This window comes from Amphibalanus amphitrite, unplaced genomic scaffold, assembly GCF_019059575.1.
Source record: "Amphibalanus amphitrite isolate SeventyFive unplaced genomic scaffold, NRLGWU_Aamphi_draft 000203F_arrow, whole genome shotgun sequence".
In the NCBI taxonomy this organism is placed as follows: Eukaryota; Metazoa; Arthropoda; class Thecostraca; order Balanomorpha; family Balanidae; genus Amphibalanus; species Amphibalanus amphitrite.
In genome coordinates, this window is record NW_024881698.1 from 287,731 (window position 1) to 422,869 (window position 135,139).

At 49.9% G+C, this 135,139-nt stretch overlaps 6 protein-coding genes across 10 annotated transcripts; 4 read left to right on the top strand and 2 right to left on the bottom strand.

The window, feature by feature from the left end:
* Positions 1-1,119: 1,119 nt before the first annotated feature.
* On the top strand, positions 1,120-9,618 carry LOC122384909 (ras-related protein Rab-38-like). Its single transcript, XM_043372720.1, has 5 exons — positions 1,120-1,521; positions 2,217-2,415; positions 3,217-3,398; positions 8,730-8,873; positions 9,018-9,618. Exons 1-5 carry the CDS (start codon positions 1,444-1,446, stop codon positions 9,126-9,128), a joined length of 714 nt encoding a protein of 237 aa, XP_043228655.1. The 5' UTR covers positions 1,120-1,443; the 3' UTR covers positions 9,129-9,618.
* Positions 9,619-12,459: 2,841 nt separating this feature from the next.
* Positions 12,460-39,299, bottom strand: LOC122384914 (tudor domain-containing protein 5-like). The gene is made up of 14 exons (XM_043372742.1): positions 39,169-39,299; positions 19,174-19,290; positions 18,302-18,635; positions 17,827-17,998; positions 17,314-17,388; positions 16,782-16,879; positions 16,282-16,498; positions 15,761-15,918; positions 15,218-15,424; positions 14,901-14,999; positions 14,181-14,300; positions 13,659-13,912; positions 13,341-13,412; positions 12,460-13,064 (listed from the first exon to the last, which is right to left on the bottom strand). The coding sequence occupies exons 2-14, from the start codon at positions 19,281-19,283 to the stop codon at positions 12,950-12,952; spliced, it is 2,031 nt and encodes a 676-aa protein (XP_043228677.1). The 5' UTR covers positions 19,284-19,290; positions 39,169-39,299; the 3' UTR covers positions 12,460-12,949.
* A 354-nt stretch (positions 39,300-39,653) lies between these two features.
* Positions 39,654-50,293, top strand: LOC122384915 (transmembrane protein 268-like). 4 transcript variants are annotated; one of them, XM_043372744.1, is made up of 8 exons: positions 39,654-39,874; positions 40,782-40,963; positions 41,225-41,375; positions 41,868-41,983; positions 42,500-42,733; positions 43,086-43,232; positions 44,003-44,164; positions 45,952-47,483. In XM_043372744.1, exons 2-8 carry the CDS (start codon positions 40,802-40,804, stop codon positions 46,207-46,209), a joined length of 1,230 nt encoding a protein of 409 aa, XP_043228679.1. In that variant the 5' UTR covers positions 39,654-39,874; positions 40,782-40,801; the 3' UTR covers positions 46,210-47,483. The 4 variants fall into 4 exon arrangements, with proteins under 4 accessions (XP_043228679.1, XP_043228681.1, XP_043228678.1 ...); XM_043372746.1 differs by lacking the exon at positions 45,952-47,483 and adding an exon at positions 49,046-50,293 and having other exon boundaries at positions 39,773-39,874; XM_043372743.1 differs by lacking the exon at positions 39,654-39,874 and adding an exon at positions 40,487-40,613.
* On the bottom strand, positions 50,265-57,568 carry LOC122384917. Its single transcript, XM_043372750.1, has 2 exons — positions 57,113-57,568; positions 50,265-50,632 (listed from the first exon to the last, which is right to left on the bottom strand). Exons 1-2 carry the CDS (start codon positions 57,222-57,224, stop codon positions 50,427-50,429), a joined length of 318 nt encoding a protein of 105 aa, XP_043228685.1. The 5' UTR covers positions 57,225-57,568; the 3' UTR covers positions 50,265-50,426.
* A 233-nt stretch (positions 57,569-57,801) lies between these two features.
* Positions 57,802-68,628, top strand: LOC122384916 (iron-sulfur cluster assembly scaffold protein IscU-like). 2 transcript variants are annotated; one of them, XM_043372748.1, is made up of 6 exons: positions 57,802-57,877; positions 60,287-60,391; positions 60,551-60,670; positions 60,869-60,973; positions 61,452-61,530; positions 67,976-68,628. In XM_043372748.1, exons 2-6 carry the CDS (start codon positions 60,302-60,304, stop codon positions 68,056-68,058), a joined length of 477 nt encoding a protein of 158 aa, XP_043228683.1. In that variant the 5' UTR covers positions 57,802-57,877; positions 60,287-60,301; the 3' UTR covers positions 68,059-68,628. The 2 variants fall into 2 exon arrangements, with proteins under 2 accessions (XP_043228683.1, XP_043228684.1); XM_043372749.1 differs by lacking the exon at positions 57,802-57,877 and adding an exon at positions 60,006-60,024.
* Positions 68,629-75,742: 7,114 nt separating this feature from the next.
* Positions 75,743-117,086, top strand: LOC122384919 (beta-hydroxyaspartate dehydratase-like). The gene is made up of 7 exons (XM_043372752.1): positions 75,743-75,922; positions 101,393-101,483; positions 112,589-112,706; positions 113,114-113,228; positions 113,416-113,512; positions 113,665-113,900; positions 116,483-117,086. Exons 1-7 carry the CDS (start codon positions 75,743-75,745, stop codon positions 116,702-116,704), a joined length of 1,059 nt encoding a protein of 352 aa, XP_043228687.1. The 3' UTR covers positions 116,705-117,086.
* The last annotated feature ends 18,053 nt before the right edge of the window (positions 117,087-135,139 follow it).

Sequence of the window (135,139 nt, forward strand, 5' to 3'; positions counted from 1 at the left end):
TGACAGCTTCGTAGCATGTTACGAAGGCACCAAAACTACTTCGTAAATGTTCAAATGGCTTCTAAAATCGAATTCAGCTCCAAAAACTAGCCAAGAAACATGTAAAACTCGAAAAAGTGAACCGAGGTCACCAAAGGTCAGTGACCTGACCTGACCTTAGGTGACCTTGACATCCAACCTAATACATAGAAGCAACATAAAATCACATGTTTGAAGGTTTGAAACGCGAAAAGCTTGCAAACGCGCGGCTAATGCGAGCCAACATACGCCGAATCGCGATTCCGGCCAAACATGGCCTCGAGAAATAGGTCACAGGTCAAAGGTCACTTGGGTCAGGGTCATGAAATTTTCAGAGTAGGTGTAAAATTGATCGACTCGAGGGTACTGAAAGTTTCATCGCAATCGGCCATTTTTTGCGCGAGTTAATCGCGAAAACCATGGGGGTCCATCCGACCCCCCCCCTACACATGCGAGGGTTAATTACACCGAACGGATATCCCTAGGTGTGCCCTAGGCAGGGCTGCGGAGTCGATGGATTTTCGGCGACTCCGACTCCGACTCCGACTCCGGCTTTCAAAAACCAGCTCCGACTCCGACTCCGACTCCGGGCAGAATTGTCGACTCCGACCGACTCCAACTCCCGACTCCGACTCCGCAGACCTAGCAGGGCTGCGGAGTCGACAGATTTTCGGTGACTCCGACTCCGACTCCCGCTCGGGTTTCTAAAATCGACTCCGACTCCGACTCCGACTCCGGTCACAACTGTCGACTCCGACCGACTCCGACTCCGACTCCGACTCCGACTCCGCAGCCCTGGCCCTAGGTGACGCCGACTGAACATTTCTGCGGTGGTATACCTGAGCATGTCATACAACTGGTGTCCGGCGATTGATAGCCCTGTCTTCATATGACACATGTAGTTCCTGTGCACGTGTGTAGTTCTGTGAAAGACATCTGAGCTGCTCACTTTCAGACCTGTATGAACTCAGAGTCGTCTGGGACGGATAACCACGGACGTCTCACTCTGTTTAAATACATACCAGCCCGGTCGGACCATCCCGTGGACGAAATTTATAAACAAGCGTGGTCGCTGTCCATCACGCAGTGATCCGGGCCGGGCCGGCTCACTCCGGCCAGTGACACGCGGCCGCTGGAAGAAGGCGCCGGCGCAGTGCGGGACGGCGTGCCGGTGTGGACAAACGTGGCCGACCGGGCAGCAGAGGACCCCCGGCGGGCAGACCCGGCCTCTCGCCGGCGGCTGTGCAGCTGGTGAGCCTGGCAGACACTGTGTGCCAGGCAGAGTGGACCGGCCGACCGCACCAGGAGCCTGCGGTGCCGCCGCTCCGAGCGCTGGTGGAGGGCCGGACGGTGCTGAGGTGGTCTTCCAGAGTCCGGCGGCGCTGAGTCCAACGCTGCCCCTCGAGGTGGACCCTGGCGTCAGACATGGCTGGCGCGAGGAGCAGCGACTTCAAAAACAGGGGGTCCGGCCGTGGCGCGGTCGTGGGCCGGGTCAAACGAATGGTGAGTCAGCGCACATGCCGAGTGCGTCTCAACAACACAGGGACTCGTCTAAAGAATTTTCTCTGCGGGGGTTGGCTAGCTTACGCTTAGGTACCTTTACTACATATCACATGCATTTTTGAAGCATATTGTTCTGGGTTATTTGTGCCGGCCCGTTCAGTGTAGGGACTATGTAATTTAGAATGCGCTGAAGCTTCTCCCACCAGCCATGTTCACCTTTTTAGTCTCTGAAAGCTTTAGGCTGGACTGTAAACATGTCAACTTTGACGGCTATGAGCTATCACTTGTTTTTTGTGGGCTGTTTTAGCTTCTCTCATCTCTGAACCATACAGCGCGAGCGTCTCTGTCGAACATTGGGCTCGGGAAAATCGGGTAAAATGATTTATCATTGATGACCTCTGGTGACCCGACCAATGACCTCATTTAAGAATATTTCAAATGCTTTGTCTATACTAGCAAAAACAACATCTGTATACCTAATGCTTAGTAGTGACAAGCTGAGGGGCTTCATTTACGACCGAATACAAGGCGCGTAGGTATATACTGCTTTTTCCATACAAATATAGCTAATGTCTTCTTTTTTTTTGGCGATGAACGAGCGATGGCAGCAATGAACCCTGAAAGTGGAGTGTAGTGTGGCTATTTGTCCTGGGAGACCTGGGAGTGTTTCACACATCAGCAACCCGGTTCGGCAGGTCAACAGCAGATGCGAGCACCTGTACAAAATCCTCATCATCGGCGAGCTCGGCACCGGCAAGACGTCCATCATACGGCGCTACGTGGGCCAGACTTTCTCCAAGCACTACCGGGCCACCATAGGCGTGGACTTTGCGCTCAAGGTGCTCCAGTGGGACGCCAACAACATCGTCCGACTCCAGCTGTGGGACATCGCAGGCAAGTGGGCGCACAACCGTCCTGCAAGCGTACTGCGTAGTTAGCGCATGCCGGAAATCCATTTTCCAATGACATTTTTATATACCTAAGCAGGAGCCAGGAATATAGTCATCTCACATGTAGACCTAGTTTTGACCTTACCAGACCTTGATGTGAACTTCACGTGAACTTCGCCAAACAGTCCCTGATGACCAAAAGAGCCCCGTCAAAGAAATGCATAGTTGGCCATGGCCATGAAGTTTAGTCATACGTCCCCAGCGTAGTTTCCTAGCAGTGCGACCTTTTGAGACCAGACCTGGAAGCAGTCACTTCACACAGGAATGTAAATTGCATAGGTACCTAACACCAAAGAATGGACGGAAAATTATAAATCCAGTTACTGGTAGTTAGATTGCCGTTCGTTTGAAGTTTATTGGCTCAGTAGTAATTCAGAGATAACAAGAGAGGAGAGGGGGAAAACCAAGGCGGGAAAACGACCTCCCACCACGGCGAACGGAGTCCGGCGAAGGCCCTACGGGACCCGGGTTACGTGGCCCGGGGTCAACATCTTCACATGGGATGCAGAATTCACGAGTTGGCAGGCTACATGGAGCAGATCTGATTCATTTAACAACTTTCGCAGCACGGTTTTCCTTAACTCCTCACTTTATGAAACCGAAGCGTGACCAAAAAGCCTCACCCATGCACCAGGGCAAAGTTTCGTAGCCCCTACTCCCTAGCGATTTTGTGACCAAACTTCTGGCTGATTGGCGTCATCTGAACGGCTGAACTGACGTTGTCTCGTGTTTCTGCGTCCGGTAGGCCAGGAGCGGTTCGGCTCCATGACGCGCATCTACTACACGGAGGCGGTGGCGGCGTTCATCGTGTTCGACGTGAACCGGGCGACCACGTTCGACGCCGTGCTCAAATGGAAGGCCGACCTGGACGACAAGGTGCAGCTGTCCAACGGCGACCCGGTGCCCTGCGTCCTGCTCGGAAACAAGGTGACACACGGCCCGAGCCGATCTCACTGGCGTTAGAAACGGGACGCAGATGAGTGGTCCACTGTGCATCGTCTCAGGCCATAACTTCTCTTAACCCGCGCCCCACTAGGGTCTGCGTATAACGGACCCTACTGGGGGGGGGGGGATTTATAGCCCTCCGCTCCTAACTCCGAAACTACTGGGCCGATTGTCAAATTTCAAACGGCGTCTGATAGCCCCGGAAAAAAAATGTCGAAGGAAATATAATTTCGTTGATCTCGAGGTCACTGATGACGTCAAAGGTCAGGTCAAAGTAAAAATTATCAATGTTTCCTTGTTCACAATTTGGGCTCTGGCCGCTGGCTTACAAGTCAGAACAGGCTCATTTTTGGTTTATACACTCGTGAATAGATGCTTTAGCCGAACTTGCTCTTTGATTTTCAGGTCGAGGCCAGGTCATCCCAGGTCTTATTATTATTATTATTATTTTTTTTGGTTAGGCCCTTTCGGTCCAATGAGACCATTTCAGAGCCGGGAGGTTGATAGGATATAGGGGAAGACATTGGTCTGGGCAGGCACCCTAGTGAGTTACCGGGGCTGAGCCCGTCCAGAGGACAGGCCACCCAGCCCCAAGGTACTCACTGCACCCGGCTACGGGGTGCGCTCCCTCGGGAGCAGCCCGCATGAGATAAAGTTGCCTGTCCAGCCCGGAGGCCCTCGGAAGCACGGAAGCACGGAACTGTGTCCCAGGTCTGAGGTCACGGATATATTATATCATGAATCGGTCACGTGACACATGTTTTATGGTTCATTTAGGCAATAAATTTCGAAATCAGTTTCGTCTGTGTCATCCGAGGTCATTTTTCAGCTGAATATAGCTGAGGTCAGAGATAATTTTTTTCAACAAAAAAGGTGTCTGTCGTATGCAGTTTAACCCGGCAGTTGCTGGGGTATTTCGCCACCCACCGTTTGCTGGGGGGGGGGGGGCGTTAAACGCCCCCAGCCGATAACTCGAGAACCAATAGGCGCAGCGAAACGCACGAGGCGGCAAACGAAAGAACGCGACGAGACGCTTCAGATGAGTACTTTAACCCGCGCGGGGCTGGGGGGGGGGTAAATTTTACCCCCCCCCTCGCGAATTTTTGCGATATCTCAAAAATGGCGGCGCGCAGCGCCGCCAAACTTTCAGTACCTTTTCTTACATCAATTTGACACGTTCCCTGAAAGTTTGAGCGAAATCCGTCGGAAAATTTTTGAGAAATTGACGTTTTAGTGACGTCATGTTCGCGATTTTCGCCTCAAAAACGGCAAAAGTTCAAACGCCGCTAACATCTTCATTTTTAAAGGAATCAATACGTAACAAAAAAGGTTATACGTAATTTTACTTTGTCTATCAAATGGCTATCTCGGTTTTTTGAAAATTTTGGATTTTGGCCTAAATTTTTTCAAAAAACTGACTTTTTTGGGAACATCATTATAAAATCCAAAATTTTGAGTCTATCGAAAAAACCGGAATATATGTCAGAGAAGTGGTCTATGTGCACCTACATACCAAATTTTAGAAGAATCGGTTCAAAAATGTGGGAGTTATTCAAAATTTTATGACGTCACGACTCACAAAATTTTTGAAAAATGACTTTTTTGGAAGTTCTAGACCTCGTACGGAAACAAAAATAGCACCATTCGATTCGCCGTGAAAAACTGCATCAGATAGACACCTTTTTAGGCCTTAACAACCAACTTCAAAATTTGACCTCACTTGACCTGACCTTGACCTGACCTCGACCTGAAATTCATCCAGAGGTGGTCCATATCACTTATTGAGTGTGCCTATTGAATTCTATGAGTAAAATGACCCATAAAACATGTGTCGCACATGCCCTTTTCTATATTTTGTTTTTTGGTGACCTGACCTGACCTGACCTTGACCTTGACCTCTGAATGATATTGTATGCAACGAATATTGTCTTGGTAGCCTAAGAACACGTTTTGGGCGATCAGTCTCAGTCCATGACTCCATTCTTCGGCAACTACGGTGCAAGGCCGATACTGTAGAAACTTGCAATTTGTACCCTTGACCTGACCTTGACCTTGACCTCAAACTTTAAATTAAGTACATGTTTTTAGTAGTTCGTGATGAGAGCTTTCGATTGGCGTTTGAATTTTCCAAATCGGACCATTAGTTCGGGAGATAACAGGGGGGGGGGGGTAAAATTTACCCCCCCCCCCCAGCCCCGCGCGTTCGGCTGGAGACCCCAGCCCCGCGCGGGTTAAAATTGAATTTTGAGGTCACAGGTCAGGTCAAGGTCAGGTCAAACACCTGAAATCGGGCTTTCAGTAGCATGGACTTCAGGACTTCGTAATGGGCGCCTCTCGTCATAAACTCTGTCAAAACGGTGCGCAATCCATCATATAAGGCCTACAAGAGTGTCAGCTCCATATAGGGGTCAGTCAAGCATAGGTCAGGGTCAAGGTCAGGTCAACCGGGCAGGCACATATCCCCGAAAATCAAAACTGATATTCGCAGCCTGTGACACATGTTTTATGGGTAATTTGGGGCGTAGAACACGATGGTGACATTCATTTTACCAGATGTGTACGTGTTTGGCTAAAAAAGTTCAATTTAAGAAATGCATGTATCATGGTCGTGAAGTAGTCACGAGAAATTGCCAAGATTCAGTTCAAGATTTTGGAAAATGCGGAACGATAATCAACAATCGAAGATAGCCATTTGATTGTGCATGGTATTGGCAGTCTAATGGCGTTTACGGCATGTCTGTATGTCTATTCTGTGATTTTATATGATTTTTTGAACATATGCCGTTTTTGGTCGAAAACTCAGAAATCATGACGTCACTAAAACCTCGATATCTCAAAAATTTTCCGACCGATTTTTTTGAAACTTTGTCACAATAAACTTCAATCAATTCCCTACAGGTACCCAAAATTTGGCGCGCCTGCGGCGCGCCGTTTTTATGCTATGGCCCGGCGAAAAAAGTGGGGGCGTTTAACGCCCCCCCAGCAACTCGCGGGTTAAGATCAGGAACACGATGGTGCAATTTATATTGAGGTATGTCGCCGTTTAACTAACGGCTCCGGCGTGAATGTCGCACGCGCTGATGTCAATTTTAGTGTCACAGAATGTCCGACGATAATTGTTCGATTCGGGACTTGGGATTCATTCGATTCGATCGTGGTCGTCTTTTTCTGGGGTTCATTGGGGATGTTTTTTTGTAATAATATAATACGTCAACGTGACTGGGGACTTTATTGCCTTTGAGGAGTAAACACAACTAGATTCGATGTCCTTGAAGCAGTGATTAATCGTGAAGTACCTATTCGTTCATTTTATCTCGCACTATATGTAGATAGAACACAATAACGTTGTCATATCCTCGATTTCGCTAACGTGGTTTCACTTCGTGTGTTATGCGTAAAACCATAACAAGGTATATGTCAAAAACGTACTAAAAAATTGATTTGAAAATTTATAATAGTGAAATTTTGACTATAATTGGTACCTATAACTTGGCTATTTTTGAAGATAGGTATCGGAATAAAAACTTCTTGAGTAGATCACCGGTAGGGTGTTCTATCACAAATGTTCCGTTTTTTTTTCTCAAAAAGTCAAAAACTTAGAAAAAGGACAAAAATATAAATTTTTAGATTTAATATATACAGGTATAATTTTCAAAAATTTCAAAATGTTGAAAATCCGATATAGCAGTTTGATAGCCCTATACCTATGCATTCTGAGTCCTCTCATGCAAAGAAATTGTAGGTATCTAGCTTAAAAACTGATCTCTTGAAAGTGATTGCCGTAGTTCAATATACATACCTATTGTATCGAAATTGGCCGAACATGACGTCACTTTGACGTCATTTCCGGTCGACCCATGATAGCTACGAAGTTCCGGTTTTGACACAAGGTGTCAAATTGATACAGCCGAACGTACTGAAAGTTTCGTGTCGATACGCCAAGCGGTTTAGAAGTTATTGCAGAAAAACGAGGGGGCGATGAATAGCCCCCCCATTGGGGCGCGGGTTAACCCGGCAGGCGGTGGGCCTCCCGGCCACCTTCCGCGCGGTGGGGGGGGGGGCATTTTTTGCCCCCCCCCGTATCTCCGAAACTACTGGACGGATCCGGAAAATTCAAACGGCGTTCGATAGCCCTGTCAAATTTGTCTACGAAAACCAAATTTCGTTGACCTCGGGGTCACCGATGACCTCACAGGTCAGGTCAAAGATAAAATGTTTCACCGTTCACGGGTCTTCTAGAGAAAGCGCTATAACACCGAGTAAAACGCATTTTGTCGAAAATTAGCGATAGGGCGTCAGTTGTCTAGTACATATGTTGCTATTAGAAGTCACTGGTCATACCAGGTCAGGTCACAGGTCAGGTCACCAAGGGTCACCACATGAACCCAGCTTTACTATGGCGATGCATGTCTTATGGCCAATTTTTTATTTCCAACACAATTGTGTTGGTAATAAGACCATCAGGCACGGTTTAGGTCACTTTCTGGTGGAGGTTAGGTCAAGGTCAGGTCAAAAAAGGTCAAATTTTAAAGTTGTTAGATTTGCATAAAATGGGTATTGATTCGATGCAGCTCGTCACGGAGAGTCTAATGGTGGTCTTTGTTTTGCGCTACGAGGTCTAGAATTGCAAAAAATTGAGTTTGAAAATTTGACGTCATCAATTTCCAACAGTTTTTTCGCTATAACTTGGCCAAAAAAAGAGGTATCGATCTCAAATGTGGTATGTAGATAGAAAGCGGTTGGGACTATCACATATATTCCGGTTTTTCGAAATTCAAAAAACTCTTTGGATTTTTCGGCTATTATATTCAAAAAAATTATTTTTTGATTTTTGGGGGTCAAAATCCAAAAATTTCAAAAATCCGAGATAGCAGTTTTGTAGCTCTTTTAATTCTACACCTTTTATGTCCTAAACCTTTTTCTGTATCTCTCAAGCTGTAGGCCTGACAGCTCTTCCCGCAAAACCTTTTTTGGGTCGAAAATGGCAGAAATGACGTCACTCTGACGTCATTAGCGGCGAACCTATCATAGCCCTTGGAAAAAATTTTGGTCACAATGTGCAATAGCTATTCACGGGAGGATGCTGAAAGTTTGGTGACGATCGGCGCAGCGGTTCTGGAGATATATCGAAAAAACTAAAGGGGAGGCAAAAAAAATGCCCCCCCCCCCCCACCGCCTGGAAGGTTAATAAATTGGAATGCAGCGACTTTTAAAATGAGACCCACTTTTCGGCGGGTGTCTGTTTAGTGTTTACCCTAATGAACAATCATCATTCTTCTCCCGGCGAGTATAAATTTGTGTTATGTCTGGCAGTGTGACCTGCCGAAGGAGGGTCTGGCGTCCAGCCCGGAAAAGGTCTCCGAGTGGGCGCGCCAGCGCGGCTTCGTCGGATCCTACGAGACGTCCGCCATGGAAAACAAGGGCATCGACGAGGCCATGAACTTCATCGTCAGAAAGGTGCGTCAAAACACTCCACTCGTAAACCTTCATTGATAAAGTCACTGAACTATCATACGCGGTTGTCACATTACCAACTACACGCATATTGATATGGGCAGTGCTGCTGAGCCCCACCCTGACCGCGCCGCGCTCTGTCGGCAGATTTTGACACACGAACAGTGCGGCCATCTGGTGGGCGGCGGCAGGGATCCCGACGTGGTGACGGTGAGCAGCGGCTCGTCGACAGTCAGCGGCGGCGACTGCGTCTGCTAGTAAGGAGGAAGGATGGCGACACTCAGCAGCGCCGACTGTGTCTGCTAGCGGGGAGGAGCGGCAATTGTGTCTGCTAGCGGGGAGGAGGGGCGATGGGCCACTGCGTCTGCTAGCGGGGAGGAGGGACCACTGTGTCTGCTAGCGGGGAGGAGCGGCGCCGACTGAGCGGCGTACCGCCTGAAACCGCCGAATACCTGTGCGAATCTGCGACCTGATGAAGTCCTACCTGTTCGACAACACTGTGGAGCTCCTGCTTTACCACGTGCGTGCGTGCGTGCGTGCGTGCGTGCGTGCGTGTGTGCGTGTGTGTGTGCAATATTTATGCCTGATAGGAAACCATCATAGACCATGTCATGAGACATCGTATGTTCACACAGATCAATGACGTTGGAAGTGCTCATGGTGCCGTGCCAGGATGGTCTGAACGTCTGTTGTCAGCGAAGCGAACCATTGGGCTTATCGAATAAAAGCAATTCAAAACGTTAAATAATGCGAATGAGCCCACTACTCAGTTGCAACAAGACAACCAGATGAGTACTGAATAGGATGACTGCGCTTTTTTCCTAAAACTAGCGTAGAAAATAGGCAGGAACCCATCCGTCAGTAGACACGACTCATCCCGTAAACATATACCGAATAGGATATTTGGCGTGGATAACCGGTCGTGCGCCCGGATGAATTATAACCCTGCTCCCGGCCGCGGCGCGTGACCGAAGGACCGAGCGATGACAGAGCGCAGTGGCGCAGCCAGGGGAGGGTCAGAGCGTCAGCTGACCCCCCCCCGAAATTTCTGCCAGGGGCCCGCTCGGAAGGGAGGGAGAGAGAGAGAGAGAGAGAGAGAGAGAGAGAGAGAGAGAGAGAGAGAGAGAGAGAGAGAGAGAGAGAGAGAGAGAGAGCGAGAGCGAGAGAGCGAGAGAGCGAGAGCGAGAGAGCGAGAGAGCGAGAGAGCGAGAGAGCGAGAGAGCGAGAGAGCGAGAGAGCGAGAGAGCGAGAGAGCGAGAGAGCGAGAGAGCGAGAGAGCGAGAGAGCGAGAGAGCGAGACAGCGAGAGAGCGAGAGAGCGAGAGAGCGAGAGAGCGAGAGAGCGAGAGAGCGAGAGAGCGAGAGAGCGAGAGAGCGAGAGAGCGAGAGAGAGAGAGAGAGAGAGAGAGAGAGAGAGAGAGAGAGAGAGAGAGAGAGAGAGAGAGAGAGAGAGAGAGAGAGAGAGAGAGAGAGAGAGAGAGAGAGAGAGAGAGAGAGAGAGAGAGAGAGAGAGAGAGAGAGAGAGAGAGAGAGAGAGAGAGAGAGAGAGAGAGAGAGAGAGAGAGAGAAGTCCTAATCTAATTGGACGATCCCGCTTCGAGAAATGCCTACTGGGACACCACGGGTGAGGGGTCGCGCTGGGGCCGCGGGTTAACCCGCGCCGGGCCGGGGAGGGGGTGTTCGAACACCCCCCCCCCTGCGGTTTTTCGCAGATATCTCAAAAACGGCGGCGCTCCGCGCCGCCGTTTTTGGCACACCTGTTTATGCATCTCTTCCACACATGTGAAAAATCCACACCCAGGACTCTCAAGGTCAGGTCACCAGGTCAGGTCAAGTGACCTCACCTCAGAAAAAGTTTCAATCCTCGCCATAGCAGTGTCCCAAAGTTGTATTTTAGCTTGGGTGTCAGAGGGGAAATTCCTCTCCAAAAATGGGGATACGAGTGGAAAATTGCTGGCCAAGATGAGGCCTAAAAGAGTGGGAAAAGATCAATAGCATAATTAATTTCTATACAAGCATGATATAATATGAGATGTACAACGACCATCCACGCTAATGTTTTATCTTCATAAATATTGGGAGTGGAAAATTACTCTTAAAAATTGGAGGTGAGAGTGGGAAATGATTTTCATTTGGATGTCGTTTCCTACCCAAATCAACAAATTTTGGGACACTGCGCCATAGCTACACCGACTGAGCCTTGAAACTCTCAGCGATTGATAAGGGTAACAGTATGTACAAAATGTATATCTCGGAATTTCGATATCGATGACCTAAGGTCATGTCAATTTTGCGACCTCTCCATTATAAGTCAAAATGGGAGAAAATTGAAATGCGCCTGTTTTGGACGAAAGACATTATGAACACTCCCAAGCACTGAATTACAAGTGGTTTAGACACATTGAACATGAAAATGGTGTCCGGGCCCCCTGTTTATGCCCCTGAGGTCATCTTAGGTCACGAATGGTATCTAACACTTTTTCGCAAATAACTTTTGATAGAGGCATGCTAGAGCGATGAAAACGCCTTAGATGTGTTCAGCTCGACGATACGGATCGACTGATATGCAACATGACCCTTTCCAGTCAGGTCATGACCTTGACCTGAGGTCAAATTTTCAAAGTGACCTTTCAACGTCAACAAATAGTTCATTCGACGCGTCTCGACGAGAGGAACACGATGCTGCCAAAAGTAAGGTCGTGGCTCTCTTGAGTCAAAAGTTATTGACGAAAAAACATTTTCGTGAAAACTGCTATTTTTAGTTTTTGCCCTCTGGAAGCTAAGCCGTTGACCTGAGGTCAAATCTGAGAACAATCTTCAGAAAGGTCTGTAAAAGGGCTATCGAATGCGCTTTTCCGCGGCGCTGCAACTCTATTGGTTCCCGAGTTAGTTTCCAAAACTGTTGAAATGGACTACATTTGACCTTTGATGACCTCTGTCAAATGACCGAAGTGTTTCCGTAATTATTTTTGACGCACTTTCGAACGCCGCCTTCCGCGTATCGCTACGTGGCCCAGGAGCCGCGTTAGATGGGGGGTGTTCCCCCCGGCCCGGCGCGAAAGTAACGGAGCACCGGCCCGGCGCGGGTTGTGACTATCCCACCTTAACATTAGTTTTGAGTTGAGAATAGATAGCCAAAATTGGGTCCCTGACTTGCACTTACCGGTTTGAGCAATCACAAGATCGAGAAATACCTCAAATCGAAAATATCTAATTTCAAAAATGCGGCACGTCTTGGATTCAGAGGGGCTAATGCATTAGAATGCCCCCGCTGAATGTGGGACGTCAGCGCAGATCTAACGATTTTAAATCTTTTACTAAAACGTTTGGTAGCACGCGGTGGTATATGCTGCTTTGCGCGCAACAAGTCCCGCACTTTCAAATAAAGTCGCTAGGAACAGTGGAGATCCCAAAAAGTAAACAAAAATAAAAGTCTAATATCTTGAAAACCGGTGAATATTTTTCGATGAGAATTGGTAGATATTCGTTTTCGCTCTTTCTGAACCGAGCGACATCACTTTCATACCAATTCATTAACTTTTTGAAGGTGGGAGGGTCCCTTTAATAGGTGAAATGACACAAAAGCAGGCAACTGTGAGAATTAATTTATTACATTTACCTAACACTCTGGAATAGCAGTCACAGCCGCTCCGAATAACGTACTCGGAGGAGTCATGCAAAGCAACACCTATCTGCGCGCGCTGCCGGGACCGGGACTGCGCCCCGCTCCCCGGCACCAGGTACAATGCGAGGTACAGGTACAATAAAGTGAGACCCGCGCCCGCCGTGGGTCTCACTGGGGTCTGCGGGACTTATCGCGGGTCTCACGGAGGTCCGTGGGACTTATCGCGAGTTGAGGTCTGCGGGACTTATCGCGAGCTGAGGTCTGCGGGACTTATCGCGGGTCTCACGGAGGTCTGCGGGACTTATCACGTGCCTCACTGAGGTCTGCGGGACTTATCGCGGGTCTCACGGAGGTCTGCGGGACTTATCACGTGCCTCATTGAGGTCTGCGGGACTTATCGCGGGTCTCACGGAGGTCTGCGGGACTTATCGCGCGCCTCGCTGAGGTCTGCGGACTTATCGCGATGCCTGCAGCCGCTGCAGCTCGGCCTCCAGGCGCAGGTGGCGCGCTCTGAGCGCCGCGCGCCGAGGGCCCGCCGGCGCACCCTCGAACTGCTTGTGGGCGTCGTAACTGTGGAGCACAGCGCAGGGCCGTCAAACGCTGCATAAACGGGCCATTCTTAGCAAAGGACATTCTTAGCCTCACGCCTACAGGCGTTCTGATGCACTTTAACGTGCTTGTGGGAAAAAAAAACGAAAAACGGGAAATAAACATACGAACTGACGATTCATGTCTGCTTATAAGACACGGCTAGGCGCGAACCCTGGCCGACGATCCATCGGTTCTCAGGAGCATTGATTCAGCACCCTCTATTCGTGTGCCATCGAAAAGGTAATGAGCACGTACCACTGGATTTTCAGCGCGTTGATCCGGTCGACCAGGCCGGTGTCGCGGTGATCAGCCTCCGGCAGCTGCCGGCTGCAACACACAGTTTATCCTTTCGTAATTTGACATCCATAATAAATACAAAACTCAGAATACAACAAACCGAAATTCGTGCCAAAAATGCACAGTGCTTAGGAGGGAAATGACTTGCAATTACAAGAACTGTGAACATATACCATACTAAATTTGCTCCGCAACTCTATAATACGGGCCGCCCGCTGGACGCACCGTGTAATGCCGGCCACGCGGACAGCCACAGACGGCGGCGGCGCCACTGACCTGGTCGGAGACAGGAGCTCGGCGCCCTCGGGCGGCGTCCGCACCTCCCCGTTGACGGCCGGCCGGCGGTGGTCGTCGGGCGCGCCCAGCGCCGCGTAGAGGTCGCTCAGCAGCCGCGAGTCGGGGGTGCGCAGCGTCGCCGGCGGCCAGTCGTGCTGCGGCTGAACCACCGCCGCGCCGGCCGACACCAGCTCGTCGCCGACGTGGACGTCCGTCTCACCGCGGGTGTCGCACAGCAGCAGCGCGCTGACGTACTGAGTACGGAGCGAACAGAACCGGTACAGCGACACTGTTATACCCAGTACACACCACACAGTACACAGCAGCAGCGCGCTGACGTACTGAGTACGGAGCGGACAGAGCCGGTACAGTGCCAGTATACACTACATAGTACACAGTACAAACGCAATACCCAATACACAGTACACAGTACACGGCAGCAGCGCGCTGACGTACGGACGGAGCGGACAGAACCGATAGGTATAGAGATAGTACTCTGTGGAGTGATCGGCGGCGCCTCACCTGGGACTGCTGCAGGACGGTGGCCATCAGAGGCACGCCGCCGCGCACCAGCTTATCGAAGACGGTCTGCGCCGGCCGCGACCAGATGCCGTGGGGCGGCGCCACCCGCGCCAGAGACCCCTGCCAACGGTGTACGTACATAGAGCAGATTATAACAGACCCAGCGGCGGCGCCACCCGCGCCAGAGACCCCTGCCAACGGTGTACGTACATAGAGCAGACTATAACACACCCAGGGGCGGCGCCACCCGCGCCAGAGACCCCTGCCAACGGCGCAGAGCAGATTATAACAGACCCAGCGGCGGCGCCACCCGCGCCAGAGACCCCTGCCAACGGCGCAGAGCAGATTATAACAGACCCAGCGGCGGCGCCACCCGCGCCAGAGACCCCTGCCAACGGCGCAGAGCAGATTATAACAGACCCAGGGGCGGCGCCACCCGCGCCAGAGACCCCTGCCAACGGTGTACATAGAGCAGATTATAACAGACCCAGGGGCGGCGCTACCCGCGCCAGAGACCCCTGCCAACGACGCAGAACAACTCATAACAGACCCCTGCCAACCGCGCAAAACAAATAACGGCAGACCCCTGCGAACGGCGCAGAGCAATAGCGTCGCGAGCAGCGACAGACGCAATAGTTTCGGACATTTTACACAGAAGTCCATTCCATTGCACAAACGCATGTTTGCAGTGCAGTTTTGTTTTTGCAGAGGTTCTCTCACCTCGTGCGCCAGCGCCGGCAGTTTCAGGAACTGGTCGTCCAGGGGTCGGACGGCTTCCAGCGACAGCAGCAGCCGCGCGCCCGTGTCCACTAGATACACCTGCCAGTGGGAGACGCACAGTGCACTCAGAACCACTGAGTGAACGAACAAAAACACCAACGAAATACGCAGTGCACTCCGTCACTGCAGCTGGATATTACATAGGACGTATGCCACCCATATTTTCTCAGTTCCCTACCCACCCCAATCCTTCCACTTCACCAAACAACCACCAGCCTAGAGCTACCGGCGTTACTGTCCACCGGTCCGCCGCTCACCTTCACTTGTTCGGCAGCGCGGCCGAGCAGGACGGCGCGCCTCCAGCCGGCGTGGGTGCGGGCGGCCAGCGGCCGGCCGGCCGTCCAGTGCCGCATGGCCGGCGCCCGGTGCTGTCCGCCGTACACAGCGGCCAGGGCGGCCTCCAGGCGCACCAGCTCTGCGCCGCTGCTGCCCAGACGGAAGAAAAACTCACCCGGAGAGCGGGCCTGCGCACAAAACGACACTCAAATCAACACCGATCCAAAACAATGATTGGGCAATGATTGCAATACGCACCGATATTCGGAAATACGTAGGTTGAAGATACGTCTCGGCGCACTAAGCGCACATCCAGAGACAGCTTCCAATGAAGCACCAGAATGAAGCAGCCTATATTTTCCATGTATAATGTCTTGCTCGTGTAAAAACACTAAGAAATATATAAACAACCCGAATCTTATAATGCGATGGGAGTACCGGAGATGTAACTCACGTGCGTGACGACCACCTCGAGCAGCGGGTAGCCGGTTTACTATGGTGGGAGTACCGGGCGTGTAACTCACGTGCGTGACGACCACCTCGAGCAGCGGGTAGCCGGTCTCGGTGGCCACCTGGCGGCCCTCCTCCAGCCAGACGAGCTGCTGAATGGCGAACCGCGCCGGCGGCACGGGCGAGCGCGCGGCGTCCCCGCCCGCCGCCGACGGGACGACCCCAGCCGCATCTGAGGCACCGACCAGACAATGGTGATTTGATGGAACCAAGTGCAGAATGACTGAAGTCAGCTTTCCTGAATAACATTTTAATGCCGTCAAAAAAAGTAAAAAAGTTCGTTCTCCAACAGAACATGAACAGCTAAGAAGCAACTAATCATCAAAATTCCCAACTTTACTAACTGGCTAAAAGTAAAAATTGAAATCAAATGAGACCATTGCGGGTTAGTGAACGTACGCGAGAAACAAACAGCTTAGTTAGAACTACGCGTTAAACAATGAGGACCACGAATAAAGAGGTCCTCTGAAGCGTCCGGCGACCCTCCAAAGTGTTTGGCCGGGGTGCCCTATCAGCCGCGCCTACACCGACTGACCTGATCTGGGCGAGTGCAGTCGGCCCGTGTCGCCGGCAGCTGCAGGCCCCTGGGCGCCGGTGGCCGCGCGGGCCCGCCGCCCGCCCGGCCTCCTCACACTGACGTGCCAGTCGTCGTCGCGCTTCTCCAGGTGGAAGGGCGCGCCGAGCGAGGCCAGTGCCTCCAGCAGGCTGGTGAAGCCCTGCTGCTGGTAGTCGAGGCCGCGGCCAAACTCGCGCTGCCGACACACGGGGCGCGTCCCTCCATTCACACCGCAGCCGCAGCTCGTGGAAACCCGAGCTCGCGTATACTACTCACAACAGCGACTGTGGTTCCCGAGTCCCAAGTCCCGAGTTCGACACCATGTCACGACGCGCCAGCGCACATACCTAGGTACACTCGGGGGCAGATTGATGTTCCACCACTCCCTACCCATCGGGCACCCATGACTCAGCACTGGCTGCTGCCAGTGGCAGCACTGACAGCACTAGCACTGGCAGGGCCACACGGCAGGTACTCACGTAGTACAAGTTGGGAACGTCGGACACCTTGACGCACTCGCTCTGTGCGGAAATCACCTTCACCAGCTCCTCCGAGAAGCCGCGAACAGAATCCTCGACTGAAAATTACGACATTCACGTGTCAAGGATCAGGTGGAGCGGGCGCCATGGATTCGTGCCACCGTCTCTGTGATATTATATATTCGCCAAATAAGAGCATATTTCAAAATACTAAATGGATGAAAATGGATACACATTTGTCGCCAAAACTCCATCATTAACGGACAGCTTTGCTCCTAGCCAATGATAAGTGTATGAATCGGACCGAACGCGGGTTGCGAGCATGCGTGCGTGGTACGCGCTGTGTACTGAGCGCATCACGTGAGCATGCGCTGTGTACTGAGTGGCTGAATTGGGCTGCGCCCGCCATTTAAAGTACTGACATGACAAATGTACAGACGGGAGAAAGCAGTAGTTTAAAGCGCAGTACTGCTTTTTTGCACCTGTCGAGTCGTCCAGATAGGTTTGGACGGGGGAACAGCACTGTACTCACAGGATAGGAAGGCAGTGGCTGGCGACGCGTCCTGGGCTTCAGCTGCACTGGAGGGGGTCGCTGAGGAGCCAGCGCCTGCGAACACAGCAGAGTAGTGGGTCACAGCCCGCCGAAACGGCGGCTCAAACAGCAGTGTTTGAGAAACAGCTGACGTCTCTAAAATAGTGCGACACAATACTAACAGATGCGGTATAAAAAAAACTTTTGCCACGAACCCGGAAGTTGGTGTAAGTTTGATAAATAACTATGCACAATCACAGCTACATCCAAACAATGAAGCACATTTACCCCGTGTTACGGTCCTCTTAAAGCGCCTCCATGCGTTCGGAGCAATATGGCCGCAGCAGACTGCGATCGGTCAGTGGCCTGGGTGCTGCGATCAGTCAGCGGACTGGGTGTCAGTCAGCGGGCGTGTGATCAGTCAGCGGACTGGGCGTGTGATCAGTCAGTGGACTGGGTGCTGCGATCAGTCAGCTGCTGTGTCAGTAGACTGGTCCCCTCACCCGGTCTCACCTGGCGCCGGGATCGGGAACACCTTGTCGCCGGTGGGAGTCTCCTTGAGTCGGACCAGCTCCGGTATCGACTCCATCAGGCCCTTCAGCGAGAAGAAGCCCAGGGTGATGTAGGCGATAGCGTGCCCGACCATTGCCAGGTGTTTCTGATTGAATTCGTCCAAGTATATTCCCTGTGCAAATTAACAATGTCATGTCACCGTCACCGCCGTGAACTAACATGCTAAAATCATACTTTCTTCTGAATGACTTTTTGAGAAAATCCATCAATGGTGTCCTGAAGCATAGCCAATTCAAATCAAAGAATCGCTACAATGAAACGAACGAAGACAAGTCATGTCTCGTGGACAACAGCTGCATATCGCCCATACGACAAAGTGCACCATTTGATGGACGTCCGCGCTCCACCGCCCGGCTGCACCTGCCAGCGGCGGCCGGGGGAGGCGGCCCGACCAGTCTCCAGCTGTCGAACTCGCCTGTGGGTGCTCGGCGACCAGCCGGAGGATGGACTCGCGCGCCTCGACGGGCACAGAGCCGCCGGCCGGCCGCCACGGCGACTCCGACTCGGGCGGCGGGCCGGCCGGCCGCGGGCCGGCCGCGCCGCGCCGCCGACCGCCGCTCGTCTTGGGCCGCCGGCTGCGCTCCACCATTTTGAGGACGTGTTGAGTGGACGAGTCGCAGACGGGCCGGAGGTGCAGCTGTCCGCCGGGCAGCCGCTCGCAGCGGCACACGTCGGTGGCGTCGAGCAGCAGCTCCTCCGGCGAGTAGAAGCCCAGTCGCCGGTACGGGATCGACGTGTTGGTCAGCTCCCTGCACACCGACGGCGCATACGGACGGTTAGCACACCGACGGCGCCCGGTCAGCACACAGCACGGACAGCCCGGGTCAGCACACAGCACGGACGGCCCGGGTCAGCACACAGCACGGACGGGCCGGTCAGCACACAGCACGGACAGCCCGGGTCAGCACACAGCACGGACGGGCCGGTCAGCACACAGCACGGACAGCCCGGGTCAGCTATTGACGAAAACCACAGACGGACAGGCCCGGTCAGTCCCAACAGGATCACAAAATGCACCAGTCAAAGTTCAAGCGGCAGCAAGTGGCGTGAATACGTTTTAGCACTCACTGTATGTTGTACCTACTTAATAGTGACCGGTAAATGCAAAATGACCTCGCTGCATTTACGTTCATCATGCTTGACGGGAATAGAACAAGTGTTAGGTACGATGAAGGGACACAGCATGAAGTTCTAGCTTAAGCGAGCCATTAAGGCTGGCAAGGTAGAAAAATGAATATCTCCAAAACACGACATATTTCCAAGAAGCTAACAAAACAAGTTCCTCACCTATACACCTTCAAAAATTTTTCGAGGGGCATGCCTCCTGATTCTGTGATAAGCACAGACCTCACATCCTTCTTAACCTTCTGGAGAAGTTCTCTTCCGTGGGAGTCCATTTGAGAGCTGCAGGAACGATGGAACGATGATCAGAAGAGAAATTATCAAGTCAGCAGCCGCCATGGCACAATTAACTTAGACTCACAGCATGTCTAACATAAAAATATTGTCTGAGGCAAAATGACGGTAATGGGAGATGAAGGTTATGCAATGCATGCGAGGCTGTGAGCACCATATTTTTAGGAGGAGCACCGAGCATGTGTTTTTTCGTGAACAGCTCACAAAAAAGCGATGGAACACGACAAAACGGTACCCTCGAAGTCGAGCTGATCAATGTTTAGATGCCCAAAACATTTCATGATGACTCAAACAACCGTCGACTTCTGAACTCTTTCTCGAGATCACGTCCGGCCATAAAGTACCTATAGCTTCCAAGTTCCAAAGTTACAGCAGGTTCCGATATTCCACACATTTGGGCAGTACACTTCGCCATGAAATACACACCTCGCCCAATGACAAAGAACTTTAACCCTCGCACGTGCCCATTTTGCCAGCCGCGAACGGAGGGGGAGGGGGGAGGGTGCGTTGGAACCTCTTTTTGCCGTTCGGCCCCTGATCAAGCTAGAGCTTCGCGGACTAACACGAGCGTGAAGCCGATGATATCCCATTGGCCTAGGTCATTGGCTGACCTTCCAGGTCAGGTCAAAAGTCAGGAAAAGCGGGACCTGTCAGAACTTCATATACCTGGTGAAGTTGATGTTTTTTTTTTGTATCAAGAATTTCATGTTAGTTTTGATCACAGCTCATGTTTTTATGCATTTAGGCCAGGTCGGGTCAGGTCAGGTCAAGTCAACCAGTAACTGTCCTGTCACTCGTCAGGTAGGTAATATACATACCTATAATAGAGTAGATGTCAACCACCACTGACATTATGAAGGCACCAAAATACTTCATCGTGAAGCCTGAAGATGCAGTCAGGTCATTGACCTTTGATGACCTTGTTTCACTTTTTTGAGTTATGCATGTTTTAACCCTCGCCCGTATAGGGGGGGGGGTCGAACGGACCCCCATGGTTTTTTCGCAAATAACTCGCGTAAAAATCGGCCGATCGCGACGAAACTTTCAGTACCCTCGCGTTCATCAATTTTACACCTACCCTGAAAATTTCATGACCCTGACCCAAATGACCTTTGACCTGTGACCTACTTTTCGAGACCATGTTTGGCCGGAATCGCGATTCGGCGTATGTCGGCTCGCATTAGCCGCGCGTTTGCAGTCTTTTCGTGGTTTCAAGCGTTCATAGGCGTAGGAACAGGGGGGGGCCGGGGGGGGGGGGGGCCATGGCCCCCCCACTTTCGGAGGTGGGGGGGCCAGCAATGTTAACTGGCCCCCCCACTTTTTGCTGACTTAAGTGTCTGTCTGTACCTAACCTACCACCCGGTAACTTGACAACTATTCAGCTTGCCCTTTAATGAGGATTCCTTTTTGTTTCTACAGCGTTATTGACCGCAATTTCCTTCACTCAATGAAGGAAACCATATCAGAGACAAGACTGTGAGTCCTGGTGACAGCATTTTGTTGAATACGAGGCGCGGGACAGCGAGCACTAAAAAGGTATAGGCAATACTAAGACAATACTAGCACGGTGCAGGAGAATGCGTATACAAACGACCAACGCTTGACCTTATCTGCTTGGGGTCGGCATAGTTCGTCAAAGGCGTTCTAGCTGGGGGCCAGGGTGACCGTGCCTCAGCCTCGGTTCAAACAGGCTGGGGGCCAGCAATGTCTGTTTCTGCCCCTCCCCCTTCCACTTTCAGTGCAGTGGCGGTCGCAGAGGGGATCAGGGCCATGCCCTTCCCCCCTCCAAAGGCTAATCAGGGGGCCATCATATCATTTGCCCCCCCCAAACAACCAATGGGCCCAGTGGCGGATCCAGGGGGGGGGGGCAAAATGGGCATTTGCCCCCCCCCCAAACGGCATGATTTTAACATTACGCCTATGGACGATGCATGGAAAGAATCGATAAATTTTTATGGTTTGCCCCCCCCCAAACCTCTGAGCTGGATCCGCCTCTGAATGGGCCCCCATGGGCGTATGGGGCTCTGGCCCTTATTGATTGTCACGAGACTCAAGAATCCCACGTTAGCTATTAACAGCTCCCAAACCAGTCTTTGAGGGTCCTACACTGATCTCGGAGGGCCCTTCAGTGGCGGTCAAGCGACCACATTGACCGCTGAGAGCCCACATTGACCTCATTTGAGGGCCCCTAAACCGGCCTCAAGGGCCCAGCCGGCGTCTGAGGGCCTCACACCGGCCTCTGGTGGCCTCATTTCTGTCTCTGGGGTCCCAAGACTAGCCCTTAGGTGCCTTTGAGGGCCCCGCACTGAATTCTGAAGACCCGATGCCGGCCTCTAAGGGTCCGCATCGGCCTCTGAGGGTCCACCTTGGCCTGAGGGGTCCAACGCCGGCCCATGCCGGTCTTTTAGGGCCCCACACTGACCTCTAAGGGCCCATGCTGACCTGTAAGGACCCACATTAGCCTATGAGGCCTTGTACGGGATTCTGAAGACCTGATGCCGGCCTCTGAGGCCCATCTTGGTTTTTGAGGGCCTTCTGCTGGTCTCTGGGTTCCAACACCGGCCCATGCCGGTATTTTAGGGTCCCACATTGACCTCTAAGGGCCCCGCACTGGATTCCGGAGTTCCGATGCCGGTCTCCAAGGGTCCGCATCGGCCTCTGAGGGCCCACCTTGGCCTATGAGGGCCCTCCGCTGGTCTCTAGGTTCCAAGTCCCGCCCATGCCGGTCTGTTACGGCCCCACACTGACCTCTAAGGGCCCATGCTGGCCTGTAAGGACACGCATTAGTCTCTGAGGGCCTTGCACTGGATTCTGAAGACCCGATGCTGGCCTCTGAGGCCCATCTTGGTTTTTGAGGGTCTTCTGCTGGCCTCTGGGGTCCAACACCGGCCCATGCCGGCATTTTAGGGTCCCACACTGACCTCTGAGGGCCCATACTGGCCTGTAAGGACCCACATTAGCCTCTGATGGCCCAAGTCGGCATCTTAAGGTCTCATCCTGCCCTTTGCAGGCCCTGTACTAGTCTCTGAGGGCCTTAACCCTCGCCGGCCGGGGGGGGGGCGGGTGCCGCCCCTCCGTAGTTTTTTTTTCGCGATAGCTCCGAACACGCCGGCGATAGAGAGCTGAAGCTTGGCATACCTGACCTTTGAATCAAACGGGATCTTTTGACACCAACCGCATTTTCGGGTCAGATCAGGTCACTGACCCATGTGGTCATAAGTGAACCTCTGCACGGTCTTCAGATGTCGCAACTTCGCAACGCCCTCACTGCCAGGGGAGATTTCACAGGGAAATGAACCTTGGAGGACCTAGTATCCAATAGGAGTCTCTCAACTTGTATAATGTATATCTCGGATTTTTCCTAAAGTTCATATGAGGTCAGGTCATTTTCGTGACCTCACCATTAGGTGATGTCAATGGGGATAAACTGGAAACTTTTTCTGGCGCCGGGAACGATTGATCTCCAACTATCTCAAGCACACCGAATCGTGATTTCATGCACTCCTTGCAAGGTTCGATGCGTCACTTTTGCAGTGTTGACCTTGCGCGACGTCATTTATGAAGTTATAAGGGTCTTATTAGTTTTTCGTCAATAACTAGGTACCGATCAAATTGAGCTAGCGAGTCGGGAAAGCCACCTATGGACTTAAGAAGACCTGCCGAATCGAATGATATGCGACATGACCTCCTTCGACCAATTTCGTGACCTGGGGACGCCGACCTGACCGTGACCCGAGGTCAACACCCTAAGTTTACCTCACCCAAACAAAAAGTATATCATTCGACGCGCCTGAGAGAGGCGAACACGATGCTAGCAAAATCGCGGCTTTGCGGCCATTTTTTGCGAAGTTATTCACCAAAAACGGAACCGTGCCTTGAGGCACTTGACCTGACCTCAGAGGTCACCGGTTTTTGTTTGTTTTGTTGGGTTAGGCCCTTTCGGTCCAATGAGACCATTTCAGAGCCGGAAGGATGATAGGATATAGGGGGAGACATTGGTCTGGGCAGGCACCCTAGTGAGTCGCCGGGGCTGAGCCCGTCCAGAGGACAGGCCACCCAGCCCCAAGGCACTCACTGCACCCGGCTACGGGGTGCGCTCCCTCGGGAGCAGCGGTGCCGCTCCAAGGGAGCAGCCCGCATGAGATAAAGTTGCCTGTCCAGCCCGGAGGGGGTTGCGGTGTGGAGGAGAAGGATTTCAGTATCCTGAGGATAGAAGCACGGAACGGTGTCAGAGGTCACCGGTTGACCCAGGACCATAAAATCGGGTATCGATCTCTGCGTCTCGTAACGGCGCACACGCTCGTTTTACCGCGACGCGCTAGCTCCACCTGGGGCGAAACGGCGAGGGGGGTCGTACCCGCCCCCCGCCCCCTCGGCCAGCGCGTATGTAGAAAACCTATAGGACCGGGCCGTGGAGGGTTAAACTGGCCTCTGAAGGCCCAGACCGTCTAAAAGTCCCACACCGGCCTCTGATAAGTGATAGTCAATCAGCCCAGTTGCAGTGGTCGCTGATATAAAACCTCTTAAAAACGTTATAGGCCTGGCTGAGCCTAGCTGGGCCGTTCATGCTGATTTTTATAGTTATATTGAAAAGACTCGCTTTGCACGTTTCACGCTTGCTCGTAATGAAAAAGTTGCTGGATGCCTCTGGAATTTGCATGGGTGCCAACGGCTGCGGAGGACAGGGGAACGCGTCCATCAGTTTGAGTTTATGGACGGGAGACTCCCTGAAATTTCAACCATTTTTTTCTTTTTTTTTTGTCTCGATTTTTTTTTACCTCTGAGCATGTTTGCGAAAACAAAGTGGCCGAAATCCGAGGAGAAATCGGATTTTGGGGGTAGGTTAGGTTTTGGACCTCTGGGACCCTGGCCCCCCCACTTTCAAAAACGTTCCTACGCCTATGCAAGCGTTCAAACATGTGATATGATGTTGCCCCCATGCATTAGGGTGGGTGTCAAGGTCACCTGAAGGTCAAGTCAGGTCATTGACCTTTGATGACCTCGGTTCACTTTTTCGAGTTTTTCATGTTTCTAGACCAGTTTTTGGAACTGAATTCGAATTTAGCAACCATATAAACATTTACGAAGTAGTTTTGGTGCCTTCGTAACATGTTACGAAGCTGTTAGAGGCGGTTGCCACCTACTACGAATACCCTTACTGGTTGACCTGACCTGACCTGACCCGACCTGGCCTAAATGCATGAAGACATCATCTGTGATCAAAACTAACATGATATTCGTGATCAGCACCCCGAAAAACCCCATAGCAGCCACACTTTACGACGTTCTAACAGGTCCCGATTTTCCCGACTTTTGGGTCATTGACCTGACCTGCAAGGTCAACCAATGACCTAGGACCTTAAAATTGGGTATCATCGGCTTTCTCTCGTCACGGGCAACACGCTCGTTTTTTCCGCGAAGCTCTAGCTCGATCAGGGGCGAAACGGCAAGGGGGGGTCCAACGGACCCCCCCCCCCCCCTTATACGTTCGCGGCTGGAAAAACACCAATACGGGCGAGGGTTAAAGGGACAGTATCATCGAAAAAAAAATCCATGTATGGAGCTGATTTTTTTTTACTAGCATTTCTGATTTTTCTGAATCAGAAAAACATAGTTTGAGGACCGAACTCGGTGAAAAATATTTTTTCATGAGCGAGTCATTTTCATGAGCGAACCACCACTACAAGCATGGCCGCCACTTTGGAAGCCTGCGAAATTACTACAGGACTGGCGCAGATAATACATTATTGACGCTACGCTTACGCGGCCGCTCTTCTGATTAAGTTGTCGTTAGGGAAAGGCAGCATCATACATATAAGTCATACATTGGAGGGAGATTGTGATTCAAGCTGGAGGAATTCCTTTGTTGAGCCGCTAGAATCCGAAGGAAACAGCGGAAATTGTCTACGACTATTTAATGAATTTAACGGTGATGAATAAGTGCGAAAAACGTTTTGGCTTTATAAAATTTGATGAAATGACCAGGGTAAAAGTTTTATTACTGGCGGTCAATTCAAAACGGCGCAAACATTTAAACAGTGAAGATAGTGAAGCACGATTCAAAGTGTAGTACACCTTTCGTACTTTGAGTGGCGATAGCGGGATAACGGTGTGGAGCTTCGAGGATCGGTCTTCAGTTCCCGGACCAGAAAGGTGGGGCCTATGCAATGTCAAATTTCATCAAAATGGTGATACTGTCCCTTTAGGCAAGTTTTTGGAGCTGATTTTGAATTTTAAATTGAGCAATCTTCAAATGGCTGCTCAATTTAAAATTCAAAATCAGCTCCAAAAACTAGCTTAAAACATGCATAACTCAAAAAAGTGCAGAAATAAGGTCATCAAAGGTCAATGACCTGACTGCATCTTCAGGCTTCACGTGACCTTGACACCCACCATAAAAGTAAAGCATGGAACCAACATCATTTTACATGTTTGAACATTTAAAACCACGAAAGACTGCAAACACGCTGATGTGAGCTGACTACGCCAAACTGGAATTCCGGCCAAACATGATCTCAAGAAAAAGGCCACATGTCATTTGGGGTCAGAGTCATGTCATAAGGTCATTTGGGTCAGAGTCATGAAATTATTATGGCTCCATTTAGTCACTATCACATACAGAACCATTAGACACGCTCCGCCTATAGCACGCAATGCTAAATGGCGCCTATGCCCTCGCCGTCGGGGGTGGTCGGAAAATCGGCAGTGCCCCGGCCCCTATCCAGGAATACCCAATCCATAATACTCTCTTAGCAGACGTCGCCCTTGCTGCCATATCTACGTCTCACGTGCGCCGCAATTGTCTTTTCACAGTTAAATTCTTTTTTTTAAATAAATTTGGTCCGAACCTTTTGAATGGAGGGATTCACAATCACAAGGACAGAGCCCCCGCTAACCGAAGCTTGTTGCGTTGGCCCTGCCCTCTACCTTCCGATCGCGCAATTCCTTGTCTATGGCAGAATTTTAGAGTCCGTAGTTTAGCGTACGCACAAAGCCGCGCACGGCCGGTCCCCTCACTGACTTCGACTGGCTACGGTCTGCCACCAACCGCAACCATACCCGCCAGGAGGCTCATAAACATCGAGCCCCGTCGCGCTTCGAACCCGGACTATTGTAACCAGGAACGTGTGCTCTCACCACGCGGAGTCCGACGCTCTACCGACTGAGCTACGGGACCGGCTGAATATATAACAAATATGCAACAAACATATATGAATTGATAAAACTAAACATAATCTAACCTGACCTAACCCTACCTAAAACCTACCAACCTACAAAGTACAACCCACAGCCTACAACCTACAACTTATAACCTACTGTGATAAACCGCCCCAATACTGTCGAATGTGGTGCTCTCACTAATATTCGTTGTTTCTGTTTCGTCCTCAGGTACACACTCATGTCAGTCGAATTTAGTTGAATAAAACCATTGTATTCATACTATACCTAACTTTTGGTACCACAATTTATTCAACTAAATTCATGACAAGACATGGAGAGGATTGCCAGACCAGACAAGTTCGACGTCCCTCCAAACGATCCTCAAGCTCACAAGAAATGGAAGCACTGGCTCCGAGGATTTAAGTACTTCTTGACGACTATCGAATGTCACAATCCGGACAAGCTCGAGCTACTCTTTCTCCATATCGGACCAGAAGCCGTGGACGTGATTCAAGACTGTCAGACGTACAATGCAGCCTTGAAGCAACTCGGCCCTGCATATTTAAAGACGCCAAACGAAATCTATGCGCGGCACCTGCTGTCAACGAGGCACCAAAAGCCAGAAGAAAACATCGACGAGTTCCCTCTAGCTTTGAACAGCCTGGAGGGTGACTGTAACTTCGCCGCCGTCACAGCCATAGAGCATCGCGCGGCATTCGTCCGCGATGCCTTTATCAGGAGCCTGAGAAACGCTAGTATGAGAACCAGACTACTGGAAAAACCAAGCTCTGACCCTAGACCAAGCGGTCCAACAAGCGCGGTCACTGAAGCAAGCCGCACGAAACGCGGAATCCTACGTGTCCCCAACGGTACGGGTCGATCCGGTCCAGCCTCCGCCGCATCTCCAACTGCACACGCTTCCGTAGCCGCAGCCTCGCAACCTCCGTGTTTCTTCTGCGGACTAAAACGCCACCCATGAGCAGCCTGTCCTGCAAGAAACTCAACCTGTGGGAAGTGCGGCAAATCCGGACATTGGCAGAAGGTGTGCCGCTCCAAGTCGGAAGTGGCTAACGCGTCGGCCGTACAGGAGAGTACGAGTTCTACCCCCGAAGAACCTCACCAGCCGGAGTCCTCGCCCACGCTCGCAGCCTCAAACTCTGCCGCCGCTACTCACGCGCCAGCAACAGTGAGCGCGAGAGTCAACGGGCGTCAGGTTACAGCTCTCATTGACACCTGGGGAGCTCAGACAACTTCATCAGCGCAAAGCTCGTCCCCGCACTCGGCATGAGAGTGCTGCCACGATCGTCTTAAGTCTCCGTGGCATCATCCAGTCTCTCAACACAGGTGCGAGGATACTGCGTGTCAACCGTGACCGTTGGCGATCGGGAGTACCAGGAGGTCGAACTGTCCATCCTCCCCGATCTCTGCACGGACGTCATCCTCGGCATGCCGTTCCTCCGAAGACACGAGGGTGTAACCCTGCCTGGAGCTCGATGGCGACGAACACGAGCACAATATCTCCAATCTCGCGCAGATGAAAGTCAGTCAGGCGGCATCCCCGAGGCTCTTCAGCAACCTCACTCCCGACTGCCATCACATCGCGAACACATCGCGACCAGAGCGCGACACTTCAGCCACGTGGACGAGAAGTTCATCGAGAACGAAGTTCAGCGTCTGCTAAACGAGGGCGTCATCGAGCCAAGTCGCTCACCCTGGCGTGCCCAAGTTGTCGTCACACACACGGAGAACAAGAAGAAAAGGATGGTCGTTGACTGCTCTAAAACTATCAACAGATTTACTGAACTGGACGCGTATCCTCTGCCGAACATCGGCGAACTCGTCAACAAGGTCGGGAAAACAGCTTCTTCAGCGTCCTCGACCTCTTCAGCGCCTACTACCAAATCGAGATCGACGCATCTGAGGGACCCTTCACAGCGTTCCAAGCGGCAAGAAAGCTGTACCAATTCAAGCGAATCCCCATGGAGGTGACAAACGGCACAGCCGCCTTCCAGCGCGTCATGAATGACATCATCGCGGCCAACAACCTAAAGGAGCTTATCTGGACGACCTGAACATCTGCGGCCAGACGAGGGAAGAGCACGATGAGAACCTCCGGCGCCTCTGAGAGGTTGCTGATGCGCTCCACCTCACGCTGAACAGAAGCAAGTGCAAGATCGGCCTGGAGACGGTGAATATCCTCGGGTATTCAATCCAGCGAGGCCAGCTGAGACCGAACCCCGAACGACTGCGTCCACTTCAAGAGCTGCCGGAACCCCGCGACAAAAAGTATCTGCAACGGTTCATTAGCCTGTTGTTCGTTATATGGCTTTTCGATTTCTGCCTACTCATGTCTTTCACACAGCGGGGGAAAATGTGATAAACCGCCCATTACTGTCGAATGTGGTGCTCGCACTAATATTTGTTGTTTCTGTTTCATCCTCAGGTACACACTCATCAGTCGAAGTTAGTTGAATAAAACCATTGTATTCATACTATAACTTTTGGTACCACACAGCTACATAACTAGATATGGCAGCAAGGGCGACGTCTGCTAAGAGGATACCGATTACGAATTGGGGTTTTTGGGCGCCCGGACTACAGTGGTCATTGGTGCCTACTGCCTACACCAGCTTCAAGAATGCAAAATAAGATTATAAAAAGTGCCAAAATTTGTGTTGCGATCTCCAAATAAGTGCCCTCGGTAGTCGGTAGTCGGGCGGCAGGTCCCCTCTTCCTAAAGCCCACACCCCACCCTGGGCCACCCAGTCTGCAAAGTATGGCTCGGAGGTCGACAAGGCGCACCGGCCCAAGTTGAAAATCCGCACCAATTCTTCAAACAGAGCCGGAAACTCCGCACCAAAGCCGGCTGAGAGTACGAAAAATCCGCACCGAACCCACGTAAGTGACCAGTTGAAAGCCGCACTGACCCCAATTATTAACATGACTTGTGAGCCACAAGCCTGCCGTTTGAGTAGTATGGAAACGAAACGAGAAATACGCACTACAAAACTAGTTCACAAAAAGAATGTCACGCAAATGCAAGACGCAGGGGCGTCGCCAACGGGGGGGGGGTCGGGTCGGGGGGGGGGGGGGGTCGCGACCCCCCCACTCGTGAGAACCGGGGGAGGGGTCGACCCCCCACTTTTGGCGATGCTGAGCATACTTTTTTTGAGCTATCATGCCTGTGAAGTTGGCGTCAGCAACATCAACAAATACAACGTCAGATTCAGAATCGCTTCAAGAGCTCCCTAGTCCCTATTGCTTATAGGTCAATAAGCTGTGGGCGTGGAACATCAGCATGACAATATTTTAAAGTAGCCACTATTCTAGTCCCTTTTATCCCTCAAAGGAGTGAGCGCGCCAAAACTGACCCAACCGTTCGTCTGATTTGTCAAAATAATGGCTGCAGTCGATTCCTCGGATGACCTATCAGTAACTACGAGGTACGGTTCTCGCGAGATTAAGCGGTAGGTTTTGTACTTTTACATTTCCGGTTATATCTCAGAAACTAATCGATCTACGATGGAGCCATTTTACACGAGCATAGCCGGCTTGTGAACCAACAAGTCGATCGCATCTTCAACACTTAAAAGCTTAAGACGACGAAGATATAGCCTGAAGTACACTAAATTTTATAAGTGCAAAACCTACCGCTAAAACCCGCGAGACCTGTACCTAACTAGCCTCAGCCCTGACTACCCTCGGACCTGCCTGCATAGGGGGAATGGGTTCAGATGATGGACCCCTCTCGGGCTTTCCCAATAAGACGCGCAAAAAGGACACTATTGCAACGAAACTTCCAGCGACCTCGAGTTAATCAATTTTACACCTACTCTGAAAATTTATTAGCCCTTATTCGAATATAGATGACCTTGGTTCACTTTTTGATTTATTTGCTTCCACTTACAAGTGTAGTTTTTGGAACTGATTTCGAGCTTAGCGCCGGTTTGAACATAAGAAGAAGCTTTGATAAATGGTGGTTATGTTACATATTACGAAGCTATCGTTGGTGGTTGTCACCCACTCTAGATGGCCGGCAGGAAGCCTGCTGGTCGATCTGACCTGACCCGACCCAATCTACCCCAAATGCATGGAGTCGTCAAAACTAACACCGAACTCGTACTGGGGAGTGGGACCCCGATAACAGTTACGGCTCACAAAGTTCTAGCGGGTCAGATTTTTCCTACTTCTGGGCGTTGACCTATGATGACCCGGCCAAGACCTTGAAATTGGGCTTTCTCTCATCACGGGCAGCATCCTCGCTTTTCCGCGAAGCTCTACCGCCGGCACCTCGATCAGGGGCCGTAAGCATACCTTAGCGTTACGTTGGTACCTAAACGTTTTACTTTAGCGACCCGTAAAAAAACGAATAAGAGCTACAGCGACACAGAAATCGTATTCGATAGCTTTTTTAAAGCTCTTTCGCCAACTTCGCCTCAGATATGACTTCGGGTCTATGGCTTGTGTACCACAGAGGGGGCATTCCACGATAGATCGTACCAGGCCCGTCACCCTCATCTCTCAGATTTGAATGAAAATTGGTACTAGGGGTAATCATAGGCTCCAAAAACACCTGTCAAATTTTCAGACTTCTCAGATGAAAACTTTTTGAGCTACATTGCATAATATTTTCTAAACTTCAGATTGTAAGGGTGAGTTTGATGAGCTATAACTCAAAAACGAGCTAAGCAAGCAACAAACAGTAAACAGCTTTGAACTAACGATGAATCAAAGATTAATACAGCTTTTTTAAAATTGGAAAGAAAAGCTTAACATATTGAAAAAAGTCGTAATATTATTTTAAATTGTCTATAACGGCTCTTGGGACCAAAATTTTTGCCATTTTTATTTCTTCAAAATAAAGTTCAGGTCATTTAAAATCGACATGCAAAAAATTAGAAAGGTGTTCTTTCTATAAGTTCCTCATTTTAATGCATACAAAATGGGTTTCCGGGGGTCGGTACGACCCCAGCTCGCCGTTTCGCCTCTAATGGGGCTAGAACCTTGCGGAAAAAACAAGCATGTGCGCCGTTACAAGATGCATCGAATGATACCACATTTTAAGGTCTCGGGTTCATTGGTGACCCCTGAGGTCATTTCAAGTGACCCAAATTACGGGTCCGGTTTTTGGTAGATAACTTCGCAACAAATAGTCGCAGAGCCCCGATATTAGCATATTTGTGTTTGCCTAGCTCTGGCACGTCGAATGGTAGGGTAAGGTGCCTAATTAGCGACCCACTTAATTTGAACCGTCATTGCTCACGCTCTGTAGGTGCCACTGTGTTACTGGCTTGATTTTCGGAGAGATCGTTCATTTTTCCATTAAAATATAGTCATTTTCTGCCCCAATATTCACTAACTTATTTGTAGTGAGCATTTTGGCAAACCATTGCAAAAAACGCTAATAGGGAACTCTTCCCGATTAGCGACCGGGGAGGGTCGCTAATAAGTCTATGGGTTTCCCCATATTGAAAATGGCAAAAAATGCGACGCCTGAAAAGATGAAATATGATCTCAAAAAAGGTAGCCTATACGCAAAGCACTCAATCACTCGAACAGGAACGTTTATCCAACACATTTACGTAAGTAAAAACTGATCACGTGATGCACCGAAGGCGAAAAGAAGGCGGAAACCCAAATTTTGCGGGCTATCTTGTATGATATTCGAGGTCCTCGCTGAATTCGGCACCCCTGCAGTCGGTGACGACATTTGGCATCCCCTGCCACACATTGCAAGCTTCACCAACACCTCATTTTCATTTCTCTCTTTTCCCCTTTCTTTCCCTTCTTGAGCTATTTGCGACCATGTCAGGCGCAAATAGGAAATATGAGTTGCGACACATTTTTAACCGCCATGCTGTGCACAGTTGAGCGATTCACTATGGGAAAACGGCTATCAATTAAAAAAGGAATGTCGATTAAGAATAAAGAAGGTGCATCATCCTAATGTGCATCGCTTTTCGTCAGAGAGGGCCCTAATACACACGTTTTGGATAAGAAACTCGTCATTTTTATTTAAACTCACCTGAAACGTCCCACCAGAAACATCGACGACCGGAAAATAATTTAATTTGATAACCAAAGTATGGCTGACCTTTTGACGATGTTTTTACCCCGTTTTCTCCTGCCAGTTTTTCTGTAGGGGGGGGGGGGGTAGGTCGCAAATCGGAAAGGGTCGCTAATTAGGCACCTTACCCTATACTGTTTGTTTTGGTGAGGTCAGCTTAAGTCGCTGACCTCGGGTCAGCACACTGCCGTGTATTTGGCTCCGCTCCCCGACCGGGCGGCCCAGCCGGCAGCCAGCCCCCGGGCATCACGTGACCGCCCCGAGTCCGCGGCAAAGCCAACCAGCGCGGCGCTGGACAAACAGCGCCGCCACAGAGATGATTAACAGTCGGGTCAGGCCACGAAGCTGGGTGTATGAGATCATATTGCACATCATTCGATTCGCAAGGTCTTCCCGAGTCCATTGGTAGCTTTCCCGTCTCTCTAGCTCAATTTGATCGAGAGTTATTGACGAAAAACTCTTATGACCCTAGTGACGTACGAATGACGTCACGCAAGGTCAACAATGCAAACGTGAGGCAAAAATGACTTCAATTGAACTTTCAGTAACCAGTGATGTCACTACTGTTAACGCCAGACCCCTTGAGACCCTAATTTTTCGCGATTACTTTTAAATGCGTGAAGGAATTTCAACCAAGCTCAGGACATGGCCGTTTCAAGACAGGCCGAAACTTTTACAATTTAGATATTTTATCGCCATTTCAATATTTCAGGCACTTGTCATTGACTCGTAATGTTAAATTTCGAGCAAGATTTTCATCCGGTGTGTAGAGGCTATCACCAGTCAGTCTGTGATACGTTATGACGTCACAGCTAAGCCCCGCCTCTGTGGTCTTGGCCTGCGGCGGTTTCGGGCCGGCGCGCGGTCACTCTCGCTGTGGCGGGGAGCGGGGACGGGCGACGGTCGAGCGGTGCCGAAAGCCGGCGGAGTTGTGCGTAGCGTCTTGGCTGACAGTGCCCAGAGAGCGACATGATGACTAAGGAGTCATAAATGCTCAATGCGCATTGCTTCTACAATGCTGATATGTTCGCTGATATTTTTTTTTTATATAAGCTGCATATGACGGGCAGATGGCATATAACTGACATAAGGTTAGGAAATATTCACCTGTATTTAAAGCCTATGGCGTTGCAGATAATGCGATAATGGGATGTCGGATGTAACCAAGTAGCTGCCGATTTGTACATCGCTATGCAACCATCGAACAACGCAATAATAAGTTATGTAATTGCCTGAGCTTCACATCATACGGCTCGCTCGTATTTCAAACAGATACCCTACATCGAAAATCGTATTTGTTAGGAATCGTTAACGTTTGTTCGAAGCACGACTGAGTAGTAGGTTGAGGAGTGATGGTCCTCTTGGTCCTATATACAAGAGTCAACAAGAGCCTAACATTTACTTGACCGTCTGCTGCAATTGACTCATAGCACGTGAAGCGTCAGCGAAATTCATAGTCCTTCACAGATGGCAGGGGTGTCGTTTGTACAGAGGTCGCTGATGGGCACGGGTCAATGCCGCAGTCGTGGGCGGAGCCTAATGTCATATGACGTAGAAAGCCTCTATCCAGGATGGAAAAACAGTTAACATTACGAGTCAATGACAAGTGCCTGAAATATTGAAATGGCGATAAAATATCTAAATTGTAAAAGTTTCGGCCTGTCTTGAAACGGCCATGTCCTGAGCTTGGTTGAAATTCCTTCACGCATTTAAAAGTAATCGCGAAAAATTAGGGTCTCAAGGGGTCTGGCGTTAACAGTAGGCAGCTTTACCACGCCATTTGTAGGCTCTCTCCCGAAATCACAATTCGAGACCATTACGGTGACGCAAAATAAGTACATTTATAGAAAGAACACCTTCCTAATTTTTTGCATACTACATAATAATGATCCAAAAATGTTTTTAAGTAAATAAAAATTCAAAAAAATTTGGTCCCAAAGACATAAAAGTGCAAATGAAAGGAAACTCGATGTGTTATATATCAAAAATAGTTTATATTTCAAAATTTTAAAAATGCATATTATTCTTTGTTTCAATGCAAGTTCAATGCCGTATAGCATTTGGCATTTGGATTATCCGTCTTAGAGTTACAGCCCGCCAAACTTGGCGCTGCAACGCAAGATCCAAAACATGTTATACATTATAACGCAAAAACTACTCATCGGATTAGCCTGAAGTTGTCACAGGAGGATTCAGAGCCCCTGATTACCCCTTAGACCAATTATCGTTAAAATTCGAGAGATGAGGGTGTCAAATTGGAAAAAAGTGGTACGATCTATCGTGGAATGCCCCAGAGGCCAAACAGCTAAACGGACGGATTTTGCCGCAATATTTGTTCTGTAACAACCTATGATTCAGTGAATGTGTATTGTATATGATATTCATGTTATCACCATCGTGTTGGTTTCGTCGAAACACGTCGCATGGCTTACAATTTGAAGTTTGAACTTAAAAACTCAACTAGAAAACTTGAAATCAGGTAAAGGTCATGTCCTGACCGGAAAAGAACCTGCTGCGTATGGGTCGATCTGTGGTGCTGAGCTGAACACAATCCCTGGTGCTGTCATCGCTCTACAGCGTCTCAATCAAAAGTTGTTGTCGAAAATGTGTTAGAGACCTTTGATGACCTAATGACTGACCATTCGAGTCACCACTGGTCATTAGCTGCACCTTGTCTTTAAAATGAGCAGAGGTGCCATGGCTACAACAGTATCTAGCGTTTTTAGCATATTCGTTCAAGGCAGAGGGCATTCGTGCTTTTTCCCCATATCTTATCATGATTGGTGAGGTCACATATTTGACCTGACTTCACTTCTCAGATGTAAAATCCCAGATTCAATGAACTGTTGGCACTTATAATTCCATTCATTACAACAAATTTCAGACTTATAGGAGATAATCTAGGTATAGCCAATGACAAGATTGCAGTTTTTAGAGGCATTAAAACTGAACTTGACATGACATTGTGACCTGACCTCAGGTGATCTGTGCTTGATTTCTGTGCACGATGCAACAGTGATGTACAATAAGATATACCGAAAACACCCCTACCCATCAAGACGAAGACTGGAAACCCGACCCCCCCCCCCCCCCCCACTCAAAAATCCGTGGCGACGCCCCTGATGCACCCTATCCGGTACCCGCCCCCGGCCACTGAATCGCGATTCCGGCCAAACATGGTCTCGAAAAGTAGGTCACAGGTCAAAGGTCATTAAGGTCAGGGTCATGAAAATTTCAGGGTAGGTGTAGAATTGATTAACGCGAGGGTACCTGCTGAAAGTTTCGTCGCGATCGGCCGCTTTTTACGCGAGTTATCCGCGAAAACCGAGGGGGGTCCGTTCGCCCCCCCCCTATACGGGCGAGGGTTAAAATGCCAAAATCAAAGGGGGCACGGTGCCCTCCCCGTTCCGCCGCCTATGCCCCTTGGCGATTCATCCAGGGTGATTATTGTGCGATGTACCATGGTTACCCTACTGCCGGTGTCGACTCTGGTGTCGACACTGCCATTTAGCTAAACGGCTTGACATATTGTGAAGGTCCCAGTTACAAAAATAGAAATATGAATGGCAAAAAGTGGGCCCATTGCATGCATGCAATTTCGGCATCTCTCGTTAGGTCATTAGCTGCATCGAACAAAAAATCTGACAGGCAAGTGATTCACAGCGGATTTGACAACTTAGCCGCGGCAAAGTGGTGGTCCTCAAGGCCTGCTATCAGCCATGCGCAGCTCGCAGTACCTACCACCGAACGACAACGCCAACACATGAGCCGAGCGCAACTCGTTCACGAATGCTGCAGGGTGCAGAATGCAACAAACTCAGCTTCTTTCAATGTAACCTATTGGCTGCGTCGCACGTAGGTATAGTCGACTACAGAATGACCAATGATGTTCCACTCCTCAGAAGCTAAGAAGGAGCGGTAAGTTGTGCCGTTTATCACGCAATTAAGCGTGTCGATTGTGAGCATCGGGACAAAGCTATAATTTGTGAACTCAGTCCGTGTGATGCGGCACAGCCTACCACTCCAGGCAAATAATTGCCTGTGAAAAGTGGAACATCATTCTGTAGTCGACTATACCCGATAAATAGTTCACATTTGACTACTTGAAGCGGCTAGGTGGTGATTTTCTGACACTCCCATCGGCCGTATTAACCCTCGCCCGCACATGGGGGGGGGTGGTTGCCACCCCCCCCCCCCAGGCAGTCTTTCTGCTCTGCACTCAACATTTTTAGAGCTAGAAGGCTGATTTTTCGTATAGCTGCTCGTCTATCCTTTCTTGATGTCCACTGAAAATTTCAAGTTTCTGTGATTTTTGGTTTCGGAGATATGACCTTGTTTTTCAGGTCATGTCATGACCCAAATGGCCAATTCTCAACATCTTGCGTTTGCCATGGGCCTTGTGAGCTTTTGACACCCTGATTTCGGCCTTTTTTGCCAGTCTTACCTCCCACCTATCATGGAACATGTTGTTCGACGATGTACAGGGGTCAAGGTCAGGGTCAAGGTCAACCTAGGTCATCTAAGATAATTGCGTTTTAGGCAAGCTGAATTTACTTTTCGTGAAGTTTTTTGACTGCATTTTTGGTAAAAGCTTCTCAGATCATGATTTCATGTGATATGGACCCAAAAACAATCGGTGCACACATCAGTATACACACAGACACACACAGACATACAAGCACATATAATTGACCTTAACCTAACTTGACCTGAAATGACCTCAGCAGCAAAATTCTGGTCGGATAGTGTGAAAAAGAGGTTCTAGCTGGCTTGGCACCAGAAAACAGCATCGTCATCGGTATTTGATAAGCAGCGCACTTGATATCCAACGGTGACCCAAAACAGCAACATTTTTTAGTTTGACCTGACCTGGAAGGTCAATGACTGACCTGAGAAGGTAAAACTGGGTATCATTGGATTCGTCTCTTCCCAAAGAATCTTTTTGGTCTTTACTGCTAAGCTCTATCTCCAACAGGAACGAAATGGCGCGGGGGGGGTGGCAACCCCCCCCCCCCATGTGCGTTCTAGGATGGGAAAATGGCATGTGCGGGCGAGGGTTAATCTTTAATCCCTCTCATCGGCCGTGCTCATCTCTCTCACTCTACCGCCTGCGCCTCACGGAGTTGAGCGGTGCGGCCGGTGCATTTCGTGTTACAACAGTGCAGAGTGCGAACTTGGGGGCGACCCACGTCCCACGTGATTGATGGCAGGCCGTTCTGACCACCTCACACTCATTTAGACCCTAGAGCACACTGAATTAAGTGATGTCGAAGCTTTAACAATGTTTTTTTACATGCCTCTGGCCTCATCTATCTCGTCTGGACTGTCATTTCTGTCACTAAGCCAAATCCGCACCACACTGCACCAAATCCACACCAGCCTAAATGCCTGGCTACACTATGCGTTTTCAGCGTGTGTTTTTTGCGAGTTTGCGTGTTTTGCGTAATATCGTTCTAGAAAGTTATTACTAATATAACTTCTTTAATATCTATTTATAAGTTATTAGAACTTTTAATTTTAAAAATAATTAAAAGTTTATACGGAAAAAAATATAACAAAACGTAATGTCATTTCTTTCTAGAACAATATTATGCAAATCATGCAAACTCGCAGAAAACACACGCAGAAAACACATAGTGTAGCCAGGCAGACCTTAACAAGCCCGCACCAACAAGATCTCGTCGAAATTGCCATACTTTGCAGACTGGCGCCCCACCCTCTGCAAGCGAGGGTTTAAAGGGACTATCCCACCTTCTAAAATGTTGTTAAAACCAGTTAAATTGTGCCCGACTTTATAGATTGGATGACCAGGAACACGGTTCTGGCATTTATTTTTCATTAAACGTCTTAGGCTTCCCATATTCCAAACACAAACTTTCAAATATGTGACGTCACAGCCCAAAATTACCTCCTTCCCCAGGCCACATTGCTGTCATAAAGCTGATTCTTTTTACTCTGTAGGCACCACAACAAAGTTCAGACCAAGTTTTAAGCGATTTTTCAACGAACAAACCCATTTAAATCAGAATGACTATACGAGGTGACGTCACACTAACGGTCGCTCCATGTTGAAGATAGGGCCTTGTACAAGGCCCATTTTCAAATGAAGGGAACGAATTTCTTCAACACCAAGAGGCCGCGGGGGTTGCAACCTAGATAGATAGTGGTTTCTGAACCTCGCCGCAAACTTGGCTATCTCAACTCAAACCCCATGGTAAAGGTGGGATAGTCCCTTTAACAATCCACTGGGAGGGTTTTCAGCATGAGAAGGGTGCAGCCCAAGCACTCGTTAGTAACCTGCCATTATTTGGCATATCCTGCATTCTTTAATGCTAGAAAGAAGTCAGCAGAGGGCTCATGACACACAGGCCGAGGCTGGTGGTTCGTAGACATTCTGGTTATCAATCAGGTGTCCTGGTCCCAGGCCACAGGAAAATGAAAAAAATAGTACAAACTATGCATATAATAAACATATTTTTGATACACACTGCTAGGATCATATTCAAACATAAAAAGGCTATAAAATGGGCTTGAAATACTAGCCATAACGCAGTTGTGACAATTGCAGCGCAGCTGCAGTAAGCATTTAGGATCAGTTTCTCTCAAGACGACACCCGGGTGACACAAAGAACACTTACTTTGAAAATCCAGTATGGATTATGCTTTTTTTACAAAAATTCAAATGCTGTTCTCTTCTCTCAATCTCCTCTTATAACTACACTTTCAAAAATCCGACCCAAACTTCAATTTTTTTGTACCATAAGCTTTTGTTTTGTTTGTCAGTGGTTATAATGCGATATCTTGGGAAAATATTCAATAAACTCTCGACAAGACGCTTGAAGTCTCAAGGCACTGAAATGCAACCAATGTTCCTCAGACTGGTGACCTTAGACTTTCACCTTAGGTCAAAGGACTATTACGTGTGCTTCAATCTCGTTGTACACAGCTGGGAACGACATCGATCTAACTCCCATAATTACACTGATCTATGCTAAATTTAGGGCACTTTATATTAACACTTGAACTCACCTGTTAAACACCATAAATCCATTTAACCATAGAAAAAAAGACGTAATTGATTTAAAAATTAAAATTTGTTCCAACGTGTCTAAAAAAGAAAAGCGAAATCAAAAGGCCCGGGCCGGCCCATAAATGTAGCAAAAAATATATGAGACTTTTCTGTTATTTTTAAAGACTTTTAGGGTAATTTCTTATCATGTCTCTAGCAATCTTGCCTGTCCGCGCACTTGACCGTTCTACAAAAAAGTTTTCGATTGTCTGCGCGTGTGGTAGATTTTTAAGCCACAAGTTGTTTTTATCAGATGCTGAGCGCAAAATTGTTGGGTAGGTACCGTGCCTTTTTGCAAATGGGAGCTCAGGGGAGGGGTTTCATCTCATCTCATGTCGACACCTTTTTTTAAACCCCACATCTCCTGCTCTCCCGTGAATTTCCGGGAGGCACGAAAGATCTCCTTTTAAAAGTGTCCAATCGTCCGATCCTGATCATATATGTGTGTTTGTAGGCCTGTACTGGTATTGCTTTATCTGCCAAGACAGACAAACTTGAGAAAAATCGAGTGATTGTACCTCTTTTGAAGGTCTCTGACTCTAACCAACTTGTCTGAAATTCACCGGAGAACAAATGTGGGGTTTAAAAAAAAGGTGTTGATGTGTACATTGAGCTTTGCATTGCACTACTGTAGTTTCGTGCAACTTTGACCACCAAGGGCAACTTTGGCCCACTCCAGGAAAACGAATTTATTTTTGCTGTAACGTTTTACACTCAAGGGAAAGTTAGACGGTCAGGGACCAGGGTAGGCTTCCCTTACCGTTTACTTTTGCCCCACTTTCCCTTAATTGCAATAAGTTACAGCAAAATAACTTTGTTTTCCAGAAGTGGGCCAAAGTTGCCCTTGGTGCTCAAAGTTGCACAAAACAATAACCTTGCACCACTGCCACAGGGGTCACAGGCTGATGCCACTTGGGTTCATGTTGAGGTGTGGCCATCTCTATGATTGTGGTGTGGCCCCCAGCGCCACTGGCCACATAGCAAATCCATACTGTGCAGTGCACAAACAGATAGGTAGGAATTGTAAAAAATGTGATAAGTTTGAAGTGTGGTGGCCTTGTAACTGAAAACTTTGGTTAACATGTATTTAGAGGCTGTGAGTGTTGTGCCATTGACCCAGTGTTCAACGTTAACACTTAACTATGATTTTGAAGGAGTCATTACCCCAGTTCTCCTTTCCAGATTAAATCAGAACCCTGATCATGTCAGAAGATAAGTTACCAGAATCTGAGCAGAAGAAGTGGGTTCAGTTTGATGAGGAGGCAGGTGGTACATCAGAAAGGCCAGAAAATGGAAATGCTCCAGCCACCATTGATGTCCAGAATGAAACATTAGAAGCAGCAGAAGATCCCAGCAACATAAGAGTGGGTTCCTCTTCTCTGGTTGTCTGCCTGTGCCCTGTTCAGCCTTGTGTAATGTCACTGTTTAGTTTACTGTCAATGCTTGAGGTTCTTGTGGCCTATAGGTAATCTGCGCCAGTTTGCAGTGTTCTGTGTGCCAGGTTGCACCATGCCACACTCCAAAGTACCATCAGCCATCCAGGTAGTACAGTACAGCCATACACAGCACTGGGTGGTGTGCCCACACACCACGTGTGACCGTGACGGCCGCCCCATTGTGGTCAGGTAAATGTGCCCAGTCCGGCGCCGGTGGACCGCAGTCCGGCCAGGAACGGCGTGCGCCCGGAGCCGGCGCTCACCACCTCTGCGGCGCTGCAGGACGTGTCGCTGGCCGACCAGCCGGCGCCCGCGGCCGGCGGGATGCGGCAGGGCTTCGGTGAGTGCCATTCTACCACCGCGGCGGGGTGCGGCGGGGCTTCGGTGAGTGCCACCCTACCACCGCGGCGGGGTGCGCCGGGGCTTCAGTGAGTGCCACCCTACCACCGCGGCGGGGTGCGGCGGGGCGGCGGTGAGTGCACTGCCACCCTACCACCGCGGCGGGGTGCGGCGGGGCTTCGGCGAGTGCCACTGACCGGGACCTGTGCCATCCTGCCATTAGTGGGGTAGGTATATCAGGGATTCAGTGAGCAGCTGCTGGCCAAGCATCATCTAGTCTCAACTCTCAACAGCGTGGTAATGTGGCGCCAGTGCATCAAGGAGGGATCCAGCTATCGCTTACTGCCGTGGGGACGAAAGTAGCACTACCAACGCGCATACACCGCCCACCGCTAGTTTGCGGGGGGGGGGGGGGTGTTCCTGTTCAGTGTTCACCCAGCGCTTGAGGCACTTAGGAAGAATGATGACTTCACGATTATGGTGTTTATTTCAGAGAATGGTGACGTCATAGTGACACTGCTGCCTCTGAACTCGACCCTGCCGTGGATCACACCGGCTCAGTTCCGACCAGAGCTGGTACCCGAGGAGCTCATGGCCCAGGGACTCACGGTAAGATGGACCCCAAAACTTACCCCCAGCCTTGATTTTGCTCGCTCATCTCTACAGCTGTCTCTGCGGTCTGTCCCTCTGTTTTACCTGTCCTTAACCGTACATCACCTCTGAATATCTCGGCCCGTTATCTGTCTGGTGTTGACGGTGGAGTACCCCGGCCGCGGTCCTCCCCTAGTCTGACCTCCTTCTGTTCTCCCTCTGACCTCCTCTCGCCCTCCATCTGACCTCCCGCCCTCCCGTCCTCCCTCCTCCCTCCCCCCGCCCTCCCGTCCTCCCTCCTCCCTCCCCCGCCTTCCCTCTGACCTCCTCCCGTCCTCCCTCTGACCCCCACCCTCCCTCTGACCTCCCGTCCTCCCTCTGACCTCCTCCCGTCCTCCCTCTGACCTCCCTTCCTCCTCTCGGCAGCTGACGGTGGAGTACCCCGGCCGCGGCCCTCCCCTCTGACCTCCTCCCGCCCTCCCTCTGACCTCCCCCCGCCCTCCCTCTGACCTCCTCCCGTCCTCCTCTCGACAGCTGACGGTGGAGGAGTACGTCCAGGGCATGGAGCTGCTGGTCAACGACGTCCGCTTCAACGCCTACAACATCTGCTACAAGCGCATCCTGGTGGGCTGGATCCTGATGGGGTTCGTGGTGCTGATCGCCATCCTGTTCGCCGTCAACCCGGGCATCGAGCTGTTCGGCTGCGGCGTCATCTGGCTCATCGTCAACGCCGTCGCCATCTTCGTCTGCATGTGGATCAAAATCAAGGTTGGTGGGCGCGCCCGCGGTCGCTGGCTGGTCGGGGTGGGAGGTGGGGACGGGGGGGGGGGGCGGTGCCGTAGCGGCGTGCGGTGGGCGCCGGGACCAGGGCTCGGTAGCCAGCTGTGTCCATTCCGTGGGAAGGAGCCGGGTGGCCGGCCGCCGCGTCTCGTGTGCCGAGCGAATTTGGCCCGAGTGGTTTCATGTTTATGTGGTTCATTTATTCCCAGAGGCGAGCAATCGGAGCAATCGTTACCTTAGGGACGGATAGGGTGGGTGTGTCGGTGTTAGTACGGGCGATGGTCCATTCGGACCCTTTTCCGTCACCCCCTGAGCCGGGACTGTTCCCGTCCGTGCGCAGCTGAACCGGGAGCTGGAGCGCTGCGTGGCGCTGGTGAACCGCGTCTTCAGCAAACACAACATCCTGGTGGGCGTGGACGACAGGGGTCGGCTCTCCTGCCACAAGGTCAACCTCTGCTTCATCTACTTCAAAACGCACGACTGCGTGGTGAGTGCCGGGCGGGCGGGCCGCCGGGGGTGGGCGTGGTCGGCCGAACTTGGTGTAGTGTTTGTGCAGGGTAAGCTTAAGGTGCAGGGTTGTTCTGTCGTGGCCGTTCATCCTCGGGTGTCACATTTGGATGGCTAAGCGCGCTGTTGTGTCCTTGACGTGCTGGTAGTAATTGAGTACCTCTGTCTGGATGGGTCGTTTTTGCCCTTGTCCTTCCGTTGCGTTGCCGTGTTCAGTCGTATCGATGCTATCATATCGCGTGCACTATTTGCCTGCTGTGTCATGGTTGGATTATGTTAAACAGCGTATGGGAATTGTGTTTACTTTGCTGGAGGATTCTGAATCACGGCGGCAAAAATCGCCGTGTCCGTGACTGACGGCACTCAGTCCGTGATTGACGCCGCTCTGTCCGCGACTAGCTCTGCTCTATCCGTGATTAACGCCGCTCTGTCCGTGAGTAGCTCTGCTCTATCCGTGATTGACGCCGCTCTGTGTTCTCCTTTGTCCATGACTGACACCGGCACCGCTGTATCCGTTATTGACACCGGCGTGTGACCGTGACTGACGCCGCTGTATCCGTGACTGACGCCGCTGTATCCGTGACTGACGCCGCTGTATCCGTGACTGACGCCGCTGTATCCGTGACTGACGCCGCTGTATCCGTGACTGACGCCGCTGTATCCGTGACTGACGCCGCTGTATCCGTGACTGACGCCGGCCGCGTGCCGCTTCGATTGACGCCGGCCATGTTGCGCTCTGTCCTTGAGCAGAAGACGCTCCAGGAGGTGGTGGACCGGGAGGACGCGGCTGGGTCGGCGGCCGACGACGCCGAGGCGCGCGCCCGCTCCCTGCGCGTCCAGCAGAGGATGGACATCGACGACTCGGATATTATCATCACGGGCAGCCAGACGACGCGTCTGTCTCGCAAACAGGTGGGTCTGCTGCACCGGCCACCCGCCGCTGTACGGGGGGCTGTGGGACCCTGCCCCCCCCCTGCGGCACGGATCCTGCCCCCCCCCCCACACACACACGCACACACACTGCGGCACGGAACTCGTCCGCCGCCCCCGACTCACTCCGGTCCGACACGAAGGGACGGGGACCCGGCTCTGTAAGATACGGACGCCACCTCCCTGCGGGCTGCACGGGACGGGGCCGTGAAACCGCTGTACTAACGGCCCCGCACTACCGCTCTGTAAACCCTACGGAACTTACCGAGTCTGCGACGGCCGGCCGCGCTGAGCCCTCAACGCCTGGTCGGCTCCACCGGCGTGTGGAATAGCACGTACTGCGCTCATTGTGTGGGAGTTAACGACAGCACGCTGCCAGCTGAATGAACTGTGCAGCCTAGACAATGGCCTCACTCGCCAGACCATAGAACCTTTGTGGCCCTCTTCCACCAATTGAATCACCACGGCACAGTTGATAGAACCCTAGTGTATGTAGATACTTCGTGGGCACCATTAATGCCCACCCATTAGCCCGCTTGTAAAGATTTGTTTTCTCGCCGCCACTCTCCAGTATTTATCATTTCATTTCATTTGTTCTCGTGTAACCGACTCGAGCCCCGATGCAGACGCTATTGCCCTAACTACATACAGCTGCAGCAGGGCAGGTGCAGGTGCGACCCGTGCTGGACATGCAATATGCACGCTGGGTGCACCGTCAGATAGCATGTGGCATTGTCCCGCGCCAGACCTTTCCTGGCCGGTTCCCGACACTTGAGTCATGCGTTCTAGGAAAACGCGGGCGTGTCATGTGCTCGACGCCCGACCGACAGGTGCCTCCGGTTCTGACTGCGGATTGAGTCTGTGCGGTCGGCTGATGCAGTCGGCCAGCCGTCAGCTGATAAACGTCAGCTGACCGTCCAATGTCCAGCTGGCCTCTGTCCGCAGTCGCAGGCCTCGTCCCGTCCGGTCAGCTAGAAGCTGTCTGGATTCTGTTGGCGTCGCAGGCTTCTGGTCCACTAATTCGTCATTTGACTGAGAGGAAATGCTCCCTGCCTATTGTAAATCGCGATAGCTCGAATATTACTAGTGCGGTCGACGTCAAACTCAACGTGCTTTCTTTTACGTCAATTTTACATCCCAATTATTTTACCTGATGTGTACTCATGCTCAATTTCGACATTTGACTCGATCTCAACCCTCCACGTTACCTAAAAATTCACATTTTAGAATGCCTTAGGCTAGTTTCGGTGAGCCACTGCCACCTCGTTACGATGCTGAGTTTCAGTGGCAGTACTGGGATCAGTCAGTTACGTTCAGCTGAAAAATCAATCAAACGCGAGTGAAGCCCCAAGCCACACAGGCCAGGCCGCGCTCTGCTGAACCAGTGGCGTCAGTCATAAATGGTTGACCACTGTGGCGTACTTTTCCCGTCGTGACACCGGCTTCTCTGCCGATGAACGGCTGTCACGTGTCTGACGTGGACGTTATGCCGTTTACTCCGTAGTGAGTTGTATGTAGCATGCAGTTGCAATGTTTAGCCCATGCTTCTTTACCGCATGCCAAGCAGTTGACACGCTTCTGTGTTGCGTCTGTGTCGGCTGGGGTGTGCGTTTTCCGTAGAGGCCGCACGCCGGTAGACTGCGGTGTCCGTCAGTGGCCGCGCCGGGGCCCGTGTGTCGTCCGTGAGTCTGTGCGTGTGCCGGCGGCGGCGGGCGGCGGCCGGTGGCGGCGGCGGCTGAGCGAGCGGCTCCGGCCGGCCTCTGTTGCAGGAGCGCGCCCGGCGGCTGCTGCTGCGCTACTCTCAGCGCTGGGCCAAGGACTACCTGCGCAAACGGCTCGACTGGACGGTGGACATGAACGAGCGTCTGGAGGCGGGCGCCGGCGCGTGCTCGCCGCGCCACCTGGCCACCGCCCGCTGCCCGTGCCAGTACATCGAGGACCACCTCAGCTGGAAGCCGCAGAAGCGGCCCAAGGACCGCTGCTGCGGCTTCCAGCTGCCCGAGAGCTGCGCGGCGCTGCTGTGCTGAGCTCGGACGGACAGACGGCGCGCGGGACGGCCGGTCGCGCAGACCGGCGGCGGCGGGCCGGACACTCACTGACGCAACGACGAATTATACGACTTTATTCCATCCTCGGTACATTCCATGAGGCGGCCTTTTGGCGCATCTTGCTTGTCTGCGGAGCAGACCATGAACGGTTTTGAATGCTTTGCTTGGATGTTTTATTTGTTGACCGTGTTGGCGTTTCGGTCACCGAGTGTTTTTATTCTTTCTTTCTTTTTTTTTTTTTGAGTGTTTTTATTCGGTTGACCTGAGCCCCTGCGTGTTAGCACCATTTGGTGTGTCCTGTGAGTATCAATGTGTGGGTCTGGCCGGGTAGGTTCCGCTCTACCAGCTATTTTTATTATAAATATTTAGCATGAGCAGTTATTGTGAATGATTGCTCACTTTATTTTAAGTGGCACTGCGAAGTTTATATAGCGTTTATTCCAAGGTGCCTTGGACGGTGTATAGGTGGGATGGGGTGGGGGCAGAGTAAGATAGATCTGTAAGCAGTCACCGGAGCGCCGCCGCCTAACGCGGCCGGTGATCGGCGGGGGGGGGGGGGTGTGTGCCCGACTTCGCCCTGTGTTCGCTGATCGGCAGCTTTCGGTACGATGCCGTCCATTCGCCGTTGTGTCACTGGCTTTATGTTCCGCATTCGCGTGTGTAATGTTTAAGTTTATTTAGAGCGGAAGTTTTTATCTGGCAATAATAGCTATGGCAAACATGGGGAACCGGCTCTGCCGCTCGGCGGCCGCTGGTTAACTGTACGATCTGGGTGCTCTGTGATCGGACTCTGTGTCGAGGCGTTGAGGCGTCGGGTTGTGTTTTGGAGCGGCGGACTGTCCGGGACCCAGGTAGTGGGCACTACGCAGTCTGAGGGTAGTTATCAGCTGCAGATGGTGGGGCCTGCGGTCGCTGTCGGGTCGGGTCCCAGCCGCCAGCCTTTCTGGTGTCCGCTCCCAGCTGCTGGCGTTTCGGCTCTGCGGCCCAACCTGCTGACCGCTGGGGTCCGCGGCCTCTCAGCCGCCCGGACAGGGTGTTTTTGTATGTTTCCGACAGTGCCGTGTCAACTGCCCCGGGCTGCCTGTCCGACCAGCGCCGCGCAGCCGGCCGCCGGTGACTGGGCCTCGCACGGGCCTGTGGGAGAGTGGCGTGGGTCTCCTCTCGCATAATATACCATTTGCATATCCTAACCCTGGTGGGGAGGGAGTATGTTTCTCGTTTGGGGCGGCTCCCTGAATACAGCTCTACTAACAGCTTCGCTGTCTCTCGTATCGTAGCAAAATCAATTGCAGCGTAATATAAAGACGTGCGTAGTACGCCGCTCCTTTGCAGGTTGGCCCTGCGTATTCACAAGCTGGCGCCTGTCTGACATTTCTAGCGGTAATGCGATGCGAGCTCGGCCGTCGCCAGGCGCGGCTTGGTTCCCCGTGTAACTGGGCGGCGTGCCCGGCGAGTGAGGTGCATTTGATGAGCCTCCGGGATATATCGCGGTAATCGGGCCCGGCACCGTCCCGTGACACCTGCCTGCGTCACAGGGGGCGGTGACGTCAGCGGTGACGACGGCGTGCGCCGGTCACGAGAGGCGGCACGGGCACCCCGGGCGGTGTTTCACTGGACGCTGCTACCTCGCTGCTATCGCATTTGCGATTTCGCGAGCTGACGTCACAGCTTGTGGTAATGTTGAAGATACGAGTTTGTTGATGTCTCCATGGAAACCCAATTTGACACAAGAGTGGTAGCAGCGCGCTGGTAGCGGCCGTGAAACAGGGCTCTGGTCGACACGGTGGCTGGTGACACCTTGTAGCCAAACCGCAACAGCCTATTGTGGCGGACTCGGTACCAGTCTGGGCACTTGCTCATTGTGTCACCATTTCAAGTCGGGGCATATCAGCAGCCTGATCTCACTCACTGGGGCAATAAGCAGGGGCAAAAGTGCAGCTGGTTATGCTCAACAACCCCAATGTCTCACACAGTTTACATGTAACTAATAGACATGCGCTCTAATGTGATTCTTAAAGATCATACTCGAGCCAAGGCCGTGTAATTGCTCAATGTTTGCTGGCGTGGTCAACGGGAAGCACGTCCACCGTCCCTTGCCGTTCCCCAGTGTGCCTGTTCAGTGTTCCGCTGAGAAATTGCCGCACTGTTGTCCCGTGTTCGTGCGATGTGTCCGTCCTATCGTTCGCCACTGGAGAACGGCGAGATTCTCCGAGTGTTCGTCCTATTTGTTCCCCAATTCTTGCCGCCAGCCCGAGCCTAAAGCGGACCGGGTATGTCCTGTTTGACGCCCCAGTGGCCGAGTCTGTGCTAATTGTCCCACCAGTGGGCGAGTCTGTCCTGTTTGTCCCCCCCCCCCCCCCCCAGTGACCGGATACGTCCTGTCTGTTCCACAGTGATTGAGTCTGTCTTGTTTGTCCCCACAGTGATCGAGTCTGTCCTGTTTGTTCCACAGTGACCGAGTCTGTCCTCTTTGTGTCCTCTCAGGCCGAGTATGTCCTGTTTGTTTCTGCAGTGACCAGGTCTGTCCCGTTTGTTTCCCCAGTGACCGGCTCTGTCCTGTTTCGTACTATGTGACCGAGTATCTACTGTTTGTCCCCTCAGTGACCCAAATCCGCTTTTTCCAGTGACCAAGTCTGTCCTGTTTGTTCCAGTGGCTGAGTCTTTACTGACCCCCCCCCCCCCCCCAGTGACCGGGTCAGTCCCGTTTGTCCCCCCCCCCCAGTGACCGGGTCTGTCCCCCAGTGACCGGGTCTGTCCCGTTGGTCCCCTCAGTGACCGCCGCTCCCCAGTGACGGAGCCCCTGGCTGTCCGACAGCACCGCGCCACGCTGCTGCTGCTGCGCTACTCGCAGCGCTGGGTCAAGTTCCACTCGCGCGGCCACCTCAGTCTGACCATCAACCCGCTGGAGGTGTCGCCGGGCGGGCCGGCGCTGCCGCCGCGCCACTGGAACGGCGGACGCTGCCCCTGCCAGTTCATAGAGGAGCATCTCGCCTACAAACTCAAAGGTACCTGCTGCGAGCGCATGGGACAGATCTGCGGACCCGACTTCGGCTTTGAGTAGGTGTCGGCGGCGGCGGCGGCTGCCCGGTGACTGTGGCGACACCTGTCCAGCCGGGGGCCGCGGGAGCCAGGCTGGGTGCGCCCGGCGCCTCGGCACCCCAGCGGGGACCGCGGGGCACCCGGCTGGGGTGCACCAGGCTCCCGGAAACCCCTCTCGCCGTGCGGTCAGCGCCCAGCAGTGCGCTCCGTCGGGAATTCAAATGCACAAGGGCACACTCGGCTAGCCTGCTAGCTACTTTTTGAATGTTTTCCAAAAAGAGGCGCTCGTAGAGGCCAAAGTAGTTTTATATGGGAGTGGGGTGATACTATTGTTACGAGTACTTTCTGATGCAACAAATAATCTGCTTATGGATCTGAAGGTCGAGGTGAACTCTACTAAAATTGTTAACACCCATTCTATGTAGGGCTGAGCTGCTTGTTTGCGTCGTTAGAATCCGATTTTCTCTCGGACAATCGTTACCCTTGTGCACTGACGCCCCCTTTTCGCCCCAGTTTTGGGACAGTGAAGACCAGGAGGTAATGGTTCATGGTATGTTACGGTTGCACCTGTCTTCTGTCTAGACACGCATGGGCTGGCCGTGCCGATAGCACTGGGATGCCTTTGGGCGACCTGCATGCACCCGGCGCCGGATATTGCCGCCGCTATTTTCTATGTAGTTTTATGATAAGCACTTGCACCAATTTTGCTGCAATCACGAGAATTTATTTTTAAATCACCCTTGTTAGTTTTATTTTGAGTTTTTATACGTAAGTGCCTGTTTTATCGTGTGTGTGACGTCATCACCGAATGACCGGTGTGAAGGTGTGAAGGTGAGGTGATGTTCAGGTCACGTGACTAGTTCATGTCGTGGGATCCATTCCGTGTAAATCGAGGCGGCGGCAGCTCTGTGGTTCCGTCAGGTGTCTCAAGTGATATTTCAGCCGTCCAAATGTGCCCAGAGTCCGTCCAACAAGAGGCTCTTGTAACACTGATGTAAAAAAATATACACGATATATTATGTTTGTAAGCGTTCTGTTGCTGTGAATTGCGGTTGATGGGCGAGGTGATGGGCCCCTGGCAGCCACTGCCTGGGGGCCCGTCTGGCGGGCTGGGGCGCCTACCCTTCTGTCGGCTGGCGGTGCGCGGCTGGTGACGTTCAGCGCTCGCCGGCCGCCGCGTGGCCGCGCGCGTCACTGACGAGCAGCGCCAGCCGCGCCCGCTCGCGCTGCAGCAGCTCCAGCTGCGCGGTCACGTGGCGCGCGCCGTGCCGCAGCTTGTCGCACGTGCTCAGCAGCCGGTGCGCCTGCAGGAAGACGGCCTCGGCGCCGGGCGCCTCGCCGCCGCGCGCCGACGCCAGCTTGTCTGTGGACATGGTGGAGTGCTGAGCTGTGGCGGCAGCGGCACTGACGACCAACACCAGAGCGCAGTGCTTATTAGAACAATAGAACATGCTATGCCATATATTGCTCAAGTGAGATGTCAAACAATGCTCTTAGTTTCTAAATCATGTGTACAAATTTGCAAATAGCCTGAAAGGAAACATGATTAACATTTGTGATTTGAGACAATTCATCGTAACATTGTGGATTGAAGGTTCAGCCAGTAGCGGCGGAACACCTTCAATTGAGGGGGGCACTGCCGACTTTTGGTCCCATTCTTTCCATGCAACGTCCATAGGGCTAATGTTAAAATGCCAAAATCAAGGGGGCACGGTGCCCTCCCCGTTCCACCGCCTCAGTAGGCGGAACTATGGTCATGAGTACCCAAATATAGGAACGTTCCCATTTGTGGGAACGGAGTTCCCAAATATGGGAACGGGCGTTCCCATTTATGAGAACGGAAGGCAATTTTTCGGCCGTTCTCCCACTAAAACTCAAAAGTGCATCACGTCTCAAAAAAGTGCACGCTGATTTAAGTATCTACTAAATCTCCATAAAGTTATCTTTAATCTGACCGTGGAACAAGGAAATTGACCGTGGAATGATATTTTTAATGATTTTTTGAAAATGACAGAATGGTGGAAATATGGGTTATACGACATTTAACATGCAATTTTAAGGAAAATGAAGCATTTTTTTTTAGTTTGAGGTAAAGTATAATAATTTTCGCCTGGTTATGAACTTTCATACTATCGACACCAGATGCTGACAAATGCAAGCGAAGACGCGGACGGTCCCGAGGTAATATTGTTGACTTTTGTGTCGGGGCGGACGACCGCGTGGAACGTGAGTGAATTTACCGAGCTACTGTTGTAAACTCAGTTTAAGCGGTTGAAAATTATCCAGCTGTATTTTATCATCCCGGAAAGACATATTTTATTTGGATGCTAGCTGTTTAGAGTTGTTTTATAAGGAGCGTCATGAGCGTGGTTTTTGTCTTCCGTGTTTCTAAGCGTGATCGTTTCAGTGTTGCCGCGGCCAGATTTTACAGCGTACCAGGATCGCATCCAAATCGTACCAGATTGGCTGTTTTTGGCTGCGTACCGTACCAGATCGTAGTAGGTCAAATTGTTATTAATTCAGTACTTAAAAATAGCCAAAATTTCGGTATGTTCATGCCAGTAAGTAATTTATGACTCATTTGACCCAGAAGTTCGACCCATTCGTCTCCCCGCGTCGCCCCTTGAACATACATAGGCGGCGGAACGGGGAGGGCACCGGGGCACCGTGCCCCCCTTTGATTTTGGCATTTTAACATTAGCCCTATGGGCGTTGCATGGAAAGAATGGGACCAAAAGTCGGCAGTGCCCGACTTTTGGGAGGGTGTTCCGCCGCTACTGCCCTTGAAAGGCAGAAAGGCGCTCTTCTGAAAGCTCCCGAGCTGTACCTATACCTACTTAAAATTGGCCTAAAAATAGATAAATCGAAATCCTGCCTTCGAGGGGGGGGGGCACTCCAGTTGAGACTGGCGATTGCACCCAGGATCCTAGCTTGCACCCAGGATCCTAGCTTGCACCCAGAATCCGAAAATTCCCACAGTAATATGCCAGTGAGAATGGAAAATTATTTGCTGGGTGTCATTTAGTTTTCCAACGAAATCGCACAATTTTGGGACAGTGATTTTCAAACTAGCCTCTTTCCTTAGCCCTTCGACCGTCGACAGAACTCACATTTCACTGTTCACAACAGTGGCGGCGGAAGCGGGGGGGCAGCGGGGGCACGGCGCCCCCCCATCTTCCAGGGTGGGGGGGCAAACATATCTTTTTGCCCCCCCCCAAAAAATTGTTATCGACGAAGTACCACAATACTTCCATACTACCTACGTCAGGAACATATGCCAGTTTGGCTGAGTACCTTTTTATTAACCCGCGCCGTGCTGGGGGGGGGCGTTTTTACGCCCCCCCCCCCCTCAGGTTTTTCGCGAATATCTCAAAAACGGCGGCGCGCAGCGCCGCCGTTTTTGGTACACGTGTTCCTACATCATTTCCGCACATGTTGTGAAAATTTCAGACCTAGGCCGTTCAAGGTCAGGTCACCAGGTCACGTCAAGTGACCTTACCTCAGAAAAAGTTCAAAGGCTCGCTATAGCTACACCGACTGAACGATCACTTTGAAACTTTCAGCGATTGATATGAGTAACAGTATGTATAAAATGTATATCTCGGATTTTTGATATCTGTGACCTAAGGTCAGGTCAATTTTGCGACCTCTCCATTATAAGTCAATGGGAGAAAATTGAAATGCGCCTCTTTTGGACGAATATCGTTCAAAACGCTCTCAAACATCGGTTCATAGGTAAACATGACACACTGAATAGGAAAAATGCACCTGTGACCCCTCTGTGTGCCCCTGAGGTCATCTCAGGTCATGAACGGTCGCCAGCAGTTTTTTGGCTATAACTTTTGATAGAGACGTGCTAGAGCGGTGAAAACACGTCAGATGTGTTCAGCTCGACGATACGGATCGACTGATATGCAACATGACTCTTTTCGGTCAGGTCATGACCTTGACCTGAGGTCAAATTTTCAAAATGACCTTTCAAGGTCAACAAATAGTTCATTCGACGCGTCTCGACGAGAGGAACACGATGCTGGCAAAAGTAATGTCATGGCGCTTATGAGTCAAAAGTTATTGACGAAAAAACGTTTTTCGTAAAAACGGCTATTTTTGGAGTTTTTGCCCTCTGGAGGCTAAACCGTTGACCTGAGGTCAAATCTGAGAACATTACTCAGAAAGGTCTGTAAAAGGGTTATCGAATGCGCTTTTCCGCGGCGCTGTAGCTCTATCGGTTCCCGAGATAGCCGTTGGCAGTTTCCAAAATGTTGAAATAGTCAACATTTTACCTTTGGTGACCTCTGGTGACCTGACCTTTGACCTGACCCAAAAAATGACCGAAGTGTTTTCGTCCTTATTTTTGACGCTCTTTCGATTGCCGCTTACCGCGTGTCGCTACGTGGCCCAGGAGCCGAGTTAGACGGGGGGCGTGAAAACGCCCCCCCCCCCCCCCAGCACTCGGCGGAAAGTTCAGGCCACCAGCACGGCGCGGGTTAAGTTGATATAGCGAGTAACTTGGATTGATAATAGCCGTTTTCACGACGGGCTATCCGGCGAGCTAGTCCGTGACGGACTATTTCCACCAAACGCCCTCCACACATAGGGGAGACCCGGGAGGTATGGGCCGGTTTTGTGAAAAGGCAATTTTCTTCCAGTGGGCAGTGGCTAGACCCGGTTTTTCACTTTGTGTACGTGAAATTGCCTTTCGCCTGCAACGTGTGCCTGATATTATGCATCTGGGATCAACTATTTTGTCTCAAGATAACTTTCAATAAATCATGTGCTTTTTCGATCCATCAAAATACACCGGGAGGTATGGGCCATGGCCCGGGAGGTATGGGCCGGTGCCATGTTTCATATTCTTTTCTCGACAATTAGAAGAATACTCGTGGCTGGTATCTACCTTGATCTCTCTAGAGCCCAGGAACCGCATAAGCGGCCAACAGCTTACTTTATGGAGTTCACTTGGGCCCATATGTATTTTGGTAAAATCAATCATACACCATCATATAAGATCAATAATATTTTTCTGTTCGAATGAAATTTGAAGTTAAATTTTCGACCCTGCGCGACAAAAATAAAACTTATTGACGGGCTCATTCCATGAAAGCATCTTTTCATTTATTTAGGATCAACGGGGGTCGGTGGCCCGAACCTCCCGGCTAGGACGCCAGCATGTGCGTACATCTCAGCTCATAATCTTGCAAGAAAGCTTCATATTGTCTATCCAGTCATAATTTCCATGCTCTAAACGTTATGTTAGCGATGGTCTGACATAAAAAACGAGCCTGGCTCAAATTTATTACGAATTTTCTGTATTTACCGTATTTTACTCGGAGAGGGGAAAAACGCTTTATCACCGCTCATTGCCAAAGAAGACTGAGGAAGATTTTGAAAATCGCGTGGGCTGTATAATGAAATGGCTGCTAACAGTTAACGCCGTCAAATGTGAAAAAATACGCAACACTTCTTCAAAACTGCGATGGCCCATACCTCCAGGGGGCCCATACCTCCCGGGTCTCCCCTAATGCTCAGAAATCAAGCAGAGCTATCTACGAGCTACCGGTAACCGAAGTCTGGAAGAGTAGGACGGAACGCGAGTGGCCCGGCAGGCGGCACGGACGTCACGAAAGTGCGTCTGAGCGTGCCACAGGCCTTTCCCCGCGACTCTGCCAGACGCCAGCCGGCATAGGCGCGTGAGCCGGGGGGCAGCATGGGGGCAGCCTGCCCCCACAACTCTGGGGCCGTGGGGGTCTCTGCCCCCGCAAAGTTTCAAAGGGCCAGGAACCGTCGGGGCAGCTTGTCCTCCCCATATTAGCGGCCGAGGGCCTCAAAGAAAAGCTGAATGGAAGACAATACCTATTTAAGTAAAAAAATCCCCCTCTGTACGGGGACCCGCAGTTGCTATTGTACACGAACCCCAACTCTAGCCGTCTGTCCTGTCCAGTAACAACCGATAACATTGATATCGACTGCCGGTCCCTGCACAAGAGCAGCTGAGGTTTTCTGTGCGTGCCCTCTGACAGCTTATCGTTGTTCCCTGTGAGGGTGCTGGGACAATTTACTCAGGGTCGCTGTACAGTAGCAACTGCGGGTCCCCGTACCTGACTTGACAGCTCATGTGTGGAAGCTTTAAACGTTTATTCCAGGTTACCAAAAAGGTAGTTTCTTGACTCAGATGAGACTAATTATCTCACTTATTTGCAAATGTTTTATTTTTTTATTTTTGTTGTAAAGGCCAAGAGGTGAAAAATAAGTGGCCTAAAACCGGTGAGAAAACTAGATTTGGGGGTACCCTAGGTTCCGGGAAGGATCAGGTGTGCCCCCCCATCCCAAAATACCTTCCGCCGCCACTGGTTCACAATACAACTACAATTCCCAACCATTGGTTATTGGTATCTCAGCTTACGAGCCGTACCACAAATCGCTGCATTTGGGCCCGGTCAATTCCCAGCTCACGACACAACCTCTTATAAGTTATATTGCCTTGGACGAACAACTGCCTCAGCCTGTAGCCAGCGGACCGTCCTTGGCAGCCGGTGTGGCGCGCGAATTTTCCACTTGTTTACTAGCACACAACAGGAATTTAGGTATCAATAATTCCGAATCCGATGCATGAGACATTATGATAAGAAAGTTAGAAACACCATCCCTCCTGACTAAAATAATTTTTTTAGATCGAAAGAAATATTAAAATACCAAAAAAAATGCATTTCGGCGAAAAAGTACCAGATTTCGTTTAGGCGTACCTCCGTACCAGAAAGGTCGAAAAAGTACCAGATCTGGTACTATAGTACCAGGACGGCAACACTGGATCGTTTTGGGGGAATTTCTCTTATATAGCTCGCTCTGTGTGGCTTATTTATAATTTTTATGCTGATTTCGATAATTCCTCGTGCCCATCCTACCAGGCCTTTTGCCACTTACACTCATCAAGAAAGGAAAAAACTAGATTTTCATTGGGACTAGGTGTTTTGAGGGTGTAACATATTCAGCGTTCCCATTTTTGGATACTTCCTTGTACTCGTCAACTATCGGTGATAAACAGACAGGTGCTTGACATGTCTCCACCCTCAGCGCGGACGGTGGATATAGGTATGGAAGACCTTGTTGAACATCGCTGAGCGTTGTGAATTACGTAATCCTGCAGAGGGGGGCGTGCCCGCTGCGAGATCGACGGGAATAAAAGCGCAGAAGACCGGGCGAAACATGCGACGGTCTTGCCGGAAAGGTCATCTGATGATTGTTGCGTTAACAATAATTTGCGGCGTTGGACGTGATGCGTGTTAATGAAAAGAGCCCCTGAAAGGCGTCGGTGAAATCGTTCCCAATTTTGGGTACGCCGTTCCCATAATAAGGAACGCTTGCAGCGCCAGTGTACGAGAGCGTTCCCAAATTTGGGCTCGCGGCCCGGATGATGGACTGCTTTAGAAATAGGGGAACGATTTGAAACTACGATGGGCCTTACAATATCAAACTCTTTCCCAACAATATTGAGACAAATATCAGGCGGTTCACGATCGTTTTATATTTTTTGGACGTCATTTAACGGTTCTTTTTCTTGTTTTAAATAATGCCTACATGGCATTCCCATATTTGGGTTTATCGTTCCCAAACATGGGAACGAAAATGCGTTCCCGAAAATGGGTACGCTTGACCATAGTTCCGCCTACTGGCCTATGGGTTCAGCCTGTCACCATGCACCCACATTGAGTGGTTTGGTGAGTTGTCACGTCCATCCCCCTAGCACGTCTGCAAAACGTATTCAGCTCTTGACAATCCATATCAGGGCTGGTTTCTTTTCAGTTTTCAACATTTCAAAATCTTTCAAGGAGCAATGATGACTCACCTGCCAGGTCTGTGAATACAATGTCATCTGTGGGAGCATTTTTGACATCATCATGTACTTCTTCATCAGTCGGTAATTCTGGTAAAGTAATATCAATATCCAGCTTCTTCATGTTGACTTAACCCACACCGCTGTGTGAAGAAAATTGCTGGAAAACAGTTATAGCTGATGAACGGAGGCCGAAAGCAAGGTATATGCACTATATATGGCATTGGTATATGCCCAGCCCAGCCGAATTATAACGCTAAGTTGGTAGACCACACCAAGGTATATAAAAATAAAAACACTTGATAGATACATCGATTATGACGTCATTATGCTTTAATCTTTGAAAATAGAAGATCAACACGGCATTGAATGACAAAAAAAAACATTAAGCAATGCATAAAATTGTGTGCATAAAAAGCAATTGTTCATAGCTCTGTTGTCGTTAGTGACGATGGTCTTTTGCGGGGCGGACGTCATCATAAAATTACGTAATGATTATGTATAGTAATACAAATGCAGCGCAGTAAAGTGCTGTTTAGTCGCTGAACTCTATAATGTGTTTACCCCGCGTTCGATGTCTCTCGGACGACGAAGATTCTACGCCGTCCGGCCAATCACGCTCCATAACCGCAGCCAAGCCCCCACTAACCTTGGACGGGATTGGCCAGACGACGTAGAATCTTCGTCGTCCGAGAGACATCGAACGCGGGGTTAGTGTTGAGCCGTATCATTCTCAGTTCAAGTCGTTGTTCAAGTTACGGAGCTAAGCCGTATCGAGTATGTTGGCTGTTGCCTGTTATATTGATATTTAGATTTATTTGAATTTTATTGCATAATTCATGTTTTATTGTACTATTTTGACAGCATTTCGTAATTGTCATTATTGCAAAGGAGGATGAAAGGGATCCAGGTCGTCTCCGTGCTTGAAATGTTAAATTGCGGTGATAGCGGTTTGCGTTATGTAATGCATGTATATGGTAGCCAGGTATTCATGGCTCTGCATTTTACCTGGGCCCTATTTCACCGGTGATAGCAGCACGGAACTATCAAATTGCGCGAGCTTACGTAATGTGATGAGGTCACACTAATGACGTTTCGTGTAATCCTTGAGCTGCGTTTGGAACAGAGTTGCTGTCTCGTTGAATGTGTTTGATACATTTGTTTGAGTTGTTTGAGTGCACGGCCGTGAAGACGTTAGCAGCAATATTTGGTGACATCACACAGATTGACGGCGTCATGGTTGATGTTTCCATGGAAACCCAATTTGACGCGTGTAATAGCAGCACGCTGCCATTTCATTTTGTGAGCTGACGTCACACATCTGGTAGTGTTGGAGGAGATGGAATACTGCACTTTTTTGCAAATGTTTCCTTTTTTGCTGAAAAAGTCAAGGGATGAAAAGTAAGTGGCCTAAACCCTGTGAGAAAACTAGATTTGGGTGTACCCTAGGTTGATCTCTATTATGGTGTGCCCCCTCCCCCCAGTTTGAAACTAGTTCCCACGCCCCTGATCCGTCCCCTAGTCAAAAATCAGTGGTGACGCCCCTGATTTTAATTAACTCGCCGCCACAGGCCATTGTGTGTCCTTCGACGGCACAAGGGGGTTGGTACGACCCCCCTCGCGTTTGGCCCCTGATCGAGCTAGAGCTTCGCGGAAAAACGAGCGTGCTGCCCGTCACGAGAGGAAGCCGATGATACCCAAATTTAAGGTCCAAGGTCATCGGGTGACATTCCAGGTCAGGTCAATGACCCAAAAATCGGGAAAATCGGGACCTGTCAGAATGTCGTAAAGTGTGGCTGCCATGGGGTTTTCCGGGGTGCTGATTACGAATATCGTGTTAGTTGTGGTCAGAGATGATGTCTTTAAGCATTTAGACCAGGTCGGGTCAGGTCAGGGCCCTGTTTCACCGGTGATAGCAGCACGCTGCTATTACACGTGTCAAATTGGTTTTCCATGGAAGCATCAACAAACCATGACGTCGTCAATCTGTGTGATGTCATCAAATATTGCCGCTGACATCTTCACGGCCGTGCAATCAAACAAATGTATCAAACACATTCGACGAGACAGCAACTCTGTTCCAAACGCAGCTATGAAAAAGCTCACGGATTACAAGAAATGTAATTAGTGTGACATCATCACATTATGCCAGCTCGCGCAATTTGATAGCAGCGTGCTGCTAGCACCGGTGAAACAGGGCCCTGATCAACCGGTAGGGGTCGTGACGGGTATTCGTAGTACGTGTCAACCGCCTCTGACAGCTTCGTAACATGTTACGAACTACGAAGGCACCAAAACTACTTCGTAAATGTTAATGGTTGCTAAATTCGAAATCAGCTCCAAAAACTAGCCTAGAAACATGTAAAACTCGAAAAGTGAACCGAGGTCACCAAAGGTCAATGACCTGACCTGACCTTCAGGTGACCTTGACATCCACCCTAATGCATGGGCGCAACATCAAATGACATGTTTGAACGTTTGAAGCCACGAAAAGCTTGCAAATGCGCGGCTAATGCGAGCCGACATACGCCGAATCGCGATTCCGGCCAAACATGGTCTCGGAAAGTAGGTCACAGGTCAAAGGTCATTTGGGTCAGGGTCATGAAATTTTCAGGGTTTGTGTAGAATTGATCAATGCGACGGTACTGAAAGTTTCGTCGCGATTGGCCGCTTTTTACGCGAGTTATTCGCGAAAAAACCTTAGGGGGGTTGCATCAACCCCCGTCCCTGTGCCAGCGAGTAGAAGCAATTTTGGGACTTGAAAAAGTTGAATTTGACCCCCTGATCATGTCGGGGAGAGGAAGACTCAGAAGTCAGAGGTGGTGGAGGTAGAACATGGCGAGATTCGAAAGCATAGGTCCGAAAACCCCGGAGAAGTTGACGCAGCGTGGATATGTGAGCCAGGGATGTCAGTTGGATGTAAGGTGAAATTTATAAAGGAAGACAGCAAGTCTGGTTTGTGATTACTGTGATCTCTATTTTGCACTGATTGTGTCAACCTGTCTGACAAGCAAATGCAATATGAGATTATCTCAGCTGTACCGGCTGTACCTGGAACATACTGAAGGCAATGATCCAATCCAGTAGTTTTCCACATGGGATGGAAATGAATTCACAGCATGTTGTTAACATTTTCTCGATTTTATTGCTTAGTGTTAAAGTTGTGCGCTGGTCTGCTACTTGCAGGTGTGAACTGTCATCATGGCCCTTACGAATCTGCGTTCCATATGCCGAAGCCTTCCATCACTGGCGCCACAGCTCTCAGTTCTCACCGCCCAGTATCATGCCAAGGTAGGTACAGCTAGCTGAACTCTGCCCCTTGGCCCCACAAACACCTAAGTTTGAAGGATTAAGTCATTCGTATCATGTAGATGACTCGACGTTATGTGATTCAGGGTTCCGAGTATCTAGTCCTGGGCCCATCGCTGACACGGTGACTATCACTGGCAGGTGATCGACCATTACGAGAACCCACGCAACGTCGGCTCCCTGGATAAGGGGGACAAGAGCGTCGGCACGGGCCTGGTGGGCGCGCCCGCCTGTGGCGACGTCATGAAGCTGCAGATCAAGGTAAGTAGCTATCCCATCGGGTTCTCTTCTCCCTCCCTCGCCCTCTCCCTACTTCCCTCCCTCACTCCCCTCTCTTCCTGCATTCCCTCCCCCCCCCATCCACCCCTTGAAATGATCAATAATTAATATCGTTCAGCACAGTTGTTGCTACTTATTTTGCTTTGCGCTAGTTAATTGGTCCCATTTACTTTCCGTCAGGTTGACGAGAACGGTAAAATCGTGGACGCCAAGTTCAAGACGTTCGGCTGCGGCTCTGCCATCGCTTCCAGCTCGCTCGCCACCGAATGGATCAAGGGCAAATCGGTACGCTGCGCGTCGTGTGCCCCCGGTCGCCCAAACTGTCAGTGTTTGATGAAATCCATTGGTGATAACTGATAACTGATATTTGATGAGATGGTTTTTCCAGTTTGCGATCGTTTTCGTTGGACTTGGACACACATGGTCGTGCTTTGTAGCGGTGTTTGGCGGTCGGCCGCTCCGCAGATTCTAAGTGTCCCTGGGGTTCCTTCTTAGTATGCCATTACATTGAGGCAATATGTCTCCATTCATGTGTCCAGTGTCACATGCAAGCTCTTGGTCAAGTCCTCACGTTTCCTCGGTGACAGACACGCTCGCGTGGTGTTTGGTCCGTCACTCACTTTCGTGTCCTGTGGGCGGCTGTCTCCTGGTGTTCGACGGTTGCTCGGCGGTTAGAGAGCCTTGGCCCGGCCCGGCTCCGAGCCGCCTCTGACCCCCGCCCCGGTCTTGGCTCCCCTCTCTGACCTTCACCTCTGTTTCGCAGCTCCAGGACGCCGGCAAACTGAAGAACACAGACATCGCTAAGGAGCTGTGCCTGCCGCCCGTCAAACTGCACTGCTCCAGTGAGTGTGGCGGAGTCACCGACTGCTGCATTGGCCATTGACTGTGTGTGGGGGAGTTCATGAACACTAAAGGGAATAGTTCACTTTCCCGAAATTAGTTTTTTTGCAATTGATTGATTATTTTTTGCCCAAAATGATCAGCGAAGAAAATCAAACATTTTTATAAATGATAATATTTTCTATATTTTAATATAGGAAGAACAGTATATTCCATATAAAATATTGTCTGACGCGGAAGCATTATTACGCGTTAACCAATCATATTGCGTGGCACAAACCAATTGGCTGTAAGCAGCATGCTAGTTGGCTGACGATGACGTGGCCGCATTCCTCAGCAAGGCACTCTTTTTCGGAACGAGAAATGGAATATCTTCGTCTAAGGTGATCGTTGGGCCGTAAAAGCTTCTGATTTGTGCTAGTCTCAGCTCAAGCTACAAAACTGCTATTCAAGTTCAAAACGTTTAAAGTGAACTATTTCCTTTAAACTTGGTGTAATTCAAATGTAGCCTTAGGCCTCCGCAAAAATCGTCTGTTTGACTGGTGCTCATGAATGAAGACTGACAGTCGATTCGCTGAAGGATTCTTGCAACGTAAAATTACCTATCCGGGCTGATTGATCAATATCGGGTTTGCTTTCGGGTTTGAGCATAATCGGAAATGATTTTTATGCATGAAAGTGAATAAAGGTTTATTATTCCGGGCCGTTTGCCGCCATAACTATTGCCGGGGTCTATTATTGTGGGCTGTCAGTCGAAGTCGTGATGACGTGATTTTGGGTCAAACCTAAAACAGACTTACAGGGTGTCCCATAAGTTCGTTCTCACATTATGTTTGCATGTGAAACAGAGTACATTGCGTTTTGGTATATTTATGACCCCTCAATGTGCTCCCCATTTAATAGGCAAACACATGAATACATGCTGCGGCATGCCAACCGGCATGTTTGGCTGCATAGCAGGCTTAAAGTTAACCCAGACTAACTTGACATGCGCCGTGAGCTCCTCGAGGCTGGAACAGCGCTACGCTTCGACGAGCCTCAACTTTAGTATAACCAACAAATTTTTATGAAATTTTGATCCGATGAGGTGCCTGGCATGTGATCTTGCCACAAACGCCTGTCACAGTCTCCTTGCACCGCTTTTAAGCTTTGCTTATGCACTGTCTTGCCTGAAGATTAGGGGTACCCATTTTTCCCGATTTTGGAAATTTGAGGGTGGGGGTGGTTTTTCCCATTATTTCGCGGCTCCTGATTTCAATGATGCCAAAAATATTGAAATCAAAGGTGGTTTAGGGGTCGCGAATTGATATTGAAATTTGCGTATTTACCTAGAAATATGCCTATTTTACGCTGATAGTAAATCGCACCAAAGGCAAACTTTTTGTTTCGAAAGTCGGGTAGAGGGGTCATTGAGCGCTCCTTTTTCATCCAGATCGATGTGCTCCATCACGTGGCTCCGGTTAAATGCCTTACTAGCGATCAATACAAGTCGATATTGCAACATTTGGTGAAAAGCGCCGTGATGTTTTGCTCCTGTTGTTGGTATCATTCTGGTCGGCGTGTAATCATTTTTGATATCTTCTGCCTTCATGTGACCTTTGGTGACCTTTGGTATTGGTGACCTTTGATGACCTGTGAGGTCAAACTTAAATATGACGTTTCAGTTGCCACATCTCAGTTCATGACAGGCTTTTTGTGACCATACAATTAAAGTTTCCGCAAATTAGCTCAGGATACATCTCACAGGTTATGGCTCCGAATGGACTTCAAACCATGTAATTCAAAAACGATCAAACCATTTTGACCGTATACTTCCACAAGACACGCCGTCCTGATCGCTGACCACAGGCGGCGGAACGGGGAGGGCACCGGGGCACCGTGCTCCCCTTTGATTTTGGTATTTTAACATTAGCCCTAGGGGCGTTGCATGGAAAGAATGGGACCAAAAGTCGGCAGTGCCCCCTTAATTGAAGGTGTTCCACCGCTACTGTCGCTGACGGCTACGATGTTATACACGTATGAGACAAGGTAGAATAAATCTGGGTGTTCTACCCAAAAATATCAACTTCTAATCCAAAAACATAAACTCCAAAGCGTCGATTCTTTCCATGCCTACCAACCATGTACCTACTATTCTATTTCTTCAGTGGGGACAGATACGAGTACCTACACGTCTTAAGTGTAAGAGTTTCCGATATAATGCACATTGCACATCATTTACGACTTTGCATTTTCGACCACGGGCGACTAGCCATTGCGCTGATACGTGCATAGCTGATAAGTGACGAAGACCTTTCACAGCTCCTTGCACAGATCACTTGTGATCTGAGGTAATTGGCGTCTGAATCTGAAGAACCTAATGAAGCAGAAGATTTTCATCCTGCATGGGCCGTATATGGTGGTAACCAGGACGCGGCGTCATATAAAAGAGTGTGCGTGCAGAGGCTGAAGACGAGGAGAACTAGGTCCGCCACCTAAGGTCCATGGCCCACCCAATGTGTCGGCCCCCAGGCAATGCCAGGAGTCAGTAAACGGATCTGCCTCGGAGTTGGCTGAGTCGTTTAGACTTGGCATCTTCCTAATTTCCAGCTTTAGGCAATGCCATTCGACTTCAGTTCAGCACCATCTGAGGGTTTGGACTGGGCCTGTAGAGTGCAGCGTAAGGTCCGTTATCTTGCAAGGGCGCCGCTGGCAGCGGCCATCACCAGGCACTAGTTCCATGACATGATATCTGCACCCGTCTCAAGTCAACAATATGTCAACAGTCTAAACAAAAGTCTGTATGTGGGTGTGGTTGTTTGTGGGAGAGGGACAAAGCTACACTCATACAGCAGTCACCCAGCGGCGCGGTGGTGTAAAGCTTGCGCCCCTCCCTCAGCCGTGTCTGCAACTCCGGGACTATAGGGGAGGTCGGCTAGCGAATTGGCAAAGGTCATGCATACCGGCATAGCTTCAGTGCTGTTTTCATCTCGTTAAAGATATAAATAGGCCATTAACAACTTATTTATCTACTTCATGCCATATTTCCGTTACAATACGACACACGAGTTATATCGTCACATCCGTAACGGCTTTTAATGCCCCTCCCACCCAGATTGTGTCAATATTCATTGTTTACGTCCTGGGGTTCAGTCATTTCTTTTGCTGAATAAGACGACTCATTGAAAACTAAATGGTCCTAATGAGAAAGCTTCGATCACTGATTTGAGCCCTCTGACTACATAGCCAGTCGTTCTATAAGAGTTACGGTCTTGTGTATATGTAGGTACTAATGACGGTCTAAGCCACAGTGATTGTAAATGAGCATATGCTGTTCAATGTTCATTGACCAAAATGATATTTTTGGTGCTCTCTTTTACCGCTGCACGTCGAATATACCTACAACTAAAGCAATGTTGTACGGTGTCCAACAGTCATTAATACCACTGCAACACATTCAGGCTTTGCGCATTTATATCCATTCATGTGAAGTCATTTTTCCAAGTAAAATTAAAACTTCCAATGCAAGCTCGCGATCCCTAAAAGTGGTCTGATATCGTTATTTCTGTCACTGCTAGATCCAGAACGAAGCAAATAATGATAAAATCGACCCCAAACCGTTGGCATGGTAACTTTGTCCCAACATAAAATAATGTTAATTTGGTCGATTTTCCGCTAAAATTGACCTTTTCATTTTGAATACGTGACCTCTAGAAATAGTTTGGTTTCGTTATTTTTGGCACAGATGGAATCAGAATGGACCAAATAATGGGAACATTGACTCCCACCTGTTAGCATGGTAACCTTGTTCCAAAATAAAATAGCATTAATTTGGTCGATTTTTCGCTAAAACTGGCATTTTCATTTTGAATTCGCGACCCCTAGAAATCGTTTGATTTCGCTATTTTTGGCACAGCTGGAATCAGAATAGACCAAATAATGGGAAAATCCACCCCCACCTAAAATTTGAAAAATTGACCCAAAAATGGGTACCCCTACTGAAGATGGGCCTACGACCTCCCGGATGCCATTTTCTCCTCTATAAATGTGTTCATACTCGCGGTTCGAGTTCAGCTTGAGGGCTGAAATTCCTCCTAGATGTTCTTGGAAAAGCATTCTGCTTCCCAAAACTGTTTCTGGGTTGCCACTTATAACTTGATCAACTCCAGAACGCCCATAACCCCACAACACAGTGACCCTGGCCTTTTGCATAGGAACATAACGGGACGAAATGAAGGCCTCCTCCTTCGCCCTTATGGGGTTGTTTTCGGGTTTGGACGGGTGTTTCATCTCGAACGTGGACTAGTTAGTCCAGATGACCTGGTTGGTCATCAGCCCTCTAGTTTTGTTTAGCCTCAGGCATAACGAAACTCATGTTTAGCCATTTTAAGACGTTTTTGACTGTTTTGTGCCCTCCGGTAAGCAAAGCTTAAGTCACCTTGAGTTATGTACCCCGAAAGAACACTCTTAGACGGCTGGTAATCCATCCTGAAAAGTCTGTTTATCAACTTTCTAACCCTTTGACCTTTTTGATGGCCACTTTGGCGCCACACAGTTTTGGCCACTTGGCTCATTCCTGAGGGCTGGCTAGAAAGAGGATAAACTTGCAGTGATTGACTCCCAACAAATCATCGGCGTCACTTGCTGACTGTGCGTCCAGTTAGCGATGGATATTGGCTACAGACTGGTAGGCCTTAAAGGAAGGGTGCCACCTTCCGAAATTTTTGTTCTATGAATCTATTTTACTTATTTGAATTTTTAGACGTGGTTAGCGCGTCCACAATATACAAAAAACCGAAACATTGCATTTAATACATTGGCCAAAAAAAAAAGATCGTTGTTTATATCACCACTACAACTCAAGGTCGTTTGATGTGGCAGCTAGGACGGCTGGCATATCCTGTTGTCATGGCAACATATCATTCTGCCATTTGCATTGATGGCGCAACTGAGACAAAAAGATGAACAAATGAAAAGGAAGAAGATAACATGATTTGAACTAAAGGTTTCATCAAAAGAACATCAGAAAGAACATCAGAAAAGAACATCAAATAAGTCGAGTAAAGGTTTTTCCTTTACAATGCTTAAGAGATCTATGGAACCCTTCACCCTTCATGCAACTTACTAGAAAAACTTCCCAATTAAAATTTTAAAACTTAAGTGTATACCATAAAGAAAAAAATATACCCTTTCAAAATGATAAAACATGCTTCAAAAGTATAACTTTTATACATACCTTTGCTGATTTCATGTTTTATAAAATACGACGAGGAAATAGTGCTGAAGATTTTTGCCTGCCCGAATGCTGGCAGCAAAACTGGCAAATGATAACTTCACGTGCGGATTCAATGCTGACCGTCTCGAGCATAGGTAAGTGAAGCCGGTTTTTAGGTTCATGTGAGGCTAATCTTGTAAAAACTGCGTTGTGTCCAAAAGGTGGCACCCTTCCTTTAATCACCCTCAATCGTCACGAATGGTCACGTGCTGACTAAATACTGAGACGTACCCGTATCGGAGACCTCTATGTTGCGGCGTTAGCCGTCTCTGTAGGAAGCGGGCTCTATAGCAAAAACTATTTTGTCTACAGAAATTAGCTACTGTGGAGCATATTTCTACCAGCCATGGCAACCATGTAAGCTCAGTTACGAACCAATTTCAGCGTGCCTTTAAGCAAGAAAGCCTAAAAACGTAAAATTTAGGTGAGAACGAACTTATGGGACACCCTGTATTTTAGTAATCGCAGCTGTGGGAAATCATCAAAAACATATGATGATGAATGATGATAGCAGGCCACACTCATAAAGTCATGAAGCTACGTTTTCGAACGATTTCAATTGCGCTCATTATTCGTGGTCTGTTATTAGCGAATACCGAGCGTCTGCATAGTGATTGGTTATAACATTTGCCGACCGCGGCTATCGCGGCGCTCTCCCGGTGGCGCGGCTGTGCTGCCGCCGACTGTGTGAGGAGCCTGTGATGGGTACCCCAGCCAGCCCGGCCTCGGTCTCTCCTCCCTTTCCCTCTGTTCCTCTGCCTCCCCTCTGTTTCCCCCTGTTTCCCACTGTTGTTCCCTCTACCGCCTCCTGTGCCTCTCTGTTCCCTCAGGTTTCCTTCTGTTCCCTCTGCCTCCCCACTGACCGTGCCGCCTCCCTGCGTGCCTCCCCTCTGCTCCCTCTGCCTCCCCACTGACCGTGCCGCCCCCCTCTGTTCCCTCTACCTCCCCACTGACCGTGCCGCCTCCCTGCGTGCCTCCCCTCTGCTCCCTCTGCCTCCCCACTGACCGTGCCGCCCCCCCCCCTCTGTTCCCTCTACCTCCCCACTGACCGTGCCGCCTCCCTGCGTGCCTCCCCTCTGTTCCCTCTACCTCCCCACTGACCGTGCCGCCTCCCCTCCTCTACCTCCCCACTGACCGTGCCGCCTCCCCTCTGTTCCCTCTACCTCCCCACTGACCGTACCCCCTCCCTGCAGTGCTGGCAGAGGACGCCATCAAGGCAGCGCTCAACGACTACCAGGTGAAGCAGTCGTCACTGAGCGGCAGTCAGGCCGACTAGGAGACGGCCGCCGGGTCCGCACCAAGCCAGTAGTCACAGCAGTGTGGGGCGGCGCCGACCGGTGGCAGGCGCACCCATCACCCACCCACCGACCCGCGCCGGGCGCCGGGCGGCGGGCGGTGGCAGGCGCACCCATCACCCACCCACTGACCGACCCGCGCCGGGCGGGCGGCGGGCGGTGTGGCCGGTGGCAGGCGCACCCATCACCCACCCACCCACCGACCCGCGCCGGGCGCCGGGCGGCGGGCGGTGTGGCCGGCAGCAGCGGGCCGGCCGCTCCCGCGGACTGTTGGCGCGCGCTACCGAGTGCCGATTGTGTCACAGCTGCTGTTATCTCGATGATCAGGTAGAACGATGATGCCCGCGGGTGCCGATGGCCTATCCGGCCCTGGCGCCCCAGAACCCAGGCTGCGTCACGGCAGGACGGCGCTCACTGCTGCGTACTGTTATTTTTAGCTGTGGTACCTGTGTGATAGAACACTATGCGCTTTGCGACGTTAAATAGTGTCTTTTTTGTGGCGATTGTGCTTCTAAGAGTCGAATCCAGAAAATATATATCTTACGAACGCGCTCCTGTTTGTCATAGCCATACTGGAGAGCCGTCGCTATCGGTAAACCTCATTGGTCGTTGTGAATAAGTTCAGGTTCCATATCGGGCTAACAGTATGTTAGTTCGTAGTGGGCTGATGGCCTCCACGTGACCGCTTGTGGTGGCCGTGATACCAACCTTGAATGAAAAAAGCACTGGAGGATTGCGGCCGTTTGTGGTTTTATCGCTGATAATCCCGCAGTAGTGGATTTTCTGGCGTCTCTCGGCCGTCTGCGCTGCGCAAACTACCGGGAACTGATGCGGTAGTACCCCGGAGTCGGCAGAAAGTGACGTCGGATATGCGCGCATTTGTTTGCCGATCATCTTTCGAAGAAAACGTCCTGGCGCAATGTTTCAATGGCTGCTAGACTGGCGGCGCCCGGTGGCGGCGCAATGGGGCCGGCTGGCCGCTGGTATGCGCACAGCGTACTGCTCCCGCTGGCGCCGTCTGAGCTGACATCGGTGTCACTGCACTGCGGGGATTCTGCCCACCCTAGCACGGATTTATCCCCGTCCCCTCCCTCCCTCCCTCCCATCCCTTCCCCATCGTTTCTCAAATGAGCTCCGTGCAGAGTCGCCTCCGTGGCACGTAGTGCATTACACGTGCGTGGACGCTTTATTTTATCATTAGAGTTCCTGCGTGTTTTGTCGAAAAAGATCAATTTAAGAAATACATCCGCCACACCCTCTTTTGCGGCCGCGGCCAAGTGGGCAGACTCTCCACATTTGTAAGCATTTCGGCTGGATGTCGAGAAGCCGCCACTCGTCGCCGTCATATCCATCCATTCTGAGTTACTTATCGAGCCAGCTCATGCCAAGGGGTTTTCATTCCGGGACTTACACGGGGAGTGGGGCTATGAATATAGCCCCCCCCCCCTCAGTGGGGCGCGGGTTAGCCCTCGCCGGCACAGGGGGGGGGGGGTTGATGCAACCCCCCCAAGGTTTTTCGCGAATAACTCGCGTAAAAAGCGGCCGATCGCGACGAAACTTTCAGTACCCTCGCATTGATCAATTTTACACGTTCCCTGAAAATTTCATGACCCTGACCCCAATGACCTTTGACCTGTGACCTCTTTTCCGTGACCATGTTTGGCCGAAATCGCGATTCGGCGTATGTCGGCTCGCATTAGCCGCGCGTTTGCAAGCTTTTCGTGGTTTCAAACGTTCAAACATGTGATTTGATGTTGCTCCCATACATTAGGGTGGGTGTTAAGGTCACCTGAAGGTCAGGTCAGATCATTGACCTTTGGTGACCTCGGGTGACCTCGGTTCACTTTTTCGAGTTTCACATGTTTCTAGGCTAGTTTTTGGAGCTGAATTCGAATTTAGCAGCCATTTGAACATTTACGAAGTAGTTTTGGTGCCTTCGTAACATGTTACGAAACTGCCAGAGGCGGTTGACACGTATTACGAATACCCGTCACAACCCCTACCGGTTGACCTGACCTGACCTGACCCGACCTGGTCTAAATGCTTAAAAACATCATCTGTGATCAAAACTAACACGATATTCGTGATCAGCACCCCGAGGGGTGTTCACGGGCACGGCACACTGCTGCGTGCGGTGTGTGCGGTGCGTCCAGCAGGCGTGGGGGTAGGGGATGGGTAGGCGGCTCTGACGTCACGGCTGCGTGCGGTGGACGGTCCGCTGTGGCCAGTCCCGACCGGCCACAGCGATCGCTGTGTGCGGTGACGGAAGGCTGACGTAGGGACGCAGTGGGCGGAGCTTGGAGGCTGTGTGCGGTCCGACCGCACACAGGGCCCGTGAACAGCCCTCCGGAAAACCACATAGCAGCCACACCTACGACTTTCTAACAGGTCCCGATTTTCCCGGTTTTCGGGTCATTGACCTGACCTGGAAGGTCACCCGATGACCTAGGACCTTAAAATTGGGTATCATCGGCTTCCTCTCGTGACGGGCAACACGCTCGTTTTTTCCGCGAAGCTCTAGCTCGATCAGGGGCCAAACGCGAGGGGGGGTCGTACCAACCAACCCCCTTGTGCCGTCGAAGGACGCAAAATGGCCTGTGCCGGCGAGGGTTAAGAAATAGTAGGAAATTGGCCATAAAACATGCATCGCACCGTGCATCGCACAACCTTAGTAAAGTTGGGTTCATGTGCTGACCCTCGGTGACCTGACCTGTGACCTGAACTTGTACTACCAGTGATCTCTAATAGCAACATATGTATGTACTAGGCAACTGACGTCCTATCGCTGATTTTCGACAAAATGCGTTAAGGAGGCCCGTGAATGGTGAAACATTTTATATTTGACCTGACCTGTGACGTCATCGATGACCTTCGTCCATAGGCGTAATGTTAAAATTATGCCGTTTGGGAGGGGGGGGGGGCAAATGCCCATTCCCCCCCCCCCCCTGGATCCGCCACTGGAGGTCAATGAAATTTGGTTTCTCTTCATAAATTTGACAGGGCTATCGAACGCCGTTTTAATTTTACGGATCCGTTCAGTATGCTTCGGAGATACGGGAGGTGGGGCAAAAAATCCCCCCCCCCCCCCACCGCCACTATTTCCGGCCTCTCCACGCAACTCGTTGTCCAGACGTAAATATGCCCACCGCGCGGAAGGTGGCCGGGAGGCCTACCGCCTGCCGGGTTAACCCTCGCCGGACGTATTGGTTTTCTGCATACGCGCTGGCCGAGGGGGGGGCGGGTACGACCCCCCCCCCTTCGCCGTTTCGCCCTTGGTGGAGCTAGCGCGTCGCGGAAAAAAACGAGCGTGTGCGCCGTTACGTGACGCAGAGATTGGTACCCGATTTTAAGGTCCTAGGTCAACCGGTGACCTCTGAGGTCAGGTCAAGTGCCCCCAACCTACGGTTCAGTTTTTGGTGAATAACTTCGCAAAAAACGGCCGCAGAGCGCCGATTTTGGCAGTATCGTGTTCGCTTTGCTCAGGCGCGTCGGATGTTATACTTTTTGCTTGGGTCAGGTCAACTTAGGTGTTGACCTCAGGTCAAGGTCAGGTCAGCGCCCCCAGGTCACGAAGCTGGTCGGAAGAGGTCATGTCGCATATCATTCGATTCGGCAGGTCTTCCTGAGTCCATTGGTGGCTTTCCCGACTCGCTAGCTCAATTTGATCGGGAGTTATTGACGAAAAACGAATATGACCTTGATGACGTCATAAATGACGTCACGCAAGGTAAACATTGCAAAAGTGACGCATCTAACCTTGCAAGGAGTGCATCAAATCACGATTCTGCTTGCTTAAGATAGTTGGAGATCGTTCCCAGCTCCAGAATAGCTATTTTCATTTTTCCCCATTGACTTGTAGGTAATAATGAGGTCACGAAAATGGCCTGACCTCATATGACCTTAAGAAAAAATCCGAGATATACAAGTTGTGAGACTCGTAATGGATAGTAGATCATGCAAGTTTTAAGTTTAATTTCCCTGTGATAGCTCCTCTGGCAGTGAGGGCGTTGCGAAGTTGCGACATCTGAAGACCGTGTAGAGGTTCACTTATGACGTCATAGGTCAGTGACCTGACCTGACCCGAAAATGCGGTTGATGTCAAAAGATCCGGCTGGAATCAAAGGTTAGGTATGCCAAGTTTCAGCTCTCTATCGCCAGCGTGTTCGGAGCTATCGCGAAAAAAAAAACTATGGGAGCGGCACCCGCCCCCCCCCCCCCACCCTTCAGCCGGCGAGGGTTAATAGATATTTTTATTATAAATTTAGTCCGAACTACTCCGAACCTTTTGAATGGAGGAAATCACAAGGACAAAGTCCCCACTAAGCACAGCTTGTTGCGTTGGCCCTGCCCTCCATCCTCGGATCTCGTAATTCCTGTCTATGACAGAATTTAGAGTCCCCTTTCTCGATGTTCACGTAGGTATGTTTTTACTGGTTTAACCTACTGCCATAGCTAATAAGGTATTGTTTGGCGGTGCGACATGGATCTTCCGCAGCGCATCACGTTTTCCGATACCTAAGGATAACTTGTGATTATACTGGCACGGACGGTATTTGCTGTGCGGTAGCCACGTCACCCGTGAATAGGATAGCCAGTAGCCACTGCGGGTTTTCTGCATTGCACACTTTTTGCAGTCCCTAATTCCGGTATAGGGGTTGCGGGTAACCCGAAACGTACTATTGTAGGTACTAGGTACATATACGTAAGCTGTGGAGCTTAGAACTATCGGCTGGTTCACGAGCGATTATGCGAGGGATTCCTGGTTTCGGAGATGCTCGTATGCGGTCTGCGGCTGTAGCGACCGGTTAGATTATAGGTGCTCGGGTAAATTCCGCCGTCTGTCCGCCGGCGGGCCGCACGGCTGAGTGTGGGAAAAATCGACCAGCGGCGCACAGCAGCTACGAGCTATAAGGGACATCCCTGGCGGTAATGACGTCACTTCTCGGCTTCATCCATAGATCTCGCTGAAAATATCCCAAGATCCTCACCTCAAAACCTGTTTCTCAATGCTCATTGCATCACAGGGAAATAACGAGACTAAGTAGGTATTTGTGATGGGAAGTGGAGCCATATTCACAAAAGCAATATTTAAAGTTCAATTTTTCAAAGCATGAATTTATTACGATTTACGACTTAGGTATCACTTAAATTTTGGTTTTTCAAAAAAAAATTAAAGCCGGAATATACATACATATGCTTATGACAGTCTGTGACAAATCTAACGCTGACAAAACTTCAGATAAATCCTAAATACCTATCTAAAAATTGAACTACAAACATAGTATCTTTGCGCCTGTCATCTCATGTCATGCGCCTCAAACCTGTCATCTTTGCGCCCAATGATGACGCAATTATTTGCAATGCCATTTTCGTACAAGTAATTTTAAGCCCTTCAGCAAAATAGTGGTTGGTTAGCCGATGTGTTTTTAGTAATTATTCGGCTAGCATTTTGAACACTTTGATTTTTCTTCCTTTGAACATAGCTAAAGATTATCTGCATTCAAACATGCATTTTCGAAGGTATCAAAAGATAAGATTCCGAAACTCTTTGCAATGCATTTCCCAGAACGACAAACTCAGTTTCCTCCGTCGCGTTGGTAAACCCGCGCCTAGGGGAGGTGTTCCCCTGCGGTTTTTCGCAAAGCCACCGTCTTTGCCACACATTGTCATACATCTTTTCGGCATATGTTGTGAAAATTTAAGACCAAGATCACTTGAGGTCAGGTTACCAGGTCACGTCAAGTGAACTCGCCTCAGACAACGTTCCAATGCTGGTGATAGCTATACCGAAGGGACGGATCACTTTGAAATTTTCAGCAATGCATAAGGACAATAGCATGTATAAAATGTAGGTCTAGGAATTTTGATATCGATGACTTAAGGTCAGGTCAAATTTGCGCCCACTCCATTACCTTCCTATAAGTCAATGTATGTGATAAAATTGACAGGCGCCTCTTTTGGACGAGTCATTTTAAACACTTAATGACACCGAGTTGAGTAAAGTGGACACACTGAAGGTGAAACTGGCACCTGTGACCCCTTCTTATGTCCCTGAGGTCACCTCAGGTCATGAAAGGTAAAGTATGTAACAGTTTTTCGCTACTAACTTTTGACATGCTAGAGCAATGAGAACACATCATGTGTTCAACTTGACGATACGGATCGACTGATTTGCAGCACGACCTTTCCGGTCGGGTCATGACCTTGACCAGAGGTCAAATTTCGAAGTTGATCTTTCAAAGTCAAATCATAAGTCATTCGACGCGTCTTGACGAGAAGAACACACCCGGTGCCGGTAATATAAGCTCATGCAAGATTTGATTCGAAAGTTATTTTTGAAAAAAACAGTTTCCGCAAAAATTGTCTAATTTGGCAGTGTTTTGTCCCCATGGAGGCTAAGCCGTTGACTTTAGGTCAAATTTGAGGACAGTTTACAGGAAGAACGTTAAGAGTGCTATTATCTGCGCTTTTCGGCGGCGCCGTAACCCGTAGCTCTACCCGTTTCCGAGTTATGTGCCGATTTGTTTAAAATTGTCAACTTTGGACCTAAGAATTGGCAAATTTCGAACTTTGATGACCTAGTGACCTGACCTTTGACCTGACCTAGAAAGTGACCGAAAAAGCCCCGTCATTATTTTGACTCTTTCGAACGCCGCCCATAGCGTGTCGCTACGTGGCCCAGGAGCATAGGCGGCGGAAGGGGGGGGGGCACCGGGGCATCGCGCCCCCCTTGATTTTGCCATTTTAACATTGGCCCTATGGGCGTTGCATGGAAAGAATGGGACAAAAAGTCGGCAGTGCTCCCCCCCTTAATTGAAGGTGTTCCACCGCTATACTGCCCAGGAGCCGAGTTAGAAGGGGGTTCAAACACCCAGCAGGGCATGCAAAATCCAGGATCCCCAGTGGGGCGTGGATTAAGAAAGGTTCGGTTGTTATGGTCAAAGTAAATGCTCTGAGCGTTACGCTATTTTTTTTTTTTGTCAGCCTCAGGGCTCGATTGTCTGGATGTTTCATCGACACTACCCACACGTTAGCCGCTGCGGGCGGGGTGAAGGAAGGGCCGTGCTCGAGCACCCTCAAAACCAGGACTGCCGTGTTGAAGCCAGTCGCAATCGACGATGCTATCAAAGTCGACATTGCTTGTAATGTCAAGTCGGCATTGCTTGTAGCTTGTTAGTCGAAAAACGATGCGGCTCTTCTACGGTGCAGGTCAAGTACCGTGCATGCAAGAACCCCATGATCATACCGTGCCCTCCGGCGCGGTGTGAGGTCCTCCCAGACGAGGAGGTCGATATGGGCCGTCTGGGACTGGCAGAAAGAGGGTCCTCTGAGATCGGCATGAGGACTTATTGGTGAATACGCTGATTAATGTTCAGATAAAATAAAAACGGCATATTCACGACCCATTTTAAAGTTTCTTGATCCCCACAGTCGAAGTTGATTTCAAAAAACCGAATACAGAGCTAGTTAACGAAAATCCCTCGAACCCGCAGCCCTGTAAAATTGCGATATGTAATTCCCCGCCGTTGGGTGCGGTGACGACCCTGCTGTGCCCGGTCGGCTGTAGTGTATAAAGTCACGGCGCGGTCACGGAGCCGCACCAGTCCGCCGCCGACGTCGGCCCGGTGTGCTCCATCGATCTCTGCTGCGGTCCGCGGCGCCGCCATGACCGAGCTGAGCGTGCACGAGGTGCGCGCCGCCCAGCTGAGGATCCAGCCGCACGTGCACCGCACGCCCGTCATCACGTGCAGACACCTGGACCGGCTCACCGGCCGCCAGCTCTTCTTCAAGGCGGAAAACCTCCAGAAGACAGGATCCTTCAAAGCTAGGGGTGCATGTAATGCCGTGAGTAGTTTGGCTAAGCCACGGCTGACTCGGGTTTTCCGAGATATACAAATTATAGCTACTAATGGGGCCATTCCACGTCAAATCGAACAAAAATCGGCTGATTTGCACCTTACCATCAGCGATTTCATTATAAATTTGTGAGCGAGTTCCTGTGTCGCCCCGGACATTACATTGATGTTTTTTGCACATTCTGACCACAGGTCTTCTAAATATAGGGCATCAAATTTTTACAAAATGTTGCATCTTTATATTTTTGAACGACCATAACTTTGGTTGTACTTGTTTGATTTGAATGAAATAAACCTTACTGTTTAGGTAATTTCTTAAGCATTTGTTTAGAATTGCATCGACTTAAATATATGACCTTGAAATTTGCTCAACTCTGTTCTTAAGCACATAAATTGAAATAGCAAAAAAACACGCCACCTTCGATTTGGCTCATTTTCATATATTTTATTGCCTACCATATTCTTAACAACCTGTGAAAAAATTAGAGTGGGCCATTCATAAGTTTTGAAGAAAATGGCACATATGCAAACGTATGTTAGCACGCGCAGTGGAGGGGGAAGAGTGAATTTCGCCCCACTCCTCCTGTTTTTCGCCAATATCTCATAATATTGATGCGAAATTACTTATGGCTACCTGTCCAGAATTGAATTGCACATCTCATCGTGCAAGCAATAAGAAAATCGGTTCACAACTGTTCTAGTAATAGCGGTGTAAAGTGAACATCCTGTCGCCGCGGCGACGCGGCGACTCGGCAGCCGGCGCCGACCGCTACGCGCCGCCTGAATTGTAGACTGTGCCGGGACGGAACGGAACGGTTCCGTCTTTACATCGCGCTCCTTACCGCTGATTACGTTCGATTCGCGTCAAATTTTGCGAGAAGACGAAGAAATGTACAGGCAATCTTATGGTGAAAGAATTCTGAAAATAGGTTGGTAAACAATTGAAATATGAACGTGTAAACACAAAATTGTGACTGCTGCGTTTCCCGCGTCGGCCGATCCCGCCTCAGCCGGCGACATGTTACTCTTAGCAGGACTCTAACTGCCATATTTATTATCGGATTAACTAGAAATTCCCCATACATACTCAAAAATGTATGTTCTATCGTATAGTGAAGATCAAAAGACGTGAAGATATCGTTGCGTGATAATGTTTTCGTTGAATTTATTTCATGATGCATTTCCACACGGCTCAAAATTCACCGCAAAATACCGTTTGCCTGAGACACTTTTACAATGGAACGTGAATGCTTGACTACGATGACTATGCATTTCCATTCTCGCAGAGTTTGGGATATCACTAATCAGCAATCATTCATTTCAGAAAGTGTACACAAGCAAGCATGTCTTGACTCTGTCTTTCAAGGTCACGCGCGGTTGCGTGATGTTGATGCATGAAAACGGCGTTTGCCGCGAAAGTTATGAATGGCCCACTCCAATTTTTTCACAGATGGTTAGGAACATTGTGACGGACATAATATGTAAAAATTACCCAAATCGAAGGTGGCGTGTTTTTTGCTATTTAAATTTTTCTGTTTTAATTCAAGGTCAAATGCATTTCAAGGTCACTTCAATTTAATTTTATAATTAAAAATCAAAGCCTTATCAATTGCCTACAAGACCCTGTTAATATCATTTTGATACCAGAAAAGGAACCAGAGTTATAAGCATTTAAAAAAATGATGTGTGGCATTTTTGGCTATATTCGATGACCTATATCTCGGCGATACGTTATCAAATTTCGAAAATATTACACGTAACTCAGTTTTGAACCATGCCCAGTCTGCCTACAAATTTTCAGAAAAATCGAAGGGGATGACGGATTTCGGTGTTTGATTTGACGTGGAATGCCCCTAATGACCTAATAAGATCCTATGACTTTCAAAGGTTTCCGTCATCTACTATTGCTCTGACACGGTGACAAAGTTGCAAAAAAGTGCTTGAGGTTGGGTCATTCGAAGTGACCTGGTGACCTGACTTTACAAGTTAGGATGTTCAAACTTGCACATTATGTGTAAAATTAATGAGAGAATAGTCATGCCAAATCTCTTTCCCGCTATTCACGAATAACCTCAGGGGGGAGGGGGGGGGGGGCGGATAACCGCCGTCCCCGTCGGTGCGTGGGTTAACTACGTGCCCCCCCCCAGTGACGCGATTTCAGCTCCACTGGGGGGGGGGGGGGCAGCGGCATCACTGGGGGGCCGCGGCCCACCAGTTAGCATGCTAGAGGAGGCACTGTTTTGGTTTCAACATTCATGAATGTACTTGCGCTGAAGATATCCTGTACGTACCGAGCCGGTACTTGACATGTTGTAGGTCAAAGGTAGGTCAGGATAGGCTACTAAAGGCCACAAACTTTTAAGGAATTTGTGTAGGGTAAGGAGAGGTAACTTCGTGAAAAAAAATCTTCCTACAGAGCCAACATTTTGCGTTGGTATGCAAAGGCCTGTCTACCACGACCACTTCATTGCAAACGCTATAATCCTTCTTAGTTCGTTTTGTCGTCCGTGGGTTTTTCGCAAATTGCATTTTGAAAAAGTCGTTTTTGTTCCTAACTTCGGACGTAGGGTCATAACTTCTTGAATTATCTTTCGATGATAATAAACAAGCATTTGTCTTGGGATGTCGTAAAAGCGAGAAGCTTTGCTAAGTTTTGCCAAGGCCCTATATACCGTTTTGCCTCTTTCAACAGCCGTCAATGCATCTCGCATGTTGTTTTCAGAGTTCAGTCCAGACCATACCTGATGCTTTCCCTCCTTGTGCGTGGCTAGGCATAAAATCGCAGCGGGCAGCGTAAAGGTAAATATCTGGCAATGGAAAGTATACATATTTTAGGAAAGAGTATTATAAGAACCTGGGTGGCTTTTCAGAAAATGTTTATCTTACTTTTTTCATCACGATTATAGGGTTCTCGAAGTTGAGACCCTGGACAATAATTCTTATTTGGCTGCATTACAAAGGTTCAGGGTCGCCCACTGACATACATGACAGAGACCTAGCAAACCAAACACCACTTGATAATCCTCAATTCGGTAAGTTGAGAAAGGCACACTGGTTTTAATAAACCCAAAAAAAGGAATTGACATCGAAAAATACATTTTAAAGTGTACCATATAAACCGCAAGATGGACAACTGCTTACCAAACAGTCACTCCGCCTACTGCCCGAGGCCCCGAGCCCCGAAGGATGAGATGGTTGACAGCGCTGTAAGTTTTCAGATTTCTGAGAAATTGGGAATCACGAAGTTGAAGATTTCATGAAGTTACCTCTCCTTGCCTAGGTATATTTCACTTGACACACGTTATATGGTTCAGGTAGTCTGAGTCATATGATATGAAAAAATGTCATCCAAAGCCATTTTTAGTTGGCTATAAGCATAAGGTCAGGACACAGTTTTTTTTCCTCGTCCTCCACACGGGATATGTTTTCCCATTTATGGGAGGGCTCCTGCTCCTCCTCAGGGCTACGGTGCAAGGCGGGAGCCCACCCCACCCCCCAGTGACACAGTTGGGGACGCCAGTCCGGAAGCCGGGCGGCACCGGGGATCGAACCCGGGTCCTCCCGACCACAGAACCGACGCCTTACCAACTGCGCCACTGGAGCCACTACTGCGCCACTGGAGCCGCCACAGTTCAAATAAAAAGATAATTTTGTGGTTGTAATTTCTAACCCGCGCAACGACGGGGGGGAGGGGGGGTAGACGCGTTTAACCTCCCCTCCCCCTGAGGTTTTTTCGTGGATAGCGGAAAAACCGCGGCGCGAAATTTGGCATAAGTTTTCCCTCATCAATTTTACACATGGTGTGCAAGGTTGGACCTCCTACCTTTCAATATCAGGTCACCAGGTAACTTGCAATGACCCAACCTCAAATCACTTGAATTTTGATATTGATGACCTAAGGTCAGGTCAATTTCTTGATCCCCCCATACTGGCCCAATATACCATGAATGACTTCTTATACGATCAACTTTGACTACCTTGAGGCTCTTTTTGCTCTTGGGCAGCTGTAAGGTCATGTGACGTCATCGAGGGTCACCCAAAGGTTTTGCTAATAACTCCTTACAGGAACAAGATACAGCTGCGCGGATGGTCTCATTGTGTTCAGCTCGTCAAGGCGCATCAAATGATATACATGATGACCTCTAGGTCAAGCTTTGACCTTGACCTTTCGAGCTCAACACATATATGATTCGACGCGGATTGACGAGAGGATCACGATGTTGCGATTAGTTTGTTCCTAGCCTGGCTACTTCGAAAGTTATTCGAGAAATACTCTCCTCATATCTAGCGCCGCCATTTAGACATTTTGACCCCTGTGACGTCATCTTTGACCTGACCTGGAAATGACCTCAGTAAAAATTGTAGACCTCGTCATCTTTGACCTGATTGTGCGTACTCAATATGCCGTTTACTGCTTGCTTCGTTTTTGATATCTTAAGGGGGGGCGGTCAATCACCCCCCGTCGGTTCTAAATTGGCGCAGACCCCCGTCGGTGAGCGGATTTACTCTCGCCCATATTGGTGTTTTGTCATCCGCGAACGTATAGGGAAGGGCAGGGGGAGGGTCCGTTGGACCCCCTTGCCGTTTGGCCCCTGATCGAACTAGAACTTCGCGGAAAAACGAGTGTGCTTTCCGTGACGAGAAGAAGCGGATGCTACTCAATTTTAATCTCCTAGGTCATTGGTTGACCTTCCAGTTCAGGTCAATGACTCAAAAATCGGGAAAATCGGGACCTGTTAGAACGTCGTAAAATGTAAATTGTGGCTGCTATTGAGTTTTTCGGGGTGCTGAATACGAATACTGTGTTAGTGTTGATCACAGATGATGTCTTCATGCGTTTTGCCTTTAGGCCAGGTCGGGTCAGGTCAGGCCAGGTCAACCAATAGGGGTCCTGCCGGCCGTATTCGTATTACGTGTCAACCGCCTCTGACAGCCTCGTTACAGGTGACGAAGACACCAAAACTACTTCGAAAATGTTCAAATAGTTGCTAAAAAAGGCATATTAAACGATTAGAATTCAGCTTAAAAAACTAGCCTAGAAACACGAAAAACTCGGAAAAGTGAACTGAGTTCATCAAAGGTCAATGACCTGACCTGATTTTCAGGTGACCTTGACACCCACCCTAATGCCTGGGACCAACACCATACCACATGTTTGAACGCTTGAAACCACGAAAAGACTGCAAACGCGCGGCTAATGCGAGCCGACATACACACGCTGAATCGCGATTCCGGCCAAACATGGTCTCGAAATATAAGTCACAGGTCAAAGGTCATTGAGGTCAGGTTCATGAAAGTTTTATGGTAGGTGTAAAATTGATTAACTCGAAGGTACTAAGATTTTCGTCGCGATCAAACGCTTTTTATCGCGTGCTATGTGTGAAACACTGAGGGGGCTCCGTTCGACCGCGTCACCGCCCTCCCCTAAACGGGCGAGGGTTAAAGTCATGCTGTCCATACTCGTATGAAAATAAGTTTACTTCGCCGTTTTCTTTGGCGTTAATCTCTAATTTACTGTGCACACACCATTCTAATAAGATGAGAATAATGTGGTCGCGACAAAGCGATGTTTTGCTGACCGGCCAGTCAGGCCATCAGCATCACAAGTGGTACATATACTGGTCGGCCACTGACGAGGCAATTAATTCGTCATCGGCTGAGCGACTGTCGGCATCGATTGCCATCGACGAGCACTGTGGCAATTCATGTCTGTCTACATACATGCCGGATGGCCAGTGCCTGCAAAACGTGGCGTTTGTAATTTGTTGTCTACCGGAACGGTGTGACATAACCCAGCGAGCGTTCTTGATGTGCACCGCATACCATGTCTCTCTTTCTCTCTTTCTCTTTCTCTTTCCTTCTCTCTCTCTCTCTCTCTCTCTCTCTCTCTCTCTCTCTCTCTCTCTCTCTCTCTCTCTCTCTCTCTCTCTCTCTCTCTCTCTCTCTCTCTCTCTCTCTCTCTCTCTCTCTCTCTCTCTCTCTCTCTCTCTCTCTCTCTCCGAACTGACAGACGACAGATTCAGTAGTAAAGGTTGACGTCACCAAGGAACTATTAAGCCTGGAACAGCCCATAAGACCGTGTCACATGCAGGGTTACATCACGAAGAGCTTCTAATACCGACCGAATGTCATTTGGGCTGGTCCTGGGCCCTGAGTTGGCTTTATTGGATGATGCGGTCCTATGGGCCTAAAACAGGCACGAACGTTTCGACTTACCCGAGCGAATAGCAGTGGCGTCCTCTGTATATATAAATACATAAAATATATGATTCTATGCGTATACAAATGCATGGTGATACAAGATAGAATTAGATACAAACTGACTACCTTTTGCCTTGCAATGGGTGATACCATTTGTCCGTGGGTTCGGCCAAGATTCCTTTACTACTCAGGTTGGTTCACTAGGGAAACAAAGGCGCCGTGGTGACGTCATCAGCAGTAGCGGCGGAACACCTTCAGTTAAGAGGGGGGTGGGGGGGGGGGGGGCACTGCCGACTTTTGGTCCCATTCTTCCATGCAACGCCCATAGGGCTAATGTTAAAATGCTAAAATCAAAGGGGGCACTGTGCCCCGGTGCCTTCCCCGTTCCGCCGCCTATGACCATCAGAGGAAATCCTTCACGTTCAAATGAAGGGGTCATTTGAATTGCTGATTTTGGCTCGATATAGTCCTATTTTTTAGTTTCAGCCCCATTTACTACTCGGTTCGGCCGCTGCGGGGACAAAGGACGTCGGAGCCCTTTAACCAAAATGTTATAGGGACATTCTATCCATTTTTCTTTCAATAACCCATGCATAATTTTTTGTTGAATAATTAATCAAAGAACTAAAAACAGTAACTTAAATAAAGTTTTTTTTGTTCTAGCGTGCTTCAATTTAAAAAAGCAGTTGAATAAAGAAAAGTAAAGGAGGTAAGACGTGAGAAAGATGACCAAACCGATATTTCAAATTTCAATATTATGGAGAAGAGGGCTTTCCGTGCGTAGTTCTGAGTTATAAGCATTTAATTGATCTCGGCTCCTTTAGCCCCGCTTCAATGAAGGTCACTGGTCAGTTCAGACTTCACTTCAGGTAGTGGGTCAGGATCAGGTCTGACGACTTACTACCGGAACGTCTTCGAGAAAGAGCTATCGACTCCTCCCAGGCCTTAATGATTGCAGCATCAGTAACTATTTCATGAGTTCATTTGTTGCAAAAAAATGTCAAAATCCGGAAAAGGTGATTTGGTGACCCTGACCCGTTGGTTGACCCTGACCCTGACCAGCGTGACATTTCATCGCATACCACTACGTGGACCAGGAGCGAGCCGAATTAGAGGGGCCGGGCTGGAAACTGAAGAAGTGTCCTGTCTGAAGACAGATCGTGTCCTGTCCTTGGGAGACTTCCCCGTGTAATCTAAAGCCCGCGTGACGGAGCCCTAATGGTTAATGGTTTCATGATGGCATTAGCTGCTGTTTGTCTGTCGTCTGCACTTGTCACTGGCCTTTTGATTGGCAGTGACGTTTACTGCTGTGTGACGGTGTCTCTGATAGACTGTGAGTGTCGTTGTGCCTTAACCCGCGACCTAGTGGGGGGCTATTTTTTGCCCCCTCCAGACTTTTCGATATATCTCCAGAACCGCTGCGCCGATCGTCACTACACTTTCAGTACCCTCCCGGACATCAATTTTACACATTGTGACCAAAAATTTTTCCAAAGGCTATGATAGGTTGGCCGGAAATGACGTCAGAGTGACGTCATGTTCTGCCGTTTTCGACCCAAAAAAGGGTTTCGCGGGCAGAGCTGTCAGTCCTATATCTTTGCAAATACCTACAGAAAAATAATAAAACATTAAAGTTGTAGAATCGACAGGGCTACAAAACTGCTATCTCGGATTTTTGATTTTTTTGGATTTTGACCCCCAAAATTCAAAAAATAATTTTTTTTTGATATAATAATCAAAAAATCCAAAAAGTTTTTTTTTAATTTCTCAAAAACCGGAATATATGTGATAGACCTTACCGCCTTCCATCCACATACCAAATTTGAGATTGATACCTCTTTTTTTTGGCGAAGTTATAGCGAAAAACTGTTCAAAATTGATGACGTCAAATTTTCAAACTCAATTTTTAGCAATTCTAGACCCCGTAGCGCAAAACAAAGACCACCATTAGACTCCCCGTGACGAGCTGCATCGAATCAATATCCATGTTATGCAAAACTATCAACTTTAAAATTTGAACTTTTTGGCCTGACCTTGACCTGACCTTGACCTGAACTTCACCAGAAAGTGACCTAAGCCGTACCTGATAGTCTTATAACCAACACCATTGAGTTGGAAATGAAAAATTGGCCATAAAGCATGCATCTGTCTGACAGACAGTCTGCCGTGCAAAGGCAAAACCTCCTATGTTCATTTTTGGCCGATTTGGCGTTTTTTATATCATTCGATTCGTGTTCCCATGTCGCGTATTTTGGTGCTGTCAGACCATTAATAAAATGTATATTTTAAGATTTATTTTGACTTAAGTTTTTTTGGAATTCCTATGTTCTGGGAATGCAACCGAAAAGCAAAGGCAAAACCACTGATGTTCTGATAAATGGCGAAATCTCCTTTGTTTAATCTCCTTTGTATACAAACCCATTTTTCAGAATAACATAGGAGAATTTGCCCATGTGGAATCGGTATCTTCCATTTGGAGGTACACTATTTCACAACGCAGGTGAGTTTTATTCGAGTTTTACCGCCTCAAACGGGCGGTTTATTTGATCTTGGCGTTGATTTAGGCTTTGATTCCTGCCGACGCGACCGGTCGAATAGTTACTGTGATTCAATTTTCTCACCGTGATTTCCTCACGAATTTAAAACATTAAAGGAAAAGGGCCACCTTCGTGAAATATGAAGATATCGTTGTTTTTCATTTTGACATTATTATTTTTCATTTTCTTTTTAAAACTGGTGCCAGAAGTGCACAATTCGCGAAAAAGTATTTAAAACTATTTAACATATTGGTACTATGTTGATACTCTCTACGGCACCTACTGTATGATGGCATAGCGATGACGTCACACTCAAGCCAATCAGCGTTCAGAAGACAGACTCGTCGGATTGTGTCAGATAAGCTGATTGGTTAAAGCTGAGCTGGTTGGAGCTGATTGGTAAAAAACCAAAGCCTCGCCGCGGGTGGCTGTATTGTCGGATAAGAACGCATTCCTGGGATAAGAACGCATTCCTGGCGTATTTTCTTTTAAAATTGCCGATAACTACGAATGGAGGCCGAAATCGGCCGTAAGGATGTAGACAGATAGGTTTTCGGACACGGGCTACAAGATGGCTATCTCAGTTTCAATCCCCATGTTAAAGGTGGCCCTTTTCCTTTAATCGATAATCATTGTCACTTATGTGTATTTAGGTAACCTATCGCCATGAAGCCTCGCAAAGGGGGCGTGCCCTATGCATATAACAGGAAAGTGGCCGGAAGACCTCATGTTCTTGTTCAGTGGGAAGACGTCAGCAAGGGCCAATCGCACTACGTGCCTCTCTCGTCTCTTAGAGGTTCACATTGTGGCGGTTCAGCGGTCACGATGCTTCATGGGAAGAAACTGTGGACCGGAGTCATAGTTTTCAAGCCACCGAAAAGCTTCGGCCTTGTGCAAGGTAAATACTTTTAAATGTGCAAGTACATACGTATTACATGAACCATGTTTGACTGTATTTGAAAACATTAAAAAGACAACAATCAGCGTTTCTTTTAGGATCAATTGTTTACATTGAATTCATTCAGTTCATTGAGTACCAGACATGTTCTTGGATCCCAACTGTGGATCTATGATCTCGGTGGATCCCGTGACAAAATGGAATCATGGATCCATGATCCCAATGGATCTCTGGACGAAAGCGAAGGTCGGATCTATGATCCCAGTGGATCTCTCGACAAAACCAAAGGTTGGATCCATGATCCGAGTGGATCTCTCGACAAAAACAGTTTTTGACACTTATAACTGTTAATAACGGTTAATTAACCAAGTTAAGCTTGAACTTGGGCATCATTAGTCACATATTGCACTGAATCACGGTCTTGAACCTGCTATCTTGTTCTTGGATGATAGCAGGTTGGGGAGCTTGGGATCTATGATCCAAGTGGATCTCTCGACAAAACCGAATGCCGGATCCATGATCCGAGTGGATCTCTCGACAAAATGGAGACTCGGATCTATGATCCCATATGATATCGGATCCAGATCCATGGGATCAGATCTCCAGATCCATTTCTAGGATCCACGAACATGTCTGTTGAGTACATTCATACATTGAGTACATTCAGTTCATTCAGCGGCCCTGAAAATAGTAATTACAGACTCAGGAATCCCATCAACCCGCTTTTCACAGAGGTCGAAGATGAGGCGGTGACACCGACACCAAGTGGACCAGGCGGAGACGGAGCACCGAGCGTACTGGATGGAGACGGAGCACCGACTGGACCGGACGGAGACAGCACACTGACTGGACCGGACGGAGGCAGCACATCGAGCGGACCAGGCGGAGACGGAGCACCGAGCGTACTGGATGGAGACGGAGCACCGACTGGACCGGACGGAGACAGCACACTGACTGGACCGGACAGAGACAGCACAACGAGCGTACCGGATGGAGACGGAGCACCGACTGGACCGGACGGAGAGAGCACACCGAGCGAACCAGGCGGAGACAGCACACCGAGTGGAATGGACGGAGGCAGCACATCGAGCGGACCAGGCGGAGACGGAGCACCGAGCGTACCGGATGGAGACGGAGCACCGACTGGACCGGACGGAGAGAGCACACCGAGCGAACCAGGCGGAGACAGCACACCGAGTGGAATGGACGGAGGCAGCACATCGAGCGGACCAGGCGGAGACGGAGCACCGAGCGTACCGGATGGAGACGGAGCACCGACTGGACCGGACGGAGACAGCACACTGACTGGACCGGACGGAGGCAGCACATCGAGCGGACCAGGCGGAGACGGAGCACCCAGCGTACCGGACGGAGACGGAGCGCCGACTGGACCGGACGGAGAGAGCACACCGAGCGAACCAGGCGGAGACAGCACACCGAGTGGAATGGACGGAGGCAGCACATCGAGCGGACCAGGCGGAGACGGAGCACCGAGCGTACCGGATGGAGACGGAGCACCGACTGGACCGGACGGAGACAGCACACTGACTGGACCGGACGGAGGCAGCACATCGAGCGGACCAGGCGGAGACGGAGCACCCAGCGTACCGGACGGAGACGGAGCGCCGACTGGACCGGACGGAGACAGCACACCGAGCGAACCAGGCGGAGACAGCACACCGAGTGGAATGGACGGAGGCAGCACATCGAGCGGACCAGGCGGAGACGGAACACCGACTGGAACGGACGGAGACAGGACACCGAGTGAACCAGGCGGAGACAGCACACCGAGTGGAATGGACGGAGGCATGACACCGAGTGGACCAGGCGGAGACGGAGCACCGGGCGGACCTGGTGACGAGCTGTTTTGTGACGAAGCCTTTGCATATCTGGAGCCAGAGAGGGAAGCAATGCCCGAGACATCGGAAATGCAAAGATATTTGAACCCACTGACTTCCATGAATGACGCGAACATGGAGTCGGTAGAACATCTGTTTCTGAGCGAAGACGAGCTGTTGCTTGAAGTGTCCCCGTTAGTAGGCATATTCACGCCAAGAGCCGCCACTAACACACACGGCGACATGCAAGGTACGACCGAGGAAACTGTTGACCCAGATGATCTTCCGGAAGCAGAAGGAGAAGTAGACTCGCCAGCGACCAGCTCACCCCCACCTAAGCGAAGAAAAACGGCAGTCAAGAAGAGAGCGAGAACCTCCGCACAGAAAGTCGCCAACTTCGCGCAGAAGCATCCGGTACTAAATGTTCCAAAACAGTGCAAGGATGGATGCCGCAATGAGTGTTTCAAGAAGGTTTTGGAATCCACTCGGATCGAGATTAACACTGAGGTCAACCAGCTCAGCCGTGAGGCACGCCAACAGTGGTATCGAACTTACGTCAAGTCAACAGACGTGCATGTTCGTCGTCCCGAACACCGGAGGGAATCTGATCCCAGGCGTACCAGGGCGTTCTCCTGGTCGTTGCCATCTGGAGACAAATCGGTCACTGTGTGCAGATCGTTCTATCTGACAACACTCGGGTTCGCGGCTGATAACGCTGAAGCTGTCCTATCAGCCGTCAAAGATGGTTCGATCCGGCCGGCAGGAGACGAGCGGGGGTGTCACTGCCCTTCGAACAAGACTGACCGCTATATGATCAAGGATCACGTCAACTTGTACCATCCAATCAAGCACCACTATCGCTATATGCATGCGCCTCAGAGGATGTACTTACCCTCAGATGTAACTGTGCGTGACATGTACACAGACTACACCCGCCGTGGTGGGCAGTGCTCTTACGAGACATACAGGAAGGTCGTGCGCGAGATGAACATCTCGTTCGCACAACTCGCGGGAGAAGAATGTGCGAAATGCTCCGTTCATCTCCAGCATTTGAAGGACTGCCATGGAAGGCAGGCGAAGGAACCCTCCGAGCACATCGAAGGATGTAGTGAGTGCTGCGCTCACGCTGAACACATGGATCTAGCCAAGATAGCTAGAAACGAGTATCGTGCCGACGCAGATAGAACATGGAGTGATGATGAGATCGTGCTGTCAGCCGATATGATGAAAGTCATGGTAATTCCGATTCTTCCCTTGAAAGAAGCCATCTTCACACAGAGACTAATTTGCTACAATGAAACTTTCAGCATCCTCATGCCGACAGACAAAGGAGATAAATCAAGCAGAAGGGCTCTCCAGAAGGAGAACAGTATGTGCGTAGTCTGGCACGAAGGACACGCTGGACGGAGCGCAGAAGAGGTCGCCGCAGCATATGTGCTGTACCTCGAGTCCGCCTGTCGGGACGTCGCTCATGTTACCATCTGGGCGGATAATTGTGGTGCGCAGAATAAGAGTTGGGCCTTGTGCAGCGCTCTTCTGAAGACGGTCAACTCTACGAAGACGAGAACGAGCACGATCACAGTGAAGTTTTTGGAAACAGGACACACGTCCATGTCGGCTGACGCTGTACATCAGACGATATCAAAGAGGTTCAAGCAACGGAAGATACAAGATTTTGAAGACTATGTCAAGGCTACGGAGGCTAGTGGCACAAAAACCATGCAAATGAGGCCACAGGTGAACATGGTAGAAGTGGAGGACGGGATCAGCCGGCAGCGACTGGCGGCGCTGTCAAGCGACGAACAGCGGCCATATCTGGCGGACCTGAAGGCTCTGAGAGTTCGGCGGGGGTCCGAGGACCTCATGATGAAGACTGACCTAAAAGGGACAACGTGGATGGCATACAAGCTAACGAAGAGCACGTTTTCAGCAGAAGAGCCGCTGCCAATGAGATCGAAGATATCTGGTATCGAGAAGGCAAAGATCAAGGCCATCTGCGAGACGCTCGTGCCTCATCTCGAGCAGCACAAGCGTGCCTTCTGGGAGACGATGGCGGCCGGCACAAGCGCGCCTGCAGGGACGACATTCGCCACCACAACTCAGTCACGCAAAAGGCGACGAACCCGATGAACATCGGGACATGATGAAGACATAGGCGTAGCGTTGCCTGGTGTTGTGATGATGCATTTGTATCGGCTCACAGTCTTGATGATTTCTTGTGGTATAGCTTGTGGTATCAATCAATCAATCAATCAATCATCAATCAATCATCAATCATCAATCAATCTACAATATAAGTGTCAGACGATGCGTTTTGTGTAACCGCAATGTTGCGTGTATGATCATTTTGACGAACGAATACATGCTTTGTTTAGACTTTGTCTTTCTGTCATGTTCGCGAGGACATGACAACCACGCATTAGAATGATTTATAACAACTGGCATACTTTCTTTTCATCGACGAAGCGTACTGGCAATAAATTATTTGATATTTCAATATCACTGGTATTCGTATTTGATACTTTGCCTTTAATCGCACCACATGAGCATCGCGTAGGTATTTGCTTTCCAACGCCCTAATTTCCCAACACAGTGTTTTTTTATAGTATTTTGCAACATAGGAGTTTTTGCCTTTGCAATGGAAAGGGATAATTTCTTAACATAGGGGATTTTGACGGCCTTTTGCAACATAGGGGTTTTTGTCTTCGCAAGGGAAAGGTATAATTTCTTAACATAGGGGATTTTGACGGCATTTTGCAACAAAGGTGTTTTTGCCTTTGCATCGCTCATAAAAATTACACTGGCATAACCTACTTTTAGCCTTTTCATGGATAGTATTTGGCATTGTCATTTTATTTTATAACAATGAAATTTCTCGTTTTCTAAGGATTCCGAGGATATACGATTTTGTGACATCTGTTGTTTCTTACGTCGACAATTACCAAAAACACAAAAACTGCTCTAGTGAAAAATAAAATATCGGCGAAAATCGAAACATAGGAGGTTTTGCCTTTGTACGGCATTATTCACACAACCTTAGTAAAGTTGGGCTCATGTGACCTGACCTGTGACCCTTGGTGACCTGACCTGTGGCCTGACCTGGTATTGTCAGTGACCTCTAATAGCAACATATCTACTAGGCAACTGACGCCCTATCGCTGATTCTCGACAAAATGCGTTTTCCTCGGTGTTATAGCGCATTCCCTAGAAGACCCGTGAACGGTGAAACATTTCATCTTTGACCTGACCTGTGACGTCATCGGTGACCCCGAGGTCAATGAAATTAGGCTTCCTTCGACAAATTTGACAGGCCTTTCGAACGCCGCTTGAATTTTGCGGATCTTGTTATGCGCATAAGCATTGGCGGAGGGAGATTCCTTCGCGTTGGTGTATGTGTGCTGCCATACGCGTCTGTGGCCAGCTGAGCTGGCACTCACTTGATCTGTGTTGGTCGCGAGAGGAATACACCTGTGTGCGCAAGACGGACGACTCTTCGGATCCCTGAACCGTGAGGACCACTGCACAGATCATAACATGGCGCAGCCGACAGTAAAATCGAAATAACATACTTCGTAGATTTTACATATTTTGGAATGTGGTCTATTTTTGAGTGTCCGCCGTCTGGAACGTTCGCTCGGTGCCTTAATCGCCTGAGGCACTGAAGGCGCCAACTGTTGAAATGTCAAGCGTATAACAAGTCGGTGTGCCAGCGGCCGTAATGTCAGTGGCTGCTTGGTGAAGTGGTATGATGCCTGCCTGGTAGCGGGTAGGTCGCTGGTTCGAATCCCAGCGGGTCGCCTGGCCCTGTACGCGGGAGCAGCTTTTTCGCCCACCGACAATATCGCACTCTACCTCTCGCAAGTCACAACCATAAGAGCGAGTGTTCCCACGACTCTAGTGACTGTAATCAAGACTCGACTCTTGTCTGTTTCCAGTTTGTCATGCCTCCAAAGAAGTCCCCTCAGAAGAAGGAGAAACCATCGTCGGCATCTGGCGAGGAGTTTTTCCCAGAGTGGGTGGCCGCTCTCCTGGAGTCGCAGCGCCACCATGCGGAACGACAAGAACAGCGGTATGAGGAACAAGTTGAACGGCTGGAGCGTCAACATCAGGAGCAGATTCAGCGTCTATCTCAGATTATCTCCCAATCCGCCAACCCCAGCACAGCTGGAGCCGACAGTGCTCCACCTGACGATGCTGCGGCGTCAGCCGCCCGTGCTGGCACCGGTGGAGCGGAAGGTCCTGCCGTGAGAGCAGCCCATCCGCCAGAAAAACTCAGCCGCGACATCTCACTGCGGACGTTCAAGAGCTGGCGTCAGGCCTGGAGAGATTACGCCACGCTCGCGAGACTCAACAAGCTGGCGCCACCTGAGCAGATCGCCTGTCTTCGCTCGTGCTTCACTGATGAAATGCGCGCCACACTGGAGCACGTCATCGGTGACGTCGACAGCAGCCCAGAGGATGTTCTCGACAAGGTCGAAAAATACCTCAGGAGTCAGCGAAACGTTGCCCTAGATCGGGTGCTCTTTGAAGAACGTCGCCAACAAGAAGGCGAATCATTTGACTGCTTCTTCATAGCACTGAAGGAACTGGCGGGAGAAGCCGAACTATGCAACCAGTGCATAGAGGACAAACTCACTACGCGCATCGTCTCTGGGATCCGTGATTCGGAGGCACGTCGACAGCTGCTCGCCATGAGACCGTTCCCGACACTCCAAGCTGCGGTGGATAAGTGTCGTTCCATCGAAATCAGCAAGTCCAATGAAGTCGATCTGGATGGCAAGGCGAGCCAAACAGTTGGACGGCTGTCACAACAGCGGACAGGTGCATCGAAGTCGTTGTTTACTCCCCTCAGACGGTTTGAGAAATGTGGTTTCTGTGGCGATGACGGTCATGAATCGCAAGAGCAGTGCCCAGCTTGGGGTAAATACTGCGAACAATGTGGGAAGAAAAACCACTTGGGAGTGGCCTGTCGGCAGAAGAGGATTGATCCCCGCACACGACCGGTCAACACACCAAGACGGGAGAAACGACCAGCGCAGCCTGCTTTGCGTCAAATCATGCTCGCTGATGTCGTCAGAGAGAAGAGCTGTCGCAAGGCCCCCACTGTAGGTGTGCAGATCCTCAGACCATTCGATCGATCCTCGCGAGGTGTGATTGAGGCAGTGCCAGACTCTGGCGCAGAAGCATCCGTGATCGGGTCATCACAGCTGGCCGACCTCGGTCTGCAGCGCGCCGATCTGCGTCCTTGCGACCAAGAGACGATCCGCACCGCCAACGGACAGACAATGTCATGTCTGGGGATTTTTCCAGCAACATTCAAGATTGGCAGTCGGGAGGCACACGATGATGTATACGTATTCGATGACATACAGACCCCACTGATGTCGTGGTATGCGTCTCTGGATCTGGGGATCCTTCCCGAAAATTATCCCACGCCTCAAGCTCCTCAGGCGAAGTTTGTGAAGACAATCGATCTTGATCAGGTCTCCATCCCGCTGCGAGAATCCTCTGCTTCAGGTGAAAGCGAGAAGAGGCAAGTTCCAAGTGAACGGAGCAATGGTACCGAAGCAACAGCTCGCCCTCAGTATCAGGCAGACGACAAGCGAGTCAAAGACCGCATACAAAGAATGAAGAAACAACTTTTGGAGGAGTATTCCGACGTTTTCGCTACTCATGACGAGTTGAAACCAATGGATGGTCTTCCCGTCCATATCCATCTCCAGAAAGACGCGAAGCCATATGCTGTACACACGGCGAGAGACATTCCGATAGCATGGAGAGACGCAGTCAAGAAGGAGCTGGAGGACATGGTTCGCAGGGGGATCATCGCACCGGTCGGCGACGTCCCTTCCAGCTGGTGCAGCCCTCTGGTGATCGTCCCGAAGCACAATGGTCAACCACGACTGTGTGTGGACTACACCATGCTCAACAAGCAAGTCCAACGCCCCCTGCACCCAATGAGAACTCCAAAGGATGCAGTGTCTTCACTCCCTTCTGGAGCCCAGTTCTTCTCCACTCTCGATGCCGCTAATGGATATTGGCAGCTACCGCTAGACGAGGACAGCCAAAGTCTGACGACTTTCATCACCCCATGGGGAAGATTCAAGTTCCTGAGAACACCGATGGGACTCAACTCCACAGGCGACTCCTACTGCAGAAGAGGTGACGTTGCCCTGGATGGCATCAGCAACATCTCCAAAGTTGTTGATGACATCATCGTCGCCGATGCCAGCCTGGATGCCCACGTCGCCAGAGTCCGGTCAGTCCTCGAAAGATGTCGCCAACACGGCATCACTCTTCGGCCGGAGAAATTTCACTTCGCGCAGTCTGAAGTGAAGTATTGTGGCTACGTCGTCTCTCCTGACGGTAAAACTGTGGATCCAGGCAAGCTGGCAGCCATTGCAAACTTCCCCACACCGTCCAATATCACAGATTTACGATCGTTTATGGGCCTCGTGCAACAGCTGAATGACTTCACGCCGAGTATCGCAAGGGCAGCTGAAACTCTCCGGGGCTTACTGCAACCGAAGAACGTGTTCAATTGGACAGAAGCACACGAAGAGGCATTTAATGCGGTAAAAGAGGTGCTACTCGACGCCAACTCACTGGCCCACTTCGACCCGGCTCTTCCTACCGCACTTCTGACGGACGCGGCTCGATTGAAGGGAGTGGCTTATGCACTGATGCAGCAACATGAGGGAAGCTGGAAAGTGGTGCAGTGTGGTTCCCGATTCTTAAGTGACGCCGAGTCCAGGTACGCAGTAGTCGAGCTGGAGCTCTTGGCCATCGTCTGGGCTCTTCAAAAGTGTCGAACCTTCTTGATGGGACTCCAACACTTCGAGGTAGTGACGGACCATAAGCCCCTTATTCCCATTTTGAATGACTACACGCTGGATTCTGTGGAAAATCTCCGGTTGCAGCGACTCAAGGAAAAAACGAGCATGTACTCGTTCAAGGCCACGTGGCGTCGAGGGAAACAGCACGCTATCCCGGATGCATTGTCACGATCTCCAGTCTCTTCGCCGACCTCAGAGGATGCTGCGATCGTGCAAAGCATTGATCTTCACGTCGGCGCCATCCAGCGGGCTTCAGACATGCAGCTCTCTCAGCTGCGAGACACCGCAAAGGCAGATCATCAGTATGCAGCCCTGGTTGACATGGTCTTGGAAGGATTTCCAAGCAACAAGTCCGACATTCCCAGTCATCTACTGCCGTTTTGGAAAGTGAGACACGATCTCTGCGTGGATGATGGCATTGTTTTGAAAGGAGCGCAGCTCGTCATTCCACAGCAGGAGCGGTGCAACGTGTTGGCTCGTCTTCATGATGCACATCAAGGCATCGAACGAACGAAGAGACGGGCGAGGCAAGTGGTCTGGTGGCCAGGAATGTCAACGGACATCAAAAACACCGTCCAAGGATGCCAGCTATGTCAAGAACGACTACCAAGTCAGAAGCGTGAGCCGCTGATGACGGACCCCCCACCTACTCGAGTGTTTGAAGAAGTTGCTGCAGACATCTTCAGTCACGCTGGGCGATCTTTTTTGGTATATGTCGACAGACTTTCCGGGTGGCCTGTTGTGCATGTGTTCCCAGCGGGTGACACAACCTCAAGGCAGGTCATTCGAGCGTTGCGTCAGAACTTCGTGATGCTCGGTGTTCCTGTAACGCTGCGCTCAGATGGCGGCCCTCAATTCAGCAGCCGAGTCTTCGGAGACTTCGTGCGGAGGTGGGGAGTTAAGCATCTGATGTCATCTCCCCACTTCCCACAGTCCAACGGTTTGGCAGAGTCAGCCGTCAAATCCCTGAAACAGCTCGTTGCAAAAACCACCGTCGACGGCAACTTAGACGATGAGAGGTTTGACCGGGGTCTTTTGGAGTTGCGCAACAGTCCACGTGAGGACGGCCAGTCTCCAGCCCAAGTGGTACTGGGTCATCCACTCCGAAGCTGTGTTCCAGCTCATCACCGAAGTTTTGCTCCAGAATGGCAGGCTTCAGCAGCGAAGTGTGATCAGGCGAATGCAGAGAGGCGCCGTAGGACAGAAGAAACCTACAACCGTTCTGCGTCTCCTCTTCTTCCGCTGAAGATCGCCGATGAAGTCCGCCTGCAGAACCCTCTCTCCAGGATGTGGGACCGCACAGGCGTGGTCGTGGGAATCGGTCGTCACAGAGATTACCACATCAAGCTGCCGAGTGGGCGAGTCTGCTGGAGAAACCGACGCTTCATCAGGCCTCTCCATCCATCTCTTCCCGGCGGTCCATCTAACTCGTCCTCCGTCTGTGTTGCGGACGAGGCAATGCCTCCACCACGTCGCAGTGCGCGTGCGCGACACCCACCGAACAGGTATCGTCCTGCTCCGTGATCTGTGTTATGCCGTACGGTCAATGCCATGTTATGCCGGGGAGATGTTATGCCGTACGTTCAAGAGGACTCTGTGACCTGTTCGCTGTGATGCGTAGTGTCCCGTATTCGTTTACGTGTTTCCGTTTATGTTGGAACACTGTGCTTTGTCTGGGCAGAACGATTTGTTTTTGTTTGTCTCACTACTTGTTAGCTCTCCCAGTGCGCCAAGACCGCTGCATTATTCAGTTGCATCGGTCTTGTGGGGGGGGGGGGAGATGTTATGCGCATAAGCATTGGCGGAGGGAGATTCCTTCGCGTTGGTGTATGTGTGCTGCCATACGCGTCTGTGGCCAGCTGAGCTGGCACTCACTTGATCTGTGTTGGTCGCGAGAGGAATACACCTGTGTGCGCAAGACGGACGACTCTTCGGATCCCTGAACCGTGAGGACCACTGCACAGATCATAACAGATCTGTCCAGTAGTTTCGGAGATATGAGGGGGGGGGCAAAAAATAGCCCCCCCCCCCACCAGGTCGCGTTATAAACAGACCCCACCAGGGCGCGGGTTAACCAGCGCTCCGCTGGGGCTCCTGGATTTCCACGCCCTGCTGGAGGGGGGGGGGGGTTGAACTCTCCTTCTAACTCGGCACCCGTGGCCACGTAGCGATACGGGGTAGGCGGCGTTCGAAAGGGCGTCAAAAATAATGACGAAATTACTTCGATCATTTCTTCGACAGGTCAAAGGTCAGGTCTTTAGAGGTACCTAATCGAAGGTCAAACTTCGCTAAATTTCAGGTAAAATGTCGACAGTAAAAACAAAACAGAAAATGGACGATTTTTGCGAAAACAGTTTTTTTCTGCAATAACGTTGACGTGAACGAGTTTACTTTTGCCGACATCGTTTCCCTCTCGTCAAGCGCCATATCCCTCTCGTCAAGCGTCATATAGGCAATTTGAACTTGAACCGTCAACTTGAAAATTTGAACCCAGGTCAAGATCATGACCTGACCGGGTCGCTCCGTATCGTCGAGCTGAACACAGCCAAGGCGTTTTCATCTACACCATTCTTATACCATTCTTATACCATTCGTGACCTGCGATGGCCCCAGGAACATAAAGAGGGGCTATGGGTGACATTTTCCAGTTTCGTGTGTCACGTCTACTTATAATTCGTTGTTTGAGGTGGAACCGGGCGATGGGCCAATCAGGGCCGCTCGTCACCATCCACCGTACTCTACCGACATGTCAAGGACAGCCGCCGCCGCTGTGGCCGGCTCACCCGAGCTGGGGCAATGCCACCGCTGTCTACGTCACTTCTGGCCCGGCCGGCCGGCCGCTGCTCCGGCCCGAGTGGCAGGTCGCCCGCCCTCACCGCCCGTGGTCGGCCGGCGCCGCACGGCCGGCGCCACGGGAACGGGCGGCCCCGTGCGCCGAGCGGCCCCGGCGCCGCGGCACGCACAGAGGTGTGCGCGCTGGCCGACGCATACAGCACCGGCGACGAAGAGAGGCCAGGATCACGACAGCGGAGACTGGGAGGGCTGCAACTACCGAGCGATACCTTACAGTACCGACTAGACTCTCCCTACGGAGAACGTTACGTCACCAAGTCACCGGCACGGAGCCAGTGAGATCCCATCAGCTTCATCTGGCTCACATCAACATCAACCATCTCATGCCGTCCATAGACGATGTCAATCTCCTCTTGGAGAGGCACAAGCTAGACATTCTGTGCGTCGGTGAGACGTTTCTCAGTGAGGCGGTCGATAATCGATATCTTGTATTTCCCGGTTATGTGATAGAGCGATGTGATCGCAAATCACATGGCGGGGGCGTCTGTGTTATCTACCGGGATTCGATGCAGGCGGAAGTGTTGGACGTGCCAAGCACCGGGTCGCAGTTGGAGTCGCTGTGGATGCGGTTTGTCGGGGGCACGGTATTCATTGTTGGAGTGTTGTACCGGCCGCCGAAATCGCCCATCTCACCGGTACTGGACGACCTGAACTACCAGCTGACGTCACAGCTCGCCAAACAGCACCCACTGTACGTTCTGGGCGACGTCAACATCGACTTGCTGCAGCCGACGTCGACGGGGGTTCAGCAGTACCAGACTCTGCTGGACGAGTTGTCCCTCTGTCAGGTGATCAGCTCACCGACTCGCACGACGCCATCTACTGCGACGCTGATTGACCACGTGGTGACGTCTCGGCCGGAGCTCACCTCTCATCCCAGGGTCATCGACTGCAGCTTCAGCGATCATGATGCTGTCGCTGTCAACATCTCCATCAAACGGGCGCGCCAGCATGCACAGACAATCACAGTGCGCTCGACACGACGCGTCGACTGGGACGGTCTCAACTTTGACCTACTTATGGCAGACTGGAGCCTTGTGTATAGCGCCGCAACCACCGCGGCCAAGTGGGAGCAGTGGTTGCAGGTGTGGCAGCCCATCCTGGACAAGCACATGCCTTTGCGAACCATTCGGGTAAAACACCAGCCCTGTCCCTGGCTTCATGAGAACGAGGAGCTGAGAGACAGCATGGAGCAGCGAGATCGAGCCAGGGAGGCCCGCGACCAAGACCGACTCAACACCGTGAAACAGCAGCGGTTTAAAGAGTGCAGAAACACCGTCAAGAAAGTTCAGCGCAAGGCCTGTGCTGAATACTTCACTACCTCGTATCGAAACAGACGGACGACATCGTGGACGGACATCCGCCGACACCTCATCGCATCAAGGAAACCCGAGCCGAGAGCCGCGCCGCTGCACCACACTGACACGGCCTGGGCGGAGCGACTGAACCGCCACTTCGTGTCGGCCGGTGCAGATGTCGCCACTGCCCTGTCCGCGACCGCGCAGGGGACGCCACTGTCGCCTCGACCGCCCCGTGTCATCAGCGGAGCGTTTAAGGTGCATGTGGTGACGCTCCCCGAGCTGTCACACGGTCTGAGAGGCATGAGCAGCTCGCGGGCATGTGGGGTGGACGGAGTGACAGTGCAGATGCTGAGGGCCACCTTCGCCGTGACGGGGCCACATCTGCTCCACGTGATAAACAGTTCGCTGCAAACAGGAGAGGTACCAGAGAAATGGAAGGAGGCGTGTGTCGTGCCGCTGCACAAGAAAGGTGACCGATGTGACCCCGGCAATTATAGGCCTCTATCCATCAACAGCGTACCTGGCAAACTTTGTGAAAAATGTGTTAGCAATCAACTTTCATCTTATCTAGACCAACATCATGTTTTATGTGATAATCAGCATGGGTTTCGTAACGGGCATTCAACTGAAACTGCTTTAATCGATTCACTTAGTTACATATCAGCTTGTTTGGAAAATAACTGCGTATGTGCATTGCTTGCCGCAGACACGTCTCGTGCATTTGATAGCGTTGAACATGAGCGGTTGCTTGTAAAACTAGGCTGGTACGGCGTGAGCGATCACTGGTTTCGTGACTGGTTGTACGGCAGAAGTCAGAGGATGCAGGGTAGCAGCGCTGGGGCACTACCAGTGACACACGGCGTGATACAGGGGTCACTAATGGGTCCAAAATTGTTTTTACTTTTTACTAACGACCTTATGTCTCATTTACCCAGTGGCAAGCAGGTCATGTACGCCGATGACATTCAGTTTATTGACTCTGATACGGTTTCTAATTTGGACGACCTAAAACGGCGTATGGAGTGTACTTTGGAGGTGGCTCTCCGATGGTACACCCAGAACAGGCTAAAAATCAACCCAACTAAGACTGAACTTTTGCTAGTAAAGCCGCAGAGAAAAATATGTAGTGCAAATTTTACTATTGACTTTGGCATTTGCGAAATTAAACCTAGTCACGAGATCAAAATTTTAGGCGTGTTCTTTGACGCTTCACTGACCTGGGAGAAGCAGGTGTCGTTGGTGACCCGCCGCTGCTACCATGTACTAGTCGGCCTATCTAAGTTGAGACATAAGCTACCGTATGAAGTAAAAAAGATGCTTATCGAGGCCCTTGTATTCCCCCACATAATGTACTGTTGTACCGTCTGGGGAGGCTGCTGCGCAACCCAGAGGCGACGTGTGCAGAAGGCCATTAACTTCGCGGCGCGCATTGTAACAGGACTGTCTAAACGCGACCACATTAGCGCAGCTCTGGAAGCTCTCGAATGGCCGAAGTTTGACAAGATGTTGGAGGACCGAGACATAGCGATGCTGCGTAGGATTCTCTCGTCGGATGCGCCGCCATCTCTAGCTGGACTCGTGATGCGTCGCTCTGATGTGAATAGGAGGCTCACTCGCGGCACATGTGGGGATCAGCTGGACCTGCCTAAAATTAGAACAGAGCGAGGCAGGCGTACTTTTCATTTTAGAGCAGTAAAATCGTGGAACGGTCTCCATCGTTAGCTTTCTGGCAAACAAGCTGTGATGTATTTTTGATGATTTTTTTTTGCGCTGCTCACTTTTATTTACTTTGTCTACTTTTTACCCGCGTATTGTGCATTCTTAACTTCACATTTTGCCATCTGAGTATCTTACTGGTACAGACGATTCTCTTTACTTTTATACTGTGCGTCATTCTTATTGATGTGTGTTTTATACCCACTTGTAGTTTTATAGATTGTGAATGATTGTATGACGAGAGCACTGAAAAACCATTCACATGGAGGACTCAATACATGATTGATTGATTGATTGATTGAGTGTTTATACAGGGTGTCCGGAAATTATTTGCCCCTCCATCAGCTCGCCGCCATAATTAATAAACAAAGAGCCCCCTGGTTATGGTTTCTTTACCGATTTATCCCCTGCCCTGTCCTACCCATTCCCTCGTGCGCTTTGGTATTCCATAGATCAGGATGTCCAGATTATCCGCGATGATGTTCAGTCGCACCTTTCACAGGATCCTCTAAAGTTCGTTTTCTGTGGGAGCTGGTTCAATCTTGCTGAGTTACTCCTTTATGATTCCCCATTAGGTTTTCGATTGGGATTAGGACAGATGATTCTATTTGACTTTCTTCTTCATTCCAGTCTTCACCATAACTTCAGCGCGATGGCGCTTTGTCAAAGAGTTTCTTTCGTCACAATAGACACCACGTTCAGGTGCGAGTTACGTCTGTCAAACACTGGCCCCTGGCGCCTCGCAAGTGTCAAGGTCAGGTGACCGAGTTAGGTCATGTGACTAACGGACAGCTGTGCTGTGGATAGCCTGAGGCACGGTCTTAGCAAATGTTCAACAGTTCTTCAAGCGCACGGTGGGATTATAGCTGAATGAACAAGGGGCAAATCAATTTTCTCCTATTGATTTATATGGTAATGTAGGGGTCACGAAATTGATCTGACCTTAGGTCACCCATATCGAAATTCTGAGACACATTTTGCATGGACATATTGTTGCTCTTATCTATCGCTGAAAGTTTAAAAGCGACCGGTCACTCGGTGTAGCTATGGCAGGCATTGAAACTTGTTATGAGGTAAGGTGAAAGGTCACTTGACGTGATCTGGTGACATGACCTTGCGCGACCTTAATCTGCATTTTTCACAACATGTGCAGAGAAGATGTAATTGATTTAGTGTGCCGAAAACGGCGCCAATTCGCGGAAAACCACGGGGTTTAAATACTCCAATAGGACGCGGGCTACTGTTTGTTGACGTTTGTTTGTCGGTGTTTTGTCGGCAGGTGTTTGCCATCAAGGAGCGCCGCCCCGATGTGCCTGGCATAGTGACCCACAGTAGTGGTAACCACGGCCAGGCCACCGCCTATGCAGCAGGTCAGTGACAGTCAGCCCAGTGCCCTCTAAGTAACCGCCGACGATCCTGAGCTCAGGCAGGACCACCGACAGAGCCTACCTCAGACTCGACAGGCGTCGGGTCTGCCCCGCCACGTCGGCTGGCGGGACACCATTAGACACTCGCAGTGCCGCGATTACGGCATGCATGCACTCATCCTAAACTGACCCACTGCTGTAAACTTCTGGGTTTGGTTGCCCTTGTAGGGCGGGGTGGGGGTGTGGGGTCATGTGGTCGGGCTAGGGGGCCGTGTGATCAGCTGTACGGCTGGGGCCCTCTGGACGGCCGGGTCATGGGGACCGTCTGGTCGGCCGGGTCACGAGCCGTCAGGTGGGTCGCCGACGGCCGTCGGAGCCGACACTCTCCATCGATCGGTCTGCGGTCCTCTGCGCCGTAACAGCGGCGACGTCACGAACCGGTAACCAGCCCAACGACGGTAATGCGAACCGGTAACCAGCCCAACGACGGTAATGCGAACCGGTAACCAGCGGGACGGCGGGTACACGGACCGGTAACCAGCAGGACGGCAGTTACACGGGACCGGGCCGGTAACCAGCCGACCAGGGGTAAAATAGACCGGCAGTCGGACGATGGTGACACGAACGGACAATGGGGAACAGCCCAGTAAACATGCCGACGTCGGCCCAACGTCGGTTCAACCTCGGCCCGACATCGGCTGGACGTCGGGTACGTCCGCATATACCGACGTCCAGCCGACGTCGGGCCGCCGCCGTCTGCGTTAACCTCAGGTTAGGTCATTTTTATGACCTGTCCATTGTTACGAGCGGGAGCGACAGCGAGATCTCGAGAATAAAGCAAGATAGCGACAAGCGGTAAACGGTACAGGATTCACACGGATAAGGTCTACAATTTTTACCGAGGTCATTTTCAGGTCAGGTCAAAGATGACGTCGCAGGGGTCATCAGGACCGGGACTTCCCTGACGTCGCAGGGAAGTCCCGTAAAAGGAAGTAAAAGAGTGTCTAGAATAGCGTTCGTGCAAAACAGACGCTTTCAATTTTCTCCCATTGACTTATAATGGAGAGGCCGCAAAATTGACCTGACCTTAGGTCACCGATATCAAAATTCCGAGATATACATTTTATAGATAACGTTGCTCTAATCAATCGCTGGAAGTTTCAAGGCAATCGATCAATCGGTGTAGCTATGACGAGCATTCTTATTTTTTTTCTGAGGTGAGGTCACTTGGCGTGACCTGGTGACAGCTGACCTAACCCTAAGGCGACCTGGGTCTGAAATTTTCACAACATGTGCGGAAAAGATGCACGAACAGGTGTGCCAAAAACGGCTGCGCTCGGCGCCGCCGTTTTTGATATATCTGCGAAAAACCGCAGGGGGGTATTCAAACACCCCCCCCCCCCGGCGCGGGTTAAACAAATTATCCGATTCCAATTCTTGTTCCGTAAAGAGTGCCTTGCAGAGGAATGCGTCCCTTGCTGAGGGATGCAGCCACGTCATCGACAGCTATTCAGCATGCAACAACCAATGCAGCATGCGTAGGTTGGAACGCAATAAGATTGGTCAACGCGTAATAAGCTTCCGCGTCAAACATTATTTTATTGAGAATATAGTGCTTCCTAGATTAAAATAAAGAAAATAATTCTTAAAGGTTTTATTTAAATTTCTGCTCATTTTGAGCATAAAATCATAAAGCCATTGCAAAAAGCTAACTTCAGGAAAGTGAATTACTCTTTAAGGCTTTGCGAATAACAAGCAGCTACCGTTTCGGTCATGCGCCATAAAAGGGTCCTTGGTTATAACCAGCCCTTTTCCGAATTGTGTTGCGATAATGCTGACGCCGTCGGGGCCTGTTGTTGCGGCTCCATATCAAAGCATACAAAATCTTATCATACAATCATCAAAACATACAAAATCGTAACATACAACGGGCAAAACCTACAAAACAGGCCGGGTAGGGGACAGTCAAAACATACAAAAGCGCAGCATACAAAATTGTGTCATACAGAATCGCAAGGTACAAAATCGTTTCACACAAAAAGGCAGTGGAAAATTAATGGCATTAATCAAAGTACGCATCATACAAAACCATTTCATATAAATTTACATCATTTCGTCGTCCTTGAGATGTCAATTTTCAGTTGGATCAAAACCTACAATCTCAACCGCGCTTCAAGCGACATCTTTGTTAGAAGTTTGTGTAGTTACGAAATATTCCACTAGATGCCTCCTCTGTCAAAGCACAGCCAAGCTTTGCACGGCCAGCGTTTTTTGCTTGTTTATACAGTGAGCGCCGGTCTCGGAGCGACGGGGCGTCCCGGTGGCGCCGTCGTCCCCCTCCCTCAGACTGGGCAAGGTCTCCCCTCCCTCGGCAGACGGCGCGGCCCCAGAGGAAACGGCCAAGGCCGTGCCTGACTTACATCCCCGCTCTCTGCGGGCCGGAGAACGAAGTTGCGCTTGGTGCATTGAGCAGCATTCTGCTCATTTTGACTATAGCTGCCGGAACATAATTCGTAAATTAAATTGAAAACTGCGAAAGAAATTTAACTGACTTAACCCGCGCCCCGTTGGGCTCTGCCGAGCAACGCGCCCGGTTGGGGGGGGCATTTTGGCCCCCCCCCCTAAGATCTCGAGAACCACGCAACATAGCGACAAGCGGTAAACGGCGTTGGATAGCCCCAACGGGGAACTACCTTGTGGCCCAATTTTATTGACCTAGGTCAAACCGATGACGTCACAGGTCAGGTCAAAGGTCCAATTTTCACCGTTTACAGGCACTTCAAGAAATGCGTTGTAAAATCGAGTAAAATGTATTTCTTTGAAAATCATCGATGGGGAAATGTTCTTCAAACACATATTTTGCTATTTGAGGTCACTGATACCAGGTCAGGTCACAGAGGTCAGGTCACGGGGGGGTCACAATATGAAAGTGTCGTGTGATACATGTTTTATGGTCCATTTTACATGACAAATGCGATTATATGGGTCAGGCAGCCTTTGGGGCCAGCTTAGATCACGTTTTGGTCAAGGTCAGGTCAAGGTCAGGTCAAGGTCAGGTCAAATTAGGTCAAATTTCAAAGTTAATATTTTTGCATAAAATGGGTATCGAATCGATGCAACTCGTCACGGGGAGTTCAATGGTGGTCTTTGTTTTGCCGTACGTGGTCTAGAATTGCTAAAAATTGAGTTCAAAAATTTGACGTCATCATTTTTGAACAGTTTTTTCGCTATAACTTGGCCAAAAAACGAGATATCGATCTGAAATTTGGTATGTATATAGAAGAGCGCTGGGACTATCACATATATTCCGGTTTTTTCGAAAGTTGGAAAATTTTGGATTTTTTCAAAGTTTTTCTAAAAAAATCAATTTTTTGAATTTTTTTTGGTCAAAAACCAAAAATTTTGAAAATCCGAGACAGTAGTTTTGTAGCGCCACTTTTTGTCTACAAGACCATATAAAGAACTTTGAAATTGCTTGATAACTGTAGATTTGGTGAGCGTTTCAAGATTGCATGTTTTTTGCTCATTTTTGCTCGAACATGACCTCAGTTTGACCTCAATAACTCCTGACCTAAGGTGACCTAAGACTTGAAATTTTGTGTGAAGGTGTCAAATTGATGCCCGGGAAGGTACTGAAAATTTGGCGGCGCTGCGCGCCGCCGTTTTCTTGCTATTCAGGAAAAACCACAGGGGGGGCCAAAATGGCCCCCCCCAACGGGGCGAGGGTTAACCCTCGCCCGTATAGGGGGGGGGGGTCGAACGGACCCCCACCCCCATGGTTTTTCGCGAATAACTCGCGTAAAAAGCGGTTGATCGCGATGAAACTTTCAGTTATGTCGAGTCAATCAATTGTACACTTACCCCTAAAAGTTCATGACCCTGTCCCAAATGAACCTTGACCTGTGGCCTATTTTTCGAGACCATGTTTGGCCGGAATCGCGATTCGGCGTATGTCGGCTCGTATTAGCCGCGCGTTTGCAGTATTTTTGCGGTTTCAAGCGTTCAAACATGTGATATGATGTTGGTCCCATGCATTATGGTGGGTGTCAAGGTCACCTGAAGGTCAGGTCAGATCATTAACCTTTGATGACCTAGGTTCACTTCTTCGAGTTCTAGGCTACTTTTTGGAGCTGATTTCGAATTAAGCAACCATTTGAGCATTTATGAAGTTGTTTTGGTGTCTTCGTAACATGTTACGAAGCTGTCAGTAACGGCTGACACGTACTATGAATACCTGGCAGGACGTCTACCTACTGATTGGCCTGACCTGACCTGGCCTAAATGCATCAAGACATCATCTGTGATCAAAACTAACACGATATTCGTGATCAGCACCCCGAAAAACCCTCATCAACCTCACTTTACGATGTTCTAATAGGTCCCGATTTTCCAGACTTGTGGGTCATTGACCTGACCTGGAAGGTCAACCAATGACCTAGGACCTTAAATTTTTTCTCGAACTCTAGCTCGATCAGGGGCCAAACGGCAAGGGGGCGGTCCAACGGACCCGCCCGCCCCCCTATACCTTCGAGGCTGGCAAAACACCAATACGGGCGAGGGTTAACCCGGCAGTTGCTGGAGTATTTCGCCACACACCACTTGCTGGGTGGGGGTGGGAGAGAACTTTCCCAGCCCATAGCTCGAGAACCCATAGCCCATAGCTCGAGGCGCAGCGAAACGGGCGAGGCAGCAAACAAAATAACGCTACGAGAGGCTTCTGATGAGTACCTTCAAGTGGAGTTCCGAGGTCACAGGTCGGTTCAAGATTACTTTGAATACCTGAAATTAGGCGCCCGGCTGGGGGTCCTGGATTTCCACGCCCTGCTGGGGGGGGGGGTGTTTGAACACCCCCCCTTGTAACTCGGCTCCTGGGCCACGTAGCGATACGCAGAAGGCGGCGTTCGAAAGAGCGTCAAAAATAATGACGAAATCGCTTCGGTCAATTTTTTGGTCAGGTCAAAGGTCAGGTCACCAGAGGTCATTGAAGGCAAAATTTCGCCGATTTCCAGGTCGAATGTCGAAAATTTCCAAGAAGCCAACGCATAACTCGGGAACCAATAGAGCTACAGCGCCGCGGAAAAGCGCATTCGATAGCCCTATTAACGCCCTTTCTGAATAATCCTCTCAGATTTGACCTAACGTCAATGGTTTTGCCTGCAGGGGGCAAAAAGTGCAAAAATAGCCGATTTTTTTGGAAACAGTTTTTCTGCAATAACTTTTGACCCAAACCCTGTACGAGCTTACTTTTACAGGCATCGTGTTCCTCTCGTCAAGACGCATCGAATGAACTATAACTTGACCTTGAAAGGTCAACTTGAAAATTTGACCTCAGGTCAAGGTCATGACCTGACCGGAAAGGGTCATGTTGCATATTAGTCGATCCGTATCGTCGAGCTGAACACATCTAAGGCGTTTTCATCGCTCTAGCATCCTCCATCAAAAGTTATTTGCGAAAAACTGTTAGATACCATTCGTGACCTAAGATGACCTCGGGGCATAAACAAGAGTCACGGACACCATTTTCATGTTCAGTGTGTCTAACCCACTTGTAATTCGGTGTTTGGGAGCGTTTATAATGTCTTTCGTCCAAAAGAGGCGCATTTCAATTTTCTCCCATTGACTTATAAATTTTAATGGGGAGGTCGCAAAATTGACCTGACCTTAGGTCATCGATATCAAAATTCTGAGATATACATTTTGTGCATGCTATTGCTCTTAGCAATCGCTGAAAGTTTCAAAGCGATCGGTCACTCGGTGTAGCTATGACAGACATTGAAACTTTTTATGAGGTGAGGTCACTTCAAGTGACCTGGTGACCTGACCTTGAATGACCTTGGTCTGAAATTTTCACAACATGTGTAGAATTGATGTATGATAAGGTGTACTAAAAACGGCGGCGCTCCGCGCCGCCGTTTGTGAGATATTCGCGAAAAACCACAAGGGGGGGTGTTCAAACACCCCCCCAGCAGGGCGCGGGTTAATTGCTGGACTTTAAACCTCGAACTGGGCGTCTCTCGTAACAAACTATGTCTCCAACAGACCCCCCCACCCCCCACCCCCCATATACGTTCGCGGCTGGCAAAACACCAGTACGGGCGAGGATTAGCCCTCGCACGACCAGGCCATTTCTCATAACACGAACGACCAGGGGGGGGGGTTGTTACGACCCCCGCCCCTGGCGTTTCGAAACGGAAGGTCGTAGAGCTTAGAGGAAAAAACCAACGGATTGCTCTCAACGAGATCTCGCGATTGGTGGTATATTTTTTGGTCCTAGGTCAACATTTGACCTACTTTTGACCGGTCAAAGGTCAAATTTTCGGAAAAATAGACTTTTTTCAACTTTCGGCGGCGATTGCAGCAAAACGGTGGGAGATATCGACTTGAAACCTTCACTATCGTGTTCCTTGATCAATTCTCTATCGTTTGGTATGTATTTCGTTTCCCTAGCTCTAAAAATGGCGCGTTGGGAGCGCCGGAAGTCGGCAAGGTCACAGTCGGCGGCAGAAATTCGAAAAATCAAAATTTAAATTTTTGAAATCTGATTGTATTTTTGGATTTGGGAGGTCCATTTGCTCCCTATAGAAGCTAATATTGCTGCATATTCCCATTGAGGTGACAAGAATTAGCAAAATAGTGGTTCGGGCGCTTTTCAAAAATAGTACCGGACGCTGTTCCTCTTGTGACGTCATAACTCCGTGACCTGATCTGACCCGGTCAATTTTCTTGCACCACACGATAGCCAATGCTTGCCCCAACATGCATAGGAAGTTTCATCATGATCCATCAAACAATGTGGGTATCACCGGCAGAAAACCTAGGGATTCGGCGCACACGTTTGGTAACTGTCGGCCGGAGGCTGTACCTCTTATGACGTCATAACTCCGTGACCTGACATGACCCGATCAATTTTTTTTCGGCAAAAGATGCGCAAAGGTTGCCCCAGAGGGTATTGAAAATTTCAGCCCGCTACGACAAGCCGTTTAGCGTGCACTTCGAAAAAACCTCAGGGGGGGGGGGTTGATACACCCCCCCCTAGGCGTTCTAGGGTTAAGGACTTATGTGTTTGTATGCTCTTTGTAGGTGCTCTTTGTCACCCTTCCGTGACCGCGTTTTCAGCCGCTAGCATATAATTGGGGGGGGGGGGAGATTCTGTTGGATCCCCAATCGTTCAGTCCCTAACCGAACTATAGCTTCGCGAAAACATGAACGTCCTACCGTAACTAAAGGAAGCCGATGGTACCCGATTTTAAGATCGCCGGTCATTAGTTGGCATTTTAATTCGGGTAAATGACTTAAAAGTCAGGGAAATCGTGGCCTATTTTAACTTTTTAAAATGAGGTTGTTAGTGAGTTTTTTCGGGGTTCTGATTTCCAATTTCGTGCTAGTTTTGATCAAAGACGATGTATCCGTGCATTTTGGGTAGGTGGGGCCAGGTCAGCTCAACCATTAGGCGTCACCGCCGACATCCAAATGGGTGTTTACCGCCACCAACAGCTTAGTTACACATAAAGATATGATGTGGACTGTGGAGTTTGTTAATGCAATAAGTGAATGAGAGCTTCACTCCACAAGAAATCGTTCGGGTCGGAGCTTTCAAATTGTATTTACAAAACTTCGTCAGCGAGTCGTAATCGGGTTCAGGGGGTATCGGTCGCAAAATATGTAGCATAGACACTAAAACTATTTCTTACAATGCACAATGGGACCGGAGCGAGAATTAGCGCGACATCGGTACTTTTTTTATAAGGTGTGCCAAAAACGGCGGCGCTCCGCGCTGCCGTTTTTGAGATATTTGTGAAAAAAAACACAGGGGGGTGTGGTGTGTTCAAACACCCCCCCCCCCCAGCAGGGTGCGGGTTAAACACCGATGATGCACCGTTATGTTAAACGCCATGCGATTGACTAACCGGAGCCGGGCCGGTGCTCGGCGCCACCTGCACTGGGGGGAGGGGGTGTTTGAACACCCCCCCCCTTCTCACTCGGCTCCTGGGCCACGTAGCGACACGCCGTAGACGGCGTTCGAAAGAGCGGCAGAAGTAATGAAGAAATTATATCGGCCACATTTTAGGTCAGCTCAAAGGTCAGGTCAACAGAGGTCACCAAAGGTAAAATTTCGCCACTTTCCAGGTCAAACTTCGATAATTTCGACAAACCGGCGCAAAGATTAGGAACGGTTTAGCGTGCAGGGGCCAAAAACTGCCAGAATAGGTAGATGGTTTTTGCGGGAACTGTTTTTCTGCAATACCTTTTGACTCAAAACATGCACGAGCTTACTTTCAGCAGCATCATGTTCCTCTCGTCAAGGCGACGCATCGAAAGAACCATAAGTTGACCTCAAAAGTTCAACTTGAAAAATTTACTTTAGGTCAAGGTCATGACCTCATGACAAGGTCATGACCTCAGGTCAATGTCATGACCTGACCAGAAAAGGTCATGCTGCATCAGTCGATCCGTATTGTCGAGCCAAACACATACATATAAGGTTTTTTCATCGCTCTAGCACAGGGGTCGGCAAATGGTGGGGCATGCCCCCTTTGGGGGTAATGGAGCCCTTTCGGTATGGGTAATTAGGGATTCTGAGAAAGCCTATCTTTTTAGAGTTTGTAGCTCCAGTGATGGAGCCATCGTGACTGTTGCATCCCAGGGTTCAAAGATTAGCCCAGGCCAAAGGCACAGCACACATTGATTAGATACCAATTTTCATGTACCTGCTCGCCCCACCATCTCACCCCTCCGTACAGTCGTACAAAAGCAGCTGCAACTTTTAACTGTCGCCCGTCTGTTGGCGTTTCAACAGCCGCTAACGTAAGGGGGAGGAGTCGATCGGACCCCCGCGGCCTCTCGGACTCTGAGATGGAGCTGTGCATAAAAAAGACGAGCGTGCTACCCGTGACAATAGGAAGCCGCTGCTGCCCATTTTTAAGGTCCTTGGTCATTCCGTCTCATTCAAGAGGGCAATGACAAGTGTCGAGAAAATCAGAACCCGCTATAACTTCTTGAAGTGAGAATTTATGGCTCAAGATGATCTACAGAAAAAGCTCATAAGCCAACGGTCATTATGGGTCCAGAGGCCAGTTTCACCAACAGAAAAATAGCCGCCTGCCGGAATTGTTTGCCTAAAGATCGTTTCACATATGGAGCGTAAACGGTAAAGCCCTATCCGCTTACGAGCCCATCGCGTTTACGCTCCGTATGTGAAGCGGTCTTGAGGCAAAAATTCCGGCAGGCGGTTATTTTTCTTTTGGTAAAACTGGTCTCAGGTCATGATATTTTCCGGGCTGGTAAAAAAAAATGATGGGCTCGAGGGTACAATTTGGTCGTGATCCAATGCCTTTTACGTGAGCTTTTAACGAAAAACCATCCGCCACCCCTATACGTACAAGGGTTAAATGGGATATAGCATAGGCGGCGGAACGGGGAGGGCACCGGGGCACCGTGTCCCCTTTGATTTTTGCATTTTAACATTAGCCCTATGGCGTTGCATGGAAAGAATGGGACCAAAAGTCGGCAGTGCCCCCCCCCCCTCCCCCTTAATTGAAGGTGTTCCGCCGCTACTGGGATATAGGTATTAAATGTTTTGTGGAGGAAGTGTCATGTTTTAAATTTGATGCATTGGAAATGTACAAATACCTAAAGAGTTCCAGGACGGTATGGAATTTCAGTAAACTTGGTTGTGTCAGCAATGGGGTCTGGTAGGTGGGGTAATGGCCCTGCCTGGCGCCCAAAAAGGGGGCACGACCCCGAATGACCTGCCGACCACTGCTCTAGCATGTCTCTGTCAAAAGTTATTTGCGAAAAACTGTAGGATACTATTCGTGACCTGAGATGACCTCAGGGACATAAAGAGGGGTCACGGGTACCATTTTCCGGTTCAGTTTGTCATGTCTACTTGTAATTCGATATTTGAAAGTGATTAGAATGACGTTCGGCCAAAAGAGGCGCCTTTCAATTTTCTCCCATTGACTTATAATGGAGAGGTCGCAAAATTGAACTGACCTTATAGGTCACCGATATCGAAATTCCGAGAGATACATTTTGTGTATCATTATTATAATTATTGTATACATTATGTGTATTGTGTATACTGTTGTTTTATCAGTTGCTCAAAGTTTCAAAGTGATCAGTCACTCGGTGTAGCTGTGACAGGCATTGAAACTTTTCATGTAGTAAGATCACTTGACGTGATATGGTGACCTGACCTTGGATGACTTTGGTCTGAAGTTTTCACAGAAGGTGTAGAAAAGATGTATGATAAGATGTGCAAAACACGGCGGCACTCTGAGCCGCCGTTTTTTAGATATTCGCGAGAAACCGGAGGGGTTGTTCAAACAGTTCCCCCCCCCGCAGTGCGTGGGTAGGGCTATGTGACCAAGGATGAAGGTGTTACATACCTATGCACGTTTGCCTCATTTACCTACATATGCACACCCGCCAATATAATAGATTTCTCACGGTCTTGATGCCCGCTTCTCCTCGTCGCCTGCTCGGCACCGGTCCACGCGGCACCCGCAGCGTCGATAGTCGGCCGGTGCAGCGTTCAGAGGTATCGTGTTCCCGCCTGCTCGGAACCATTCCCCTCGGCACCCTCCGACCGCCCGCAGCGTCGATAGCCGGCCGGTGCAGCGTCCAGAGGTATCGTGTTTCTAAGGGACTTAGTGGCATTCCACTCTATTTCCTGGTGGCTTCCAAAAAACCACTGCCACAGCACCATTACCCCATCTGGTGGCTGACTTGTTAAATATCAATTCACCCGGCGTCAACCAGAGGCATTTTGTACCTTCCGATTTTAGACGATGCGATTTTGTATGATACGATCATCTCGTTTTGTAGGTTGCAATTTTGTATGATACGCGTTTGTTTGATCTGCCATTGTACGTTCCAATTTTGTACGTTCTGATCATTGTTTGATTTGCCATTGTACGCTTTACCCATTGGACGGTAAACTTTTGTACGTTGGGATTTTGTACGCTGCGCTTTTGTACGTTTGGGCTGTCCCCTACCTGGCCTGTTTTGTAGGTTTTGCTCGTTGTATGTTGCGATTTTGTATGTTTTGAGGATTGTACGCTGCGCTTTTGTATGCTTTGATAGCCACCCGTTGTTGCGCGCAGCCCTGGCCGGCCTGCCCTGCACGGTGGTCGTGCCTCGCGACACTGCAGCTGTGAAGGTGGACGCCATTCGGGCCTACGGCGCTCACGTGCTGCTCTGCGAGCCGACTGTCGACGCCAGGTATGCACTCCTACTGGGCAGAGGGGACAGTGGCGCCGCCGCCTAGCGGACGGAGCCCGACGGTGGCACCGTCGGAGGGGCGGCGTCGGCCAGGCACTGCGGAGGGGCTCTATCCGTGCACTGGGTGATGGCCACGCCAATAGATACACTCCAGTTGACTGCTTCGTCCCACCGCGTAGCCACCCGTCCTTCGGTCTGACGGCCCCGTTGCTCGCTCAGGCGGGAGGTGTGTACTGTGTTCGGTCCCCCGGTGTGGGCCGTCCCTCTGACTGCCGGCTGCATCCCTCCGTGTCCCGTCCCCGCTCAGGTGGGAGGAGTGTTCCGTCCCCGAGTCTGTCCCTGGGTGTGTTCCGCCCCTCGGTCTGACGGCGGCACCCCTGGCTTTGACACCCGCCTCCTCTGCCCAGGCGAGAGGTGTGCGCGGCCGTGGCGGCCCGCACCGGGTTCACAGTTGCCGAGTCCAGTGACAGCTGGGACACCATGGCCGGACAGGGCACCATTGCGCTCGAGCTGCTTGAACAGGTGAGTCTGCAGGCGGTGCGGCCGGCAGTCCTGGCGGCTCCGTGCTGCAGCCAGCCCCGCTGGCCGCTCCTGTCGGTGTCACCTGCCGCCTGCTCGCTCCTCTATCCCGGGAATGGAGACGACGCTGTACGGTATACATACGATGGATAGCTTGCAACTGGCTGTGTGTCTCTGGTGGTGTCGGCAGGTCCCCGATCTGGACGCCGTCCTGGTCGCAGTCAGCGGCGGCGGCATGGCAGCCGGCATCGCGGCAGTGATCAGCGAGCTCAGGCCAGAGTGTAAAGGTAAGCCCAGTCCCAGAGGGTACACCACAACACCACAGAGGGTACACTCAGCACCTCAGAAGGTAAACCCTACATTCTTTTATTGCGTGAGTACCGGACTATCCGGTACCCAGTATTTCCTGCGGTAGCCGGACTCTGTTGTGTGCCTGCAGTGTTTGCCGTGGAGCCGCAGGGGAAGGAGCTGGGCGCGAGTCTGCGCGCCGGCCGCGCGCTGTGGCCGCCGCTGCCGGGCGGCCGGCTGCTGGACACGCTGGCAGACGGCTGCCGGCTGCCCGGCTGCGGCCGGCTGGCCTTCCCGCTGCTCTGCCGGCTGGTGGGGCCGCGCGTCATCACCATCGCCGACCGGCAGATCGCCGCCGCCACGCGCGCCTTCTGGCAGCACACCAAGGTACCTACACGGGGTGAAACTCACTGCCCTCGACTCTTATCGTCCTGGGAAGCACATGTGTCCGAGCTTAGTCGTCGGTGTACTGGCTTGTTGGTCGGACTGTCTCACGCACGAAATTGTCTCCCTGACGGTGTCATTAAAGTCCTCGTTACATCTCTTGTCATATCACGGATCAACTACTGCCTCACTGTGTACGGTAACGGGACTCAGAAAAATTTTGACCGACTCCAGAAAATTTTGAACTTTGCCGCTAGAGTGATCTTCGGACGGCGTAAGTTTGACCACGTCTCGGACCTGCGTGACAGACTTGGCTGGCTATCACCAAAATCCATGTCAGATTACCTGACACTCACGATCGCGCAAAAGGTCATTAAGCATGAAGAGCCCGAGAACCTCGCTGCACTGTTCGTCCCTAACCAAAATTTTCGAGACAGGCACACACGGCAGGATCATCTCCTTCATCTTCCCCGGCCGAGGCTTGAAACTGGAAAACGGCGTTTTGAGTACCGTGCCGCGGCGCTATTGAATAGCCTCCCACCCCAGGTAGTGCAGCTGCCACCTGCCAGCTTCGCCCGGTCTGCCAGGGCCGCGCTGATTAACAAATCCCCGCTACGCCGCTGACGAGTCTGTTTAGTAGAAGCAGGGCATGCCGCCAATTGGTGGACGATCTGTTTGTGCTTATGTATATATATTGTTTGTCTTGTGTACATATGTATATGATTATTGTCGCGACCCCCATCGATGGATGACTGTCGTCTAGTGCTGAGTGTTCTTCCCCCTGCCCGCATGATTGTTACCCATTATACTCGGATCTAAGCCGTAATCGCCACGCCATATGTGGAAGGCTTTTGGTGTCAATACATACATACATACATACATACAGGTAAATCGACTCTAGAAACATGTAAAACTCGAAGAAGTGAACCGAGTCGAGGGCAGTGGTCGACTCTTGGTCTCGACTCTTGGTCATCAAAGGTCAATGACCTGACCTTCAGGTAACCTTGACACCCACCCTAATGCATGGGGGTAACATCATATCGCATGTTTGAACGCTTGAAACCACGAAACGACTGCAAATGCGCTGCTAATGCGAGCCGACATACACCGAATCGCGATTCCAGCCAAACATGGTCTCTAAAAGTAGGTCACAGGTCAAAGGTCATTTCGGTCAGGGTCATGAAATTTTCAGGGTAGGTGTAAAATTAATTAACGCGAGAATACTGAAAGTTTCGTCGCGATCTTCCACTTTTTACGGGAGTTCTTTGCGAAAAACCGAGGGGAGGGGGGGGGTCCGTTCGACTCCCCTCCCCCCCTATACGGGCGAGGGTTAAAGGGACCCTCCCACCTTCAAAAAAGTTTATGAATTAGCATGAAAGTGATGTCGCTCGGTTCAGAAAGAGCGAAAACGAATATCTACCAAATTTCACCGAAAAATATTCACCGGTTTTCAAGATATTAGACTTGTACTTTTGTTTACTTTTTTGGGATCTCCGCTGTTTCTAGCGACTTTATTTTAGAAGTGCGGCGTTTGCGGCAGATGTTGCGCTCAAATAGCATATACCACCGCGTGCTACAAAACGTTTTAGTCAAACATTTAAAAATCGTTAGATATTTGTGCTGACGTCACACATTCAGAGGGGTATTCCTAAGCATTAGCCCCTCTGAATCAAAATGCTGCAAATTTGAAATTCAATATTTCCGATTTAAGGCATTTCTCGATGTTGTGAGTGCCGAAACCGGTAATTGTGAGCCAGGGACCCCATTTTGGCTATCTCAACTCAAATCTAATGTTAAGGTGGGAGGGTCCCTTTAAATAAGTTAGGTTAGGTCATTTATTGTGGCGATTATCATATAACCTACATTCATGGGCAGTGTGGCAATGTGAAATTAGCCTCACTACAAGCTCAATTTTCTTTGCATTTGTGTCTCCTGTTCCAAAGCAGTAACCCTGTGAATGATGTCTATTGTCAGGGATTCCAATGGTTTCCAATGTTGCACATTGTCATGCACCTGTATTAAAGGAAAAGGGCCACCTTCGTGAAATATGAAGATATCGTTGTTTTTCATTTTGACATTATTATTTTTCATTTTCTTTTTAAAACTGGTGCCAGAAGTGCACAATTCGCGAAAAAGTATTTAAAACTATTTAACATATTGGTACTATGTTGATACTCTCTACGGCACCTACTGTATGATGGCATAGCGATGACGTCACACTCAAGCCAATCAGCGTTCAGAAGACAGACTCGTCGGATTGTGTCAGATAAGCTGATTGGTTAAAGCTGAGCTGGTTGGAGCTGATTGGTAAAAAACCAAAGCCTCGCCGCGGGTGACTGTATTGTCGGATAAGAACGCATTCCTGGGATAAGGACGCATTCCTGGCGTATTTTCTTTTAAAATTGCCGATAACTACGAATGGAGGCCGAAATCGGCCGTAAGGAGGTAGGCAGATAGGTTTTCGGACACGGGCTACAAGATGGCTATCTCAGTTTCAATCCCCATGTTAAAGGTGGCCCTTTTCCTTTAAGGCCACGCGAGTGTGTTTGTGCGTCTGTGTGAGCTCGGCGCGGTGTCTCCGGCAGCTGCTGATCGAGCCGTCGGCGGGGATGGCCGTGGCGGCGGCACTCTCTGACCAGCTGCCGCCGCAGCTCCGGCGCGTCGCCGTCATCCTCTGCGGCGGTAATGTGGACCTGGACTGCCTCGGCTGGCTGGCAGCGGCCGACGGCCAGCCCGCCGACCGCCCCGACACCCGTCTGGTGAACGACTGCCAGACTGCCGGCCTCTCAGAGCACGGCGACCAGTGAAACGCCGAACCGAGCGGACCGACCCGTGAGAAGTCAGCGGAATAATCTGTGAGATGTTAGCGGAACAGCCTGTGTGAGCTGTGTGAAGGAAGCGGAGCGACTGATCAGCACGATCAGTGAGTCGGCGATCGGGCAGTGCCTGCCGCCGGCCTCCCCGTGACTGGGCGGGACTACTCGTATCCGCTCTGTCTGGCGGGTTAGGCAGGCGGGGCCGGTATATCACTACAGGCGGCGGGTCAGCCTGACGGCCGGTCGCGTCTAGTCTCCCGCGCCTCGCGCTGGATGCGCTCCGGCTGATTTCTTGCAGTGGGCGTTGCGCTCTGTGATCACGTCTCGTCGCCAGGCAGCTGAGTGCTGCCGATCAATATACGCACAACTGTCAGCTGCCTCCCCGCAGGTACTTGTCTGCTCTGGCTGCTTCTTCGTTTGTCCTGTTGCGCCATTACGGTACTGCGCGCATTTTCTATGCTGGCACCCAGCATCGAATCTCAAAAGATGTATAGTCTCTCTTCAAAGTATCGCGTCCTGGGCTGCGGCGGCTCAGCGAACTATTCCATTCAGTTTGAGGACCCCAGTAGGGAGGTCATGGCCTGTATCATAAAAAGTACGCTGTAACACGATTTCACGCCAGCGGTAGAAGGAAAACTGCTATATGACGCAGGCCCCAGCGGCTGACAACTGGGTCAAAACAGTCGGAGGCCGGCCAAAGGTCATGCTCGTATTGCTCTCTCTTGACCCCGTCCACCGCCCCAGGCGGATACCGGTGCCTCTTGGGCTCACCAGCCGGACGCTCATTGGTGTGCCCAAGGGTGTGCCTTACTGGGCGCCAATCACTCAGTGTGCGTGACGCGGAAAATCACAACGAAGCGAAGTTCCCCCATACCCCTTACTGTGATGAGGCCTTCTGAATGACGTAAACAGTTCTTGCGGGGGGAAGCCTGGCATCAAATAAGTCTTTAAAAAGAGCATGGCTGAACAGCATTTCTTTTCTTTTTTTTGTCGCCATTCACTAACCGGCTCATTAAAAAGAGAGAACTTCAAAAACAGGACTAAATGTCTAGACAGCGAATTGGCGAACTGGCTAGAGAGATAATTATTGTTTTTGAATCCGCTTACGAGTGCATGTGCAAGCACGGATGCATTCTGTTAGCGGGTGCAACTGATGATTTTTTGGGTATATGGGCACGAGTTTCCGAATTTTACCCCCCCCCCCAAAAAAAAGTGACAGTCGGGCCGATGACGAGTCAAATTGCTAACTTTGCAATGAACAAATCCCAACAAATCCTCTGCGAGTAGGGTGGCTTCCGTTGACCACATGCTTAGCTGCCATCACAAGTTACCGGATGGCGACTACCACCTCCCCCTATCCCTCCGCAATCCGCAACCACTCCCCTCGCCCCGCCGCGCCGGCTGCCTCCGCGTGTCAGACTTCGGTCAGTGCTACCAGCGGCTCTCAAACCTTTCCGTTCAGCCATGGCTGGGACAGGTGGCGCCTTCCCTCAGAGTCGCGATACTTTCAAGAGAGACTATACATAACTTGGCCCAGTTCGATTACCCCCGCGCCAGGGTCGTGGTTTCTATGATACTATTCCACATAGCGACGCCGACACGAGATAAACGGCGTTCATGGCAATCGAAAATCAAAATAACAAATTTCATTTTTAGATCAGGCCGTCGATAAGGTCAGCAGCGGTCATAAGGTCATTTTCCCGAGTTTCGCAATCTTGGACAATGAGACTCTAACTCATGAACTAAGGGCGGATCCAGAAAGGTGCTATTGGACATTGCGGGGGCATTCCTCCCCAAAAATTCCCTGAATTCACAGAACTCGTCGGATTTCGATTTCTTGCGCATGCCTGTGGATTCGCCCCAGTGCAGTGGGGGGGGGGGGGCATATGTTACCACCATGTCGCGTTTTTTGCGTGTGAATAAATAACCGCGGCGCGTAGCGCCGCGCCGCTTGCGGTAGCTTTTGGTACATCAATTTTGGACAATGTGTGAAATTTTTGACCCCAGGTCATGTCAGGTCAGGTCACCAGGTCAAGTTAACTGACCAAGCCTAAAAAAGTTTGCAATCATGTCCAGCCTGCAGTGTTTGTCAGAAAGGTTTTAAACTTGGTGGATTGCATGCTGTTATGGGCACCTACAATTTGTATATCTCGGATTTTTTATATCCGTGACCTAAGGTCAGGTCAGTGGCGTGACTTTCCATTACAAGTCAATGGAGAAAAATGAAAATGCCTCTAGATCCGTGTGTACGCATAGGAACAGTCCAAATATTTCAGAACCACAATGATTTTGTCCACTCGTGATGACCAAGGTGTCATTTTTGCTGATAGCCTCTAGAAAGGTCATCCGAGGTCATTTGAGGCTACAAACAGTTTTTTTGCCAATAACTCGCGATTGGAAAGAGATAGAACGCTGGGGATGGTCTCATTGTGTTTGTCTTGTTAAGACGCATCGACTGATATGCAACATGACCTTTTCCGATCAGGTCATGACCTTGACCTGAGGTCAAATTTTGAAGTTGACCTTTCAAGGTCAAATTATAGTTCATTCGACGCGTCTCGGCGAGGGGAACACGATTCTGGCAATAGAAATGTCGTGGCTTTTTGTATTCGAAAGTTATTGTCGAAAAACAATTTTCGTAAAAACAGCTATTTTTGGAGTTTTTGCCCTCTGGAGGCTAAACCATTGACCTGAGGTCAATATTGATTATGACCTTTTCAAAAGAAGAGTTCAATAGCTATCGATTGCTCTTCCATGCGTTTTTCTAGCTACCGTAGATCCTGAGATAGCGGCATGTTTTCTGAAAAATATAATGACAATTGGCAAATTTTGACCTTTGATGACCTCTGGTGACCCCAATATTGCTCTAAGGTGAAAAATGACCGAAATACTTTCAAACGTACGCATTGAGATTTATCGACAGCTTTTTACCGCGTCTTTGTATCCCTCTTAGTTTTTGAGTTAGAGGTAGGTGGTAACATATGCCCCCCCCCCCACACACTAGGGCGAAGTTGGCTGAGACCGCCACTGGGCGCGGGTTAAACCAAAGTTCTGCTAGTAAAAAGTGAAGTTTTCCCTCTATCCTAGAAAAACGACAAATGTTAGGTAATGGTATTCTGGGCGCACTGCGAGGAAGTAGGGACATATTTGGTCCAAAATAGCCGTTTTCACGACGGAACTTTCGCGGCGGAACCTATTTGATACCTGGAAAGTACCAACCCTTTAAGGCCTTAGAATCCTTACAACAGTGGCGGCGCCACGAATTTTCGCCAGTGGGGGTAAGCTTCAGGTGACCCGACTGTTGTCTGATTACCTGATCTGCAAAATCCATGAGCTCCTTGCCCCTAGATGTTGCCAATTAGAAATTATCATGGTTTCAGGTTTCATGCATACGTATTGAGCTTAAGCAATAACCCTCCCGGGCCCGGAACGGGGGGGGGGGCGTTTTTCGCCTCCCCTGGCGAATATTTGCGATACCACATGAACGCTTAGGAGTAGAAATACGAAACTTGCTGTACCTTATCCCCCATTAATTTGAAATCTTTTGAAGCAAAACAAATTGGACCTAGCCTTCTTGATAACGTCTCAAGGCCGATTTTTTCTAGACTCCTGCACGGCAAACTTCGGCGTCACAGACGTGAACTTCAACCAGCTACCACAAATAGAGTTTTAGAGATAAAGACAAATAACGAGCACCGTTGTGTAGCATTTGACCTAGAAAAATACGTAAGTAACTTTGGTGACCTGAGGTCAGAGGTCAGGTCAACGACCCCGAGCTAAGGCATTAGTTTTTTTTTTCGCAAATAACGTCCACAAAAATAGTCCTAGAGCTACGGCAGCGGTAGGTACAGCCCACCGCTAAAGTAATGTAGGGTTTTACCAATCTCAACGGTTGGCTTTGACTGGCGATTGTTTAATGCGGAGTGATCGAAAAGAAGATGTCAATAGCTAAAGTTGCAGCTGCAAGGGTGACGATACATATAAGCTACATTCAAAGTTTCATTGTAGTCTGGCTAATCGTCCCTAAGCTTCAGAAGCAGAACATACCCATGACTGAAACCCCACATTACTTCTGCTGTGGACTGTACCTTCGCATTCGTCTCGTCGAGACGCGTCGAATGACATATATATTGTTTGGAAAAGGTCAAGTTTTATGTTGACCTCATGTGACCTCGAATGACGTCTGGTTGACTTTGACACATGAAAGGTTGTTAGTGATGATTTCGTAGCCGCGGATCACGATTCTGGCATCCATTTTGCTCTAAGCATTAATTTAGAGCCTCAGGATGGCAAATATGTCTTAATTATTATGCCTGACTTAAATAAGTGAAATAGCCTCTAGCAAAGATACTCTCTTGTGACTTTGACCTTGTAGCAGCCTTGTATCGTAAGCTAAAGCACAAGTAGGGGCCCGCTAAGCTTCAAAACATTTCAAAACATCTCTGAATTTAGTATACAAGGTATAAGAAAAAGTGCAAAGTTTGATCACGACCGTGACCTTGAATTTGAATGGTAGGTCAGGTCAAGTGCCCCAGGGCACGGTTCAGTTTTTGGTGAATAACTTCGCAAAAAAACGGCCGCAGAGCCGCGATTTTGGCAGCATCGTGTTCGCCTCGCTCAGGCGCGTCAAATGATATACTTTTTGTTCGGGTCAGGTCAACTTGGGGTGTTGACCTCAGGTCAAGGTCAGGTCAGCACCCCCAGGTCACGAAGTTGGTCGAAGGAGGTCATGTCGCATATCATTCGATTCGGCAGGTCCTCCTGAGTCCATTGGTGGCTTTCCCGACTCGCTAGCTCAATTTGATCAAGAGTTATTGACGAAAAACTAATATGACCTTGATGACGTCATAAATGACGTCACGCAAGGTCAACATTGCAAAAGTGACGCATCTCACCTTGCAAGGAGTGCATCAAATCATGATTCTGTGTGCTTGAGATAGTTGGAGATCGTTCCCGGCGCCAGAATAGCAGTTTTCATTTTTCCCCATTGACTTATAATGGTGAGGTCAGGAAAATGACCTGACCTCATATGACCTTTAGGAAAAATCCGAGATAAACAAATTGTGAGACTCATAATGGATACTAGATCCAGCAAGTTTCATTTCCATGTGACATCTCCTCTGGCAGTGAGGGCGTTGCGAAGTTGCGACATCTGAAGACCGTGCAGAGGTTCACTTATGACGGCATAGGTCAGTGACCTGACCTGACCCAAAAATCCGGTTGGTGTCAAAAGATCCGGCTTGGATTAAAGGTCAGGTATGCCAAGTTTCAGCTCTCTATCGCCAGCGTGTTCGGAGCTATCGCGAAAAAACCCTATGGGGGGGGGGGGCGGCACCCGCCCCCCCCCCCCTCGGCCGGCGAGGGTTAACTCCAAGGCCCCTCACGACACCCTTTGAGGGCTCCCACGCTGGCTCCACGGGCTACGCTGGCATCTTAGGTCCCCACGATGGGCTTGAGGGCCCTCAAGACTCATGAAGACCTATAAGGGCCCACAACGTTCTCCGAATGCCACCACGGAGGCTTGTTTGGTCGCGCTGGACTCTGGTGGCCCTAACGATGACCTCTGAAGCCCCTCACGACTACTTTTGAGGGCCCTTACGATGGCGTTTAGTGTTTACTGCAGGCTCGAAAGGACTACTGATTCGTTCTGGCAATTCACGTGCCCATTTATGTCACTTATAGTGCAGGGGGCCGGGGGGCATCTTACCCAACGCCAGGGGGCGTCTTTCCCACCCTTTGGGGTAAGATGCCCCTTTCAGTTCTTCAAGAAAATGCTTAATAGCAAAAAGATTATCATATTTCAAGCACGAAAGTGATATTTTATGGAGAAAAATGATGTCGGCTTCCGTTGAAACTACAAGTTTTTGCTTCCCGATGGTCATTTTCGAATAATCTATGACATAACAAAACCCTGGGCATCTTTCCCCACTCTCCCCTATCAAATATAACGATTATCAATGTGAGCGAAGGCTGTTTCAGCGGCACCCATTTCGCCGACTACTTTTTGGGTGATTGCCAGGTTGGGCGAAACTTAGGCGAAACACCTCTCCCGTCACGGTGTACCCATTTCTTTACGTTTGCGAGATATAAATGACACATAAAGTGCTGCCGAAATTTCTTACGATTTGAATGTCCGGAGCAGTATGGCAGTATGGCGTCCTGGTCGCCTTCGATCTTCAGGACGCTTACAACATGGTGTCTCTCCCCAAGCTGGCCCATCGTCTCCTCGTCCTCGACACGGACGTGCGGCTGACCAGATGGATCATGGCAGCGCTGCGATCCCGGAGATGCTCCATGAAGTGTGGCAGGTGGATGTCCGACTGGACGGACGTTCCCACCGCACTGCCCCAGGGGCAGTGCGGTGGGAACGAAAAAACCCTATGGGGGGGGGGCGGCACCCGCCCCCCCCCCCTCGGCCGGCGAGGGTTAAAGCGCGCCTCTCCCGTGGTAGCCTTGAACAGAGCTGGTCCGGTGGCAGGATTGAACAGCTGGGCAGTCGTCAAGTTTTTGTACTGCCCTCGCAAGATGCAAAGGCCCAGGAAGGCTTCCATTTCCAATCTAGAAACTGGATTCAGCAGGTAGCCAGTTTGTCACTTTGTGCCTGAGGGCTGAGTGGTTACTTTTGCAGCTGTCTGGAAGGCTTGCCTTTCAGCAGCAAGTTTCCTGTTGGAAGCCTCGAGCATGTCCTGCATCACCTCATCGTTGATGAAGAGGGAGAAGTAGTCTCGTTCGTTTTTTGCAACCTTTGCAGCGGCGCTGCTTACTCCCCCGCGCTCTGTCAGAATATTTGCGGGATCGCGACGCCTCGTTGGAGGCGGACAACTTGTCGACCACTCAGCGATAACGCCGTCTTTTCTGGTGGACACCAAGTAGGTTTTCGCTTCCTGCTGCTGTATGTGCAGTTCCGCTCTTTCAAACTTGGCTTGGGACCTGGTTAGCTCACCATGAGCCTGCCGAACGCTGGTGGACACTGACGGAGCAGCATCTTCGTCTGGCTGCCTGGTCGCTTCTCGTCCCTGTTGCATAACACCACTCGGCACTGTCGTCTCATCAACTGGCTCTGTTTAGCTGACCGAGCCGCAAGGTTCGTGTTCAGAATCAGGCTCGTTGACAGCCTCGTAAATCACATCTTCATCACTTCCGCTTCCATCGCTGAGCTCGCTTTCGCTGTCATCGGACAGAGTAAGCATCAAGTCGGCGGCCTGCTTGGGGGTGAGCCTCACCAAACGCCGCGACATGGCGAAACCTCCTACGACTTGAGAACGGTCAGACGAAGGTGGACCTACTCTATGTAGTTAGCCCTTGGAACTTTTTCGCTCAAGCCTCTCTTATTACTGTAGCTTGGTTTACTTACCTGGTTTACTTACCTGGTTGGGTTCCCTTCGCTTGGTAGTCTTAGGAAAAAGGGCTGGTAAGGAAGGATAGGAACCCTGTCTCACAAGACACGCCAGTTCAAAACATGCCATACAGTTGTTCCAGTTTGGCAACGAAGGTCACAAGAATGAGAACTGGAAATGTGTGTCTGCAGAATGACAGGCAATAGATACATTTCATGTTGGCGATAATACATACAGAGAATACCAATATAACGAGCGATTTTACAAATATTCTACGAGTTTGTCTGGGACATGCTGCTCCAGACCCCTCTTGAAGGACTGGATGTTCGGAGCAACTTGTCAGGGAGGCTTTCCAGAGCCTCCCTTTCAGGTTCAGGTTCAGGGATTCAGGGAGGCTGTTCCAGAGGTTAACACATCGTTTGGAGAAAAAGCGCTTGCGTACATCAGTGCACGAACGGGTCACATAAATCTTACGACTGTGACCTCTGGTGACGCTGCAGTCGGTTAGAGTGAACATGGAGTCTGGACTTATACAGCTGTGACCATTCACAATCTTCCAGTACTGGATGAGATCAGCCCTAGTCAGCCTTCCCTGTACAGAGTAGAGCCCTAGCCTGTTCAGTCTCTCAGCATAAGTTAAGTCTGATAGTGACTCCACGCGCTTAGTCCATTGCCTCTGGACACGTTTGTTAAGTTTGTATTTATGTTATAGTCGCAATTATATTTTGTTACCTTGCGTCGCGTCGTATTATGTTACCGCGTTGTATTTATCGAGCGGGTCGACGGCGTTGCCCGACCTGGCCGCCCGCCGCGGGCCGGCGTGACCGCTATGGCGCATGCGCGCTGACCTGGAGCCGGTCACGTGATCGACAGTGACCTCGGCGCGGCGGTGCCTGGACGGGGGCAGTAGGCGAGCGGGAGGCGGAGCGGACGGTGGCCGGTATTCCGGATCGGCCACGGCTGTCCGTTAGGGTTGTTCAAAAAAACCGAATTTTGGAAAAGTATATGGGCTCATGGCTCATGTGGTGCGGTATTCTTTTCTGAGACCAATGATGCCCTTTTTACTGAAAAGTATTAACTGTTAGGGGCTCCTCAAACGGCTTAAAGAGGACCATGTTACGCCCGCCGACCGACCGGTGTCAATAAGGGCGAGAGTTCGACGCCGCACGGCGTCGGCAGCGCCTTATCGGCACCGCGCGTCACGACATCTGCCGGGCGGCCGGCTGGGCGCTGGGAAGTTATAAGTGCGTGGTCTTATTGCACACGATCGGGGTGAGCTATCCCATGTTTTCGGGGCGGAAAGTTTCAGTGCAGCATCGGTGCGTCTGCCACGGTGGTCTGTGTCGATGGTATAGAAAATAACTCAAGCAGAGCTTAGAAAAGAATGAATGATTCCGGGTAGTTGCCTCGAAACAATCCGTTTCAAGAATACAGCGGCCTTCTTTACGTACCGTATCACTTGTTAATTCTTCAAAAAGCAAACTCTGAGCAATAACACACCTCTTTGCGTTGCTGTTGACAATTTACGTTAGTTTTTGACGGTGGCTCGCACCCCCAATATGCTGCCGCGCAACTTTATTCCAACGGCGAAACGGCAACTTCGCGAGAATCGAAAATTCACGATATACGTACAGCAGGGGCTGGCAATGCAGTATGCACAAGGACAGAATATGGAGGAGACCCGACAGTCATCGGCCCAAGTTTGGGGGTGGCTTTGACGAGCATATGCGTCACCAATGTCATTATTCAGATACGTTGATGTCAGATGCTGGGGCAACATAATCGACGCCAGATGTAACTTAGATTAGCGGGTCGAAAGAAAACATAACATGTCTGGGAATGACAGAGTGGCCACCCTGACAGTGTGACGAAGTGAGACATGAGTAGAGACATTAGCCGGAGTACCTACTCATATAAATCAAGCGCCGTTTATCCAATCCTTCGAGCATAAGCGACGCCGGCAGTCCGGCCAGGGCGGCCGTGCCCACCGATGCCGATCAAGACCCGAATCCAGACCCGGCATAGAACACAGCTCTGCCCTGACGTGACACATTACCCCGGTGTGTCACTCATGACGGATAGACCAATGCAGAAGCCTTGCCAGCTCCTGTTGTACCTACTACGTTAAATTTTCGATTCTCGCTAAGTTGCCGTTTCGTCGTTGGAATAGAGTTACGCGGCAGCATATTGGGGCTGCGAGCCACCGTCCAAAAGCAACTTAAATTGTCAACAGCAATGCAAAGAAGTCTGTTATTGCTCAGAGCTTGCTTTTTGAAGAATTAACAAGTGATACAGTACGTTAAGAAGGCAGCTGTATTCTTGAAACGGATTATTTCGAGGCAACTACCCGGAATCATTCATTCTTTTCTGAGCTCTGCTTGAGTTATTTTCTATGCCATCGACACAGACCACCGTGGCAGACGCACCCATGCTGCACTGAAACTTTCCGCCCCGAAAACATGGGATAGCTCACCCCGATCGTGTGCAATAAGACCACGAACTTATAACTTTCCACCGCCCAGCCGGCCGCCCGGCAGATGTCGTGGCGCGCGGTGCCGATAAGGCGCTGCCGCCGCCGTGCGGCGTCGAATTCTCGCCCTTATTGACACCGGCCGGTCGGCGGGCGTAACATGGTCCTCTTTAAGCCGTTTGAGCAGCGCCTAGCAGTAATACTTTTCGGAAAAAAGGGTATCATTGGACTCAGAAAAGAATACCGCACCACATGAGTCATGAGCCCATATACTTTTCCAAAATTCGGTTTTTTTGAACAACCCTACTGTCCGTATCTGTCTCTCGGTCCCTGCTCCCCTTGGCCTTCCCCGCCAGTCGGGGTGGGGGTGGCATCCAGAGCTGCCCTCACCTTCCGCTGGGCGGTCGGCACCTACCCACCTTTTGTGTGCGCCTACCCACCGACCATTACCTGTGTAGTGCCCTGCCTACCCACGACCATTGCCTGTGTGATTATGTACCACCATCGCCAATACAGCCGCTTAAACGTATTTTAACTCTTTGGTCCTTAATTCATTTTTTTATGCGCCTGATTCTCCACTCCCACCACTTTTAACATAGTCCTCCGCGGGCCGGATGCGCCCTTTTGGCTGAAATTTTTCACTTACCCAGAGGCATCTTGAAGTTTGAACCATGGAGGATCAGGTTAAATTAAGGACCAAACTCAGGACCAAAACCACTAAACTAGTCAATGACACAAAGGCATACCGAGCCAAAGACCATAAAGACATTGACATTGACTACCTGGCATACAAAGTTCAACAACTGAATTGTAGAGTTCGGAGTGTTCGACGTAGGTATCAAAATTTCATTTTACAGAGCACCGAATTTATTGTCTTGTGAAAGTTTAACTCATACAAAACAAGCATGAATTAAAGTATATAACATAAGACAATCTTGCTTGAATTTACTTGAATTGTGCCCGTCTAAAAACAATATCAAAACTAGAACACATAGCCGGAAACTACATCTTTTGAAATAACATTTTTCCTTTCAAATTATTTAACAGACGGAGCACGAGAAATTTAGGTCGTAAAAAGGCGCAACCTGATTCCGTGCTGAAACTAATGCAGCACCGCCTCTTTACCCCCTCCCCCGTTTCAGCACGTGCTCGCGCCGTCTTCTGGTAAGAGGAGCACAAGCTTGCTGATCGGCCTTCTAAGAATGGAGGTGCTCGTCCTCACTTCTGCGACACGAACATTGCCCTTTGCGTCAGGGTACACGTTGATCACTCTTCCCATTTTCCATTCGTTGCGAGAAGAGTCTGCGTCTACCAGGAGAACCATGTCATTTTCACGCAAATTTCTCTGAGGCTGGATCCACTTTTGTCGTACTTGAAGTGAACTGACGTATTCCTTCTTCCAACGGCGCCAGAATTCCGTCGCAAGGTACTGAACTAGTTTCCATCGCTTTCTTGAAAACGAGTCGGCTTCTGAGAAGATACCGGGTGGCAATGGCTGTGCCGAACGGTAGATGAGCAGATGGTTAGGTGTGAGCGCTTCCAAGTCCCTTGGGTCATCTGAGACAGGTGTGAGCGGGCGTCCGTTCAAAATCGCCTCTACCTCACACATGAAGGTGGATAAGCACTCATCCTCTAAAGTCTTTTGCTGCAGCAGAAAGTTCAATATTTTCCTCGTTTCGCGAATCAGGCGTTCCCATGTTCCTCCGTGGTGCGAGGCGCCCGGTGCGTTAAAAATCCATTTTACCTCTTTCTGCAGAAGTTCGTCTTCTATTTGCTGCTGATTCCAGTTGCGGATCTCTTCCTTCAGCTCCCGGCGGGCTCCCACGAAATTTGTGCCGTTGTCACATCTGATTATCCTTACTGCCCCTCGTCTGGCCATGAAACGACGCAACGCGTTTATGAAGGAATGAGTCGTCAAGGAGTGTACAACTTCCAGATGTACAGCGCGGATTTTTTGGCACACAAATATGACACCAAACCGTTTCACTATGGCTCTACCTCTTTTGACATAAAAAGGTCCGAATAAGTCGACTCCAGTGACCGTGAATGGCGTCAAGTCCGGAGTGACGCGGTCTTGCGGGAGATCAGCCATTTTCTGTGTTAAAGGACGGCCGTGTAGTCTGCGACAGAATACGCAACGTGACAGCACGCGGCGCACCGCAGCCATTCCGCGAATAATCCAGAACCGTTCCCTAATCACTGACAAGACATGGAGACGTCCACTGTGGCCGATCTTGCGATGTGTGTCTGAGATAATCAAATCAGTCACATGAGACCTTGCTGGCAGAATCGCTGGGTGTGATGCTTCTGAGGCGTAAGCATGACTGAGTCGACCACCGACCCGTAGCACACCGCTCTCACAGACTGGATCTAGCCGGTAGATGTTACTCTTCTTGGTTATTTTCTTGTGCACTGGAGAATGAAGAACGGCCAACTCTTCTGAAAAGGATCCTGCTTGAACGTACTTGACAATGCACATTTCAGCACTTTGAAGTTCTTCGACAGACAAGTCACTCGCTATGCCTCCATTGGTGACGTTTCTGCTCTCTGGCTTCTCTTCTTTCTTGATACGATCACGCAAGACTTGTTTCAATCGCATATAGTAAGCTACAGCTCTTTTAAGGCGGTACCAGTTGGAATAATGTTGCAGTAGCTTGTCAGTTGGCTGTGTTTCGGTGGACGTCGCTGACACCAGTTTTGGCATTTTTACTTCAGGGTCACCATCCATCACTGTTTCAAGTTCTTTGAATGGCTGCTCTGGCCACTTATCTTCAGGAAGCGTCAGGAACTCTGGCCCACGAACCCACATCGACTCATTCAAAAACTTTTCCACCGTTGTGCTTCGTGAGGCTTCATCAGCAGGATTCACCTTTGAAGTAACGTATTTCCACTGGTTCTCGTCGCTGTGTTCAAGAATGTAACCAATGCGATTTGCTACATAAATATGAAATCTACTTGTTTTGTTCTTGATATATCGAAGAACAGTTGTACTATCGGTCCAGAAAACTGTCGAGTCGACAACTGTTTGGAGTTCTTCTTTGACAACTAAGTCAAGGCGCACTGCTAAAGTCGCAGCAGTGAGCTCCATTCGAGGAATGGTGACACTTTTCAGCGGCGCCACGCGCGCCTTTCCAATGAGAAAAGAGCAGTGGATTTTCCCGTTATCATCCACTTGTCGGAGGTATGATACCGCGCCGTAACCAGCTTGGCTAGCATCTGCGAAGTGATGTATTTGTGTGGATAAGACACGACCAAAATCTCCTGGTTTCATGCACCGCTCTACACTGAAGAGTTCCAGCTGGCAAAGGGAGGAGTGCCACCGAAGCCATTTTTGTTGCAGAGGCATGGGAATAATGTCATCCCAGCCAAGATTCAATGTACATAGTTCTTGAAGGATCAATTTTGGCACCATCAAAACGGGAGCAGCGATTCCCAATGGGTCAAAAAATGAGCTTGTTGCCGAGAGAATCCCACGTCTTGTGAGTGGTTTTGACTGGATTTTCACCTTGAATCTGAACCTATCTTGCTGAAAGTCCCATAGAACGCCGAGTGCACGCTCCGCCGTTGTGTCACACCCCAGCTCGGCTCCTTTCATATTCTCCGTTTTGTCATGGTCTGGTAACGATTCTGTCACTTCTCGATGATTGCTAACGAACTTGGTGAGATTAAATCCCCCCATGGCGCACATTTGCTTGAGTTCGCGGACCAGTGTCACTGCCTTATTTATGCTTTCCACCGACTTCAGACAGTCATCAATATAAAAAGAATATTGTATAGTATTCGCCGCATCCGGACTGAACGTGTGATTGTCTTGTGCACATTTTTGTAGTGCGAAGTTGGCACAACCCGGAGACGATACACTGCCAAAAATGTGTTTTTCATGACAAAGTCCTCCAATTCCCTTGTTGTATCACCCTCTGGCCACCATAGGAATCTGTAGAAATTGACGTCGGTTGATGGTACTTGTACCTGATAAAACATTTCTTGAATATCCGCCATAAATGCGACCCGTTCCTTCCTGAACCTGATGAGAACACCGATCAAAGTATTTGACAAATTTGGACCCTGTAGAAGCTGATCATTCAAGGATGTTCCGCCGTACCTTGCCGAACCGTCAAAAACCACTCTTGTTTTCTCGGGCTTAGCCGGGTGCTGAACCGAATGATGGGGAATATACCACATTTTGCCTTCTTCTGGAGGATATGCCATTGACGCTGGCTCGGCGTGACCCTTTTCTAATAGCCCGTTCATGTATTGAGTGTAACGAATGTGGAGGGCTGGGTCTCTTTCCAGTCTCTTTTTGAGACCTATGGCTCGTCTCTCTGCTAGGGCTCTGTTATTTGGAAGCCGAACGCTTTCAGCCTTAAACGGAAGGGCTATTTCATAACTACCGTTCTTCAATTGCACACTCCCTTCTACCTTGGTCTTCCAAAGTTTATCTTCTTGTGACATGTTTTCATACCCCGTCATCGTAGCAGTCTTATCTGTGAAATCATTGTTGAATATTGTGATCATCATTTCTTGTAACTTTTCTGTTTCCAATCGTACAGTGTTCACTTTAACGTCTGCTGCATTGTAACTGACTTCGGACATTACCTTAGGGCCAACCACCGTCCAGCCCAAGCAAGTTTTCAAGGCGTAAGGGCCACCGTTTTGGCTGTGGATTACCTCCCATGGCTCCATTGCTTTCGGGCAGTCGCATCCTATTAATATTCCAATTTTATCCGCCTTTACTTCTGGGATTTCAATTTCTAGATAAGACCACTGTTTCTTCAAACTTGTTCTTGCTACATCTTGGTCTCCAACTGGAATGGTTGGTATCGTATATACTGGTGGTAGCGGAAGAGAGTTGTTACCGTTGACATCAGCTACATGTAACCCCGTTACCAGTCGACTTTTAACCGGGCTAGCTGTATGTTCTACTGTGGTAATAGTGAGCAGCGTCTCTTCTCCAGTTTGACCCAACTGACTTCGTAACTCTTCCGTTATGAATGTATGTACTTTGACTGCCGTTATCCAAAAATGCATATGTCTTGACAGGGGCTTTGCCTGAGACGCTTAATTGTACCGGCAAGACTGGTAGAACTGTGCCTGAAGCGACTGCCTTGGTCCCACCACATAATTTGTTTTGTGGAGTACTTGAATTTGGATCGGTACTGACACTGTCATGGTGAGGCGGAAGGGAAGGTCTGGTGACGGGTTTGAATTCCACGTGCAGTAGAGATGGATGCCTTTTGTCACAATGACGACATTGCATTCGCCTTCTACAATGTTTCGATACATGATTTGGACGAAGACAAGCAAAACAAAGTCGTTTCTCCTTTATTTTCTCGATCCTTGCAGATATATCCATCTGAAGTAGAACAGGACATGATTCAATTGTATGACATTCGTCACATGCGTAACATCGCACGTCTGAATTTGTGGTTGCAGTGTAAAATGTTGATTTGAACGATTTTCCGTGGCTTGGTTTTGCATCCATCATTTCTTTCACTCCAAACACTGGGTCGCTGCATATACACACTTGCCGCTCCACAAATTCAACTATATCTCCAAAATCTGACTTCATATTTTGTTGCGAACTTTCAAACACTAGCTGACGCCATTTTTCTTGCAACTGATATGGTAACTTGCCAACGATTTTCTGAAGATTCCTAGGATGATTTACCTCGCTGAGAGCGCCCAGAGATTCCATTGCATTTTTACAGCTTCGAATTAGAATTGAAAAATCTTCCAAACAGTCAACATCCAATGATTTCATCTGCGGCCAAGAGAGAATTTTATCAACATAAGCAGAAGAAATGCGATGCTCGTCGCCATACTTGCGATCCAGTGCCGCCCTGGCATCCTTGTAGCCTCTGTCTGGCTGTAAGTGCACATATCCTTTCACGATTTCATGTGGTTTTCCTGTTACGCTTTGAAGCAAGAAATAAAGTCTTTCGGCGTCGTTCTCAGTTTGGGTTTCGATACGGCTTATAAATGAACGGATAAACATAGGGTATTCCATGGGATCACCCTTAAATTTCGTTATTTCGGTCTTCGGTAGGGAACTTCTTCGTTGTTGTCGTAACATAGTTTCTGCCATGTCGTACATTTGCGCACCGCACGTCTTGCTGTGACCAACATCAGAGTGAACAAATTGTGAAGATGTGCCAGGAACCTGAATTTGATGTGAATGAGTTGTTTCATCAGTATTTTCCATTATATCACTCGCAGCGAAATATTTTTCACGGGCATGAATGGCTGCTAATTCTTCTTCAATGTTTAATTGCTCTTGTCGCAATTTTAGACGTAACTCTTCCTCAAGTAGACGCTGTTTTTCTTCAAGAATGCTCGATCGTGCTTCTAGCTCCGCCCTTTTCGCCGTGTCGACGGCTCGCTGATTTTTAATGAAACTTGATGACGAAGACGTTGAAATTTGTGACGCACTATCTTCAGGTTCAATGTCCATTTGTGAAGTCTTGTGTGATGAGATGAGTCTTTTAATGAGGTCGTCTTTCGTTCCTGTTGTTTTTAGTCCCCTTTCTTGCAATAAAATTTTCAACACCTTCTTGGTCTTCGTGTTGTATGCTTCCATCTTCAATTCTCTTATGAAATTTAAGTTACTTTATCTTATAATCGTCTTATACGACCATAAAACTACTAATCTACGTTACTTTACTTGTATTGTTTTTAGACTTATGTAGAGTTCGGAGTGTTCGACGTAGGTATCGAAATTTCATTTTACAGAGCACCGAATTTACATATTGTCTTGTGAAAGTTTAACTCATACAAAACAAGCATGAATTAAAGTATATAACATAAGACAATCTTGCTTGAATTTACTTGAATTGTGCCCGTCTAAAAACAATATCAAAACTAGAACACATAGCCGGAAACTACATCTTTTGAAATAACATTTTTCCTTTCAAATTATTTTACAGACGGAGCACGAGAAATTTAGGTCGTAAAAAGGCGTAACCTGATTCCGTGCTGAAACTAATGCAGCACCGCCTCTTTATGAATGAACTGCGAGACGATTTGAAGGCTGTTCAAATTCTTCTAGACAAAGAAGGCCATCCCGATGATTCCCCACACAGTGAAATGCTGTCTGAGGAGATATTTATGGCGTCTCGTCTGCTGGCCCGACTCGAGGGAGCGGCGAGGGGAGCGACGCAGGCCGGAGCGCTTGAACATGACGTCAGCCTGAGTAGCGACCTCCGGTCCTCACTCGTTGTTAAGATACCTACCTTCAGCGGAGACCTGATGAAGTGGCGCTCGTTCTGGGAGCTGTTCGCCGTCTCCATACACAGCAACAGCCGGTACAGCAACATCGAGAAGTTTGTGGTCCTGAAGTCGCACCTCAGCGGCTCAGCCCAGAAGGCCATCGACGGCATCCCTGTGACTGGAGACGGATATCTTGCCGCCATCGACATCCTCAAGAGGAGGTTCCAGAGAGAGGACATCGAGAGGGAGACTCTGATGAGACGTCTCTTTGATGCACCTGCCGTCCACAACGGGAACGACCTGAGCGCCATGCGGAACCTCGTAGACCACCTGTCTGCCCACACGCGTGCTCTGGCCACCCTCGGAGTGAACCCCGACAGCTGTTCCATTCTGCTTCTTCCAGTCATGAAGGAGAAGCTTCCTCAGGACTGGCGACTGGAGTGGGTTCGACAGGAACAGCCCAGCTACGAGCACCTGCTGCTGTTTCTGGAAAGGGAGCTGGCACTCCGAGAAACCGTCCGAGCCCCCAGCCCACCCCCCAAGTCCAGCGACACCATCCTCATCTCCTTCCACAGCTTCTGCCCTGTCCATCCAGCGGCAGACACCGGCGAAACAGGCCAAATCATGGACCTGTGAAGCGTGTGGCCGAGGACAGCATGGACTGAACCAATGCCTGGCATACAGAGCCATGACAGTCGTTGACCGATGGAGGACAGTGGGCAAAACTGGTGTTTGCTACCAGTGCCTGGGCCCTCACAGGGTTCGGTCCTGTATGAGCCATCCATGTTCGTCCTGTGGGGAGCCTCACCACACATCGCTTCACCATCCGACCCAGCACCAACCGACAAGGCCTGCACCTGAGGCACCGAATCTGCCACCACCATTTACCGTGTCGTCAGGATACCGACCTGACTACGTGGGGAGTGCCACCACGCAACGACCATCACTTACCACCACATCAGGATACCGACCTGATGATGTGCCGACCCACCACACATTCCACAGTCGCAGAAGTGATGACATGTGTAGCCTCAACCCGATGGAGGTCTCAGACCAAGAAGCTGTGAACCGAGACGGCCTCCCAGTGACCGAACCCTCCTGTAACGACACCGCACAGCGGTGCAAGACGAATCTTGTGCAGGAGTTGTACTGCCAATCAGTAGCCAGCTCTGCCAACCGGTCCACTCACCAGATGATGATGCCGAAACGGAAGCTTCAAACCAGCCAGCCACCCAAATCCGAGACGCGGAGCGATGCTGTCATCGAAGAAACAGCAACCAAACCACCGAAACCGACATCGAATGTGGAGGATACCGCCCTCCAACCCACCTCTGAACATGGTGGAGGAGACCGCTCCATTGGCACACCGGCCATTGGATACTCCACCAACCTGAATGATGATGCCGCCCTCTT

Coding starts and splice junctions, on each gene's coding strand:
- LOC122384909 (XM_043372720.1), top strand. CDS start 1,444: ATGGCTGGCGCGAGGAGCAGCGACTTCAAAAACAGGGGGTCCGGCCGT. Junction 3,399..8,729: donor GCGTCCTGCTCGGAAACAAG/GTGACACACGGC, acceptor TATGTCTGGCAG/TGTGACCTGCCGAAGGAGGG. Junction 8,874..9,017: donor TGAACTTCATCGTCAGAAAG/GTGCGTCAAAAC, acceptor CTCTGTCGGCAG/ATTTTGACACACGAACAGTG.
- LOC122384914 (XM_043372742.1), bottom strand. CDS start 19,283: ATGGACTCCCACGGAAGAGAACTTCTCCAGAAGGTTAAGAAGGATGTG. Junction 17,389..17,826: donor GTTCCCGATCCCGGCGCCAG/GTGAGACCGGGT, acceptor CTGTGTTCGCAG/GCGCTGGCTCCTCAGCGACC. Junction 13,913..14,180: donor CCGTCCTGCAGCAGTCCCAG/GTGAGGCGCCGC, acceptor CTCCGTACTCAG/TACGTCAGCGCGCTGCTGCT.
- LOC122384915 (XM_043372744.1), top strand. CDS start 40,802: ATGTCAGAAGATAAGTTACCAGAATCTGAGCAGAAGAAGTGGGTTCAG. Junction 40,964..41,224: donor AAGATCCCAGCAACATAAGA/GTGGGTTCCTCT, acceptor CATTGTGGTCAG/GTAAATGTGCCCAGTCCGGC. Junction 43,233..44,002: donor TCAAAACGCACGACTGCGTG/GTGAGTGCCGGG, acceptor GTCCTTGAGCAG/AAGACGCTCCAGGAGGTGGT.
- LOC122384917 (XM_043372750.1), bottom strand. CDS start 57,224: ATGAAGAAGCTGGATATTGATATTACTTTACCAGAATTACCGACTGAT. Junction 50,633..57,112: donor TGTATTCACAGACCTGGCAG/GTGAGTCATCAT, acceptor CCATGTCCACAG/ACAAGCTGGCGTCGGCGCGC.
- LOC122384916 (XM_043372748.1), top strand. CDS start 60,302: ATGGCCCTTACGAATCTGCGTTCCATATGCCGAAGCCTTCCATCACTG. Junction 60,392..60,550: donor CCGCCCAGTATCATGCCAAG/GTAGGTACAGCT, acceptor TATCACTGGCAG/GTGATCGACCATTACGAGAA. Junction 61,531..67,975: donor CGTCAAACTGCACTGCTCCA/GTGAGTGTGGCG, acceptor CCCTCCCTGCAG/TGCTGGCAGAGGACGCCATC.
- LOC122384919 (XM_043372752.1), top strand. CDS start 75,743: ATGACCGAGCTGAGCGTGCACGAGGTGCGCGCCGCCCAGCTGAGGATC. Junction 101,484..112,588: donor GGCCACCGCCTATGCAGCAG/GTCAGTGACAGT, acceptor TGTTGCGCGCAG/CCCTGGCCGGCCTGCCCTGC. Junction 113,229..113,415: donor CGCTCGAGCTGCTTGAACAG/GTGAGTCTGCAG, acceptor TGGTGTCGGCAG/GTCCCCGATCTGGACGCCGT.